We start from the raw sequence: 123,384 nt of genomic DNA on the forward strand, positions 1-123,384 counted from the left end.
CACCTTCCCTAAAGCCTAATTGGGTTTACTTTAAAACCAGCCCAATCTTAGATCTAGGCCCAACCTAAAATATACTAGACCCATTTACACATTGAGCCTATTTGGGCTCAACCCAATTGGCCAAGCCTCATTTAATTAAATTCAACCCATTTACAAAGTCCAACCAAAGCCCGACCCAATTGACCAAGCTTGTTGGCTTTTTGAGTCCTATCCTAGTTTTGATGTTGACAAAGCATAAGGATCTTATATAGTAGCCCGAACTATGGAAATAAAGAAATAAATAAAAGGGAAAAGAAAGAAATAGTTTGGTACAAGACCAAATCATCAACGGTTTGAGGAAGTCTCAACAGTTTGAGGAAGTCTTAGAAAATCGTCGACATTTTTCCTGTAGGGGCAAACAACCGATAGCATTATATAGGAAAACTAGGTTTGGTAAGTGGCCAAACTGTCGACGGTTTCAGGAAAACCGTTGACGATTTTCCTACGGGTTGAGTTACTTAAGGGCTACGTAATGGTTTTTCTTTTTCATAACTCTCACAACCCTCTCTCTCTCTCTCTCTAATTAGGGTTTTTGGAGACTCTCTCTCTCTCTCTCTTATCTCTCTCTCTCTCCTCTCTCTCTCTCTCTCTCTCTCTCTCTCTCTCTCTCTCTCCTTTAAGCCCCTCGGATCACTCACAAGTGCTCCTTGATACTCTTCCCGACTTGTAGGTTGCTGATCCTCGGCGGATTCGAGCGGCTAGGTTTCATGGTTTCAAAGGTTTTAGGCAGTTTCTTCAAAAGCAAGTAAGAAGATTAGATTATGTTAGTTATTTTTGAAATATGAACTGATTAAATTCCAATATATGTTTATAGAAATGATATATTTGATTTTTTGAACGAATCAGACATATCAAAATGGTTGTTTTGACTTTTATACGTTTTTGGGGAAAACTAACGTGAATGGGTTGACATCTCCTATTTTCAGTAAAATGTATAGTTTGAGTTAAATTAAACCTTGGAGATGCGCATACCTCTGTTTTCAACAACTTGTATGTTTTGTAGACAATTTACTGTATTTATGATTTATTAGATAAAAATTATGTGGCATGAGAATAGTTTAGAATGACATAAATGAACAAAATGTTTTAACATATGTGACATAATATGATATGACGTCTATAAGCCGAGATGTGATATGACGACTATAGGCTGAGATTTTAATACAACGACTAGATGCCGAGTTTGATATGCCGGTTTTATACCAAGACAGTATATGACATATATTTTATAGAATTATGAACAACTTATGTTTTATACAATTTTATGAAAGTGAATACATGATTACAATTTTATTATGTAAATTGCCATATATGATTTAAGAACCCTGAGGATCAGATGTTATGTTATGAGCACGGTATTGTAGCTATGTGTTGGCAGTGAGTGCAATCACACAGGGATGGAAGTGTGATGCGGAATAGTCGATTTGTGGCCTGGGTAGAGTACGACTCCCGATTTAGTTCTAGGGGACCACTCCAAATGTAGTTCCTGGTGACCCTCCTGATGCAATTCTGGGTATAAGGTAGGCACAATTGTACTTACTACCTTTTCCTGACTTAGTTATGATCGGCCGACCATATGCTAAGTCCAGCCTTCGGGCTGCACAACCCATCGTGGGGGGAAGCATGTCGATGGGAAAGCATGACGATGCTACTTTAGCAGTATAAAGTGTTTTCTTTTATGCATATATGGGAAAATTTACTATTAATGGGCTATACTGAGCTGATGGTACATTATTAAGAAATTATGTATTTTTAGTATTACAGATCAGTACAGTTTTAAAATGCCATTTCAGATACAGTTAAATAATGGAAGTTTTATATTCACAAGAAAACTCATATTAGCCACACACTGATGATAGTCTAATCCACCTTATTGAGAAGTGTCTCACCCCAATATCCATCTCATTTTTCAGGTCCTGCAGGGAACCGTACCTAGTTTACTACAGGACTGAGATTAGACTTTTGGGAGTGGTAGACAGAGCTGGTGAGCCATCAGCTATTATGCTTGTTATTTTTGGGTTGTAAAATATTGACAAGTAGTCTTATATATGTATTTTGGGACATTTAGAACTTTGGTAATGTGATTGAAGCATTTTTCTTCTTCTGTATGTTTTATATTTAGTAATGACAGGAACACCCAGTTTCCCTTGTTAGGGCGGGTTATGGCTTTATTGTATCAGAGATGTTTATTTTATTCACAAATAACACCCCGGGTCTGCTTTTGGGTTTGGGGGCATTACAAGTGGTATTAAAGCCTAGGTTGTTAGGTTTTGTAGACTATGTCAGATGATCTTACAAGAGTATAGGTTCAAATTAGGACGATGATAGGAATGGGTAGAATAGGAATTTTGAGTTTTGCGTCGTAAGCCTCGAGACAGAAATCCCTTGACAAACTTCTGTGATTTTCTGAATCAGTCAATGGGTTCGAAAAACCACGATAATCCATCAACGATTTTGTTTCCGAACGGAGGGGTAGAAACTTGAAAACTAGGATGGGAATATGAAATTGGCAGAGTATGTCGTAATTTAGAGGAGATGATTTAGGTCGGTACTTGAAATTTACTAAAGTGAGTCTTTTAGTATTATAATTGCATTAGACATGTTAGAATATTAAAATTCTAAAATCATCTTGGTTACCTCTTTAGGATGGATCCTAAGGATAATAATACGAATAGCGGAGGAAACAGTAATGAAGGAATGTCAAATAAGGATGGCAATGATTCTACATTGGTGATTCGAGACTTCGCCCAGCAGTTCATGACCGAGGTTATGCAGAGTTCCAGGGGGCAAGACCGTCCCACCACTGAATTGGGGCGTACCATCGATCAGTTGACTCGTATGAGTCCTTCCACATTTACGGGAAGCGTTGACCCAATCTGTTGACCTTACAAGACTTAACATCCTATTTTGATGCTAACAAGTAAAAGGAACCTAACATATTTGGTTAAGTAATGATATTTCAGGATTCAAGTTTTTGAAGCTCAAGAATATGTATACAAGGACGATCAAACGAAGCTTAAAGAACATTAAAGCAAGAATTCAAAGATGATATTTTAAAGCTTGAAGAATATGAGAGAAAGCTTAAAAGTATATCAAAGCTTGAAGAAAAGCAAGAGAGACAAAAGAAAGTAAAGCAAAAGAGCTTAAAGAAAAAACAAGCATGAAGTCTCAAGCGCCAAGAATGTTCAAATTCCTAGAAGTCCCTATGTAAGTACTTCATATTTTAAATATCTTTTAAAATATTTTTGAAATTCTCTTAGGGTTGAATATGGACTTAGAGACTAGTTTTTTAAAACCCTAGAAAATATTTTTGACAAATCATATTAAGTCTTTCAAATTACAAAAGGGTTTAAAAATAAAAAATGAAAGTTTTTTAGAAAATGAGACTGGTCAGCCGACTGACCAGGACACACTAAGATTGGCTAGCCGACCGACAAAACACCAGAATGAATAAATCTGTTCAGCTGACTAACAGTTTAAACTAGAATCAGTCAGCTAGCAGACATGCCCAGCTGAATGACCATTTTGAACGTAGTTGAGTCAGCCGACTGATAATTTATGGGAATTAATTTTTGAACAGACAGAATGCTGTCAGCCACCTGTCCAGCTGACTGACTCTAAAAAATGAACTTTCTAGTCGCCTGTCTAGCTGACTGACTCCACAGGATTTGAGTTTTTAAACTCCAACAAGAAAATTCTAAAAATTAGTTTTTCAAATATGAATGTTATAAGAACTTAGTGGACACTCCAAGTAATTTGGGGAACAAGGAAACAAATTCTAAAAAGTCTCTAAATATTGCCTTAATCCCAAAAAATTAATAACCAAGCAATCACATAGCACTCTAGTAATCAAACTCTCAATCTCTCTCAAAGTTCTCTGTTGCTCATACTCTTGTTGGGGGGAATTCATCTGAATTGCTGCTGAAACATCAACCTACGGTTCTCATACTGAGTTTTATCAATCACTAAAAAAATCCTTGGTGATCTCTATACTTAAGCTTCAATTCTATTTCATATTGGTATTTAAATTCTTGAAGTACATAGTGCTGAATTTGTACTAATCTGCTCTGTTTTGAGAGTGTTCTTGTACGCAGTGTTTACTTCATATGTTTTGTAGTTCTTGGATGATTTGAGGTTTGATAGTTATTATTGTATGCAAACTCAACCAATGGCATAAACTGGGTCCAACTACCTCCAAAATTTAGCACGCATACTTAAATCATATCCTCTAATATCTGAATTTTTCTCTCAGTCTGCCCATCTATTTGAGGATGAAATGCCATGTTGAATGATAACTGAGACCCCAAAGCCTCTTGCAAGCTCCTCTAAAACAATGACGTGAAACGTGGATCGCGGTCTGATACTATATACACTAGCACACCATGTGATCACACTATCTCCTGAATATATATCTCTGTTAGTCTGTTTATGGAATAGTTGACTTTAATAGGGATAAAGTGAGCTGTCTTTGTCAATCAATCTACGATCACCCAAATAGCATTCTGTCCTTGCTGTGCTGATGGTAAACCTGTCACAAAATCCATAGAGATGTGATCCCACTTCCATTTCGGGATGAAAGGTTGTTGCAACTGTCCTGCTGGCCTCTAGTGCTCAGCCTTAACCTGCTCACATGTTAAGCACTGCTGCATAAACTCATTAATCTCCCTCTTCTTGTCACTCTACTAGAAATACTCTCGCATATCCCTATACATTTTAGTACTACCTGGATGAATCGTGTACAAGGATCTGTGAGCCTCCTCTAGAATCGTTCTTTTGATATCTGTATCCGTAGGCATGCACAACCTGGAATGGAACCTCAGAGCCCCATCATAAAAAATGCTGAACTCCTCTCCCTGTCTGTCCTGCACCCTAGTTATCAGCTCTACCAATTCTACATCATTCCCCTAAGCGACTTTAATCCTTTCTTGTAGGGTAGGCTGCACTACTAGGTTGGTAATAAATGCCTGGTGATCACTCTCTACTAATTCCACACCGAGTCTCTCTAAATCCATCAAGATCGAGTGTTGAACTACTACTACTACTAACTGTATTGCACTCTCTGATTTTCAGCTTAATGCATCAGTCGCCACATTTTCTTTACTTGGGTAGTAGCTGATGGTGCAATCATAATCTTTGATGAGCTCTAACCATCACCTTTGCCGTATATTCAACTCTTTTTGCGTAAAGAAGTACTTTAAACTTTTATGGTTAGAAAATATTTCACATCTCTCACCGTACAGGTAATGCCTCAAAATCTTCAATGCATGAACTACTACAGCTAATTCTAGATCATGAGTGGGATAATTCTTTTCATATTCTTTCAATTGTTGGGATGCATAAGCTACCATTCTCTCCTGCTGCATCAATACATAATGAGCCCTTTCAAGGACGCATCACTATAAATCACATAACCCTCACCCCCTGACAGGATGGTCAAAATTGGTGCAGTGACGAGCCTCTACTTTAGTTCCTGGAAGCTTTGCTCACAACTGTCATCCCATTCAAACCTGATATTCTTCCTAGTGAGTCACGTCAGAGGTGCTGATAATGCTGAGAAACCTTTACAAACTAGCGGTAATAACCCTCCAGTCCTAAGAAACGCCTACTTTCCTAAACGTTCTTCGGCCTGACCCAATTCAATATTGCCCCAATCTTGCTAGGATCCACTGAAATTCCATCCCCTGATATAACATGCCTCAGAAACGCCTCTTTCTCTAATTAGAATTCACATTTGCTAAACTTGACCTACAATTTCTTTTCCTTGAGCATATGAAGTACTAGCTGTAAGTGTGCCTCATGCTCTTTAAAACTCCTTGAGTAGACCAATATATCATCAATGAAAACTACAACGAACTGGTCTAAATACTAGTGAAAAATTCTATTCATCAAGTCCATGAATACCGTAGGAGCATTCGTCAAACAAAATGGCATAACTAGAAATTCATAATGCCCATACTTGGTCCTGAAAGCTGTCCTAGAGATCTCATTTGCTTTAACCTTCACCTAGTGATGTCCTGACCTGAGGTCAATCTTGAAATAGACCAGTTTACCCTGAAGCTGATCAAATAAGTCATCTATATGTGGTAGAGGATATATGTTCTTAATGGTTACCATGTTTATCTCCTTGTAATCTATGCACATCCTCATAGACCCATCTTTCTTCCTTACGAATAGCACCGGTGCTCCCCAAGGCGATGTGTTAGGTTTGATAAACCCTTTATTCAACAAATCCTGCAACCGGTCCTTTAATTCTCCCAATTCTGCTAGAGCCATTCGGTAAGAAGCCCTAGAAATCGGCGTCGTTCCTAGAAGTAAATATATAGAAAAATCAACCTCGCGATCGAGAGGCAACCTAAGCAGCTCTTCTGGAAAAACATTTGGAAATTCCTCTACCACTGGTGTACTGCCAGGCTTAGATTCATTTTCTGACACCTCCTTTACAAAGGCCATAAACCCCTAACATTCATCCAAAAGCAGTCTTCTCGCTTGTATGACTGACACTAATTGAGGCAGAGAACACACTTGCGATCCCATAAAGTTAAATTTTTGCTCACCTGGTGGTCTGAATATCACCTCTTTCAAACAATAGTCAATATTAGCATAATTAGCTTCCAACCAATCCATACCCAGTATTACATAGAATCCATATATATATCTAGCACAATCAGGTCAGCTGGTAACACCCTCCCCTAAATTTGTATTGGATAACCCCTGAGCATCTTACGACACTTCATCATTGACCCCGACGATGTAGCTACCGACAATTCTACATCTAATAACTGGGTCTCATTTCTAGACAATTTAACATAGGTCGTAGACATAAAAGAATGAGTGGCACCTGAATCAAATAAGACAATGACTTGATATGATAAAACAATAAAGATACCTGTCACGACGTCACCTGCAGTCTCAGTGTCTCCCTGCGTCAAAGCATAAACCCTCACCAGGGTTACATTCCTCTGTTGGCCTCCATGAGGCACCTAATAACCTCCCAGTAGGGTCTGGGAGCTGGGACTTGGATCGGCGGTCCTGGGCATGCTCGTTCTATGTGGTCGGGTCTCCCACAATGATAGCAGATGTCTCTCCCTACTCAAAACTCTCCTAGATGCTTCCTCCCGCATGTCTGACACACAAGGTAGGTCTGCACACCATGATTCTCCCGAGGTCCCGTCCGTTATCTACCTCTGACTTCCACTGTAACGATCTCCTCTCCATTGGCCCCGGCCGAAACCCGCCTGGAAACCTTGAGGCAGAAACCTCTTTCTTTGACTCTGAGCCGCGGTACCTCTCTGCATGCTACTCTCAATAATCGTAGCTCTGTCCACAACCTACGCAAATGTCTGAGCTTGAAAGCCAATAACCTGCTCAAACAAATTCTGCCTCAAGCTTTCTTCAAACATTCTCACCTTCTTCTCCTCGTCCAGTGCCAAATGTGGGGCAAACCAAAACAATTTAATAAATCGAGTTACGTACTGTGATACTGTCATCTGCCCTTGAATTAAGTGCATGAACTCTGCTGCCTTTGCGCTCTGAACGATGGTAGGGAAATATCGCTCGAAAAATAGTTCCTTGAATCATCTCCACGTCAGTGGCACAGGGTCCGGTCTCTGCTCCTCAATCAACCTTGTTGATCTCCACTAGCGTTTTTCCTCTCCTATCAATGTGAACATTGCAAATACTACCATCTATTCATCTGTACATGGAAGCACTGCTAACATATCCTCAATGTCCTAGACCCAGTTCTCAGCTGCTAAAGGGTTTGCTCCCCAAAAAAATGATGGAGGTCTCATCTGCGTAAACTGCTCGATTGTGCAGCTACGCTCCCCCGAACTCGTGGCCATCTCAGTCATCATGTAGGGACCCAAATTTGAAAAATAAATAAAGAAAAGAGAAGGGAAATAAAAAAGAACAAAACATCAGAGCTTGTCAACGAGGATCCTTTCCTCATCAACGAAGTCTCTTCTGTGTCTCGGCGACAAGATGTAGGGACCCGTCAATGAGGAGATACTGAGGGATTTTCAAAGATTCTAAAATCTCAGGCTTGTCGACGAGGTTACTTTCTCGGCCACGAGCGACCTTCTTTGGCTCATCAATGAGAACTTCGACTCATCGACGAGGCTAGCCGGGTCAAACTAGTTATAAATAGAATATCCTTTTCTTCCTTGCTAAGTTATCCCATTCTCTCTCTCTCTCTCTCTCTCTCTCTTTCTAGAACTCAAACCAACCCCCTCTCTCTCTTTAGGATTTCATGCCGTCGGTTGCCAGAACCATCAATCTGACATCACTACGTGGATTAGGAGGAGAATCTCTACAGTTATAGCGGATTAGATTTTCGATTTGAGGATTTTAGGGTTTTTTCCTAAAATCGAGGTAAATATCTAATTTCGTTTTTGGTTCAGTAGTTATGTAGTAGCTGAGATTATAATAAAGTATTGTTCTTCGGTTTTTAGGTTTCGGGGATCCCGGATCGTTGTTTTGGATTGATCTATTCGTATTTCAGTTTTCGGGATTAAGGTAAAGGAATTTGTTTACATTAGTATTTTTAGAAAACTAAACCGCTAGAAAGATAGCTTATGTCCTTATGCACATTTTGATTGCTTATTTGCAAAATTTTACCAGGTATAAATGCAGTTTCTTACGATTTTACGGTTTTTGGCTAAAATAGGGATTTTGGCATATGAATTCCAAAATTTCCAAAACTACTGTATTTGTTTTAAAACTATAGTAGGAGCTACTTAATACCCATGGTTGCGGTCCAAATGGTATTTTTTGAGTTGTATACTTTTCATAGCGGATTTTGATGAAACGAGCATGACATATGATATGAAATGGAACCTACTTAACTGTATACTTATAATGAACTGTGAAAACTAAAATTCCATCTTGTTATCTGAAAATATGGAAAGTAGGTCCTGGTTAATCACCGAGCGTTATATGTAAAAAGGGTTGAACCGAGACTGTTTGTGCCGATTAACCCCACTATCTGACAGAAAGAAAGAATGCAAGAAAGATTACTTGATTATGATTGTGAAATTACTGAAATTGCATAGGTCGTTATGTTTTATTGTAAATTATATATATGATTGATTGGGACCACAACTTGTTACTAAAGGAGTTGAAAGACACTCCAAGTTATCCGAGGCTTTAAATAGCTAGAGGCACGGTTCCATTGCTAATTGAGGTACAGTGCAACCACACATGTGAATTAGTGTGGGTATCTAGATAGTCAACTTACAAGAGTGTATGGGGCCACTAATGAAATAATGGACCATGTGGGGCAGCCAGACTATATTTGTGATGCTTTACAGTGCCTACATGAACAGGACCCTGTTAGAGTTATCAGTCCACAACCTGTGCCACGGGGTAATTAGGCATATTTCTGAAAGTTTCAAAGCTGGTCATTGTCTTGAATTTTCATATACATGATTTAAAAACTAAAATAGGCAAAGTCACAAGGTTGAGTACCATGTGGAGGGAATCGTACAGTGTATGGGCCTGTACCCTACCCTAACCTCGGGGACTCTCGCTTGTAATGATGCTATATTATGTTTATATATCTTGCAAAGTACTGTATTGTGAATGTGATAATGTGCAACTATTTTTAATTGGACTAAACTCATGTAGTCAAGTGTTGATGTAATATCTTCCACCTTACTGAGAAGTGTCTCACCCCAATCTTACAACCTTTGTTTCAGGTCCTACAGGACATCGGTCCTAGTTTTCTAGAGGGACTTTGGCGCATATAGTCTTGTTAGTAGACGTAAGTTTTTGTATCAGTACTGGATTGTTAGCCAGGTAGAATGTAAGAGGATGTAATATGTTTATGTTTTAAACATGGATCTTATGTATTGAAAAATACAAATAGAACTTTGGTATATGTCTAATAGAACCCCGTAAGAATGTTTATGTTTTACGCTGTGCATGAATACAAATATGTATGAGATATAACTGTTTGACCCTATTTAGGGCGGGTTGTTTATATATGCTTATTAGATACAAGCATAACGTATGTGTAGTAGCACTTTGGGTTCGTATATAGGACCGGGGCATTACACATCACCGTCTGGGTGACGCTACGCAATACCGCATCAGTATCTCTACCTCCCATACTGGAAGGTCTTACTCTATCACCCCCAGCATTCGTACCACTACTCCCTGGGTCCATCCTAAAAAGACAAAGAACACAATTTAAGGACCCTATCTCTCAAGCAGAACTAATTTATTTCATCTAATTGAATTCTCATATTCACGATTAACTATCCTCCCTGATCTTAATTCAAAATCCAATCCTGCAACCCAGACACACGACCCGACAATAGTTTACTATGGCTTTCCTGAAATCGTCACCTCAGGAAAGACACAAAAACCACCATGGAAATCTTGTACCCAAACCACAGAAAAAAACCTCAAATCCTTTCCTATACTTTGGTATTGCTTCTGCTACACTCTAGAGTCTACAAAACCTAGCAACCTAGGCTCTGATACAAAATTGTAACGATCCGTAATTTCCATCCATTTTTTTTTCTGTCACACTATAAAACATAATCTCTAATACCCAATAATAAAATATATATCATCTTCCATGACCTAGAGTAGGCACCGTGGTAACCTATGCAATTCATGTATTCTACCTATGCAGCAGAAAACAAACATCCAAAACATAACCCAAAAGTACACAATACCAGAGTTCTACAGACCACCTGTATATACATACAAACGTATACATCATTTACTAAAAATTCCAAAATACTATGGACTCTACTATCCAGCCCAAGACTCGCCCCAAAGCTATGCCGACTCAGTCGCCCCCTCAACCTCTGAGCTGGCCCTGCACGCCTCTCTAGGTTTCCTGAAATATTTATAACACTAGGGTGAGACACCTCTCAGTTAGGAGAAACATGCTATTACCAGTGTGTGGCATATGAGTCCGTACATAAAACATAACTTTTAATTAAACTGTATATAAGATATCATGTAAAAAGTATCTGTATAATAATAGAAAATTATGTAATTTAAAATACACTATTTTCTGAGTTATCTATTCATTCATAGCTCTATCTATATTAAATAATCTTTGTTCTCTGTGAATGCTATAAATACATGCATAACTCTGAAAACTTCTCTGGATGGTTATATGTCATGATTTAACCTCTTATGACAGGGTTGTGTGGCCTGTCGGCGGGACCTATCACTGGTTGGCCGACTAGGATAAGTCAACTGAACTCCGAAAGTCAGATTGGCCTCCTTAACCCTAACTTATGGAGAGCCTATCCAAAACATAGGCACGATCGACTACTGAAAATCCACATACTATCCGAGTTATGTGCTGCACTCTGAACTGAAAATAGTTACGGTACCGTGCTCTGAAACTGAACTGGTCCATTAAGGTCTGATATTATATATATGTAACTGATATTTCTATATTACTGTTTACCATGATTATGATATAATTGAAATAACCATAACATGGAATAACTGAACTGAATATGCTGTATAACCTGAATAATTGTACATCTGAATATTGAATATCTGAAATGTTATGGTTCTGAAATCTGTAAATCATGGTATACTGAAAATGTTGTATTATATATTTTTCTAAATTTATTCCATAAATTATGATTCTGCAAAATTTGAAAATATTTTTCTCTCTATGGATAACTATAGATGTATAAATGTCATACATCATGATACAATATTTTTTGCTAAGATACTATAAATCATGATATCTAAAAACTGTACAAATATTGTACTAATTCAATACTAACCCATGCCACACAATTCAATAAAACTCTATACATATGTTCTGTAAAATTGTATAAGTTTCATGTTTTGATTAAATACTATATCATACTGATAATACGTTTAATAAGGCTAGCATAACATGTATTCCCCTTACCTAACTTCTAACGAACCGAAGAATAATGATATTTAAATAATAAAGAGGGAGGGAAATAGAAATAGAAACAGAAGGAGGCAGCATGTAACAACCCGAAGAATAATGTTATTTAAATAATAAAGAGGGAAGGAAATGGAAACAGGAATAGAAGGAGGCAGTAGACTGACGACATTGCATTTTGGATATAATAACCCCAGAAATTTTCCAAGAACTCGTTGATGAACACAGGGGTTTTGTCGACGAGGGTTCTTCAAGATCTCGTTGACGAGGTCCCGTCTCGTCGACGAGAAGATATCGAGATAGAACTATTGGGAAGTTTGAAATTTGTCGACGAGGCGACAGGTTCGTCGACGAACTTTCTATAGGACTTGTTGACGAGGTGACGTGGCTCGTTGACGAATCCCGTAGTATAAATAGTGCAAAACCTTGGTTAAACATAGAAATTCAGCGTCGCTCTCTCTCTCCTCTCTCTCTCTCTCTCTCTCTCTCTCTCTCTCTCTCCTATGACCTCTCCTCTATCTCTCTTCGATTTCGGCCCCATCAGTCGCCGGATCGACGATCTGAGGCCACCACGACGCTCCTGGCGGAGTTCTTTTCAAGTCTGCTGGGTGGATTGTTGGTGGGATTGAGTCGAATTTCTTCCCAGAATCAGGGTAAGATTTTTTATTCAGTTTTTGGACTTCTGTCAATTGTAGGAAATGATGTAGGCCAAGAAATATTAATATTTTGTTATGACAGATGTGATTTTCAGGGTGTGGAATAGGAAGCCCTGTGGGTGTAGGACCAGTATACGGTAGAGGCTTTTCGACAATTAGGTAAGGGAAACATGCTATGCTAAGAAACTCTTTTATGATTTCAGCATGAATTATATATTTTTATCAAATTATTATTCAGATTATATATAATATAATTTCCAGAACTTGATAATATTAGTATGTATTTGTGTGGCTTGAGTCGATAACAGAAACAATACTATATTCATAGAATTTGTGAATACCATGTTTATAGTCATTAACAGAAATACCATGATATTTTCTTGATATAGAATGACGAATTTTTCAATGAACAGTATACTCAAAAATATGCATTGTCAGTAATTCTATAAAAACATGTTTATCAGTACCATAACGCCCCAATATACAGTTATTCAGACAACAGTTCAGTTATACAGAAAACAAATTTTCAGTCAGTTTATTTAGAATTTTAGATAAATTCAATGGGGTTTTGGTTATTTTAGAAACCACAGTAAAAACAGTATATTACAGATAACAGTTACCTATATAGTATCAGACCCTGATGGATCAGACAGCAAAGCACGATTCCGTAGCTACAGATATTCAGTTCAAAGTGCAACCACTTTACTCAGATAGTAAGTGGTATGAGGTCGATCGTGCCCACATCAGGACAGGCTCTCCATCAGATATGGATTAAGGGAGCCGATCTGACTATCGGAGTTCAGTTGACTTACCTTGGTCGACCAACTAGGATAGATCTCACCTTCGAGCCGCACAACCCTATCATGAGGGGTTAAATCATGACATACAGCCATTCAGGAAAATTTCCTCAAATATTATACGTATAAGTAAAATTTTCAAAAATAGAAGTATTAATATGAAAAATATTTTCATATAGATTGGCATGTTAAATAATATAGTTGATGGTTTTATTATACATTATGTAATATCAGCATTTTCAGATTCAATTATTCATATTATTCCTAAATCAGATTATTTTTACCAAACTATAGCTCAGTGGCCACACACTAGTAATAGCATGTTTCGTCTTACTGAGCGTTGGCTCATCCCAGGGTTGAATTGTTTTTTAAGTGAACCAGCTAGGCGAGCGGAGCAGACTTGTACGTAGAAAGGCTGTTGTACTACCCTTTTTGAGAGTGAGTATCATTTTTGAGTGGCATGTTTTGTAAATCCTTGGAATTAGTAAGGGTAGTTTTTAGAGAATAGTGATGTTTGTATATTATGGGATGATTTGACACTCTGGTATTCTATTATATGTGGATGTATTTTATATGATTGCCCTTCCGCTGTTTAGGTTATTGTTAGATATTAAAATAGGAGAAAAAGATTTTATTTTATTAGCAGGTCGTTTCACAGCAGACTTCGTCGACGACATTGCACTTTGGATATAATAACCCAAGGAATTTTCTCATGGCCTCGTCGACGAACACAGGGGATTCGTCGACAAGGGTACAAGAGTTTCTCGTCGATGAGGGCATGTTTCGTCGACGAGAAGATATTGAGAGAATGTTTTGGGAGATTTTGAATTTCATCGACGAATGGGATAGTTCATCGACGAATTGCCTATTAGACTCGTCGATGAGATGACATGGCTCGTCGATGAAGACCGCAGTATAAGTAGCCCTAAACTTAGTTTAATCGTAGAAAAATCAACACAAACTCTCCCTCTTCTCTCTTCTACGCTCCTTCCCTCTTCCTTATCGATTTCGGCCCCGTTAGTCATCGGATCGACGATATGAGGCCACCACGATGCTCTTGGCGAAGTTCTCTTTAAGTTTACCAGGGCGGATCGTCGGTGGGATCGAGTTGAATTTCTTCCCAGAATTAGGGTAAGACCTTTTATTCAGTTTTGAGTCTTCTAGTAGTTGTAGGAAATGATGGAGGTAAATAAATAATGATATTCTGTTCTGACGAATGTTGTTTTTAGGGTATTGAGTAGGAAGCCCTGCGGGTGTTGGACCAGTATACCATAGGGGCTTTCTAGTAGTCAGGTAAGGGAAATATGCTATGGTAGGAAACCCTTATACAATTTCAGCATGAACTATATATTTTTATCAAATTATTATTCAGATTATATATATTTACAGTTTCCAGAACTTGATAATATTAATATTTATTTGTGTGGCTTGAGTTGATAATAGAAATAGTACTATATTTATAGAGTTTTTGAATACCATGTTTATAGTTATTAATAGAAATACCATGATATTTGCATGTTCATAAAATGAAAAATTTTTCAGTGTACAGTATACTTAGAAATATGCATTTTCAGTAATTTCAGAATAACATGTTTATTAGTACCATAACGCCCCAATATATAGATATTCAGACAGCAGTTTAGTTATACATAAATCATATTTTCAGTTAGTTTATTTAGAATTTCAGATAAATTCTATAGGGTTATGGTTATTTTAGAAACCACAGTAAAAAATAGTATATTACAGATATCAGTTACCTATATAGTATCATACCCTGATGGATCAGATAGAAGAGCACAGTACCGTAGCTACAAATATTCAGTTCAGAGTGCAACCACTTTACTCAGATAGTAAGTGGTATGAGGTTAATCGTGCCCACGTCGGGACAGGCTCTCCATCAGACATGGATTGAGGGGGCCGATCAGACTGTCGAAATTCAGTTGACTTACCCTAGTCGGCCAGCCAGGATAGGTCCCGCCTTCGGGCCGCACAACCCTATCATGAGGGGTTAAATCATGATATACAACCATCTAGGGAAATTTCTTAGATATTATGAGTACTATCAGACTTTTAGAAATAGTAGTATTAATATGAACAGTAACTTCATACAGATTGGCATGTTCAGTTATATAGTTAATGGTTTTATTATACGTTATGTAATATCATTATTTTAAGATTCAATTATTCATATTATTCTTAAATCAGATTATTTGTACCAAACTATAGCTCAATAGCCACACACTAGTAATAGCATGTTTCGTCTTACTGAGCGTTGGTTTATTTCAGTGTTAAATTGTTTTTCAGGTGAACCAGCTAGGCGAGCGGAGCAGGCTCGCAGGTAGAGGGGTTGTTGCACTGCCCTTTTTGAGTGTGAGTATTTTTGGGTGGCATATTTTTGGTAATCCCTTGGTATCAGTAAGGGTAGTTCTGAGAGAACAGTGATGATTGTATATTGTGGGTTGATTTGTCACTATGATATTGTATTATGTGTGGATTTATTTTATATGATTGGCCTTCCGCTGTTTAGGTTAATGATTGGATTTAAAACTAGGGAAAAAGATTTTATTTTATTAGCAAGTCGTTTCATAACTAGCTGGGAGGCTCGCTACCAACTTATCCTCACACTCACGGCGTACTATTCCCTAAGTCCTGAAATAATACATATTTCCAATAAATGAACTATATTTCCCCAAACCCACATACTCGTAATTTACCGAACTATAATTTACCTGGGCTCTTGGAAATGTTCTCTAGCCCATACTTGCAGGGTCCCAAAAACACCCTAACCCTGAAAATATCACACCCTAATTTTATTCCACAAAACACCAATATGTTCTCATTAAATACAAAATCTCAACTCAGATAGGCCTGCTAATACTAAAAATACCCTGAATTTGGGATGGTGCCCAAGTAGGCCTAACCAACGATCTACTCTAACAGATATAAAGAGAATCTTCCCAAGAGTAATGTGGTAGTTTCAGATCGTCAAACCGGAAAAAAATGAGGCTGAAAACGTAGAGAGAAGGCAAAGCAACCCGGCTAAAGAGAGAAAAATGGAGGAAATGATTTTTCTCGCAGAAAGACGATTTTTGGCCTTATATAGAATGTTTATCCACGTGGCCTCGTCGATGAGCCACGTCACCTCGTCGACGAGGAAGGAGGTTCATCGACGAGCAGTTAACCCTTGTTGAAGAGTTTTAGACCCTGGAACAGACCTCTCGGTAAGTTTTTGTCGATGAGACACGTGTCCATGTCGACGAGCCCAAGAAACCGATTCGTCGATGAACACTCCGCGCTCGTCAACGAGACCCTGCTGAGTTCCCTTTTTGAAATTCCCTTTCCTTTCCTTATTATTTAATTGCTATAAATTCTCTTGGTCTCTACAGTAACAGTTACCCGTGAACCGGCACTCACTGTCATGCCACCTGTGGCACCAGGTACAACACTCGCGAGTTGATCCCCTTGTGGACCCCGCGGTTCCACACTCTGGCGATTACCCATACCATAGTTCCTCTTCTTCCACTGCCCCTATCGAGAACCAGTCTGAGAACCAGAAGGTACTAGTCTCTTCTTCTATTCCTACACTACCTTATCCTCCTAGAGACCAGCCTCAATCACGGCAGCCTTATCTACCAGAACAGAAAACTCCCGAATCTATAGCATTCCTACTAGCCTACGAATATCCTTCTTTAAACCCTTCTCGAACCTTCGAGTCTTCTTATACTCGTTTGAGATCAAACATGACGCAAAGCGAGATAGCTCAATATATCTGGCTGCATATCTCTACACCGTTAGGGTCTCCTAAGTCAAACTCGAGAATTCTTTTTCCTCTACTTCATGGATGGAAGCCAGGAAGTATCTCTCGAAGAATACCTCCTTAAAACAGTCCCATGTCATCCCTGATGAATCAGTTCTTTGCTCCTTTAGCAGACTCACAACCAACCACCACCTCTCAGCTTCTCCTGCTAGCTGAAACGTAGCATAGAGAACTTTCTACTTGCTGGTGCAGTGTAGAATTTTCAGTATCTTTTCTGTCTTCTACACCCAGTTCTCCGCTACAATCGAGTTGGGTCCTCCAGTAAACGTCGGAGAATGCATGGGGTGAACTTCTCAATGGCGCAACCTGCAGCCGTAGGTGGACGCTCCCGTCCCCTAACACTTTGCTTGATCTCTCGCATAATATGCTTGGTCAAATCTCCAGGCACGGAAGGAGACCCTTCACTCGCAGTCCCTTCTGTGCTACAATCCCAGTTGCTATCATTGGGCTCTATTCTCAAAATAATATAGGAATATATTAGCATTCCTATATCATAGCACAATTAACACAATTATTGCAGAATAATCATGTTAACTTCTAAACTCTTAGGTTCAGGTCTACCTCATCGCACAAACACAAAACCATCAATGGTTTGCCGTGATTTTACTGAAATCATCATTGTTGACCCCATGGTCATACCCTATTTTGATTATGAAAAATAATCTGGTATTTAATGTTTGCCAAGTTTGTATACAGGACCATATTAGGAAGATCATATTGATGGCACATGACAACTTGAAGAAAATGAAGACCTGAAATGTTTTTAATTGTTGTAATCTATATTTTATTTCGCTAGGTATGTAATAATAATCATCCAAGGTCTATAATAATCTGTATATCATGCATGTAGGACTATAAGCTCAAGACCTTAGAGAGACCTTAGGGATCACCCTTCGGTAAACAAAAGGTTGACCGACGCCGAATTTTTCCAGTAGGATAGAAAGACCTTAGGTCCATAAACAAATGCATAAACAGTCCTCATATCACTTACATAATTAGGGAAATCAATTAGTTTAAAATTGGACTTAAAGGATCAAAATCATGAGGATTCAGATGACCCGAACCCTTGGTGTTCAAAACACCTCGGGCGCCCGAATCGCTAGGGAGTCAGCGGGCTGACCTGGTTTCGAGCGACCAAACCAGTAATGAACGTACTGCCCTCGAGCGACCGAACCTATGTTAGGGTACTTTTCATCAACCAGGCAACCGAACTTTATAGTTCAAAATGACCTCGGGCAAACAAACTTGTGAGTTCGATTAACCGAATGTTGGATCGGGCACCCGAAACGCGGACAATAGGAAAATTGCCTTGGCTCAGCCAACCAAATCTAGACTTGGGCACCCGAACGTTTAAAAACAACATTTTGAGTTAAGTCTATTCAGGCGATCGAACTAAGGTTCAGCCACCCGAAACCTCTCGGGTTGCTTTTTTTTTTTTACTGTAGTTAAGTCGGTTAAACAAGGTTAATTTTTCTAAACACAATTAAAACATTTTGAAAAATTCCCAGCACGTCACCCAATGGTTATTTTCCCCCCCATTTCTATAAATACCCAATCATTTGTCAAAATTAGTGGGGATTAGCAAAAAATTAGGGCAAAAATTCTCTGAAAATCCATAAACTTATTTTGCCCATTCTACTTCCAAATACTCTTATACCTTCATTCCTTTGATAAATCCTAACATTGTGAGAGTGTCTAGTGTGCTATTGCTATATTATTAATTGGCTAATACTCCCATTGTTTGCTTGATTGGTTGATATTTATTTTGGGGAGTTAAGCTAAGTTTATCCCATGGATTTAAATTTAATAAATCTTGTGTTGGGATAAATTAAGTGGCTTGAGGATTTTTGCATTGTCATTGTAAGATTCCTATAGCTATATTTTTGTTGTGCAAATATATTCACAAGCTATAATATTTTTCAAACAACTCTTGTGCCATATTTCATTGAAGAAAATATTTTTTGAGTTGTTTTGAATATTGTTGCTAGCATCTTTGAAACACTAATATGATATTGAGATTTGATATACTTTGCTTTCAAAGATTAGCTTGTAAAACACTCTTGTGCTTGATAGATTATAGACATAATCTTGAGTGTTGATTGCACACGTAGAGCACCGAGCTTATAGTTAATACATTCTTGAGGTGCATTGATTAGTGATTGTGCTGAATCGGTACATAGCCTTCTTAGTGTAAGAAGCATTTCCATGTACGTAAATCTTAGTTGATTGTTGTATTCCAAGTACGGGTTTGAAGAGGGAGACTAACTCTGTGGAATAGTCTCAGATTGGCTTAGATCCGGTTAGGAAAGTTAGGTGCACCATCCTGGTAAGGTATAGGTTGAGATCAGCCCCGTTAATTGACCTGGTTGTAAATGGTGCCGCTCCACCTGTTAAGTGAGCTTATAGTGTAATCCTTGTGCGGGTGTGCCAAGGCGGGGACGTAGGCAGTATTGGCCGAACCCCAATAATATATCGTGCGTGTACTTTATATTTTTCGCAATTTATTTTCTGTACTTTCATTTTTCAGCACATGTATGTTTTATGTTTAATTCATTATATGTTATACATGTGTTGATTGGGTTTATGATTATATAGAAAGACCCTAGGTTTGTTTAATACTGCTGTTGGCTAATTAGACATAGGAGATAAATTTTTAAATACCCAATTCACCCCCTCTTGGGAATACACTAGAGCTAACAGTCATTCCAGGAAAAACATAGAATATCGTCAATAAATCCTTGTCTAGCTACAAGACAACCCTCGACCTACCCTGCCCATTCCCTACATCATATACTTTGATATGTTCACAAAATCACGCCTAACCAAGTCTACAAGACCTAACAACCTGGTTAGCTCTGATACCAAGCTGTTACGCCCCAAACTCGGAAATGGGACACAAGTTGTGATTTAGTAACCTAACCTGTCCCTGTATCATACAACATCCATGATACTACACAATATAAGGGTCTGACCCCGTAGGGTTCACGTATACCCTATCCATCATCATATACACAATATATACGCAGCGAAAAAATTCAACCTAATACATTTATAAAACCATACCAGAGTCTATACAATATTACAACCTAATTCCCAAAACACATGAACATTCCTCGAGTGTCTACATAACCCAAAATGACAACCCAACCAAAGATCAGTACTTACACAAGTACTTCTGCAAAGCTAACCAACAACCATGCTCCTGAAATACTAGGACCCTAGTGTCAGCTACTCGAAGGACCTGAAAAAAAAAAAAAAAAGACATTTGTATGATAGGGGTGAGACACCTCTCAGTAAGGGAGAAACAGGTTATATCAGTGTGTGGGCACATGAGTGTTATTTCAATGGAAAAACATAATACTTCACAATTTCAGTATTTTCACAACACAGTTCCAGTATAGTTCACAACACAGTTCTAGTATAATTCACATCATAATTCTAGTATAATTCACATCATAGTGAATTCACAAACACATAGTATATTTCACAACACCTATCCACATCGGAATTAAACCGGATGTCCCAACTCATCAGTAACAACCTAGATGAGCGACTTGATAGAATTAAAACTGGATTTCAAACCCATCAGATTTTAACCAGATGTCTCAGCCCATCGGTAGCGAACTGGATGCCCTAGCTCGTCAGTAATTAATTCGGATGCTCAGCTCGTCGGTAATTAAACCGGATGCTCAGCTCGTCGGTAATTAAACTGGATGCTCACCACATAATATTAATCATCACATAGAATCCTTGGTATTTAACCGGTATTAGTTTTCCACAAATTCCTGAAAACAGTTTTGGAACCACCGTTCCTATATCTCATTTCACAATTTCATAACTCAACTCATTTCAATTTACCAGCTCATGCCACGCCTATTTGGGTAACAAATAATCACATCATAATTAATTGGAGAATACAGTTTAACATAAAATGAAGGTACAGTCATCTTTATATTACCATTTACTCAAATACGTGATTTTCCAACATAAACTGAGATAAAACCCGATAACCCCAAATTTCCCAAAAACCTAAACTTGAAAATCCCGTAGTTTCACCTGATAGATTTTCCCAAATAAGTAACCAAAACATTCGTATAATCGTAAACATAATTTTACCGAGTCAGATTTCAAAAATAACTGATATAAAAAGAAACCCCTTACCTTATATCAAAAACTGAAACACAAACTTAATCGGTCCAAAACAACGACACGGGATCCCCAAAACCTAAAAACCGAAGAACAATACTTCAATACAATTCTACCTACTACAAATCTACCAAACCAAAAATGAAATCGGACCCTTACCTTCATTTTGCGATAAAACCTAAAATTCCTTAAAACGAAGATCTGATCCACTATAAATGTAGAGATTCTCCCCCTGATCCACGTAGTAATGTTGGATCATTGATTCGGGTAACTGTAACGACCCCGACCCGCCACGTGGGCCAAGAGTGCTACTTTAGTAACGTCAGCATACCTGATACCTTATTCATCAAATATAAAACACACATATGCAGCGGACATAAAATATAAAATCCTCAAATTACATTACCAGAGTTCTAACTATCTTTATACACAAAAATATCCATTTTCATATAACAACATCCCATAAAACTAAACAAAATTAAAATCTCTATTTACACACTACCTACATAAATTTACACCACTAGCCCGGCTCCTCTAGCCCGCTAGACCCGAACTCTAGGATTTCCTGAAAAGACAGTTTGTAAAGTAGGGGTGAGGCACAGCTCAGTAAGGGAAAGACTAAGTTAATGTCAGTGTGTGGCCAGTATGCATTTAGTGTACAGAAAATGACCAGTTCACTAAACAGATAATCACATTTATGAAAACATTCTTATTTTACACTCACACACACAATTAGCCGAGGATAGGGAAGATTACCCGCCCATACAAGTAGCTTCCCTCTGCTCTAATACCATTACTGCTATTAGGGCACTCACCTTTCTCAGTAGGCTCTCAAAATTATCTTATTAATTAACCATATTCACATAAATTAACAGATATGCATATAAGACACTCCTTATGACAAACACGTCATTTACATCCCCATGGCACGGGTTGTGCGGCCCGAAGGCTGGACTAATGTTCTGGGGGATCCACCCAGACAGTAGTCATCCATACTCTCCGCTAACATGCTCCGCGGGTACACGCAGCTCCAACTGCTGGTCTGATTGCCCTCACCCAAGGGTGCATTCACCTCACGTAGGCAAATCGGACAAGGCCACCCTACACCTCTTAGCACAGGTGTGGGCGCACACGACCACATAACAAATATCTAGCAATGGTACCATGCTCACACTACATTGGTCCCCAGGGTTCCTAAAGCATATCATGCAATTCAAATAATAGAAAATATCATTTAAAACATCATTTTTAATAACATATTTTTTATTTTTTTAGGATTACTACAGTAACAGACAGCCCAAAACCTTAGAGAGAGAGAGAGTGGTTTGAGTTCTAGAGAGAGAGAAAGAGAGGATTTTTTTTTTATGTTTCTTAATCATTAAGCAAATGAAAATTCAACTTATAGACCTTTGACCTGGCCAACCTCGTCGATGAAGTGGAGAGCTCATCGATGAGTAGAAGAAGGGCTTTCGTTGACGAGACTGAGATTTCAGAATTTCTAAAATCTCTCAGTATTCACTCGTCGATGAAACTCTAAATTCCGTTGTCGAGCAGTAAAAGGAACTTTGTTGATGAGAGAAGGAGCCTCGTCAATGAGCCATGCTATTTTTCTCCTTTTAATTTCCCTTCTCTTTTCTTATTTATTCATTCCACTTTTTTCGAGTTGGGTTCTTACAAGAAATGCGTGAAAGGGTTCAAGCTATGGGATCTAGTGGCAAATAAGGTGGTGATCAATAGAGATGTGGTTTTTGATGAGAAAGCCATCCTGCAGCATACTCAGGAAGAAGAATAGAAATAGGGGCTAGAAAATCGAAGTCGTAACGATCATGTGATTCAAGTGGAGTTGGGGATTTAGGGTAAAAATGCAGGGAGTTCTAACTTAGATGACTAGTAGTCGCATCGCAGTATAGCTATAGACAGAACCAGACGCATTGTCAGGCCACCCCCCATGTACGCTTTTGACGATCTGTTGTCTTATGCCCTTATTACTAGCAGCAAGGATCCTTCTACCTTTCAAGAGGCCGTGCACAGCTAGGAGAAAGGTAGCTGGATGGGCGCTATGGTGGAGAAGATAGAATCATTGCACAAGAACCAGACGTGGAACTTGGTAGAGCTTCCAGCTACTAAGTGGGAAATTGGATGCAAGTGGGTATACAAGAAGAAAAAAACAGTTTCAGAAAGAGAAAGAAATAAGTACAAGGTTCACTTTGTAGTAAAGGGATACTCGCAGAGGAAGGGAGTTGATTATGATGAAATCTTCTCCCCTGTGATCAGACACACTTCCATTAGGGTAGTGTTGGGATTTGAGGCACAACATGATATGCATTTGGAGCAGATGGATGTAAATACGACTTTAATCCATGGTGATCTGGAGGAGTTGATTTACATGACACAACTAGAAGGGTTTTGCCAACCCAGACAAGAGCACTTAGTTTGTAAACTGAAGAAGTCACTTTACGAGCTTAAGCAGTCTTTGAGGCAGTCGTACAAAAGGTTTGACACCTATATAATCCATATAGGCTATAGGAAGTGAGAGTACGATTGTTGCATCTATGTGAGGAGTCTTGAGGATGAGTCCCTCATATTTTCATTGTTATTGTTGCTAAAGACATCAATGAGGTAAATCAGTTAAAGACTCTATTAGGAAAAAAGTTCAAAGTGAATGACTTGGGTGCAACCTAAAGGATACTTGGCATGGAGATTCGCAGGGAAAGAGCTGTTGGAAGACTATGGTTATCTTAGGGCAGCTATGTGGAGAAGATGTTGAAGAGGTTTAGCATGGCTAATGGTAAACCGATGAGCACACCGTTGGTGAGTCATTTCAGGCTGTCTGCCGCCTAATGGCCAAAGACGGATGATGAGGTTCATGATATGTCGAAGGTCCTCTATGTTAGTGTAGTGGGGTGTTTGATTTATGTCATGGTATGTACAAGGCCGAACCTAGTACAGGCTATTAGTGTGGTGAGTAAGTTCTTCTTAAATATTTGTCGACAACATTGGGATGCGGTCAAGTGGATTCTCAGGTACTTGAGGGGTACAATCGAATATGATATCATGTTCAGTAGACAACAGAGGGATCCATCAGTGGTAAGGTACGTGGATGCTGAATACGCAGGAGACTTGGATGATAGGAGGTCTACCACAGAGTACGTATTTACCCTTGTGGGAGGGCCTATTTGTTGGAGGTCTATGGTTGAGTCGCTAGTTGCCTTATTAACTATTGAGTCAGAGTACATGATAGTGGCTGAGCCTGCCAAGGAAGCATTGTGGCTTACGAGATTGGTCAAGGAGCTGAGTGTCCAACAAAGTGGAGTTAGGTTGCAGTGTGATAGTCAGAGTGTCATCTACTTGATGAAGAATCAGGTGTATCATGCGAGGACAAAGCACATTGATGTGCGATTTCACAGGATCAGGGAACTGATTGCTTCGGGTGAACTTCTTCTTGAGAAGGTTCACACATCTGAAAATGCAATTGATATGTTGACAAAGCCGATCACAACGGACAAGTTCAAGCATTGCCTTGACTTGATCAATGTCTCCAGGTGCTAGACAGGAGACAGTCCAAATCTATTGTCCTGGGTGGAGCAGCAGTTATGCTTTCGGATTTCTCCTAAGTGATGAACATTCACCAAGGTGGAGATTGTTGGGTTTGTGACTCATATTTTGAGTGGAATGCATGCATTGGGAAAGCATCAAAGAATAAGAAGTTTGCAGGAAGAAACCGTTATCAGTTTGGGCGACGATTTGCTTGACAGTTTCAGCATCAAGGGATAACCATCGACGGTTTCATTTGGCGCAAGTTACGAAATTTGAATCAGGAGATGAGTAGATTGGGGGTTTTAGAGGATTTTCCTCTAGGCATTGCTACATGGATGATTTAGATAGGTTCTAAGGTTCCTGTATGCTAAGGATTCGTATTTAGTCAATATTTGTAACCCTAGTTGTAAGATTGAAAAAAGTGATAGTGAAAATTCACTTGTTGCTCCCGTGGACGTAGGCAAATTGTTGAACCACATAAATCTCGTGTCTTTGATTATTACTTTCGTTTATTCTCATTGTTAAGTGATTGCTTATTTCGTATTGTTCATCATTGAGTGTGTGCACTACTTGTTTCCGTGATTGATTCAAAGTTTTCGCTGTGCACTCGCATCAACACCCCTTTACGAGACATTTATATTTGGATTAACTAAAACAACTACAACTATATTATAGTCTTAATCTAAGCATTTTTTTTTTTTGTCAATTGGAAGTTTATACTTAGATCCCATATTCATTCCCATCAATCTCAAAATTCAAAATCAAAATCTTTAATATGGATGTCTCAAGTTTTGGTTATTGGAAAAGGATACCTTGTTGTGAACATTGATTTTTCAAAAAGACAGAATCATTAGAAAAATAAATTAAATAAACAAAATAACTTGATAAACATCATATTATTTTCACACTCATATAAACTTTAGTTAGTTATAAATTGATTCAACTTTCAATTGTTTGCCTTTTTTCTTATCTAACCCCCTACTGTCTAATATTCTTATTTGTCAATTTGTCATGTGGTCCCCACATACTCTAGCTTAATCTTCACATCTAGACAACTATAATTAGTTTCAACCAATATCAAGAAAAGTATTTAAATTCTATAAATTTATAAGATATAGATATACACAAGGATGTGTTTCATTTACTTTTATATGAAGATATGAAACGTTCAAAAAATATTCTCTTTTGAATCAAAACTTTATAAAAAAATAAATTTTTTTTTCGAATGTGATTCAAATTCAAAGTATCACACTATGATAAAAATATTCACACTAGTACTCAATCATAGCTTATCCTAAGTATGACTCTATCGGTGTTGACTTGAACATTGACATACTCTAGGACCTTTTAGTTATGATGAAATAATCCTTTTCCAAAGGTTGAATTTACTTCTCTATTGGTAAGCATAAGAATAGTGTACCCAAAAACAAAAAAAAAATATCTTTTGAGAACATGTTCAAAGGGTCAAACTTCCCTATTCGGTGATGTTTATGTAAGGATGAAATTCTCCAAAAGCGAGTCTTTAAGGGGTGCCCCTCACAAATAATCCACTTAATTTAAGGGGAATTCTATAGCTTTGAAGGAAAAGTTGACAAGGTCGACAAACCATCTAGAACAAATATTTTCTTTCCGTTATTTGCAGTAAAAAATGACTCAATTTTTGTTGGAAATCTCATTTGTTGTCCTATATCAGAAAATTAAGTAGAGGGTGAGACACTTATATACATGAATGCACCGAAAGATCTAATAATTCAAACTTTTGAGTTAAGTTGGTGTTCGTCTATATACATCAAGTTCGTGTGAAACTCCCTAATCCTAATAAGTGGTATAAGAGTTAACGATTTATAACTTTGAATGAACAAAGCTCATTAAACAAAAAAAAAGAAAAAAGAAAAAGAAAAGATCAAGGTGTAAGAGCAAATTCTCTTATTGTGCTAATAGTTAGAAGATCAAGTGCCTAACCAAGGCAAATAAAGTTTAAGGGGAGTTTAAAGACTCCAAAGTGAGGGGAGAGTTTTCTCACTCAAAAAAATAAGCTTCTTTACGAGACCTTTATTTATGGATTAACTACAACAACTACAACTATAGTATAGTCTTGTTCCGAGCATTTGTTTGGTAAATCAAAAGCTTAATTATACTAGAATCCCATATTCATTCCCACCAATCTCAAAATTCAAAATCAAGATCTTTAATAATCATGTTTGAAGTTTTGGCTACTGAAATGTCTTCTAAGAGACCTTGTTGTGAGCATTGATTTTCCAAAACAGAAAAATCATTAGACTAAATAATTAAATAAATAAAATAATTTGATAAACATCATTTCACACTCATGAACTTCAGTTGTTTACACTCATGAACTTTAGTTAGGTAAATATTAATTCAACTCTCATTGTTTGTCTTTTTTCTTATCTAACCCCCTATTGTCCGATATTTTTATTGTGACCTCCACCTACTCTCACTTAATCTTTACATCCAAACAGATATAATTAGTTTCAACCGATATCAATCATATAATAAAAATATTTAAATTATGTAAATTTATAATTTATAGATATACACAAGGATGTGTTCCATTTGCTTTTATACGAAGATATGAAATGTTCAAATATTATTCTCTTTTGAATCAAATCTTTATAAAAAAAAAATGAAAATTTTTTGAATGTGATTCAAATTCTAAGCACCGCACTATCATAAAAATAATCACAATAGTACTTAATCATAAGATTGAGAAAGCCTCAAGCCCATATACTTTTATATTCATAAAAAATAAAATTATACATAAAATCTCGGCTTAGGTATATCTATAATTAATATCTACATATTTAATACAAGTCAAAATGTTTTTGACCTACCTATCCAATGCAAAGTACACAAAACTACCTAACAAATATAAATACAAATGAAACATTTTTTTTTTTAAGAGCATATGTCAGTATCTGAATGTGAATGCTTATGATTCTTTCACAGTAATAATTTGTCATAATTAAAATCATATAAAATTTTATTTTATATGAGCAAAACTATAAAATTTTATATGGTAACACTTTTGGTTTCTTATTCGAGTTTTCAAAATTATTTATTTAAAATAATAAAAATTGAAAAAAACTATTTCATCTTGTGAACTAATAAGTCATACAAAAATTAAATACTATTTATTAGAAAGTAAATGATATTTTTATTCAAATTAAACACTTTTGGATCAGATCGGGTTTATCCGACGAATATCCGTCAATCCAGTTAACGTTTTTTTTTTTTCTTTTTTTTTTAGAAACAATGATATTTTTATTCAAATAACTGAGCTGTGAATACTACGTGATTTAGAGAAGATACAAGTAGGGATATTTAAACACGATTATACGATATAGGCAATAATAAATAAGATATCATAAATCTTATGATTTGAGATAAAATCTTATATTGTTGACATATAAACTTCTTTTGAATCAATATGTTCAGATTTGTTATAATATATGATTTTAAACAATTGAATTTGGATCTTTCACGTTCTTTAATTTTTATTGTGATGATTTTTTTTCGAATCTTAATCATTTGAAACTGCAGTGAACAAATGTTTCAAATGTAATCGTTGACGGTTTGATGAACGATTAATTTTTAATGTTTACAATTTTACTTACATAAATTAAGAATTATTAATTAGTATAAATAATTGAATGATTGATACAGTTATTAGATAAATTAATACACAAACTAATTACAAGTTATCGTATACAATTTAAATTATTATAATATAAAATAAATTATTAATAAAATTATATTTGAGAATGACTTATTAATTGCCTATCTGCCATAAATTATTGGACCTGAAATCGTCTAATTCGTCATTTAAGCTAATCAAATATGAATTATGATTTTTTCGTCCAATAATTCATCTTATCCGTTACAGTTTTCCGATCCAATCCACTTTTCAGGTTTACTCCAACGTCTTCCTCGTGCCCTCCATATAGAGTCTAACCCCTCATTATTCTATGGCCACGCGTCGCTGCTCACACCACTGACGTGGCCTCCCTCCTGTTCCTATACGGACAACCCAACTGCCCTGTCCCACCTCCTCCCTCACTGCTCCTCGTCTCCACTCTCTTTCTCTCTCCTCTCTGGATTCTTCTCCCTCTCTCTCTCTCTCTCGATTCTTCAGACGTTGCAGAACAACTACCACTGCCACCTGAGCGCCGCCGCGAGGGGCCTTCCTCCGTCGCTAGCAGGCATAGCACTGCCGCCTTCGGGACCTGGCGTTCGGAAGGGCGGGTCGTAGGGGGGTTTCCTTTTCCAGCGTAAGCATGGGCGTGCCGAGCGACGACGCCGTGATGATTCAGAGGGGGAGGGTGCCGGAAGAGCCCTGCGTGATCACGGTTAATTGTCCGGACAAGACCGGCCTCGCGTGCGATATCTGCCGTACAATCCTTGATTTCGGACTTGGCATCACCAAAGGAGGTGATTATTGATAAATGCTGTTTTGCCCTTTCCCTTAACGCGGTTTTGGTTACTCTTTGTTTATTTATTTATTTTGTAGTTTTATGGATTTTGCTTCTGTGTGATCCCTTGAGGCTTTCTATGCTGTATTCCTGATTATGTCTGGCTTTGATTTTTGAGCTTATGAAGTTATTCTTCATTTCATTATAGGAACATCCGTGTTTTTCTGTAATTTTGTTTTTTATATTTCTGGTTTTTTCTTTTCAAGATTGAGGATGTCGACTCGACGGGAATATGTGATTTTGGTTATGCAGCTGGTTTCAATTTCTATTTTCATCTTCCTTTTGTGATCCTTGTAATTTGGCAGTAATTGGACTATTGGTTGCTAGTACTTCTGCTCCTTATAAAGATATAACATCTGTTTCTGAGTTTTGAGATTAATGTGCATGACCCATTTTTTTTATTTTTTGGGTTTATTATGGCAAAAGATTTAGGGGCCTTTTGTCAAATTTAAAAACACGAAAATAGAAATTGAAACTGAAACTGAAAAATGAATATATAGAAATTAAAAACTGGAAATTGACAGCTATATTCTCAAAAATGAAATAAATTGAATATAGATCAATTAACAATTTTTTAATCCTATCGCAATTCAATCACTTTAAAATTTTCATCATCAAGAAGTCAGCGATTTAATGGTACTAATATCGGACCTTATTAAATCAAACATTAGAAATAAATTGAAATCCCAAATAATGAAATATGGTTTGAATGATGAAAAAAACAACCAAATTGCCAATTAAAAGATACTATAATAAGAAATGGAAATTACTTTATAATTATTTTTTTAAACTCACTCTTTAGTACTCCAAGACCAAACATGAAGGCTGAAAATGGGGATTTCTATTGGATATTTTTATTAGTTTTTAAAACTTTAAAAATTTTGGAAATGTTTTTATTTTGATTTTATTTTAAAGTCACATGTCAATTTTATTTTCTTTTTTTTTCCCCATGAAAAGTTGTGCATACATAGATCTAATTGACAAAAGTGAGATCTGGGTATTAAAATACTGTCATTATAAGTAAAAATCAGAAAATCTCTAGTTTTAGTACCTTTTGTGGCAACATTGTTGTGAATGTAAAACATATCAGTGAAAACGAATTGAGGGAAGTGAGTTAGAGTAAGCAGAGAAAGCTGAGAGAGTTGAGAGACTTTTGAGTACACCTATTTATGCACAAAGGAGGATTAATCACTCAAGAATAACTGCCACAATCATTCTTGAATTTTGCTCCTGATTTTATGGAGAACCATCTGCAGGCGATTAATGAAATAGAAGAAAACTGCCACCTAAAAAGAATAACTCTTGCTTTAATTAGGGTACAGACCCATCACACATATGGATACGGAAAGAGAAATTGAAAACTAGTAGCATAGACAAACGCTAGTTGTTCTTTGTATTGCAATGATACCAAACCACTGCTCATGAGATGGGGCTGTGGAAGAACATCAAGAGGGATTGGGTAGCATTTTACTCTGGAATTGCATTTAAAGTTGGGGGATGTAGGGATATAGTTCAGTTATGGCAGGATGTGTGGTGGTAAAACTGCTTTGAAGACCATTTTTCTGGGCTCTTTAGGCTGCCCACTGACCCTTGTGATGGAGTGAATTATCAGCCACAACAGAGGAGGGTGGGGTGGGGTGGGGTGGGGTTAGGCCACTGTTGGTGGAGTTGGTGGGGGGTTGCAGGTAAGAGTTGGTCAGGTGAGATTTAGGCTTAGAAGAAATCTAAGTAATTGAGAATGGGGGGAATGCCTCATTTTAGGGAACCTTCTTAACAACAGCGGGGTTAAACCCTTGAAAAAAGGGGAGAGAACAGAGTAGGATGGCCTCTGATATTGCATTTATATCATACTATTACAGTTTGCTACCTGAATGAGGGGTGGGCAGCTGGGTTTGCGGACTTCTCTTGGAAAGCAATTTGGGAAGAAAAGGTATACTCAAAAGGTTGCTGTTAAAGCTTGATATACATTGTTGGTTCACAACCTATTAGAATTGTTAATTTTGTTATTAATCTGTTAATTAGTTTAGTTGTTAATTTGTTAGTTATTATTTCAGTTGTATTTTTCATTTCATATACTAGTATAAATATTACTGTAAAGATAACTTTAATTCTGGAATAATACAGATTATTTATTTTAACATGGTATCAGAGCATTTTCCTTCCGCTCTCTCTCTCTCTCTCAGTTTTAGAGTTCTTCCGCTATTCCCTGCGAAGAGTTCATCTTGCGATCTCGCCTCTCAGAGCACTCTTCTCAGAGCACTCTTCGCTCTACTCTGCCGCTCTCTCAATCTCAACAGGCTTTGCGATCTCTTCTCGCTGCAATCCCTCGCGTTTGCCATGTCCGCAGCTCCAGATTCCGTCAATGTCGTTGCCACCGGCAGTGATGACTTCAAGTTCAGCTTCTAGCATTTGAAGAGCAAGTAAATCGTTCTTGCAATCAAGATTCATGGGTTCCCATTCACGATCAAGATCACTCCTCATGTTGAAGCCCTTGAAGCTTCTTGATGATGCCTCTGAAACCAGGTTCTTGGAACCCCTCACCGTTCTTGTGTTGGGCAGTAACCACGGCTTTGTTGCAGACATTCGCCTCTGAAACCGAGTTATCGAAACCATAGTTCACCCAGAGTCGTGGATTCCTTACTGCTTTGTTGCTCTGGAGGTGCCGAAGAGTCGGATGGGCGAGGCGTTCTGTATTTTGCGAGATTTGAAATTGCCTATCTCAACGATTTTCTATTCTTGTTTTCTTTGTTTGGGCATTTCTCATTTCGTTTTCGCTTCTTTGGTTTCTTCTTTCCCCTGTTGGTGATTGCGTCGCTTCCCTTCCTCGGATTTTCTGCTTTTCTGATTCTTGCTTCCGCATATATTTTTTTTTTCTTTTCATTCTCCCATATTCTGCTCTAGAATTTTGGGAATTTTCTGCTCTAAACTTCTGCTCTGGAATTTTATGCTTTGGAATTTTATGCTCTGCAATGCTGCATATCCTACTCTAAAATTCTGCACTGGAATGCTGCATATCCTACTCTAAAATTCTGCTATGGAATGCTACATATCCTACTTTAAAATTCTACTTTGGAATTTTCTTCATTTCTTTCTTCAAGTTTTTATTACTTGGAAAATTGCTGATGATTCTTTCTCCCATATTCTGCTCTGGAATTTTGGGAATTTTCTGTTCTAAAATTCTGTTCTGAATGTTTTTTTCTCCCATATTCTGCTCTGGAATTTTTGGGAATATTGTTTAGTATGGTTTCATTTCCTGTGTGTGCTCCAAGTGTTCGAAAGAATGACACAAAGGAGCTGGTGATTCACAATGCTCCGGCAATTGGAACAAGATCAAGACCTGTCTCGCGGTTTGCGTCAAGCTCGGTTAGGAGTATGTCACCGTTGATTAGTTCTTCGCCGCCCGAATTTCGCCTCTTCAGTTTGGGTGTTGCAAGCCTCCATCAGTTTGTAGATATACTTTCGTGAACCCAATTACAAGGGTGAATCCAGTGAACCAAGCATCGGCTTCTTGGTCTTGTTCAGGTTTTTCTTTGAAGTTTGGATGGAATTTTGTTTTATCTCTGATTGTTGAGCAGGGATGTTGTTTGTTGCTATTAGTTTAAAAAAAAAAAAAAAAAGGTGGCAGTTGGAATTCTGGAACAGGTCTTCAGGAAATCCCTTCCATATCTGCTGTTCCATTATCTCAATTGAAGTTGATTCCTGTGATTGCCGGTTAGGAGCTTTGCACTTCAAAGTGACTTCGCAGCTCTCCACTCTATCTCTGGTTTGATCTGCTAGTCTGTGTCGTCGTCTCCGTCTTGTCTCCGGCTCACTTGTATTGGGTCTGATCTGCTGGTCAGCCATTCCCGGCTATGCCGTGTTTCATCACTCCTTCGTAGAGACAATTGATCTCTTGGAGTTTCTTGATTTTGAAGGAAATTTTTACAGATTTTTCCTTCGTTTTGGGCCATATTTTTGGTCTTCACCTCGCAGCAATTTTCGTCATCGCTGGCACGTCTCACCTGCTTTATGCATTGGCATCTTCTCCTACGGATCGTCTCCGTCGCTGCCGTTGCCTTCTCTGCTGCTATCATGCTTCACATTAATGGAGTTTTTTTTTTTTTTTTTCATCATCTTTTTACTGCAAGATGGTGATGTGAAATCTTTATTGTTTTTTGGGTGTAAAGAGACAGACAGTCATCTACTTCTTCATTGCAATTGGATGAAGACTGGAGCATGATTAATTTTATGACTTGGAATCATGTGGGTGATGGTTAAGGAGGTGGTCCAAGAAATTGAAATGCAGGAAAAGAGATGAGATTTTCTGGGATTCAATCCATCTTTCTCTTTCCTGGCTGGTTTGGATAGGGAGGAAGAAGAGCATTTCTAGGAAATGAGTCATCTTTGGATAATATTGAGAGTAGATGGACTTCTGTGTTAGAATTTTTGGACAAATGGTGCTTTTTGTGATAGCCCTATCAATTTATTCAGTTTGATGTGTTTGAACTCAGATTATGATCTTTGTATATTGGTGTCTCCAGCTTGGAGACCTTCTCTAATATATTTTTTCGTACTTAAAAAGAAAATTGTGGTTCTTGATCAAATTTAATTATCCACAAGTGGCTGTAGTTGTTAAATAATAAAAATATCCTGAATTTAAAATTTTTATTCTCATTTACTCTGTCCCATGCCTTGGCTTATATGCTTCTCTCTTCTGGAAACTTTTCTTCTTGTAGATATCTCAACTGATGGAAAATGGTGCTACATTGTACTATGGGTGGTTCCTCGTTTGGGCTCGCTTATCGTCAGATGGACAAATTTGAAAAACCGTCTCTTATCTGTTTGTCCATCATGTTTGATTTCATATTTCTTTGACCAGCCAGCTACATGCTCCACTTCTTCATCAGTTTATCTGTTGAAGTTTTTTTGCCTTGATCGAAAAGGACTGTTACATGGTAATAGCAAGTGTGTTAATATATACTGTTCTTCATTTGGGTTCTGTGTGTAGCTATATGTCGTTCTAATTAATATGATTGCATATTTTCGTTAGATGTTACACAAGTCCTTTGTGAGCTTGAGCTTACAATTCAAAGGGTGAAAGTGATGACTACTCCAGATGGCAGAGTCCTGGACCTCTTCTTTATAACAGATAATATGTGAGGGTCTCTTTTTTGGGGTTCTTTTGATTTTTGGATGTGAAAATATTCAATGCTTGTGAATGCACCTCGTGCTGTACAGCATTCTATGCCATACTGAACATGTGATAAGTAGTCCTTTTTGGCAATGTGAAATAACTTTTCATGCAGGTTCATGTGGCTTGCTTGGGATGACTTGTAAGAGTAACTGACTGTTGACCCAAATAATTTTTTTTTTCTAAATTTCTATGATAAAGTTAGCTATTTGATTCATTAGTAACATACGCCATCCGAATCACCTGTTAATGAATAGCATCTATTTCCTATATATTTCTTTAGCTGAGGGCTAACTTGCCGCATCTGGGATATATTTGTTGTTTTATTTGGTTTACCATTATAAGTATTTTTGTTCACAAATATAAACATATATATTATTTAAGATATTAATATGGAACATAATGTGCATATTAATCTTTTTCTTATTAGGAAAAAAAAGAAAAAAAATGTATTTTCTCATGTGCTTGTGGTTATTTAATTCTTCATGGACCTATCTTTGATTTTTATTATTTTTCTGCTTGAAGTGTGCATTGGTGCTTCCCAATTGTGCTCACACTGAAAATCCTTTCGTTTCCTGAAAGATTAACATCCAGCAATGAGTGAAACACTTGAGATAGCAATACCGTGGAGGAGGATGGACAGAAATTGGCTAGACCTAGATTTCAGTCTATTTGTTTGAGGCACTGTTTATGCTTGCCATTCATAAACAGTCACCCGTTTCTTTTTTAAGATGACTGTTAAGGTTGGAAGTCTACCAGTTATTAATCTCCATTATCTGGCACTTTGTTTCAGGGAGCTTCTACACACAAAAGATAGACAAGATGAAGTATTTGAACAGCTGCATGCTGTTTTAGGCGAATCATGTATCAGCTGTGAACTTCAGTTGGCAGGCCCTGAGTATGAAAATCTTCATGGTATCTCCTCTCTGTCTCCAGAAACTGCTGAAGAACTGTTTAGATGTGAGATGTCAGATAGGGAAATCTGGTCACAAGCGCTTAGCCCCGACTTGGTGAAATTGAAGAAAGCTAATGTAACAGTAGACAATACATTAAGCCCAGCTCATACGTTGCTTCAGATACACTGCCCTGATCACAAGGGTCTCCTTTATGACATTCTACGAACTTTAAAAGACTGCAATATTCAGGTACTGACTGGTATGCTGATGGGTTTGGCATGCAACTTTCTAATTAGAATCTAGGTACACTTGGCATGATCTTGGTCAATCTACATTGGATTTAAGCTGTCTTCTTGAGAATGGTCACTTACTCTGAACTGTCATGCTTTGTTAACGTGGCCTAGATTCTCAAATCCTGGTAAGGGTAGAATAATGGTGGAAGTGTCACCACCTCTGTAAAAGAGGTAACCTATTTATTAAAATTCAACCATCTGCAGACCTATTCAGTGATTGGTAGTTCGCAACTATTCAGGTTGCAGATCTGTGTGGATTAATAATTAATCTCTAGAATCATTCTCTGCCCATCAATACAGACAATTTAGGTCAATTAAGTGGTCTGGTTTGGTTAGGTTATGCACTGTAGCATCAACCACAAACAGTGAACAAACTTCTTCATTTTGTTTCTATAGGCCAATGGATTGCCCGTCTGCTAGAGATTTCTCCAGAGTAACACTCACAGAAGAGATTCCAATTAATAAAATGTCTTCCAATAAATTTGGTCAACCTTAAGGTCTGACTTACTCTATGGCTAGATCAAAAATTTAAAATTTCACATTTCCTCTGCATTTTAATTCTAAATTGCATGCATGCTTATTAAGCTCTCATAAACAGTTTTATGTTTTATAATATTGTTGTTTTTTGTGTTTTCCTTTTATTTAGATAGCTTATGGTCGATTTTTACCAAATGCCAAAGGTTATCGTGATCTAGATCTATTTATCCAGCAGAAGGATGGCAAAAAGATGGTGGATCCAGAGAAGCAAAGCGGATTGTGTTCCCGTTTGAAAGTGGAAATGCTTCATCCATTGCGCGTTATTATTGCAAATCGTGGGCCGGATACTGAATTGTTGGTTGCCAACCCAGTAGAGCTATCCGGAAAGGGAAGACCGCGAGTTTTCTATGATGTCACTCTTGCTTTAAAAATTCTTGGGATCTGCATTTTCTCGGTAAGAAAACAGGACATTAGATAGGAAATGATTTGTAATTAATGTGAATTCACTATATTGATTATTGAAGCAAATGATAATGGTCTTGGCCCACAAGGATTTAGGGTTCAACTTTTTGAGGCACCTTTTATGAAACAAACTGTAATGATGAGACAATACATCATTGGAGTTGGGCTGAGATGGTGAAACCGGAACTGGAATTATGTTGGTGCTAGATTGACTCATGAATTTGAAAAAAATTCCAAGTGATGAAACCCCGAGTGGTCTTGAATTCCTTTCTACACAATTAAAACAAATATCTTGAATCACTTCCCTATTGTCAAATTTTAAGTTGAATGCTCAAAAGTACTTGCAAAATTTTTGTCTCTTGGCTTGCAGGCTGAAATAGGAAGGCATTCAATGTTGGATCGTGAATCGGAAGTCTACAGGTTTCTTTTGGAAGAGAATCATGAATTTCAGATGTCGAATGTTGTAGCTAAAAATCAGATTGTAGATAGAGTCAGAAGATCATTGATGGGCTGGTGAACCAATCCATTTGCTTTATAAGCTTCAAGAATCTCTCTTTCGAGTGAATAGGGCTCAAAGAAAACTTTGAATCCTATGCGCGGGGCATCAATATCTGTTTATGGTTCGAATTCTCAAATCTGCTATGATGTGTAATTAGGTGCTGAGATTTCAATTTGTAAATTTCATTTAGAACACGAACGCCATGTTTTCCATTTCCAGAGGTGCATTAATTCAGTATATTGCTAGATTTACTCATCAAATAGGATGCAGCTATTATGGTGGTGTGCAAATGAACAAGAGGATTTAACTGCGGAAATGAGTAGTTGGATTTGTTTTGGAGAACCTAGAGAGGGCTTGATGGCAAAGCAATTCAGCAATAGTGTTAGATTGGTTTTCTTCTTTGTACGTTTGGTTCGTGGCCATTCCCACCTGGCAATGGAATGGCATTGGCAGAAAATTAAATTTATCGCTTGATTAGATTTATATTTTTTATTTAAAATTTTATTTAATTTCTTTTCTATTTCAACAGTAGGAGGGAAAGATACGAGTCTTAGAAAGCCTAATGTGTAAATGAGTTAAAGGGTGCATGTTGCTCCACATTCTTCCCAAAGCATGCATTTCCTAGTAACTCTTTAATCCAAACCTTTTAGGCTTAGTTTGAACTATTTTGTAAGAAAAAAAAAAGACAGTTTGGTGCACAAAGCTCTTGTATATGTAGGGTTGGGGGAAGGAGCGGACCATAATGAGTTTGTAGTACGCAATCTTATCTTATATTTTTGTAAGAGATTTTCATGCCTTGAACCCATGACCTGTAGTAGGTCATATAGCAACAACTTTATCGTTGCGCTTAAGCTCTCTTTCTAAAAAATAATTTGTGACTAAAACTTGTTTAAAATATTGTTGTTTAGCCTTAAAATTAAATTTAATTTGAATATTTAGAAAATAAATTAAATTAAATAATTTATTAAAAATGAGGTAAAAGATTTTATTTTATTTTTTTAAAATTTGATAAAAAGACACTGATCTATCTTCTATGAGGTTTTACAATATCATGGGCTTCTTTTAAGATTTTAAAATCTTACAGATTTATTTTGATATTTGATATTTGGGATATTTGTATTTTTTAAAATTTAATCTTTTTTTATTATAAAAATACAAGGATTTAATGTCTGTTTGGTTAACCTGAGAGAAGGTTTGTGAAACTCTTGAAATTTCAGAAGAGTTTCTTAGAATTTTCAAAATTTTAAATGAGGTAAGTGTCTTTTTTAATTAAATGCTAGAAGAAGTCCGTGTCTTTTGTACAAGAAAGCTTGTTCTTAACTTTGAATAGTGTCAAATTTATCATATTTTTTAATATAAAATTATTTTAAATTTTTATTAAGTCAACAAAAATTTAAATTTGAGATTGGAAATCCATGCTAATGGAAAATCTAATCTCATGCTCCATGGAAGAATATGGTAAGAGATGTAAGATGCCAAAAAAGTAGCCAGCCAAAAAAACAAAAAGTGGAATTAAATAAATACGATAAAAGGGCTACCAGACCCATTAAAATAATGCGAATCGCATTATTATAATCCATTTTTCTCATTTGCATGTGGGTCCAAATGTTAAAATAAACTTTTTTCATATAAAATAAACTCTTTTTGTAGATGGATGCTAAGTATAATACAAAAATATTCTATGAATATGAAACAAATTGTAATTTGTGTGACAATCAAGAATCTAATTTATTAAAATCCAATCCGTGTGACACTCAAGGAAATAAATTTAAATATTTATGACAATTAAGGAATTTACTTCTTATAATCCACTAATGACAGACTCTCATGATGTTTTACAAAACATAAATTTAAATATATTACTTCATCATAAATTTGATCCATTCTCAATAGTGGAGTTCAGACTTTTTTGAAAAATTATATAAATTTTCAAATATTTGAAGGCAAATCGCCACTAGTGATTGGGTTTTCACTTTTTTGAGAATAAGATTACAAAATTTTCTAAATATTTGAATAGCGTATCAAATCATGTGTAATAATTACAAAACATAGTAAAATAGTCAACCTTCTAGAATTTTACTCAACAAAATACAATTCCATGACGAGCTGGATCATTTCACCGAATCTCAAATATATATATATATATATATGAAAATTATGCTATAATTTAAGTATTCTCCGAGAATAAAGGTGAAACATAAGAAAAAGACTTGAGTTGTCTACTAAACAAAAATATATATATAATATAATAATTTTAATATTTAAAATTTTACATAATCATTACATTATTTTTTTACTTTATTATATTTCAATTTTGTTTCATTTATTTTATTCCCAACCAATTGTATTTTGCAAACCAAACATGACACTAGAATTAGCTGCTACCTTAAAATTTGGTAATGCACTATTTTTCTATAATTAAAATTCTAATAATAGTCAAATATCTTTGTTTATATTTATTGTTATGCAAAACATAGGGTATTTGAAATATTATAAGGTAAATAAACTATAACTATAACTAGGGGTGAGCATAATTCAGTTTTAACCAAATTAATCGACCGAATTCGGTCGGTTTGATTCGGTTAATTTGTAGCTCGGTTCGGTTCAGTTTCAGAATGAGGTAAATTTGGATATTTGATTTTCAGTTCGGTTATCAGAAAAATATAATTTAGTTAACCGAATTACCTAAATTTTAATTAATTAATAATTAAATATAAATTATTAAATTATATGATTTTATGCTAGGGTTCCAAACTTCCAATGTTCCATTCCAAGATTCCCTTCCCATTCGGCCATTCCCATTTTGGCATACAAATTATATATTCATATTTTTTTTTCTATAATTAATTTTAATATTATTCGGTTAAATTCGGTTAATCGAATTACTCGACAATTTGGTTCGGTCGGGTATGGTTTAGTTAAAGAGCTCAATTCGATCGGTTTTGTTATGGGATGGGGTTAATCGAAAAAAAAAAATTGGTTAATTTAATTAATTAACCAAATTGGCCGAACTAACCGATTGCATACAAAAATAACAATAATAAAAAAAAAAAAAAAAAAAGCTATAAGAAAAAGTTCATGATTTGTTTGATACACAAAAAATAAATATTTATAATTTTACGTATTAATTATTTAATTTTGATTTTATTATATTCCTGTTATGAAAAATATGGATGTCACCCCATCTTCCACCACTTTGGTTTTTCTATCCCAATAAATGTCTTGTTATCCATAATGTCCTATAAAAGTACACCCTACCCCTCATATTTGTATACACACATTGCATGCTTGTATACACCCTTGCATGCTTAAAGTAATTAGGGTATATAGAAAGAAGATGAGAGGTAAAGAGAAGAGAAATATCTTGTACAAGGCTGGAGATATTTTGTTCAATAGTCGGTTCCAAATCATCTTATAATTCCTACTGAGATAGTGAAGTTTTTTATCCCATCTGCCCGTGGAGTAGGCATAGGTGAACCATGTAAATTTATGTCTCATCTCTATTTATTTTCCTGCATCTTTAATAATATGTTATCAGTACAAGACTATAACCAACTGAGTTATTTTTTTAATTTTTATTGAATTTATTTATTTCTTGTAAGTTTTACTCCACGAGAATATAATATTCTTCAGAAGAGAATATGTCTTTTAAAGTTTAAAGAATACCAATCTTTAGAACAAATGGTAAGATAGTCCTCCTAAAGAGGCTATATATTTAAATTTCCCGAAGAGATAGTCCTCCTAAAGAGGCAATATATTTAAATTTCTCGTCTACATATTTAGTCTCCCAAAGAAATAGACCTCCTAAAGAGACAATATATTTAAATCTTTCGTCTATATATTTAATATCCCGAAGAGAGAGACCTCCGGAAGAAGCTATACATATATCTAATCTTCATAGAAGATGATAACTATTTACTTCTTGAAGATTGTATATTTTTAACCTCCCGAAGAGATGTTCAAATCGACCTCATGAAGAGGTAAAATGTTTATCCTTCAGATGAGGTAGTATATTAAACCTCTGGAAGAGAAGGTAAATATTGCCCAATTTAATATTATAAATTCGAATCATACTCCTGAAGTGTACAAATTGAGAAAAATAAAATAATGTTCCTGAACAAACATACTTATATACCCGAGAAGGGTGAAAATAATATTATATTATTATCTTAGTTTTACTTCAATGTTTACATTTTAGTTTCTAAATTGTCTTATTATTGTTAATTTATTCAGATGTCGAACTTAAGTAAAATTGAATTTGTTACCCTTGATATCAAAATCAACAATTATTTATCATGAATTCTTGATATTAATATCCATTTAAATGCAATGAACTTAGGAAATACTATTTTAAATAGAAATACCGCATCCCTGCAGGATCGCGTAAAAACAAACAAAGAACAAGTGAGAGTATAAGCTTTGAATGAAGAAAATAAATGCCCAAAGATTAAAGGGCTCTCTTTCAAAATGACTTTTCAAAGATATGTAAAATAGAGAGGAAGTATGAGTAGTATACTTCGAAAAAAATTGAAAGAATTTGACCAAAATGAATATAAAAATTTAAGAAAAATTTCTTAATGATTTTGCTATTTAGCTAACTAATTAAGACAAATGAAGGAATATATATAGACTTGGGGAAAAGTATGACTGTTGGGGACACGGAGGTCATTTTGGAGAAAGATTAATGATGTTTAGTTTAAAGATAACCTCGTTTACTGCAGTAAAAAATTGACCAACCTGAGAGGTTCGGTCGACTAGATTTAAGGTTTGGTCGACCGGGGTGCTTAGTTCGATCGACTAGGATGAATTTGAACTGGGAAGATGGTCGACCAATCAAAGGCGATTTTGAACCCTCCGAGGTTTATTTGACTAGAAATGAGTTCGGTTGACCGAACTTAAGTGTTTGGTCGACCAAGTCAATTTTCTACTAAAGGTTCGGTCGACCAGGCCATTGGGATCACCCCACGTGTCAGTTTGGTCGACCATAGTGTTGCAGCTCATTTTGAGGTCAGTCGACCGAAGGGTCAAACCATTGACCTTGGGGAGGTTCAGTCGATTGAAATCCTCTGTGTATTAGAGTTCGATTGACCGAACATGCCAAAATTGGGCATTTCAATCCTATTCCTCTTATGCAACTCTTTTTAATCACATGATACTTAATTCTAAGACAATAGGAGATTTTTTCATGCAAAACTTTGGGTCCTATGGTCATTTTAAGGTCTTTGAGCATATACCCCAAAAAATCTAGCATTGGTCGACCGAATCCTTAGATCCTGTGGCTCCCTATGGTCAGTCTATGGTCATCACTAAGCTTTTATCCATATCATGCATGCAATGTATTAGTACAGACTAAATTGAAAATTAAATGCAATATAATGAAATTTAAATGTCTTCTTCTTGATCTTTTGCCCTTCTCTTCATGGAGTACGCCACGTATATGTGCATTAAGATCCATCTTGGCCTCCATTTCACTTAAACCTTATGTGAACTAAATACACACATAAAGTACAGATGCTTTGTTAACATCAAAATAGGGATCGGACTCAAAAAGACAACATTAAGTACCATTGTCTTTTTAATGTATCTAGCCAATTGTACAAGACCCGACATTGTATTTGTTGTAAATCAACTAGTAAGATATAGCTCTACTCCTACTCGGCAACACTAGAATGAAATTAAGTACATTTTACGCTATTTGAGAGGTACATCTCATTTGGGTCTATTCTACTCATTTGATTTCAAATCTCAACTAGTATGATATGCAAATGCTGGATATCTATCTGAACCTCATAATGCTAAATCTCAAACTGGATATGTATTTCTTTACAGAAAAGCTGCTATATCTTGGAAATCAACAAAACAAACAAGTATAGAAACATCCTCCAATCATTTTGAAATACTAGCTATCCATGAAACTAGTAGAGAATGTGTGTGGTTCAGATCAATGATTTCTCATATCCAAGCAAATTGTAGTCTTCAATCAATTAAGGATATTCCAACAGTTTTATATGAATACAACGTTGCATGTATAGTTCAACTAAGAGGGGGATACATAAAGGGTGACAGAATAAAGCGTATCTCTCCAAAATTCTTACATACCATGAACTCCAGAAGAATGGTGATATAAATGTTCAACAGACCCGATCAAGTGATAATCTAGTAGATTTGTTTACTAAAATTTTGTCTACTACAACATTCAAGGAATTGATTCATCTCATCAGAATGAGATATCTTAAAGATCTTAACAAAAGAAGTTTATATATGAGTGACATCAAATGGGGAGTGTTATGAAAAATATGAATGTCACCCCATCTTCTACCACTTCGATTTTTCCACCCCAATAAATGTCTTGTTATCCATATAGTCCTATAAAAGGGCACTCTACCACTCACATTTGTATACACACTTTGCATGCTTAAAGTAAGTAGGGTACTTAGAAAGAAAAGGAGAGAAAGAAAAAAGAGATATCTTATACAAGACCAGAGATATTTTGTTCAAGGGTCGGTTCCAAATCATTTGTAATTCCTCCCGAAATAGTGAAATTTTTTATCTCATCCGCCCGTAGAGTAGGCATAGTGAAACCACACAAATTTCTGTCTTATTTCTATTTATTTTCCTACATCTTTTATAACAATTCCAATTTTATTTCATTTACCAATTATTTGGGCTAAACTACAAAATTCTACGCCCATTAAAGTTATTTTGAAAATATAAAATATCAAAATTATGAAATTACTAGGATACCCTTGACTACCTACCAAATATATTGCTCCTGCACCGCCATGTCCGCTTGTTGTCAGTAGTGGTGACATTTTGTTTCTCTTTCTCTGTTTTGTTTTTTTTTTCGTTTTTGTTTTTGTTTTTGTTTTGTTTTCAAGGGTTAGTGGATGGGGAGGAGCCCGCGCGCTCAAAGATATTCAAAGCATCAATCGCACGTGTATCCTTGAGGAGTTATACACGCCACCCTTCGCCGCGTCAAGCATGCCGACCATTCGTCGGGGTCCACCGGCGACTGCCTTGCTTACCCGCTACGCCTCCGCCGGCCGCCGAGTATAGATCGCCAATCGATATGTCGTGGTATTGTCTTTTAAATTTAAAAATAATTTTTTTATTTTATTTATATTTAACGCGCACATATATACATATATAAAAAATAATTTTATTTTAAATTTTTTAGATTATTGTAGAAAATGTTAATTTATTTTTTAATGAGGGAAGTTAAATTAAGATTGTTAATTCAGAATAAAAAGAGAGATAATTAATTTAAATTTGTCATAATTAAGATAGATGACAGTTACCATAAAAGATATTAATGGATAAGATAATCAAAGTTATTAGTTAATAAATTAGATTTGTAAATTGATCCATGTGTTAAACTTTAAATAATAATAATTATTATTATTATTATTTCCTTAATTCTCTATCTGTAAAGAATATTTTATTAAGTAAAATGAAGAAGATTTAGTTTATCCAGAATCAAGACACAGAAGCTTAAAGGAGACGAAACGAAACGGGACGAAACAATGCCATGAGGGTGGTTGCCATCACGTTCGTCGTCGTCTTCATCTTCATCTTCGAAGGCGTGCTGTGCAGTCCATCTCAATTAGGGCTCCAATTCTGTGCTCGCTTCTCGAGGCTTCCCCAGCAAGGATAATAATGTCGCAAGCTTATCTCACTGCTCTCACCCAGGAAATCCAGAGGAAGCTTCAGCGGGTTTGTGGTCATCACTTTCTTTTAATTCTTCTCTGTTCGATTTCCGTCGTGATTTTGATCACTCTGTTTGGCTGCTGAGTGAAAAATTGATGTTTATTTTGATTTGATTTGATTTGATTTTCTTCGGTTGAAACGGAGCGAATGAAAACGAATCGATTTGGTTGTGCAATTATGGAGTTGATTTCTTATTAAACTGGCTCGTCTTCTGATGTTTATTTTCTAGGCACTGGCTTCTCCGTCGCAGAGACGCAACTTGCTGCAGGAGCTGTTTGCGGACATTGCTTTAGAGGTCGATGATCGAGCCCGGGGTGAGTAACCTTCTCTAATTTTTTTCTCGGTTGATGTTAGAGGTTATTCTAGTAGAGAATCGTCCAAGATAAACATCAGTTACTACATGCATATAGATGCACAAGCTTGAATTTCAATCCTGAAAAAGTTTTCGTGCGCACTTCTTCTGTGGAGAATAGGCAATTAACTTCTAAAAAACAAAAACTGTCGAAAATAGGCATTTTTTTTTTTTATGGCATCACAAATTTGTTTTGACATGTTTTATGTATGGAATCATTAATTCACTTCATTCTTTGTAATTGATCTGCAAAACACTTGAAAACGATCGCTGACAAATATGGTAACATTGATACCATTTGCCAATTTGGGGAACCTAAAGCTTAATGTTGAATGAGCTTAATTGTCTCAAGTAATTATGTATTTATTTTGTATAGCTGTTGACGAGTCTGTGGAACCACTGTATTATCTAATCTGCGGGGATGCATAAAAAAAATCTTGAAAAAAGAATCATTCAAAGACGTGAGAGGGAGGAGGGGATGAGAGGGAAGGGGAGAAAAGGGGCAGGTGGGTGGGAAAATGGGAAGGTTTTGGTGAAAGTTTTCCTTTGCTACCCCTTCCGCCCCCCTCCACTTTTGGGGGTATTAGAAGTTCAACTATTGGTTTAAGCCATTAGCCTGTGAGACATGTGGACGGTTACAGAGGCAAAGCTAATGACTGAGTTTTGGTTTGTGAAATTAGATGATTTTCTAAACATGCAATTTCCTATAAAATGTTTTAAATGCCCTCCACGTGGGAAATGCATGCAGAATCTTTTTACACCTGTGATTGTAGTGCTTGAAATTACAGTTGTGCTTACAATTGTGTTGCCCTGACTTTATTCTATTAAGACAGATTTCAGCTGCATACTGGGGCAAAAATGGTTGGCTTAGACTTCTATTGTGATTTATATTTTGCATTGGCACTAGTCAGTTGAAACTGTTCCCAACTTCCCTTACATCATTGTGCGGTAAAAACACACTACTCTTAAGTGATGATTGATAGAAGTATGGTCTCCTTCACCATAAATTTCTAATAAATTACATGTCCTTCAAAACTAAATGATTATGATTTGGTCAAGGTCTTAAGTGGGCTCATCCAAGGGCGGACCCCATGTCCACCTAAATCTTGTTTATTATTTTTTTTTTAGTATGTAATATTAAGATATAAAATTTATATTTTCCTTAATTTAACTCTTTTCTTTATAAAATAAAATTAGTGCTTGCCCCTCTCTAGTATTTCACCTTTTAATTTATAGAGTGAATAATTAGTTAGTCCTACTATAAAATTAAATCTATTTTAGCCCCTACACTTTTGATTAGCACTAATAGATTTCTGCTTATATTTTATTCAATTACAGTTGTCATCTAAAGTAATTTAACAAGGTTTTTGAATTGGAGGATGGAAATTAAGGGAAGGCCCTCCACCTTGTGGATTGGTTGAGTCACTATAGTGACCTAGATACCATATATAATGAAAGAAATTATATCTATATATATATATATATATATATATATATAATTTTAAATTACTTTATCCTAGCTATGCATCAATTCAAAACTTGAGATCATAATGAGAAGCCATAATCGCTTCATGGCTATTTTAAGCTACGTGGAATGCCAATTCAACATTTTTATGTACATGTTAATGAGATTCACTAATTTTGTTAGACTTAATTAGGGTGTTAAATATAATTGCATGAAATCAGTTAGTATAACTGTATAAGTCCTTAATTGTACTACTTCTAATTAAAAGTATAGAAGCCAAAATAAATTTCACTCAAGAGTACATGGATTAACTTATGATTTAACTTAAATTTATCTTTGTTTACGTGATATATGCTTTGCCCCTCCAAGGTATAAGTCTTGCCTCCGCCATTGGGTTTATAGATTGTCTATAGTTGGTGGACTCCTCCATCTATGGGTCTTAATTTCATTCCTCTTCATGCTTTGAAGTTGCATCTCAAGTCTCGTTGAGTTGAAATTTGGAAAAAAAATTTATGCTTTGTTTCAGTGGAAATTTGTTTCTGCATCCCCTCCTTATTTTGTTTTCCTATGCTGACTTTTGATTAATAAAAACCATGATTCCTCCCGCATTCCTTTGAGCACTTAATGGAGCTCTATGGAATGTGGTTAATCAGACCAATCTATGTTCTGTGTTAGTCAGGAACTTTCTGTCCTGTTTCACTCCCTATTGTCGCACTGTTAGTGTCACAAAAGAAAAGGTACTAGCATCTACTAACTATGGCTTATATTTCATTTATATAGGCCTGGTGGACCAAGTATGTTAGCTTATGACACTTTAATTCATTAACTGAATTCAAATCTTCTGTTTTTGTTGACAGTGCTGTCTCATCTGCCTACGCTGAGTATGCGTCTCTTTGTTCATGTGATTTTCTAATTCTTTTCCACCTTGAAATTGGAAATAGATATTATTCTCACGAGGACTGAAGATGTAATTTATCCAGCAGAGGACGAGTCTAAGAACGGATTATGTTTTTATGATGTGCTTGCTGATCATTATGTTTCAGCACCTGAGAGTGGAGGACCCATCCTTGATTTGATTGTCAAACTCTGGAGCCAGTCCTTTGCATCTCATATATTCTCCCTTTTGTTCCACAAATGGGTATGGGGGCATCTACTAATCTGCTCTGTTACTTTTTTTCTTATGTAAAGCTTTCACCCAGCTCATGTTAATACTTTTAGTCATGATATTTTGTTTGAAGATGTAAGCATATTTTCAAACTGGCTCTGCGTTCTCTTGTATTTAATATTGTTATTTTCTTTTTTTCACTTGTTTGTGTACTTTGGAGGTTTTTTTTTTTCTTTTTTCATATATAGAAAATGTGCTTAGGAGATTTTCCAGACATCCAGACTCCTTTGTCCTTACTTTTAGCCTGTTGCGCATCATTCTTTTATTAGAGTCTTAACTTTGATATTTCCAAAAACTGGTGATGCAGTGGCAGGTTGTGATTGTGACTGATCCGTCCAGACAAGAACCAAAAGAGAATTACTTGCTATGACAATATGTAAAACATACTTTGCTTTCATTGATGAGTTCATCTAGATAACAGTTCTACAATTTTCTTTGATTCAGTTTTTAAATTGTTTTGTCAACACTTTTTTTTGTTTGAGTTAATTTTTTGAATGTGATCCTCTGTTGAATGATTGAATCTCTTTATTATTTCATTTAATGTTGTATAATTTGGAAGACATGATGGACTCATTTTTAAACGTAAATCAACACATTAGAGTGCTTGCATTAGACTTCCTAATACTTATATGAATATAGGTTTTATAGGTCATTGAGATTGAAAAGAGGCTTAAATACTGATTTTATGCTTTTGACGTGATGTTCATTTCTGCTTGTAGAGTCATGCATCACCTGTGTGTGGGTGTGTTTCAGCATTGAAGGTTTGTGCATTGTTGTTGTGTTTCTGTGATATTGAACAGTGCATACTTGTGCCTTTCTTGCAGTTATTTGAAGTTCAAATAGAGAATTCTGAAGTGCTCCTCCGTTACTCTTATGCTCTTGTTCAAGGCACTACAAGTGTTTTCTGGTATGGGTTATAGTGATCCCATTGAACTTGGTCATTATACATTTGGAGCCTTTTATTTTAGTTTAAATTTACTCTTTTCTTGCTGTATTCTTAGATTTTTATATTTTTTTATATTTTTTGGTGTCTTTTATTATGATTATTTTTTAATTTTTGTGCCCAGGGTGGGGGAGAATGGGTTGTTTTTCTTTTTTATTTTACTATGTGTTACTGCTGAAAGTACAACTAAATGAAAGAAAATTGGATTCTGTGACTGGTTATTGTAAGGTTCTAAAACTTTTATGATTTCTTATTTCTTTTATTGCTGCCATATTCTTAACCCAAGGAGGAGCAATGGCATTGTTTGTTTCTACAAAACTTGTATCATTCTTTGACCTAAGGATCTGCTTTGAGATTGTATCTTTTTTATTTTAGTGTTAGATGAACTTGTTAGAATATTCGGAATGAGTTTCCATCATGTATGTTCATTGCATATGCCATTGTCTTAGATTGATGAAACTTGAAGTTGTTTACAATCTATATCTGAGTTATTGAGACAAGCTTTAGAATTTAGAGGTTTTAAGATAAATAGAAATAGTGCAAATACAATGAAATACGTTTTTTAGTTAATAAAACAAGTCTATTAAAAAGAAAACGTAATTACAATGAAACAAGGATAAGAAATCCCCCCAAGAATAAACAAAAAAGAAGAAAATTACACCAAAGCTGCCTTCCAATCCCTTTGAATATCAAACAGCAAAAGACCCCCTAAACCCCGCAAAAGAATGAGCCCAAAAAGAAGCAAGAAAAATAACTTTTTCCAAAGCAATCTTGGAATAGTCTTTTTCCAGCCAAAGTAACCACAAGATTGTAAAACAGCCCAGTCCCAAAATATCCTTTCTCTCTCCTTCTTGAAACCCCAAAACTTCACTGTCGAAAAATCCTAAATTATGGGTGGAGCCACCCAAACCTTACCGAAGTACAAAAACAAATCGTTCCACATGCATCTTGCTACCTTACAATGATTGAACAATTGACTAATAGTCTCATTAGACTCATTGCACAGCATACACATGTCTGGACTAAGGGCTTCGTAAGGCCCAATTTTTTGTAGCATGTCATTTGTGTTGATCTTGTTAAGAATTAGTCCAAAGGAAGGCCCATATAAAAGAAATCTTTGCTTTCCAAACAGCTTTTTGTAAAAGGAAAGGACTAGGATATGCGGATCATATCAAATTGGAAAAGAAAGACTTTGAAGAGAAAGACCCTGAAGTGTCCCCAGTCCAAAGCCTTGTATGCACCCACGAATTTGGCACAAAAGAATCTAGCACACCAATAGAAGAGTTAACTCACCAACCTCTCTTTCCTTGAGACTTCCAAAGAAATGAAAATCCCAAGAAAGAGAGCCCCCTCAAAAGAATAAAAAATTGAAATTGGTGCATTTGCAAACAGTGGAAATATAATTTTAGTATTGCAAGGAGGAATATTGGAGAAATATTAAAACTTGATGGTCAACAAATTATTAGTAGTATGTTTTTTGGAACCTGGGATCTATTAAGCAAGCTTGAGGAGAAATTGAAGATGTAAAAATCATAGGGTTTACCCAGGTTGTGTAAAATGGAGAAGTGGGTGTGTTGTATAGCTGTAAAGTTCTATTAAAACTTAAAAATAAAGTGTTGTAGGATGACACTTATTACACTAGCTTTCATGAGCTCACAAAATCCTTTAATAATATATATGTGTAATTCTTGGAGAAGTAGGGTTTTTAAGAATTGCACTCACTCAAAAAAGGGTTCGAGTCCAAACTAATAAAATTTGGGAGGCTAATTCAACTTCTGTTCTGTTTTTTTGTTTGAAACTAATTTAAATAAACACGATTAGATTCCTAGAGTCCTTTTAATATCTTCTAAAAATTTCATTAAACATTTTAGAACGTTGAGTTATTTTATTACGAGTCCTAATTTGAGATGAAGCCTAAATTGTTATTTTTTTTTTTCATATTGAAACCTAAATTCTTGAATAAATGACTGTTTAGTCAATTATATTGAGAGAGAAATTTTCAAGAGCATTACAAATAAATTAATAATGGAGCGACTCCTAAACATGAAAACTTGTTGATGGCAATTGTTAAATGCATCTTCTTTTTTTTAAGTATTCCAATGCTATGTCTAAAGTAATAATGTAATAGTTTATGATTATGATGAATAAGTGAAAAAAATTCAATCCTATAAAATTAATAATTAATTTTTTAAAGATTTTTGTCCTTCATGACACAAACAACTTGGCCCCCACTGGCTTCAGGTCTTGGATCCACCAATGCTAACTATGCTATTATGATTGGGGGCAACCAAGAAGCAACATATGAAAAAAGTAAAAATTGTTGGAAAAGACAATGCTAAGGTGGATGATGGGATAACTCTAAAAGATAAATTAAAGGTTGAACATGTTTGTGGTAAGTATAGCATAGCACCCATAGAATATAACACGAGGGATGAGATTTTAGTTTGGTCACATGCAATGCACGCCAAATGATGCACTAGTGAGGAGTGAGCTAGTTAATAAGCAGTAAAAAAGTAAGGCTTAGACCTAAAATAACTTGGACTGAAATACTAAGGATTTGATGGCACTCTAGCTTTCAAGAATATTACCCTAGATCATGTGGAAAAGAGGAAAAGGACTCTTGAAGCTAATCCAATCTAGTGGGACTTATGGTGTGGAGATGGTTGTAAAAATTTAAATATACATATATCTGTGTGGTGTGCGTGCACACAATAATACCCTGCATTAGGAAAAATAATTTCCATATTGTATCGGAAGCTTGTCTTGTGTCTGACTTAGTCACATTTGCATCCTCTCCAATAATGAGTGGACTTTGATCAGTAGAGTCAAAATTTTTACTTCCATTTTGAATTTTTTTTTTCAATATTTTTGATATCCTCTAAATTTAACAGCAATGATGGAGATCTGATGTTATACGGGCCCAAATTCAACCAATAATCTAAGCATGAGATGAACTTTAAATTCATCAGAGTCACCAAACTTGGTGATGCCTATGTCTGGTTGGAGCATTACCCCATGTGTTCCTTTTTTGTGAATTGTAATACCCTAAAGGAAGACTAGTGTCCTGTGTTGCCAATAGTGTGATTGGTAGGTGATTTGTTACAAGGACTTTATGGGGCAACAAAGGTCAAGGGGCATTCTGAGTAAGGAGCTGCCTGTGCCAGAGCTCTTTAAAAAGTGGGTGAACAGTATTGGAATTAGCATGGCAGGAATTTGTTGGGACTATGAGACTCTAAAACCAAGCAAGCAGCAGTTGTCATCGACACTTTGATTATTGAGTTTTTTGCTATAGACAATTCATGAGTAACATTTGAGTAAGAAGAGGCACTCTTTAGGCGAGCAGGTGAGTAGTGCTTTGTTGACGCAGTTGAACAGGGGAGAAGTAAGCTTGTGGGCCCACGTAAGAAAAATTAAACTAGTACCTGATTAGGGAAGCACCGTAATGAGGTGAGATAATAGTGATGTTGAAGTGAATAGTAAAGCAAGTATCTTACATCAGTATGGAACTCTGCTTGATTGAGGTTAATGTTGAATAAGTTGATCGTTGAGTGATTTGCTACAGGTATTTCACTATACCATGAGGAATGCCAAGTGACAAGGGGCTTTTGGACAAAAAGCTCTTTTGGTGAGCAGCTGAACAGTGGATAAAGGAGGCTGGTGAGCGCACAAGGGACATAACATTAGAGTGCATAGCAGAGTAGAGAAGCATCTCAATGAGGCAAAATAATAGTGACGCCATTGAAATGAATTTGTAAAGCATGGATAGTTGTGTCGCATCAGTGTAGGAGAATAAGTAACTTGAGCTTAAGTTTTTAGCTTGATTGTTGTGAACAAGGAAGTTACAGTTTGATCAATGCTTATGCTGTTCTAAAACATGTAATTTATATGCTCTTTTTGTTAGAAGTAGTTCTTGAATATTTGGGAAGAAATTGGCTGCTTAGTATCCGGAAATTTCATGAAGTGCGCACCTCCCATTTATGTGGTGCTATGGCCATTGCTATGTAACACCATTTATCTGGTTTTGATTTTCTGCAAAGGACATTCGAGTTCCTAGATTTGTCAGGGGTTGTTCTATTGCCTTTCATTTGGGACCCATTTTATACGAACTTAAAAAGCCTAGCATGGCAAGAAGTCTCATCCTTTATGGTTAATCTGGTCAATTTTAGGTGATCCAACCAAATTTTTGTTCCATTGAGATTGTTCATGTTTGAGGTAGGTGGGTAATAGGTTGACCTCACTTGGAGTGAACAGGAAGAACAGAGTGAAAAGGCCAGCTCGTACAGGCGGGGGTAGGAATTGGACTGCTGAACTTGTCAGCTCTGCCACAGAGGTGGGAAGACCCCCCTCATGAGTGATGATTGTGGGATAACAGATATATATCACCTGCACTTTGATATTAAAACAAGGTTTACAAATTTTAAGGATGGTGCAGAGGAGAATAATAGAATCATATTAATTAAAGCAATTTTACCCCTTACTAGTTTTTACCTACAGTTAGATTGCAATGGAAAACTGGAATACTAAATTATAGTTATTCTTTTTCCTTTTTATTTTTCATGTGTGCACGCACTTGAGTGTTGTTGTTTGATTAATCATCCTTTTCTGCTTTAAAAGGCTTCTTTCTATATTGAAGAGAGGGCTCTCTCTCTCTCTCTCTCCTTTTTATGTATTCTGTTGTTTTGATTTTATGGAGTTCTGGTTATTTGAATTTTGTTGTTTGTTGGGCTATGGAGAGGGAAAGAGGTTTGGAATCTGGGGGAGTGCTTTGTGTAATCATTTCTATGCATATTTTCAGGATTGACATACAAACGAACTCGAGGCATTTCCAGTCTCTCTTTCACGTAAGATTCCTTCAAGAATTAATCCAACTAAATTCCTTTTATTGAAATATATTGTAGTTCAAATTGTTTACTTATCCGCATCCTCTTCATTGGATTCAGTATCTTGTTGAGGAAGTTGCATTGGTGTTTACACGGTTAAATAAGATACCTTTGCAGGTTAGGAATCTATCATGTACCAGCATTTGTCGCTATGTCTTTTTATTTGTAGCAATTGCAATGTCATCACATTAAACAAAATGATAGAAGCAGGCATTTCCTAAATGGCTTGCTCTAACTTGCCAATTCTTACCCATTTTTCAGGCCCAGAGAGATTTGTTTCTTCTGCTTTCAAGATTCATAGTATTCTATGACTTCGGTAGCCTTCATCACTAGCACAACTTAGCTGTTTGAGTGATGAAAACTGTGTAGTTAGGTAATTGATTTTTTTTTTCCCCTTTTTGTGTGTACTTGCATGTATTTGGTGGTGCTTGCATGCATCCAGGGGGCAGGCTTGAAAGCTTCTTGAAGCAATTTCCTGTGTATCCAAATTCTTTCTTGGTGGGTGGTCCAGCAGATATTTTCGTCATTGAACTCACAGATCAGGTATTACCATCTTTAGAGCCTATAGGTCCTTCAATGAGTTTTATCTTTGTTGCTTACTGGAGAAAGTGTACCATATTTAGAGCCTATAGGTCCTTTAATGAGATTGATTTTTGTTGTTTACTGGAGAAAGTTTACGGATCTCATGTCCCTCCATGTTTTGTTGAAATGCTTGGTCCTTTAATGAGTTTGATTTTTGTTGCTTATTGGAGAAAGTTAACGGATCTCATGTCCCTCCATATTTTGTTGAAATGCTTCCATTGATCAGCTTCAGAAGTTAAAGGTGGAACCAGTATTGCTACATTATTTTTCCCATATTAAAGTTCTCCAGGGTAAAACTAATTCAACCACTGGTGTTATTAACTCGTTTTACATTTTCCGCACCTGGGACAGCCTGGGCCAGAAGTCTGATGAATTTATGATTATTCTGGCAGGCTTGGAGCTGAGGATGACAACAAGTACACGGTTGAAGACATGCCTGTACAGCTTCACCTCTCCTGGTGGCCCAATGTATCCCACAAGAGCTGTTCGTCATGCAGCCTGGGATGCATTAGATTTGCTTTTCCCTGTAAGCAATTCTTTGTTCCCTTGAAGCTTAACAGATCATCCATTTTTATTGCAAAACAAATAACTGTGCATATCTCCATGTATACTCAAAGAATCAGAATAGATTAGTGCTCAATTAAGCTGGGTTGCCACTATAAGACATGTTCTTGGGTTCCATTCAAAAAATCTTGAATACATAGGCAACTGTTGTCCTCCAACATATTAATAGGCATACCATACCAAACTGTGAGGTAAAACAGTGGTAATCACAGGAGACCCAATTTGAGAAATAATAAATCAGTGAGATGATGTGAACCATTATTTTTTCTTAAAAAAAATTACTGAATACTTCCTAGCAGCGATATATAATGCCTAATATATATAGTGATCCAGATGACAATATGATGCAGTAGCAGAAGGGTGGATGAACAGAACACCAGTGAAGGAGAAGGTACTGCCCAGGAGAAATGAGGGAGAGAAATAGAGGAGAGGAGAGGGGAGGGGAGGGGAAGAAGAGGAAATAGATACAATTGACTTTATAACAAAAGCCTAGATCTCAAGAAATTGTGCATAAATAGAATTAAGATACTTGAAATTACATACGAAACCCTAAAACCCAACACACTACAAACGAATCCCAAATACACATAAGCCTACTACAAATCAAAATAAATGCATTAACAGCTACTAACATGCACATTTGGTTTAGAATCCAATAATCCCTCAGTCAAATTCTTTTGGATTAGTCTGCAACAAGGGAATGCCCATGGCCCCGGCTTCTTGTTCTACATCATGTAAATAAGTCTGCAACTAACTTTTGAGATGCTTCACAATTTATTTATTTTTTTATTTTTTCTGAGAATACTACTACATGGGAAAGTATTAAGAAATTTAAATTTGCAAGACTTATCTGGTTGTTATTCCTGTTGTTTTAGAGGTTGGATAAACAATAATGAGGACTTCTAGGATCTCCTACTTGCATTCCTCAGTAGTTACAAGTAAGAACTCTGTATTGCTATGTTATGATGATATGATAATGATGATGGTGGTGCAGGTTGGGCGACACCCTCGGCTTCTCATAAGCCTGTTTTTCCGATTGCTATATCCATGGTACTGGCCCTCCTCTTGCTGGAATTTCATAATATCTTGCATTGAGGCAGTTGTCTATTCTGTGTTGAGGTTCTTTTTTTCTGCTTTGGATAAGTGGACAACAAAACCCGAATCCTAAATGTAGATGCGTATAGCAGAATATTTAAGAAGATTGGCCCCACTTTGTCCAAGGTTTTGAATCCAAATTTGCTTTTTGGGGGCTGAAGCTGTTAATAATTTAAGACGCTTTTGTGAGTGTGGCTTGTGCTTTCCTTTACCTTCTTTGAGCTTAATGTCTGCTGTGTTCACCAGCTTTAGAATTCAAGAATCAAACCAAATTTTAGCCATATTTAGTTCCCGTTAGAAATGCCTTTAAAAATAAGTATTCTTTTTTCGAGGTGTACTTTTTATAGTACTTGTGTTAAATTTATAGTTTAATTAGTATTACTTTTAAGTACTTTTTTAAGTTATTCTTAAGTATATTTTTTGAAAAAATATATATTTGTTTAGAAATACTTATTTAAAAAATTATTACGAATAAATAATTTCAAATTAAGCATTCAGTTTACACTTGATAATTACTTATGTTTTAAAATTATTTTTTGAGAAAATATTTTTTTTATTAAAAAAGTATATATTCTTTAAAAAATATTTATTTAAAAAATTTTATAATAATAATAATAATTCTATACTACTTTTAAAGAAGTTGGAAGGTTGGCAACAAAGAGCTGTTGAGGTGCTTTCCCTTGGCAAAAGTGAAAAATATAGCTAAACGAAAAAAACCTTCAAAAATATAATTAGAAAAATGAAACTCTTTGAATATATATTTTAAAAATAGTACAAGTGCAATATCTGATTATAAATTGGATTTATATAGCTAAGGAAATGGAATTAGATGATGAGATAGAATCATTTGCATACCTTTCATTTTCTATTCTATGTATAAGTCTTAAAGATGATGATGGGATAAAATCGTTTGCATCCCTTTCATTTTCTATTGTGCAAGTTTTAAAAGCTGTACAAAAATCGGCTTGAAATAATGACATTAAATTTTGCATAAACCCACGAGCAAAATATAGCAGCTTTAAACTCTGGTTTTTCTTTTTATTTTTTCGCCATATTGTTGAATAGAGGGGTTGAAAATTGATAAAGTGCATATAGTACTCCCAGACTCCTTCCCCAGAGGTAGACAGTTGGTAATTAAGATTCGTTTGAGAAATGCTTTAAACTCTGGTTTTTCTTTTTATTTTTTTGCCATATTGTTGAATAGAGGGGTTGAAAATTGATAAGGGCGTATATTTACTCCCAGACTCCTTCCCCAGCAGAGGTAGACAGTTGGTAATTAAGATTCGTTTGAGAAATGGGAGCCCCTTTCTTGGAAATTATTGGAATAGCAAGTATATTTTAAGTGGGTCTGTAAATGTAAGGACAACAACTAATTACCTAAAAACAGAAGCAGAATTGCAAGCGTTTTGAGAACTGGGTCTTCTCTAAACTCTGCAGGGAAAAACCATTATTATATTTAACTCATTTTCATTTTCGTAGAATCCAAAATTTACAAAATCCAGAACAAGTCAAAACTCAAGAGGATCCCGCTTTGAATTTGAGAAAGAACCATTTGCGCCCAAGTTTCTTCCCCTAGCTCGTGTTCAATAAAAGTCCAGCAACCTCCCTCAAAATATAATCACCATAGCATCCACAAAGGAAATGTGACAGTAATGGTACCAAGTCGGGCCTTTCACTCCCTTGAGGAGCAGCATAAGACCACAGCCCCTTTGGATTTTCCTCTCAAGACAGGCATATCACATGTGAATATCTGACCTTTATTATAAAATAAATAAATATCTTGCATTTAAAGAAAAGAGTGAATCTATTTAACTATTCCATGGCAAGTAGCTCGGAGAATTTTCACAAAGCAGGCTGTAGAGCCTCTGGGAGGCATATCATTACCCGCATTATATATTTATATCCACCCAGAAATCACGCATGTAGGAATGAGCTGGAGAGCGAGATGCCACAGGTCAAAGAACCACCCAGATTGTCTAATATCGATCACAGATCCAACCAATGCTCCCTACTCAGAACATATTACTCCTACTTGAAGATGAATCCATAAGCTTATAACTGGACAGCCATCAGTTTGACACACGGCCAGAGTCAGTCACAGCCACGCTCCAACTAGGAATGAACTGGAGAGCGAGATGCCACAGGTCAAAGAACCACCCAGATGGTCTAATATCGATCACAGATCCAACCAATGCCCCCTATGCACATATTACTCCTACTTCAAGATAAATCCATAAGCTCAACTGGACAGCCATCAGTTGACACACGGCCACAGCCAGTCACAGCCACGCTCCAAGATTTGTCATCACTTGGACCACTAGCAAGCATAGTAGTTGGAGATTTAGTGGCTCGTGCCCCAGTCAAAAGAAAGAGTAAATCCTCCCCCAAGCAAAGGCCACCTCCATCCAATTCATTATCCCAAAACAGCATCCCGACCAGCCCAAAGAAATAAAAAAGGAAAATAGAATAAGAAAGCAGAAGAAAAAATTACCCGATGAACAGAAAATCAGAAGAGAGATGATGAACCATCCCCTCAATTCTTCGTGCCCACATCTTGGGAGAGCTATTTTATGCTGTTCTTTCCAATATGTTATGAAAGCATTTGCAACTCCTTGAACTTCCCATAGGCACGAAGCCAGACTGCTGTGCAAGATTCTGATCAATACGTTGGATTCACTCTTGCCAACTCTTCTTCCAGGGTAGAGTACCAAACGCTTTCACTTTATTCATCAAATCCATTTTTACTGGACCTGGTTTCTCACGGGCAGATTTAACACACACAACTGAAGCACAGCAATCCCGTATAAATTCATGATAATATATGTTGAAATTCACAGCAACGAATAACAGACACAATTATTTCCTCTGAAGAATACAAGTTCATGATAATTAGTCATGTCGAAATTCAAACCAATTAACCACAGAAACTATTAATTCCCTTGGCAGAATATGAGATACAGTACAACACTGAACTTAAAATCTAACCAGCCAAATATTTAACAGCTGAAGAAAACATAAATGAAAACAAGAATGGAAACTACCTCAAATTGGTGTCCCCCAGTACTCCAGAAGCAATCATAGCACTTGGCAACAGTGGGGGGGTTAAGGTGGGGTGAGCATCTGCTGAACCATTGATCCATCACCTTCAGCCAAGCTGTGTGGAAAATGAGAGTTCCCACTTACAGGCCGCTACTTGTAGAATAAATCAACGAGGATTAACAAACCAATGGCAGGTGGCCATAATATGCATGACAGCTGTCAGTCCATTAACCCAAACACTTTTTACCCAAATTAAAGGAATAATTAGCAACAAAAGCCCAAGATCCATGAACGAACATTCTAATATAGTTCTCTCTAGTTTTTTTCCCTCTCTCTCTCTCTCTAAGAGCAGACTTTGATAGAAATACACAAAATAGTTGGGGTTGTTGCATCATCAAGCACACAATGGCTGCAACAGCAGATACATAAATAGCCAACCAAAGAGAGACAATGGATGCCTTCACTTTAATTTATCTCCATTGCTTCTTTGTGATAATTCTCCAAATCAGCATCAAGATCTTCTGCAGAAACCTTCTCTCCACGGCCTCTTCCCCGTCCACGGCCCCTTCCAAATCCACGGCCTCCACCACCTCGCAGTCGCCCCTGCGCAACACCCCTTCCTTGTCCACTATTGAATTACAATGTAAAAGGACATTATTAATCAGGAATGTCAAATCAATTACATATTAAATCAAATTCATTAGAAAGAAATAACCAAATTCAGGAAGTACACATTGCCTGAACCCCAGAAACCTAAAGAAATGTTTGCTGAACTCAGCAAGCACAATGGCATCATAGATAACATAAATTTAAAAACAAGAATAGTACAAGGCATGCTTATAAACCCTGGGTTCCCCTTACGACAATCGGCCGTAGCAAATTGAAGCCCGTATCTTAAAACCGTCATCCATCTAATGTTTTGCCTAGTGTGTGTCCCCATGTGGGATAAAAAATATTTTTTCTTCCTTTTCTCGTGGAAATTTTTAATGCACCTTTTCCCTTCAAAAGTACAATGAAACCTTTTCACCACTGCATTTCTTGAATAGAACAAATATAGCCTTTGTTAGGCTCCATTTCAAGCTAAACCATTGTGTTGCTATATTAGACTTTGTTTCAGTTTTGTTTTGTTGGAAACAAACGCACCAAAAGCAAGACATGGTTGTCTTGCATCACAAATTTATGACACCATAATGTTAGTTTCACCATGAGCTACTTGATTCTCCCAAGTAAGATTTTCCAATCATGCCCTTCATTTTACAAGAATTTGCCTCTGTTTAAGGCCAAAACCTCATACTGCTCCCTTCTTTCTAAATTTCTCCCCCATAAAACTCCAGTTACTCCCTACACATAGTGAAACAAGCATGTCACCACAAAGCCTTCCCCTTGGAATTTCCACCAAGCCTCCTAAACCTTGTCATAAAAATTCTCCCACCATAGTAGGAGAAACACAACTCACCAAAAACATCAGACAGGTTAGCCCATAACGGCCTGCACTCTAAATGTGTTAAAAGATAAAAGTAAAAATAAAATAAAAAAGAAAAAAAAAAGGGGGGGCGGGGGGGGGGGAGAGTGTTAGTTTCCTTTAAAAAGACTTGCACAAAACAATCAATCCTGGACCAAGTGCCTGAAACAAATCATATCATTAGCTTGATTTAAGACCTCATCTTTTGAGGGGACTCTTACTTTCCAATATGAACTTGTCCAAGCGAAATGAAGGAGAACCGCGTTTTCATGGGGACTCTTGCTATGCAAATATGAGATTGTCCAGAGGAAATGAGTATCCAATAAATATGCCAATAACGATTTACAAAACAAACAATCAAGACTGTACTTCCCCCAACATCAGACCAGGAATGAGGAACAAAAGGTACAAGGGCCTCCAATATCCATTCAAAGCATAAACTTGTCAACTTCCCTCTCACGAAATTTGGAACTCCAATAAAAAGAAAAAAAATACTAGCACTATGCATATAAAAAAAGATCTATAAAGAAAAATTCTAAAAAATTTAAAAATGAGCAAAGGACTAGTGGGCTAGTTCCATTCCCATCATCTTCCCAAAAAGAATAAGCATACTCAATTTTAAAGACAGCGAGTGAATTAAAATGGGTAACATTAAAAATGACTCGCATGTGTAGCATATACAGCTCCACTTAGCATCTCATTGTTTGATTGATAGCCTTGTGCAGAAGAGAATTGGGCTCCAAACGAACTCCACTAATGTTATTAAACTCAGCCCATCCATCAATCCAGTCAAGAGACCGGGTCACCAGGTCACTGTTGCAACCGGCGAGTAAGACCAGTGTTAATAATAATCCAATCAAAAAATTGATAATATTATAAAGACATTTTATGTATATTGTCAAGTTTATAATATTATAGTATTATATATTTATAAATTTTTATAATATTATACAAATATAAAATAAATTTTATACTTATAATATAAAATAAATTTAAAATGGAACCATATGTTGTAAAATTAATACAAATCAAGATTTAAGTCTCAAACCTTTATACATTATCAAGATAAAAAATAACCAAAAAAGCCAAATATGCCAATACAAGCTAGTGTGGAAAACACATGTAATAACCCAACCCACCGGATCAGCCAAGCCTGCCCAGGTCAATCCAGATCCCACCAGGTTTGACCGGGTTAAATGCAGTAACCCAGTCCAACCCAACCCAATTTCAGATCACCAGGTTTTCGATCCAATAGGCAGGGCCAGTCCGGGCCAGGTTTACAAGCACTGCTCTCCCCAACCATTTACCAAGGAAATGTTTCAGACAATAACTTAACAAGATCTAACCCTCTTCTTTCAGCTTGCTAACATCACAACCAACCAAATGATCTTTCCTCCCATCACCTATACCCAAGCATAAAACCCTTCATCATATGCTTGATTCTCTGCTACATTTTGACGAAACCTAAATGAGAGCATATACTAAAGAGGAATACAAAAATAAATAAGCCTCCAACCATAAGCATGCATCCAGTCCTCAAAACAGTTCTTCACTCTCAAAAACAGGACCATAAAAAGGAGACTGACATAGGATCATGGTTTTAAAACCTGGACTAGATTGCTTGGTCACTGTTCCAGTCTGGGTGATGTCACAAACCATAGTCAACCCTGGAAACTCAGTATAACATAACCAGACTAGGCAAGATGAACAGGTCAACTCAGGCACCTGATATAAAGTAAGGGTGGCAAAATGGGTTCATAGGCCGGATTTGGACAGGCTTGTAAACAGGTCGGGTTAAACAGGTTCAGTTTGGGTTGACCCGTTTATTATCGGTTCATTACTATGTAAACCCTAACCTACCCGTTTAATAAACAAGTTGCTCATTTAAAAAATATAATTTATTTCTTTTAAAAAAATTTAAATATTTTATAATAATTTTAAAAAAAAACTAGCAGACTCCACAAGCTCCCCACCCTTGGGCAGAGTGGCAGAGGGTAGAGGTGACATTGGCAGGTGCCCAATGTCAAGTTTTGAATGGGCTAACATTTAAAGATTACCTTTGTGACTTCCTCAGGAAGCCATTTCTTTTTCCTATTTTCAGTTTCAGGAACGCAAGCCATACCAAAAAAGAAGCATTCTCACGAATCTCACCCTATTATCTTAGTTTTCTACTCAGTAGTCAGTACCATTGCATGCAGCATCACCTAGCCGCAGTGATCGTCAAGACTTCAATCACTCAGATCACGCCTATGGAGACAATGCCACCAGCACTAGCTATCCACCTCCGAGCGGCACCGCCTCCACAATGGCAGCCTTCCAACTATCTCTTGGTGTAACCCATATTTGTCATTTTGCATGTGTTACTTTTGTGCTTATGACTCGGGGAAGTAGGAATTTATTCGACGGTGCTGTGTGAGGTTTGGCCTGGCCAAAGATGATGGTAGTATAGATGGGTTTGTATTGGCCATCCTCTCTGCTCTCTCTCTCTCTCTCTCTCTCTCCCTCTAGCTCATTAATTAATATGTGCATGTGTGGCTGAGTGGTTCAATCTCCTCGTTTTCTTTTGTTTTGAGCTTTGTGGAAGAGTCCCTCGGGGAGCCCTGTCGTGCATTCATTAATTAATTTTTCATGGAGGGGGGGAAAGCTTTATAGGAGGATATATAGTGGCCTTTGACAGGCAGAAAAAGATGTGGTAGACGTGATGGGGGCATCATACATTGATTAGATTCATATCCAGTCGATGGTGTGCAAGGCACCACCTGCGCAAACCATGCCATTGGCAGCCTAATTAGCGGCTGATTTCGCGTTTAGCTGTTTTGGGAGTTGGGAATATGGGATAATGGGAAGAGGATGAGCTTGTGGTTGGTTTCTTTTAGGCTATATGTGGCTGTAGGAGTGGCAAAAGGGCGACCCAACCTGAACCCGCCTAACCCGTTTAATGAATGGGCCGGGTCCTGTTTGACCCATTTATAAACGGAGAGCTTGTATAAAACTCAAACCGAATTTAAACGGGCGGGTCACGGATTACCCGTCAAGTTTCGACCCGTTTTTCCACCCCTAATAAAAAGGAGAAAATTAGAACTTGCAAAATTTTTGCGAGTCATAGGTGTTGAACATGGGTCCTACAGGAGCAAGGAGCGGTACTTTGCCAGCCATCCAAATAACAGTCCTTTTTTAGACAACAGAAGTTATATATAATCAATGCATTTCATATACTTACATACATAAGCATTAAATAGAAGTATTAAATGCATATAAGTGTGTATATATTTTTATATCAATTAAATTTTAAAATCCTTTACCTTAAATAAATTCTCAATTAGAATCAAATCCCCTTACTCTTATTCAATTTTTTTATAAATTAATTAACCTTAAAACTTTTTCACCATTTATAAATTTTTAATAATTGTATCAAATTCCTTCTCATTATTATTAATATTTTACTTTTATGAATACATATATATATATATATATATATAAATAATATTACTGGTTTGACTCACCGGTCTGACAGTGTTTTAAAACTATGCATAGGCCTAGTAAGATAATGCCACAAACACCTCACAACCAACCTACTAAAACTGCAAATCATGCCTATCACCAAATTAATCCCAGCAACTCCACTCTTAGCCATACTAATTTTAAGCCAGAGAATGAGACTAAGAATATCTTAGTAATGAAAACACTGAATTTTAGAAGCATTGGCCTCCAAGGAAAAAAAATTATATAATCCAAAAATAGCAAATGAGAAATCATAATACCCTCCCCCCTCCCCGCATAAAGAGTCTGAATAGTAACATCCATTGAGTACACATCACCATACTACTACATATGTCAACCACCAAAGTGAATGGGGAAAAAAAAAAGAGGATCACTTGCAATAGCTATCTAGACGTGCATCCAACAATAAATGTAAAGATCTGTTTAATATTTACTCAGATACTATATATTATGAGTATTGTACAATTACCATCCAAACATCATTTCTAAACTACCATTTTGGTAACTGTATACATTCCATGAACATAACCCATGTTGATGTTCCTATATTTTATGCAATGTGTGTTTTCGAGCATCATTTTACATTTATTTTACCTAAAATATCACATTGATACCACCTACTATTCAAATAAACTTTAAACACAAGTTTCTTGAAAAATAAAAAGGTGGGTGTCCTCATCGAGAACTTTTTTGTAACAATCACAATCATTTCAGATGTTACATAATGCACAATGGATTTGCTCATGATTTCACTTACCACATTGCCAAACTTGTTAAAAACTTATACCTCACAAGTTCGGACTCCAAAATTTTACATACTAGGGGCCTAAATGATTTTTATCAAATTTAAAATCAATTTACACACAACATAAATACTAAACATGTTGTATAAAATTCCTCATATTCGTTATTATTCACTATTTCATTGAGTGTATATAATATAAACTAAAAAAAACATAAAAATAATGAAACATCTATAGTGCAACATGTATTCCTCACAGCATAAACACATAAATGCATAAACATTTAATTGAAGGATAGGCACAATGGATCAGAAGTTTTCATCCAATTTTTTAGCAATAGAAGGGTGTCAATTTATGTCACAAATACAATTTCTAAGCAACAAAAGAGGGGAACAATCAAAATATAGAATTTACTCTCCCATAAAACAGAGAGTTTGTTTACTTTCAATTAATTTAATCTTATTTTGAGTTTCATATAATTTTTAGCCTCCCAAGGAGAAAATTAGTGTAATTTTTTTTCTGTTTCAATCAATTTACAGCTATTCCAGTGGCATCACCACCTGTGGAAAACAATACAATTGTAACTCAAGACACTTTTGAGATACCATAGGTATCAAGATGGCATTACAAACATATCATCCTGTAGTTGCCCAACACATAGCACATTGAACTCTAGCTATTTCCAGAGGCATGCAACTTTTTCATTGTAAATGCATTAGCAGACCCCACACTAGAAAAATATAGCCATGCACAAAGTAAATCATACTAGAGAAATGAACTTAAATATGAATACATTTTCCCATCACAACAGAGGGGCATAGTAATATTAATAATTGTAGTGACATAGATCACCATGACAATCCAGTGAAAAATAAATTTGAAAACCCTTTACCCCAACAAAAAAAAAAAGGGGCTTCCCCGGACCACAAGGCTCCCCTGCTTTGCGAGGGTAGGGGAAGAGTCAACACATTGTACATAGCCTTACCCCTGCTTTTATGTCAGGAGGCTGTTTCCTAGGACTCAAACCCAAGATCAACTGATCACAAAGGAGCAGCCTTACCGTTGATCGAAGGTCACCCTCATGAAAACCCTTTACAGCAAAATTATAAAAAAAAATTAATAAATAAATAAGGCCTAGAAAATTCCAATGAGGCATGCAAAGCACTCAATAGAAAAATGTAACACTTCATAACATCACACCAACTTCTTAGGAGCAGAGAGGAGAGATTCACATGCATCAGCTTTGATATATAGGGATAAACAATATATTATCATAACCTTTTCCAAGTATATTTTTTTATGAATTCAATTATCATAACAAGCAGCATCATAGTTCTTACAAATAATAAATATCACACAGGTCTCTCTCACACTGACACTTTCAACGGAAATTTTTTAACTTAAAAGATGAAACTATTCAAAAATTAAAAATTTTTTCAAGGATTTCAAAATTCACCTTTAAAATTTGTAAGAAGAAGCCTAGGAATTTACAGTGAAACATGCAAATCCCACAAGACATTAATGATTCTTCACAGTAAAATTTCTATCTAGAAACATATTCTGTAAATGCTATTGACACCACCAAAAAGAAAATCTGAAAAGATAAATCATACCAAGCATAACAAACGAGCAAATCCCATTAAAAATGACATTTAAAAAAAAATTTGTAGGAATGGAACATGTTGAAAAGAAAAAAGCATCATGGTTACCTTCTAGCAACTCCATTTGTATTCCCAAAAGTGTTGCTCATAGCAGAAGGAACAGGAGCAGGTGTCACAATGTTTGTTCCGACAATCTCTATTTTCATTGGCTTCCCATCAAGCTGAACATTGTTGTATCTCTTAACAGCTGCTACAGCATCTGCCCGCCGTGAGAAAACAACTTCTGTTCCTTCTTCTGAGCTTCTGCTTTCTTTCTCTCTCTACTTCTCTTTCTCCTCCAATTTTCCTTCTCTCTTTGCTGATCCTTCTCTCCCTTCTTCCTTCATGTTCTGAATCTGGCCTTTCCCCTCCCCCCCACCGAAAATTTGTTCTACCCTCCACTCCCCTCCTTCGCCACGAATCGCCGGCCAACGAATTCAATTCATTCCAGAGGATGCCATGTTATGTCTCCGCCAAAACTTTCTGATAATAAGGTACCGTAACCTCGTTGCCCTCTCCTAGTATCTTCAAAGAGCGAACTCATTTGCCCAAATTAATGATCTCAATGTTACTACAATGCACGGATCTACAATCGGTGAATCTCTATCTCTACAGATCTTTCATGAAGTAAATCTTTAGCTTGAGGATTTTTGGGGGTTTTATACCCTGAAGTTTGAGGATAGGGGTTCGAACACAAGCCTAGTGACTAATAGGGTGAATTTTTGATGTATTGTCCTTTGAGTTTTTTTCGATTTGGGGCACTGTTGTCGATGACTGTTTTGAGCTGTTTTGGATTCGTGTTTCGATATTCAAGAAGCAGGTAAGATGTATGTTCTGTTTACATAGATCCAGTTATTTTTACAAATAGCTAATCATATAGCAACTGTAAGTTCGTGTTTACATACGGCATGCTTTTGGTTACTTTGTTTGAAGAAAATTCATTCTTTACCGTGAAGTCTATAAGGTGAGATTTGCAAATATATTGTTTCTAAGTCGTGCGGTTAATTCATAAACTTGAGAGAAATTCAGGGTTGCGGGCGTAATGCGTCTCTGTTTTTTTATGTTTTTGTTTTTTTTTATTTTTTGAAAATCAGTTATAAAAATCATTAGATAGCTTCATATGCTATTATGCAATATGGATCAAAACTAAAGCATGTATATGAGATGATCGCTGAACCCTTATTTTAACTGTTAAGAAAACTGTAATTTCGACATAATTATCGAAAACATATGACTCAGAATCATATAGTCAATATGATAAAAAGTTTCAGAATTATACAAAAAACAAAATTCACATGTTTGGCATCACAACATAGCGAAATGTGAGTTCTTCGGTTAAGTACGATGACGATTATGGTTTCCAAGTATGCTGATAGAGTGATCCTGAAGTCTGTTATATCATCTCGTGTTTTTGAAATGGATCAAATCATCTTAATAGGACTTCAAGTTTTCGACTAAACTTGTTTTTTCCAAGAAATATTCGCTTTGTGCTCTACTTTGACATGATGGTAAGGTGTTTCATACTTCACTAACATGTCGCATTTGGGTCCCCCACGTTGCTATAGACTAATAGACAATAATTTTGCTGGTTTACAGGATTCCAGGTGGGCTGAGACTCGAGATAGGAGATCAACGACACGCATAGTTTCCATGAGTTAGCCAATCATTTTGTTATTTGACGCTTACTAGGTCACACCCCTTGGGGAATGATATAAAGAAATAAATCTGGTTTTTCAAAAATATCAAGAAGCCCTCCCCACGTTTGGGGCATTAAAAAATGCATTATGCACTTATCATTCTAAAATAAGTACTTTTACAAAAAAAGTAGGCATTTGAGCATTGTACATTCCAAGCAACACACTTACTACTAAAACAACAACCCATGTTTCGTACTAAATAAAGAAGCGTTGATTATGATGATACATGGTTTTTCTTTCGTCTATTATGTTTTGGATCTAGGGGACATCTGTTGTGGCTGGATTTTGATGACTTATACTAGTTTGGAAGATGCAAAGTGTTTTAATCATTGAACAGGAACGCGTAAGGGTATTCTGTAATTTAACTAATCAGATTTTTTTTAAATTTAGATACTGATGAGACTAAGATCGGATTTAGGTTAATCTCGTATTGTGCCCCCTCATCTAGATGCAATTTCGGTCATATCTATGTCCGTCCTTTATATTAATCAGCATTGATTGCTTTACCTAATATACGTACTTCGCTACTCTTATACTGTCGTCCTTGCGTGGCTCACCTTTCCCCCGGCCTCCGGTTTCATCTGCGTACAGGTGTGGATAAAGAGGGTTGGAAGTCGCGTAGCCATAGAAATAGGATGGGGGAAAGGGACTGAGCAGGGGAGATGGGGACGAGAGAGAAGTATTCGGTTCTCTCGTTAAGAGGAATCCCTCCCCGCTCCCAAACTTTCTGCTGCCTTCAGTATAGCCCTATCTTCATTTAATCGATTCCCATCCCTTAATCCAAGCTACGTAAATATTATTCACGTTCTTCAATCACTTCCTAAGTACATTCCTACCCCCAACCTCCAGTCACCGCTTAGAGTTTCCACTCGTGCCTTGATCGAAGAAAAGAATCAACTTGCATATTGAACTATTAAATCAGTGGTATTTATAAAGCGCTTAATCCTGAGGGCTTCGTGAGATCTTGCATCATTTTTAGTTCACACATGACATTCGTGTCTGAACGATTTTGCTCCACTTGAGGAGGCAAATACAATTATAAGAAAATACCCAAGAAGTTTTCTTTCCCTCAAAAAGGCTAACACCGGGTATCATACTTCTGTTTTATTTATGCTTGAGGTTTTTGGCTAAACATCGTTTAGCATTTTTTACTATAGAAGGCACGCCTTTTGATGATTTAAATAACGCCGCCTTTCTAGTTAGAGGCTTAAGTATACAGACGCATTTGGGTGATGTGATGAAGACTCCAATGTAAGAACTGGTTAAAAATTCTCCAATCTATTACATGTTATCGTTATAAAAGCTGGAATTCATTTCCTTCATAAAAATAATCAGTTTTGTATATGCTAATATACTCTATCATCGAATACAGCTACAATCAATGGTGGTCCAAAATAATTAAAAAGTCTTTGCATAATCTCAGATACTATGTGAAATAGGCATAGTATTTGAAGACTGTTAGTGTAATGAGTAAGATATTTTGCGTAGATAGTCAATTGAGTTCGTTAATTCATGAGTGTTTTAGTGTCATGAGTCTATCAAGTTGCGTCATAAATTTTTCTAGGAAGTGACCACAAGTAGTTCAGAAGTACATATACTTGTTTCTTTGTCTTACATTACATTTGTTATTCCTGTGATGCTCAGTTCATTGTTTTTTCATCCTTTCCTTCTTTTGTTTTCAAAATATATGAATTGGTAGTGTTACATTATTTTTAAATCTGCTTTCATGGATTTTTGTACAGGTATTCGAAGTTCGCAATTTTTCGCATTTACCGATCAATTAGTTGCAAGATATATCTACCTTTTCTTAATCTTATACTTCAATACTACATTTTCAGTTATCCTTGTGGTGGTCATATACTTTTTCGACATGTAATTTCTGGTCTTTGATATTTTCCTAAATGGGGGGATATATAATCTTGATATGATATACACATTTTCCAATTATTAACAAATCATTGCTATATAGACAACTAACATTCTTTAAAATAGGGCTTATGCCACATCCAGTTTTGATTATGACAACTAACTCTGGTAACTAAGGGAATGTGTTAGTAACTAGAAGAATTAAATTGCATGGAGGCGCCTTCACCTTGGCCTCTGCGTGTTATTACAGGGACTTAAAGGACTGATATCATGATGCGTGGTGTTGCGTGGCCATATATGAATGAAGAGCTTAAAAATTGTGTATGTTTGTAAATTTATAAAATTGATATATACTTAAATAACTGGAATCTAATTTGATATATATATGCTTCATTCTTCATGGGTTGATGATAACAATTTATCATGAAGTGCGATATTGTATATAACTGTGATAATAAATTTTCGCAGTCATGGTCATGGTAAGTAGGAAATATAAATTAAAGAAAGGTTATTAATTACTAGTTATGTCTCAAAAAGATCGAACACATATATTTTAAATTTTGTAATTATAAAAATATTTAATTTAATTAAAAATAGCTTTTAACATAATTATTAAGAAAAAGATTCTTAATTAAAAATTACCAATCTATTTATTTTCCTTATGCATTGTAACCTATTAGCTATTAATAAAATATAGTAGATTCTGGAATGAATAAAAAGAACCATCTATAAAATTTAAATTAACGCTTTAGTATACACTAAAAATTTTAATTTAGGTATTAATATTTTTAACATATTAATGTTAAATCATAGTTAAAAATATACCTTAAACCAAGAATTGGTACTTAATAAATAAATTATATTATTTTAGTTAATAAGCCCTTTAAATTTTCCTATCTCCCCATCTTCATCTTTTCCTTTCCACTCTCTTCCACCCGTCCCTCTCTCTATTCTTATTCCTCCTTTCCCTTCTGCCCTCTTCTTTATTCTCCTCCCCTTTTTTCTTTCACCACTCCCCTCGTTTACTCCCTTTGCCTTCGCCCTTAACTTACCTTACGCCCTTTTCCACCTTTTCGTCGTCCCTTCTTTTTTCTCGCTCCTTTACCTGCTGCACGGATGCCTAATGCTTTTATCCCTCTCCCCTCCTAAGAAAGTGCCGCCCCCCCCATTCACTTTTCTTTCCTTGTCCGCCCTCCTACCATTCCTCTCGTTCTTTTTCACTCTCGGCCCATCTAGTTGCCATTTCCTTCTCCCGGCCGATCCTATGCCCAGCATCCTTCTTCCTATACCTTTTGTACTACCGGTCCCACCCTCTCCGACTTGTAATTTCATAATATGTGTTAAAAATCATCATGATAGTACCCTTAAACAAAGCAAGTAAGACCAAATACCCACTTATTTTACGACACACCAACCAAACAAAACACCCGTACCCCTTTTCAACACTTATTCAGCACTTTTTTCTAAAAAGCACTTTTGCATAAGTGGTTCAAAATGACCCCCAAGTGGAACAAATGACCAGAGAAGATACATAAAGAGGGCTTTCACACAAGACATTTGAAAAAGTACTCACATGCATAAATCCCTAATAAGTCCTTCAAGAAAAGAATCTGACTTGATTTTAGAATCGTAAACTAGAATTTTTAATAACAATTGGTCCATTTGAAAGAAGACATTTTAAAATAATAGTACCATGTTTCAAATTATACAAATTTCCGTTTCTAGAACTCCTCTTGCACTATTTCGTCTCTTTTGCTCATCATTTTCAACTCTTCCCCTCCCGACCCTCCCCCTTTTTGTGGTTTTTTATTTTTTTTTTTGTCCCCTTCCCCATGTTTTCCTTTTTATTTCATTTTTTGTTTTTTTGCGATCCCCCTGCCCAAAAGAAGTTCCACTCGAAAGAAAGCACGAATAAACATCAGCAAACTGGATAGACTTCCAATAGTCCAACAAAAAAAGAGCCAAGGAAAAAGGACCCCCATTACAAAATCAACTTCATTCTCAAATTCAAAGGTGAGGGTCCGATCCCATTCTCTGAGCAAATCTAATAAAGATGCTGAATGCAAAAAATCACAACTGAATGGGCGGATGGGGAAGCAGTAGTAATTATTGATGAAATCACATGTGGACAGGAAAAAGTAATTATGAAAATATCAACTATTTTGGAGAAAAAACAATGTTACCAGAGAGAAGAACAAAGAGTTCGTTGGTCCGGATTGCTGTTTTGTGTTTCATTTTTGGCACCTCTCTTTGCCTAAAACACCACCATCTTGTCTCCTTTTCCACCTTGAGGTGCCCCCCCACCAACCGGCACCCGACCCGAATTGTTAGTTAAAATTAGACAGTTACTTTATGTGTGCTTTTAGTACTTAAAATTAGTATATTTACGGATTTTGTTGGTACTACCAGTTAAGATAAGATTCCTACATTTGTAAGGTTTATATATTATATTCATATTTTTTTGTATCTTTTTATAAATAAGGTGGTCTCGGAACATAAAAGACGGAGGAGCCCAGGAAAGGGCTTTTATGAATTTGAAGGGCAAGTTAACATGAGTTTTCCCCCTCATCCGTTAGATTGAAGCTTCTTCTTTCTACTTCCGTCGCTCTGGTATTTCTCCGCTTTTCCCCTTTCCTCCTCCTTCCCCTCAAGAGGGGGGGTCCTCTCTCCAATCTAGGTTTATCTGAATTCCACTAATTCTCTTGTATCGGACAATAATTAGCTCCTCAACCAGTTCAGCGTAAGCATCATTATTGCGGATTTCTAATTTTAATCACTAGAGGATCTATTTTTTCAGTAAGCCAATTATTCACATGATCAGTTGTAAACTATTAACAATCTGATGGATTTATAGTTGTATATTCTAATAATCCAATTTATATAAAGCTTTCTAGGTTTGTTTTCTTCCAACAGCAGAGTCCCTGGGCAATCACATTGAGCCCATCATCTAAAAGTTGAACATATGCAAAAAACTACCCAAAATGTGCTAATAAATTAAAATATGGCGGAATTAAATCATGTATCTAATCATCAGCTTCAGAATTGATCTCTACCCATATAAACCCATAAAGAGGAGCTATCACTACATGTCGGCTAATATATTATCAAAAGTAATTATAAAAAATAAAAAAATTTAAAAAAAATCTACACTCGAGAAATCCAAAGCTAAGCATTCACCAGAGTCCACATCACAGTATCATACTGTTTACTTAGAGCACCAAGTCACCAACTATCAGCAAGGTAACCAATCTTGCTTCACAATAATCAGTCACAGACTGTCATAAAGCATAACCAACAGCTATGAAAACCTATACAAAATTAGGACAACTCAAACCATCCATCATTGCTGTATCCAAAATCCAAATCCTTTATACTTGTTCCTCTTCCCAATAAAACAAATCCACTTTTTTTCTAACACAGTTAAAACAGATTAAAACACATGAAAACAATTTTTTAAACACGTCCAAATACAAGATAAAACAGGTGCGCCTACACTGCTAAATCAATATCAAGATAAATGTACGGTCCAATAGAATGTTTCACAATAGAACAGACCAACTGCCAGGCCAGCCCATGCCAACTGACCGACTGCGCTTTGCAGAGTCATGCTGAGTGAAAAATAAAATATCAATGATAAAGAAAAAATGTGCAATATCTTCAATCAGCATGATTACCAATTCAACATCCGCTTCTTCAATCAACAAAAACAACTTTTTATCCATTCAATGTAAAGGAGAACAAACAAAAACTGCCTCCGTCATTCAATTAGACCCCGTATAAAACTGACACTAGTAAATAATTTAAATTTTAAAGAAAATTTTTTTAAAAAAAATTCTCACACATTGAAACCCTAAAAAAATACAGAAATTCGGCACAAGTAAAACCATAACTAGAAAACCCTACGTGGTAATTAGGGGAATATTAATTAAACAACAAAGAGCGTAGAAGTAGAAAAATATTACCTTGATGTCTTCGTTGGATACGCCGTAATCTAAGTTGGAAATATAGAGCTTCGTTCCGGTTTCAATGGCAGAGGCTCGGACAGCCTGTGCCGGGTACGCCAACGCCTGATCTGCAAACATATCGTGCTGCCAGGTGGAATCCGGAGCCTGAAGAACGCGTAGTTTCGCATGACAACAGAAAGCATCATATCAGAGATCGAATCAGATCAAGTCGAATCGAATCGAATCCAACCGAAGCGCGAAAAAGAGAGCTAGGTCGATCGAACGGAGAAGAGCTAACCCTAAAACCCACCTTTGGGGGTGCGTAAGGCGCCGCCCTGTTGGCACCACGGTTGGGGAAGCGACGAGCAGGGCCAGGACCAGAGGCCCTGCCTCTGCCTCTAGAGCTTCCACCTCCTGCTTTTTTGTTGGTCTTTATCAGATCGTCCAGAGACATGTCCAAAGCGCTAGACATTTTACAAAAAGAAAAAAAACTAGATGCGAAGATCAACGAAGAAAAGCGAGCGAGCGAGAGAGGGAGGGAGGGAGAGAGAGAGAGAGGGTAGGGTTGTTAGAGGAGAGAAGACGAGAGAAAATGGAAGAGATGGATGGCTGGAGAGGAAAGTAGGGTTTACAGCGATCGTTATAAACAATAGAAAAACGACCAGAGCTGCTCGGGGTCAATACGAGGACCAAACCTGGAGTAAAAACAGCGATCGTCACTTGTCAGCTCTGGAGTTCTAATTGAGCCTTGTTTTGTGTTATATGTAAAACACAAGAGGCCTCGTTGCCATGGTGGTGTCGTGGTGTAGTTGGTTATCACGTCAGTCTAACACACTGAAGGTCTCCGGTTCGAGCCCGGGCGACGCCATAGGATTTTCTTTCTCTTCCTGTGAATTTTGACATTTTTCAATCACTTCGGCAGAGGGGAAAAATAAAACATTAAAACACGCAAGGGCCCAACCGGGTTCGAACCGGTGACCTCTTGATCTGCAGTCAAATGCTCTACCACTGAGCTATGGACCCGTTGGGTTGCATGCCGTGTTACATTATATATCTATCCAATTGTCAAGATTTGTTCCTGCTGGCTCTCCCACGTTTGAACTTGTGGTCCACTAAAATAAGGTCCTAAAATATTTTTAAAAATTTTCCATGTAACCGACCAAAATTTTAAGAACATCACCACCATGATTTCCCAAATGAGCATTGATTGAATTATTAAACTTTATTTTTGTCAACAAAAGACATTAAAATGTGTTGCATTATTAAACGTAAATGGCTTGAAGGACCTAAGGTAGGGGTGGCAAAACGGGTTAATAGGTCGGATTCGGGCAGGTCATAAACAGGTTGGGGTTAAACGAATTTAGGTTCGGATTAACCTGTTTATTAATAGGTAACTAGTATATAAACTCAAACCCGTTTGTTTAATAAACAGGTCACCCGTTTAAAAAATAAATTTTATTTATTTTAAAAAAATTTAAACATTTTATATAAAATGACATATTTAAAAATAATAAAATAAAAACACTCCTTCATTTTATTTATTAATATCTCAATAAAAAAACATAAAATATAAAAAATAATACATCTCTTTAATCAATAATTTTTTTTTTTAAAAAGTATAATTAAAAAAAAACACCTATATAAACAATAAATTATATTAAAGGAAGAACGGTGTGCAACAACAAAAAAAACAAAGACATTGAAAAGCAAGGAATACCACTATGCTACTACTCCCATACTAGAAATAGAGAGAAAAACAGAGATGATTGAGAAAGAGAGAGGTGTATTTTTACAAATTCCATATTCTCTTAATCCTCCAAGGGCCAAAGAAATCAATGAAGACAAAAGGAACCCCTTACATTGTTGCCAATGCAGCCGCCAGCCATGGAAAAGTCCTTAAAGACGAGAGCTTTGATTCCACTTCACCCACTATGCAACAAAACCCTAGAGCAATAGAGGGCATCGGCTCTCTCTCTCTCTCTCTCTCTCTCTCTCTCTCTCTCCTCTCTCTCCCTCTCTCTCTCTCTCTTTGTGAAGAACTAGAGACAAGAAATGCAGCGACATATCAAAATTTCAACTATAATGGTTATACAATAGTACAAGTAACTGTGTCTGTGCCACTGCCATTGTAGAAGAAGAAGTAAAAGAAGAAAAATGAGTGGGAAAAGGAAAAAGAGGGAAGTGAAAAGGGATGGATCCAGATCGGATCGCGTATCTTGAAATGGGGGCTCCTAGTATGGAGTTGCAAGAGTCCAAGTGGGAATAGCTGAGGAAGGAGGCTCAAAAGATTGGGGGTACTGCCGCTACGAACTTGCGATGGGCTAGCGGGCGACGGGCGCTGAGAATAAGATCTGGCCATCTCCTATCTAGGTGTCTACGTGAGGTCCTAATGGCTGAGGTTGAGAGTGAGGGATGTATTAGATCTAGAGATGGGTAGCTAGGGACTAAGCTAGGGTTTCATTTATAATGTATATATAATAAGTTAAATGGGTCACCCGACGAGTACCCGACCCGAACCCATCTAACCCGTTTAATAAACCAGGTGGGGTCTGAGTTGACCCGTTTATAAATGGGTCAGCTTGTATTAGAAAAGTGGGAGGCTTCGGATTGCAACAGTAATAGAAAAGTGAGTAAGAATGAGATGCTTACCTCCTCTCGGAGTACCATTTTATATTAGTGAAGGTTGACTGTCTTTCTATTTAGCATTTGTATGTGCATTATTACGTATATGGGGGTCATGGATAATTTAAGGGCATTTATCTAGGGGTTTGAATTGCGGTTTAATACTATTTCCCCTCATTAATGTGTATATTGACTTTAGCATATCGATTATGCAGGGGTGTTAATGATGGTTTCGCAACCGTATCCCTTCGTAAATGAGTCTATTAATTTTGGATATATCAGTTCCCTCCCCCCCCCCCAATTTCCTATTGAATTTTTTAAACAGGTTTCTTTTATTTGAGAGTGCTTCGAGGTCCACAATACAAGCTTCCATCGTAATTCGAGCTAATTACGGAGCGACCAGCTCAATTTGGGTGTTCTTTGTCGAGTTGGTTATTATACAAGTTACCTCTATCTGAGTCGGTTGCTTTCTTGTTCGGCCCAATAATCCAAGCTGGTGGCCTTAGTGCTCGACTTAGTCCGAGCCAGGTGCTTCATTGTTCGGCTTAATCCGAGCCAATGTCTTCACTGTTTGGCTCAAATAGTTGCTTCAATATACGACTTAATCCGAGCTAGGTGCATCACTGTTCGACTCAATCCAAGTCGATACATTCACTGTTCGACTCAATCCGAGTCGATGCCTTCATTGTTCCGCTCAACCTAAGCCGGTAGATTCATTGTTCAACTCAGTTCGAGTCAACACCTTCACTATTTAGCTCAGATGGTTATTTCAAAATAAGGCCCAATTCAAACTAGGTGCATTAGTGTTCAGCTCAATTTGAGCCAGCACATTCACTATTTGGCTAAATTCAAGTCTATGCCTTCACTATTCAGCTCAATCTGAGTCAAGTGCGTCAATGTTTGACTCAACCCGAGCTAGTATTGTAACGTCCTCAAAATTTACATCATTTTCTCTTTATATATATATATATATATATATAATCATACCTATGCAGCGGAAACATAAGTCATACAACCATATATACTATACAATACCAAAATTCAGTACATTCAGACCATAGTCATATACAATTACTCCCTCCAGTATCATCTACCCCAAAAATACAAAACCCTGTTACAAACTTACCCTACCACCAGGGTAACCAAGTCAACTCTCTATCCGCGAGCCTGATTTGCTCGTCTAGCTGACTCACCTGAAAAGTGGTAAAGTAAAGGGGTGAGACGACGCTCAGTAAGTGGAAATATGCTATTACTAGTGTGTGGCGACTAAATTACATATATACTTTAAATAGCATTTAAGCTATAATAAAATGATAAATCTGTAAAGCATATCTTATATTTTTTGCAGTTTAAAACACAACTGTATTATCTGAGTTTTTCTACTTTTCATATTATTAATATCATACTATATTTATCAAATATCGTAAAACTGTATACATATACATAACGGTGCTTTATCCCTAGAACTTTATATGTCATGATTTGACCCCTCATGACAGGGTTGTGCGGCCCGTAGGCAGGACTTAACCTGGTCGGCCCTCCAGAAAAGGCATTATACTCTACACTACCTCAACCCGACCAAAATGCATACTCTCCTAAGTGTGGGACTGGCTGCTACCTCGTTAAACTGGCCCCCTCAACCCAGCGAACTGGGGAGCTGCATACTCTCCGAGCACAGTTGACGGTACCCGTACACTATCTGATATATGTGGTTGCACTCTATCTGTATTAGCAATGATATTGTGCTCTGTATTCTGTATCTGCATCTGTTTGTAATCTTTTCACAAGGATCTGATATTATACATTTACCTATATACTCTTTTACTGTTTTCATCATGTTTCCAAAATAACCATAACACTATAATTATGTACTGTAAATACAGTAATATCTGTAGCATTTTGATGTTATAACTGTATAATCTGTCTATATCTTCTATCTGTATAATCTGTCTGTATACTCTGAGTGTTATGACATTTAGGAAAAACATAACATCTATAAATACTATATATATCTGTCCGTGTAATCATTTGAATAAAAACTGTATATGTATATATATTCTGTCTGTATAAAATCTATAAATATCTAACTATATCTATACAACTTGATATACTGAAAAACTGTATAAAACTTCATATCAAATAATATATACTCAGACCACACATACTTTAAAATCACATATTCTATAAAAACTACATAAATACTGGTATACATGCATGTTTGTAAAATTTCTATTAATATATTCAAATTTCATAGCATAGCATATTTCCCTTACATAGTTTCTGAAAAGTCTTCACTAAACTTTGGCCCTACACCTATAGGGTTCTCCACTCAACACCCTGAAAACAACATCCCCCAGAATAATACATCAGTATTTTCCTACATACAACATTTCCTATAACTGCAGGGAAAGCATATTCTAAATAAAATACCTTACCCTGAGTTTGGGATGAATTCCAAACTAACTTCACCAATGATCAGCTCTAGCAGACTTGTAGAGAACTTCGTTAGGAGTGTCGCGGTGGCCTCAGATCTTCAATCCGGCGAACAACGGACCCGAAATTGAAGAGAGAAGGAGTGGGAGACGTTTTAGAGAGAGAGAGAGAGAGAGAGAGAGAGAGAGAGGAAGTTTTTGCGTCAATTTTCTGCTGAAAAATCTGAGTTTTCACTATTTATAGCCCTGATTCGTTGACGAGACATGTCATTTCATCGACGAGTCCTTAAGGAATTTCATCGGCAAACTTCCTCCCTTATCGATGAATTTCAAATTGCCCCAAAAACCTCTCTCAGTATTTTATCGTCAACGAAACCTGTCCTCGTTGACGAGCTCCTCTTATATCCTCATTGACGAATCTCCTGTGTTCGTCAACGAGATGCTGAAAAATTCCTTGGGTTATTACAAGTATGTTCATTGTTTGGCTTGATACCTTCACTGTTAGGCTCAGATGGTTGTTTCAACATACAGCCCAATCTGAGCTAGTTGCTTCCGTGTTTGGCTCAATTCAAGTCGGTTACTTCGTCATTTGACTCAATATGATCCAAATGTTTCAATGTTTGACTCAATCATAGCCGGTTGCTTCATTGTTCAGCTCAATTTAAGCCAATTACTTTATATCTTGGCTCAATTTGAGCCAATGCGTTCACTGTTCGGCTCGATCTGAGCTAATTCCTACATTGTTCAGCTTAGTTCCGAGTTGATTTGCCCATCTTTTTAGCTCAATTTGAACCTTGGCGTATACTTGGTTGTCTCGTGAGTTGTGCTCATCAATTGGGAATGTCTTGGATGCCTCATGAGTTGTGCTTATCATATGGGTCATTATTGGTGAGTCATGCTCACTCTTTGCTTGCCGTATAAGTTGTGCTCAACAATTGGGCATGTATTCAATGCCTTATGAGCTGGGCTCATAAGTTGGGCCATTGCTAGTGAGTCATACTCACTCTTTTCTTGTCTCATAAGCTGTGCTCATCGGTTAGGCCATTGCTGGTGGGTTGTGCCCACTCTCTGCTTGCCTCATGAGTTGTGCTCATCAATTAGGTGTGTCTTCGAGGTCTCATAAGTTATGCTTATCAGATAGCTCATTTCTGGTGATTCATGCTTACTCTTTTCTTACCTCGTGAGTTGTGGTCATCAATTGGACGTGTCTTCGGGGTTTTATAAGCGATGCTCATCAGATGGACCATTGTGATGCACGCCATTTGTGATGCGCGCCGTAGTGATTCACACTATTGGAATTCACACCATTAGGATTCGCACCACCATGAGTCTATAAATTGCTTCCTCCACTTTATATATTTTATCTCTGGAGGAAGTTTCTCCCATAGCAGTAGGTACGCCTCCGTCCTTTGTCTTTTTCTTTTTCCTCTCTATCTAGATGTTTAAGTTTTTGTTGGTTTTTTCTTTATTGTTCGTGCACTTTTCATGTGTTCTTCTTAGTGCTCTTCACGTGTTCTTCGTGTTCTTCATGTGTTCTTCAAAAGTTTCCCAAAGGAAGTTTCCTTTTGATATTTTCTGACGAGTAAAAATGTTATTTTTCTATTTATTCTTCTTTTAGGAGCTTTGTAAAAATGGAAACTTATGAGGCTCAATCTTCAATAGTAGTTAGTATAAGGGGTGCTAGATCTTGTCTTTTCCTAAATGATTTGTTAAGCCTATGCAACTTGTACTTTATTCTACGCACTATTCGCCTCAGGGTACCCAGCGGCTCAAAATTGGCCCTCCAGCCAGGTCTAGACAAAGTTTGCTTATACTACTTTGAGGCCAAGCCTAGGTTGCCCTTCCAGCCTTTCATTTCTAATGTCCTACGGTTCTACAATCTATCACCTAGCCAACTGGCCCCCAACTCATACCTTACTCTGGTGTGCTTTGAGGCTCTCCTCATATGCAAGGGCCACCAACCTACATGAAAGTGGAATAGTGATCCCAAGAGGGGGGTGAATTGGATTATTGAAAATTTTAGGTTCTTTTTAGATTTTACTTACTTGTTTCAAAACACACGGCAGCCTTAAGTAAATAAAACAATTCACAATTTAAATTACACCACAAACAACCAATTAAACAATCACAAATACCAAATACCAAACCAATCTTAATTTAAAGATTCTTATGAAATTGTAACTTTATCTTTTGCAAGCAACCCTGTATGTAATTTGAAAAGCCCTGTTTTGGAAATTTGTTTGCGTTCTCTTAATTAAAATTTCCACAAATTAACCAATGTACTCTCTTGTGGGTTTTCGCAAACGGTTAATGAAAGCATACTTTCTATAGATTAAGAGTCTTCTTTTTTTAATTATTCAAGCCTTGCACAACATACACATCCAATATATAGTGCTGAAATTTAAAAAATAGGGTAAGAAGAACACCATGTTTTTGTAGTGATCCTAATAATAATAATAATATTATTATTATTACTATTATTATTAAAAAATTTAAAATAATTAATTAAATAATTATTATTAATTATATAATATAATATTATAATAATATAATATAATAATAATAATATATATATATATATATATATAAATGTTCAGGAGCCTTCCTTTTCTTTTTCTTTTTTTTTTTCAGTCTACGCACAATCATTTATCTCCTCTCTCCTCTCTCCCACTTCCCTCCATCTCTTCTCCGTTATTCAGCCGATTAAAAATTTGAAAATATTGTTGGGCTTTGCTCGTTGCCACTGACATTTCTACTGGAGCAAATCTGTCGTGGGATTGGCGTAGGCAGATCTCCTGGGGTAAACCTCAAACTTTCCTTAATTTCTTTTAAACTATAAGCCCTATTAACGAATGGAAATTGTCAGGAGACTCGTTGAGAGATTCTCTATAATCTAGCTGGAACAAACCAATCCTAAATTTGGGGTAAGTTTGATAATTTAGGCTTTTATTAAGCTATTTAGGGGATTCAGAACCTAAGAAAATTTTAGGAAAAATTACTCTAAGAATTGTGGCGAATAATATGGTGAAATTTGAATTTCAGGGCTCAGTGACTTTTGAATGCCTAGGGCGTAAGCCGAGGTATTAGCGGACCTTTTTTAGGAATCAGGTAAGGGGGATTAAGTTAAGTCAGGAATTTTATTTAATTTGAACCGATTAAATTAATATATTTATTTATTTATTTGGGAATTTAAAAGTTATTTTGAAAACCAACCATTCGAAATGAGTTTTACAAACATAAGATATATGGTATGATATTTTTGAATAAAATGAACGGTGAAAAACTTGTTTATTTATATGGATATTTTAAAATGTGGAAAATTATGTGGCAGATGATTTAATTTATAAGGATTATTGTATATCTAGATTTGGGATTGTGAAAAATACTAGAAATGTTTGTGAAAATACTGAAACTATTTATGAAATGCAGGGGTTTGAACTAACAGCCGATGGTCGGGTATTGTTTGATTGGCCAAAAGGCAGGATTATTATTTGATGGCTGAGGGCCGAGTTTTAATTGATGACTATATACCGGATTGTATTTTTGGCTGGGGGGCGGGTTTTTGAAATAACAAGAAATATATGTGAAATGATGTTTTAAATGGTATTTTCTATTATCTAAATTGCATGATATGTTTTAGGAACCCTGGGGACCAGTGTAGTGTGAGCACGGTATCATTGCTAGAGATTTATTATGTGGCCGTGTGCGCCCACACCTGTACTGAGAGGTGTAGGGTGGTTTTGTCCGATTTGACTACGTGAGGTGAATGCACCATTGGGTGAGGGCAATCGGACTATTAGTTGGAGCTGCGTGTACTCGCGGAGTATGTTAGCAGAGAATATAGATGACTACTATCTGGGTGGATCCCCCACGACATTAGTCCAATCTTCGAGCCGCACAACCCGTGCCATGGGGATGTAAATGGCGTGTTTGTCATAGAGAGTGTCTTATATGCATATCTGTTAATTTATGTGAATATGGTTAATTAATAAGATAACTTCAAGAGCTTACTAAGAAAGGTGAGTGTCCTGGTAGTAGTAATGGTACTAGAACAGAGGGAAGCTACTTGTATGGGTGGGCAATCTTCCCTATCCTCGGCTAATTGTGTGTGTGAGTGTAAAATAAGAATGTTTTCATAAATGTGTTTATCTGCTTAGTAAACTGGTTATTTTCTATACACTAAATGCATGTTGGCCACACACTGACATTAATTTAGTCTTTCCCTTACTGAGTTGTGCCTCACCCCTACTTTACAAACTGTCTTTTGAGGGAATCCTATAGATCGGGTTTAGCAGGCTAGAGGAGCCGGGCTAGTGGTGTGACTTTTATGTAGGTAGTGTGTAGATAGAGATTTTATTTTTGTTTAGTTTTGTGGGATGTAATTATATGAAAATGGATATATTTATGTATAAAGATAATTAAAACTCTGGTAATGTAATTTGAGGATTTTATATTTTATTTCCGTTGCGTATGTGTGTTTTATATTTGATGAATAAGGTATCAGGTACACTGACGTCACTAAAGTAGCTTTCCGGACCCATGTGGTAGGTCGGGGTCGTTACAGTTTTTACGAGGATCAGCTTATCCCTAGCCTACGTCCTCGACTTTGGCCAATACTACTAAAGGATTCCACTATGAATGCTCCTTTCCGAGTGGAGCAAATCTTTTACAAAGGCCTCTTTTTCAGGAAGAGAAACCTCTCCAAATAATATCCCCTCGCTTGGTTACAACGATCCAACAACCCTAAATCGTCTATAAATAACAAAGAAATAGGAAAGAATTTGTGTACAAGAGACACTCTCAAACAGAGTAGGTTAGTACAATAATCAGCACAATATACTTCAATGTAATTCAATATAAAGAGATTGAAGCTCGATTGAATTAAATCACCGAATTTATCTTCCTTGGATTGAAAGATTTAGACTTTGAAGACACAAATTCGGAGTTAGAATCAACAGCAACTCAATAGTGAAAGCAAGATGTGAACAAGAGAGATTTAGAGCACTTTTAGAATTCTTGATTGTTGATAATTTTTCTTGGTTTTTAAAATTCTTGTCTTAAGGGCTATTTATAGATGTTTAAAAGTTAATACCTTGTCCCCCAAGTTTTCTTGGAGTATGTACCAAGTTTTCAACAAGAGTAGTGCCCTAAGAAACCAAATTTAAAAATTTTCTCGTTGGAGTTTTAAACATACTATTCGAATGGCAGTTGCCTGCCACGATCTGGTAGTCGCCTGCCATAGTTCAAACCCGAAACTCTACCTACCAAAGCACAGGCAGGTGCCTGGCTTGACCACCCAGATGCCAAGCAGGTTCCTAGCAGTTGCCTGGGACCCTACTGTCTACCATATTTTAAATTCTAAAATGAGCAGTCACCTGCTTGAATTGGGCAGTCGCCTGGCTTCAAAAAAACTAAATTTAACTTTGAAAACTTCTTCTCATTTGAGAACTTTATTATTTTAATTTAAGAAAACATATTTTAAGGTCTTCGAAAATTGATTTCTTAGTTTCTTATTCTTAATGAACTTCAATTCAATTTATATTGAACTTTACATGAAGTGCGTACATAAAGACTTTCTTAAGACTCTAAACCCTTGAGCTTCTTAAGTCTTCATGAAAGTCCTTGCTTTGAATTCTTTCCTTGATCATTAAGCATTCTTTGAGCTTTCGATACTCTTTCATTCTTCAAGCTTTTATAGAATATGCCCATCTTGAGCTTTTATCACTGAGTTTAGCTTTGAAACACTTAAGCTTTCTATTATCTGCTTCCTACAATAGTTCAACTTGAAACCACATCAATTTTATCTTGATTTGTTATCATCAAAATAAGAATTTCAACCCTTGTTAGGCCAACACTACAGTTAGGCTATTTCGATTTTGTCATCAAATGAGGAAGCATTCTTTTAAAAATGAGGTGTATTATTTTAACTACCTCTAAAATTTAAACTTTTCACTTTTGGTGCCTCCTTCATTCATCAACGGAAGTCTAGTTTTGTTTTCACCTCCAGGGAGTTGAACTTTTATGGGTCTCGAACCTAGGCAACCTCTCTCGATGGTGATATGTCCTCTCATGTCCTTCCTTTTATTTTTCTACGCTTCTTTCTTAGCATCTAATCTTGCCACCTTTGCAGCCTGCTAGTGTCACCTTCTCCCCTGTTTATCTCCTATGGAATAGGTCATTATCGAAGAGCTCTGACTCAGGGCTCGTCAAGGAACCATCCCTTATACTGAGTTACTTAAGGAGCAAAATTCTCATGTGCTACGGATTTAGTCTATTCCATTTGGTCATCACCTTATCTTTCATATTTCGAATGTACTGCCCTGTGTGTGTGTGTGTGTGTGTGTGGCTCCTAATGAGGCTCCTACTCTGCCACATCCAGCTACTATACTCAAGGGGTCAGGTTTGCATGACCCAGTTGGCTCCAGTACTGCCCTCCAGCACGCTGTGCTCCTGGAAGATGTTTATGAGTTGAAGATGAGGCTTCTGAAACCCTTACTTCAGCTACCCCTCATGTGTCTTACCGAGCATGTAGTGGGTGCTTATAAATACATGTTTGCATGTTCATCCTGCTTACCTACTATTTTTTTTTCAATTCACAGCCATTCACCTCACCTTAAAGGGCAAAGTTAGTGAGATGCACAGGGTTCCCTTGGAGCCCCAGTAATAGGTGGTGGATTTACAAACGCAACTGAATGCTAGTGCCACTCGAGAGAAGGCTCTTGAGGAAGAGATTGCTTGGATTTGAAATGTGGAGATATCGGCTGTTGTTGACTCCGCTATAGCTGGTTATTAGAATTATGAAGAGTTTTAGCTTGATAGAAATAAATTTAGAGTCCAATCGTATTGTAGGGGCTTTCACAGATGTTGAGATCAGTTCAAGATAAAGTACCCCCACATCGACGCATCCGACATCTACTTTGCCAGGTATGGCAATGTGAGCCTCCGTCGGGAGAAAAGTAAGAGGAAAAGGATGAAGAAAAAAATGAGGTAAAGGAAGCAGGCAATTTTGGGAGTTGAGACTTTCACTTGTATAACTCTTATTATGTAATTACTTTATACGAGCTTTTGTTTAAAAAGCATACAAATTATTGATAATATTTTTTTAACATTTATGAGTTCCATGTGTTTTGAATCTCTTTCCCTCGTAAGTCTTTTAATATGTATGTTTTTGGTTTGATTTATATTGCTATTTGGTAAGGTCCTTCCCAACTAGGCTTCAGCTTGCTGAGTGTTGAATCACCAAGATTGTTTCGCACTTTCCTGAACACCAAATCCCCCAGCTAGAAAATTCGAGCTTTAACCCGAGCATTATAGTATTTCGTCACCCTCTATTGGCACGCTACCACCTTGATCTAGGCCTGGTCCTGCTTTTCTTCTAGTAGATCTAACTCTGCTCTGAGCTCCTCATTGTTCCCTTCTTCGTTAAAGTGTTGTCCACGAGTGGCTTCCTACCTTAGCAAGGATGTTAGCTTATATTCCAAAGGTGAGTAGGAAATGAGTCTCCCCCGTGGTTGTTCATCAGGTGGTATGGTATGCCCATATAATGGAGGGGATTCTTCCACCCACCTACCTTGTGCCGATTCTAGGTGAGTTTTTAGGCCGTGAAGGATGGGTTGGTTTACATTTTCTACCTATCCATTGCTCTGCGTGTATGCTACAGACGTGAAGAGCAACTTCATGCCCAAGTTGAAACAAACAACTTTAAAATGATTGCTATCGAATTGCCTTCCATGGTATGTCAATATTGCCCAAGGCACTCCATACCTATATATGACGAAAGTCCAAATGAACTTGGTGATATTCTGCTTCGTGATGTGAGACAATACTTTAACCTCCACCCATTTTATAATGTAATATATGACAACCACCAATAATTTTCATTACCTTGCTGCTTGATGCAACTAGCCCAATATGTCAAGCACCCATTGTGCAAAGGGACACGTGCTGGTCAAGGGAGATAACGTACTAATGGGTGAATGGGGTATGTTAACACATCTTTGGCACCAGTCATATCATTTCACCAATTCTAGCCCATCTTTCCTTATAGTGGGCCAATAGTATCCTTATTGTAAAATTTTGTGAGCCAAGGCTCTTTCGTCTAGGTGGTTACCGCAGACCTCTTCACGAATCTCTCTCAATATATACTCCACTTCTTTGTTGCCCAAAAATCATAAATATGGTAGTGTTAAAGATCGTCGATTCAATTCTTTGCCTATTATCATACATCTTACTGCCTTCCTTCTTAGCTTCAATGATTCCTTCCTATCATCAGGTCAACATCCATATTGGAGATATTTTACCATAGCATTTCTCTAGCCTTCCTCCTCTTTTAATGTGGTTATGATGATCTCTTTATAAGTTAGTTTTCCTATTTGCTCTAGGTATACTGCACGCTCCTAATCTGGCTTTAAAGTTGAGGCTAACTTTGCTAATGCATTAGCTTTGGCATTCTCTACTTAAGGAATGTGCTTAATGTAGAATTTTGAAAATATCTTGATACATTCTAATACCTTTGTTAGATATCTTTTCATCTTTGGTTCTCTTGCTTCAAAATCACCTCTCACTTGCTCTACTACTAGCTGAAAGTCACTCAAAACTTCAAGCTTTCTCACCTCAAGGGACATAAAGAGTTGCGGCCCTACCAATAGAGTTTCATACTCTACATTGTTATTCGTTGTTGCAAATTCCAACCGCTATGTGTACTACACCTCTTATCCATTTAGGGTTGTAAGGATCAAACTTGCACCTCCTCATGTTCCATTAGAAGACCCGTCCACATGGAGCATCCATACTGTCACATATTTTGATTTTTCATAGGCTTGTTCGATGATAAAATCTTTTAGAACTTGGGCATTAATTATAGGCCTTGGCTTATAATGGATGTCAAATTCTTTCAACTCAACTGACCACTTTACCCTCTTGACTGACCACTTTACGGATTTCCTGACATTTCAGGCCGCTGGAGGGTTTGTCTTAGAGGCATGTTGGTTAATGCGATTACTCTGTGTGCTTGGAAATAAGGCCTTAGCCTCCTAGCCGCACAAATGATTGCAAAAGTAGCCTTCTCTATTGGTGTGTAATTGATCTCTGCTTCCCGAAACACCTTGTTGGTGTAGTATATGGGCTTATGCTGCCTATTTTCCTATTGGACGAGGATTATGTTCACTGCATAATGTGTAGAAGCTGGGTACAAGTACAAATCTTCTCCAGTACCTACTTTGGTCAAGAGGGATGGAGAACTGGTGTATTGTTTAAGTTGTACAAAGGTTTTATCCCGCTCATCACCCCATGCCTTGCATAACGCCTTAAAGAATGGCAAACACTTATCTCTTGAGTAGGAGACAAACTTGCTCAAAGATGTAATTCTTCCTATTCAAATTTGCACTTCCTTCTTGGTCTATGGGGCCCATATCTCCATCAAAGCTCGTATTTTATCGAGATTTGCCTCTATCCCCTTGTGAGTGACCATGAATCCTAATAATTTTCTCGTTGAAACATTGAATGCACATTTGGTTAGATTCAACCTCATTTCGTACTTGCATGGTAACTCAAATGTTCTTCCCAAATCCCCCACATGATCATTAGATTTCAAACTCTTCACTAGCATGTCATCCATATAAACCTCCATGGTATTCCCTATGAGGTCCTTAAAAATCTTATTCACCAACCTCTGGTAAGTTATTCCTGCATTTTTCAACCCAAACGACATCACTCTATAGCAAAAAAGCCCTCTTTATGTGATTAAGACAGTTTTCACTTTGTATAGTGGGTGCTTGTGGATTTGATTGTAGCCTAAATATGCATCCATGAAGTTTAAGAGTTCATATCTAGATGTGGAGTCCACTAGCTGATCAATTAGAGGAAGAGGGAAGCTGTTCTTGGGATATGCTTTGTTGAAGTCTATGAAGTCAATGCAAGTCCACCACTTGCCATTTAACTTCTTTACCAGAACTACATTGCTGAGCCACTCTAGGTTATTAACTTCCCTGATGAAGTTAGCTTTCAAGAGTTTGGTTACCTGCTTATTGATTATCTTGATTCATTCAAGAGAAAAACTCCTTTTCTTTTGTTTTTTTTTAGACGATGGCTAGGTTCTACTTGTAACCTATGGTTGATGACCGTGCGATCGATTCCTGGCATATTGTCAGTGGATCAGGTGAAGATATCTACATACTCACCTAATAATCTCACAAGCTCTGTTTTCAATGAATCTGGCAATTGGGTCCCAATCTGGATGCACTTTCCCTGGTTGTCTTTCTTTATTGGAACGTTGACCAGCTCCTCATTTAGTGTGCTGATCTGAGAGTACTCACTCCTCACCTCCACGTCTTCCATGGTCAAGGCACCTCATCCTTCTATTTTTCCTTTTATAGCCATTACATAGCACTTGCGAGTCGCCATCGGTCCCCTTTCATTTCCCTCACTCCGTTCGGGATGGGAAACTTAACCTTCAAATGATAGGTAGAAGTTACGGCCCGAGTTGCGTTGAGTGTGGGGCGTCCCAATATTATATTGTAAATGAAAGGACGATCTACCACCAGGAAGTTAGTCATAAAGGCGACATGCTGCGGGGTTGTCCCCATGGTTAACGGTAGTGTGATTGTACCTAGAGGATGGACCACGTCTCCTCCAAATACGACTAAGGGCATCTAGATAGGCTTCAAACACTCCCTTTCCCATCTTCATTTCTTGTTGAATCAACTAAAAGATTATGTTAGCCAAGCTTCCATTGTCTACCAACATCATTCTTACCCGATAATTAGCAACAAGTAGTGATAGCACCAACACATCATCATGTGGTTGTTGTACACCTTCCTTATCTTCTTTGGGGAAAGTGATTATCTCCTTCTGTTTATGCTTTTTCTGGTTCTGCCTTCGATCCTCGATTATAAAAATTTGCTTTGCATATCACTTCCTAGCACCTCTATTGTCCCCTCTATTGGTTGGTCCTCCAAAGATCACGACAAATTCTCCCACAAGCTTATCCTCTTTTTTCTCAGCCTTTGGTTTTTGATGACTACGTGCTTCGGCTCAACAATCACTTCTTTTTATGAACTTGGAAAAGTGTCCCCTTCTTATTAGAGCTTCAATTTCATTTTCAAGTGGACACAATCTTTTGTGTCATGCCCATGATCCTTATGGAATTTGTAGAATTTTGAGGTGCTCCTCTTGTATTACGGCGTGTGCATGGGTTTTGGCTAGGATATGTAGCCTTTCTCCCTAATGTGCATCAGGACATCAGTTTGGGGGACATTCAAAAAGGTATAAAACTAGAACTTAGGTGTGGCTCCTGCCTTCTTTTGGTTGTTGAATTGTCTACTACTTTATTGCATTTTCTCTACTTTAGTTACTTCATCCATATCCTTTGGACCCTTCCTTTTTAAATCGGCCCGGCTCTTTCTTGTGGTCATAACTTCTTCTAGATTTATGTATTTATAGGCTCGTGTCATTAGTTCTCCCATATTGATTCGAGATTTTTTCCCTAGCGAATTTAGAAAATCCCCTAGAGGAAATGCTATCATCAATGATGCTATTGCCACCCCATGATCCAAGTTTCAAATCTCTAAGGTGGTGTTGACAAAACGGTGTATGAACTCTTTTAGTGTCTCCTTTTCTCCTTGAAAAAGACTCATTAGATGAGTCAAGATTTTTTCCATTTTTTGGTTGTTGACAAAATTTCCTATAAACTGCTGCTCTATTTCAGAAAAGGACCCAATAGAGTCGGACTTTAGAGTTTGTTACCATACCCTAACATTCCCTTTTAAAGTGGCTATAGATGCTTGACACATGATTGCATTAGGTGCGCCTTGCAATTGTATCAACGCTCAATCAAATAAAGGAGGGTCCGAATATTTGATTTATGATTCCCCGCAGAGGGATAGTCACGCACTTCCTTCATTATCTTTTCCAATTGGTCAATTTTTTTTTAACTTTTCCTCAAGCTTGTGGGGCCATTGCTTGTAAATGCTCACACTATTTGCATCCTCTACTTTTTTTGTTGGATCATAAGCCTTAGCAACGATTTCTAGTGGGGCTACAAGCTTCCCATCAGACACTGCTTCAATTCGATTAGCCTCTGGACCATGTTCTTCACAATCCCTATTCTGATATAGGATTACAGTAAACATGTCTTCTACCCTTTTCTGGAAGGCTAGAAATTCATTTAATGGTACACTATGGTTGTCTATCAGTGCAAAATGAATTGACTAGGGTGACTGGTTACCCACGATAGGTTTTGACTTTGAGTTATGCGATGCGACCATGGTCAAGGATGGAAAAACCTCCCAAAGGTTCCCACAAACGGTGTGTTATATTTGCGTGTGACTCTTATACTTAGTGGGATCACAAACAAAGGAAGAAAAACATGTGAGAGAAGTCTTCTTGTGCTAGCAGCAAAAGACTCATCGACAAGTGTTCTGTGCTTGTCGATGAGTAGATACTGAGAGCCAAAAAATCTCAAAGTTAGAGACTCATCGACGAGAGGATAGATTTGTCGATGAATGGGCTTCTTTGTCTCGTTGACGAATCCCCTGTACTCGTTGACAAGTGCGCTTGGGTTGTAAGAAGTTATTTGAATTTTGAATTTGAACAGTGTGACGATTGGGGATTCGAAGGGAAACCTCTGAGGGCTTGTTATATATGTTCTTCTAGGCATATTTTGACATGAAGAAAGTAAGAAAGGGGTGAGAGAAGGAGAAAATATCATTGATTATGTATCTTTGATTTTCATAGTGAAATCTCTTGTCGATTGCTCCCATGGATGTAGGTTTTGCCGAACCACGTAATTCCTAGTGTCGTTGTTCTTATCTTTACTCTCTTTATATTGCTATGGTTGTGGAATAATTCTGTATTTCACCATTTGATATTGTTGCAAGTGTATGCGCAATCCTTTACAACAATATCATCATTCCGCTATGCATTATTGGAAGAGACCCTTATTTCACAACAATTGGTATCATAGCATGTGTTGTATGGCCTCTGAATTGAAGGATCTCGTGGTGCAGCAAGGCATGGTGAAAGGTTTATACATAATTTCAACCGAATAGCATGAATGCAATGACTTGGAATGAATTGGGAGCAATCATTCAATTTTGTTTGAACAGAGACATATTGTATCATGTCATGGATGAGAATTCTTTTGCATTAGTTTGGTGAAAATGGGAATGTCGATATATGTCTAAGGGTGCGTCAAAATCTGCAAGTGTAGAGGAGGAAGACTCAAAATGTAGTTATAACGAACTCAAAATTCACACCATTTTATTTAAATAAAATATAAACAGACTGATAATCATTTACTCTGATACCTCTGTAACAATTACTGGGAAACATCTATGCAGCGGAAACATAATAATGTACAACCATATACACAATACTAGAATTCAGTATCTCCCCAAAATATATATACACAAAAACATAACTCTCCAAAATCATCTATCAAAACTCCTAATATCTACCCAAAAATACTTTTCTCCTGGAAACACTTACCCTGGAAACAGGGTAGTGCAACCGACCTCCCTATCTTCGAGCCTGATATGTTCGTCTAACTGGATCACCTAAAAAATTTTAAATTATTGGAATGAAACAATGCTGAGTAAGACGAAATATGTTATTACTAGTGTGTGACAACAAAGTTTACATAAATAATTTTCTAATAAATAGCTGAAATTGAGATAGCCTGTAACAAAATCCACAATATAACTCACACCTATGTGGCTTAAAATATATTAGTAATATCTGAGCTTTCTATTTAATTATACTTCAAGTATTATAATATATCTGATGTTATCCTGTAAATCTGTACATATATATATATATATCTATATCTGTGAAAACTACCCTGAAAATCTGTATGTCATGATTTAACCTCTCATGACAGGGTTGTGCGGCCCGTAGGCGGGACTTAACTCTGGTTAGCCCACCAAGATAAGTCAACTGAAAACTCTATCAAACATCAAACCGGCCTCCTCAACCCAGAATACTGGGGAGTTTGCAATCCCTTCAGGCACGGAAACTGATCTTTTCCTCGTCAAACCGGCCACCTCTACCCAGAATACTAGGGAGCTTGCAATCCCTCCAAAGCATGGTTGACAAAAATCTGCACACTATCTAAGATATGTGGTTGCACTTTGATTTGAAATAGCAACGGTACCGGGCTGTACTGACTGAATTTGACTGAAATAATTCATCAGGAATTCGATACTGTATAATAATATTCTATATATAAATTTTACTATTTCATCATGATTCCAAAATAACTATAACACTATAAAACTGATCTGAAAATACTATAATATCTGACTGAAATAACTATAATATCTGATATGTAATATCTAACTAAACTGTAATATCTGATTGAATAAACTGTAATATCTGAGTGTTATGATTTTAAAATTTTGGAAATCATGGTATTCTGTAAATATTGTAAAATATCTGTCTGTAAAATATCTGCATATAAAATATCTGTCTGTAAAATATCTGTCTGTATATACACTGTAATTCATAATTCTGTAAAATCTGGTAAAGCATATTTCTATGCAAAAATACTGTAGATCATGATAGTCTGAAAAACTGTATAAATTTTGAACTATTTTGATATTAACTCATGCCACACAACTAAATAAATAAAAAAACCTTGTATTGAAATATGTATTTTCTGATAATAAAGATTATTTATACTCTGTAAAATATACCCCGAAATACATATATATTACTGATAAAATTTCTTAAATTCCTAACATAACATATTTCTCTTACCTGATAAATTAGGCTCGTTTATTGATTTCTAGCTTACGCCCACGGCGGTCATAATTTCACAATCCTGAAATTATACACATACATATTTCCCTGTTAACCAACTAAAATTTCAGAATAATTTCCATACTCACATTTCTTGAATTTATAAACTATTTATCACTTACCGGGGTTCCTGAGCACACCCACTAGGTTCCCTAGCCTGCCTGCAGCATAAGCTCAAAAACCTTGAATTCACAACACCCAAAATTAATCATCTCAAACACCAGTATAATATTATCTACAACTAAATCTGGGTTCAAAAAAACCTACAAGCCAAATAACCCTTAAATAACCTACTTACCTTGATTTGGGGATGGTTCCCAAACTTGTCAAATCGAAATTCTACTCCGGCTAAGTTGTAGAGAATCTCTCAGGATTATCGTTGAAAATCTAGAGAGAACGCAAAGAATTTCGAAATCTAGAGAGAGAAAGGAGGAAAAACTGTTTCTCCTCGCTGAAATCTCGATTATGCATATTTATAGGTGACTTGACACGTGGCTTCGTCAACGAGCCATGTGTACTCGTTGACAAGGCGAAGAAGGTAGTTTGTTGACGAAGGTAAATAACTTGTTGACGAACTAATGGGTCCGAAATACACCCTCTCGGTATCTCTTTGTCGACGAAACACTAAACTTCGTCTACGAACCGTATAAGGGAGTTCGTCAACGAAGCCAGGGCATTCGTCGAAGAGCCCTGCTTTACCTCCTTTAAATTTTTCTTTTTCCTCTTTATTTAATTACTATTATTTTTAGGGTCTTTACATTCTCCCCTCCTTATAAAATTTCGTCCTCGAAATTTGCTATCTATGTTGTACACCATCCTCTGAGGAAAATTGGCTACTTATTTTACTACTTACCCTCACTTATGGCGAAGGAATACCGTGGTTACAACTAGGATTCTGGAAGATTACAAATATATATATATATATATATATATAAAGAAAATTCTCCCAAAACCAAAAACACTTTCTATCCTATAATCTAATATATATTCATACTTTAATTACTCTACACTGAAATAAGTAATACTAATTTTCTCTGAATTATCACCCCTAACTTCTATTGATTCCCACTAAACAGTTGTGGGTATTTCTATCGTATTTCCTCCTCTAGCTCCCATGAGGCCTCCTCCACTGCGTGATTTCTCCACAGGATTTTTACTAATGAAATTCTTTTAATACGTAACTCTTGTTCTTTTTTGTCTAGAACTTGTACTAGTGTTTCCTCATATGCTAGTGTATATATGGGTTCTATCTCCTCATAGCTGATCACATGGGAGGGATAGGGGACATATTTTCTTGACATGGAAACATGAAATATGTCATGTACCCTAGATAGTAGGTGGTAACGCTAGCTGTAGGTGACTGGATCCACTCTCTCGAGTATCTTGAATGGGCCAATAAACCTAGGGTTTAGCTTACCCTTCCTCCCAAACCTCATAATTCCTCTCAGTGGTGCTACTTTCAAAAACACTTGATCTCCCACATCAAACTCTTAACTTCTGGCAGCGAGTATCTGCATAGCTTTTCTACCGACTCTAAGATGCACTGATCTTGTCTTTAATTAGTCAGACTTTATCGTACACCTGTTGCACTAATTTTTGTCCCAAAACTCAACTCTCACCCATTTAATCTCAGTATAGTGGAGAACGGCACCTCCTACCATACAATACATTGTAAGGTGTCATCCCGATGCTGGTCTGATAACTGTTATTATATGCGAACTCAACCAGCGGCATATACTAGTCCAACTACCCCCAAAATCCAGCACACACGCTCGTAGCATATCCACAAGTATCTGGATCGTCCTCTCTATCTGCCCATCAGTCTGAGGATGAAGAGTTGTGCTGAATGATAACTGAGACCCCAAAGTCTCATGTAAGCTTCTCCAAAATCGTGATGTGAAACACGGGTCTCGGTTTGAAACTATAAATACTGGCACTCCATGAGATCGAACTATCTTTTGAATGTATCTCTATCAGTCTATTCATAGGGTAGTTGACTTTTATAGGTAGGAAGTGGGCAGTCTTCGTCAGCCGATCCACAATCACCCAAATGACGTTCTGTCCATGTAACGGCGGCGGTAACCTTGTAATGAAGTCCATAGAAATATGGTCCTACTTCTACTTGGGGATGTAGAGTGGCTGTAATTGTCTTACTGGTCTCTGGTGCTTAGTTTTTACCTGTTGGCACGTCAAACGGTGCTTCACGAATTCCGCTATCTCTCTCTTCATGCCACTTCACCAAAAGGATTCTCAAAGATCCCGATATATTTAAGTATTGCCAAAATAAACTGTGTATAGGGATCTGTGTGCCTCTTCTAAGGTAGCCCTCTTAATTTCAGCATCTGCAGGCACGCACAGTCTGGTACGGAACCATAGGGCTCCATCATCTGATATACTGAACTTCTCCCCCTGTTTGTTCTGCACTTTCTTTATCATCTCAACCAATTTTGCGTCATTATTTTGAGCCGCTTTAATTCTTTCTTGTAAGGCAGGTTGTATCACCAAGCTAGCAAAAAACGCCTAGTTACCATCCTCTATTAGCTCCACACCTAGCCTCTCCAAATCCATCTGAATCAAATGCTGAATCTCCTCTGCTGACAATGTTGTACTCATTGACTTTCGGCTCAACGCATTAGCCACCACATTTGCTTTTCCTGTATGGTAGCTGATAGTACAATCATAATCCTTAATGAACTCTAGCCATCTTCTTTGCCTTATATTCAATTCTTTTTAAGTGAAGAAATACTTCAAACTCTTATGGTCAGTAAAGATTTCACATCTCCTACCATAAAGGTAGTGCCTCCAAATCTTCAGGGCATACACCACTTCAACTAACTAACTCTAAGTCATGTACTGGGTAGTTCTTTTCATATTCTTTAAGCTGCCGAGAAGCATAGGTAATAACTTTCCCATGTTGTATCGACACACACCCAAGTCCCTTTTAGGACGCGTCATTGTATATCACAAATCCATCATCTCCTAATGGAATAGACAGTACCGGTGCAGTAACCAGCCGCCTCTTTAACTCCAAGAAGCTCTGCTCACAATCATCGGTCCATTTAAACCTCACATTTTTTCTCGTGAGTCATGTCAGCAGACCTAATAATCTGGAAAAATCATCTACAAAGCGTCGATAGTACCCTGCCAGACCTAGAAAGCTTCTGATCTCCTAAACATTTCCCAGTCTCACCCAACTCACCACTGCCTCTATCTTACTCGGATCAACTAATACACCATCTTCAAAGATCACATGCTTGAGGAAAGTAACATGTCTTAGCCAAAATTCACCTTTCTTGAATTTAGCATACATTTTCTTTTCTCTTAGTACTTGCAAAACCAACCTCAGATGATCCTTGTGCTCCTCAAAACTCTTCGAGTAGGCCAGTATATCATCAATAAATACTACAACAAACCGATCCAAATACTGATGGAACACCCGATTCATTAAATCCATAAACACTATCGGTGTATTAGTCAATCCGAACGACATTACTAAGAACTCGTAATTCCCATATCTGGTTTAGAATGTTGTCTTAGAAATGTTTTCTAACTTTAACTTTCACCTAGTGGTAACCAGACCAAAGGTCAATCTTGGAGTAGACCTGGGTCCCCTAGAGCTGATCAAATAAATCATCAATTCTAGGAAGAGGATATTTATTCTTGACTGTTAGTTTATTTATTTTTCTATAATCTATGCACATCCTTACAGTCCCATTTTTATTTTTCACAAACAAAACTGGTGCTCCCCAAGGCAACACATTAGGCCTGATAAACCATTTATCCATCAACTCATGCAGCTGGTTTTTTAATTCTTTTAGTTCAGCTAGAGCTATCCTGTAAGGTGCTTTAGATATCGGTGCCGACCCTGGTAGAAGATCCACAGCAAATTCAATCTCTCAATCTGGTGGTAAACCAGGTAACTCCTCTAGGAAAACATTTGGGAATTTCCTAACTACTGGAATACCAGTCTGTTTCGATTCTTCCCTTGACATCTCCTTTATGTAAGCTACATACCCCTAGCAACCATGCTGAAGCAGTTTCTTTGCCTAAATTGTCGATACTAACTGTGGCGAGGTGTGCACCCATGATCCCATAAATCTGAATTTTTACTCACCTGAGGGTCTGAAAATCACTTCTTTTCAATGACAATCTATGCTGGCATGGTTAGCAGTCAGCCAGTCCATACCCAATATCACATCGAACCTTTGCATATCTAATACCACAAGATCGGTTGGTAGAACTTTCTCTAAAATGCCTACTGAAAAATTTTTAAGCACTCTCATACACCTCACTACTGATCCAGTCAACGTGGCTACTAACAATTCAACATCTAACAACTGTGTCTCAACCCCAACTAACTTAATATATCCCGATGACATGAAAGAATGGGTCGCACCTGTGTCAAATAAAACAACAACTTTATATGACAAAGTAGTAAGAATACCTGTCACGACGTCTCCAGCAACCTTAGCGTCTCCCGGCGTCAATGCATAGACCATCGCTGGTGCTGTATTCCTTTACTGGCCTTCACGGGGCGCTTGGTAACCACCCTGAAATCGCCTGTGAACTGGTGCCTAGGCCGGCAGTCCCTAACATGACCAAGCCCTATGACAGGGTCTCCCACACCGATTGCAGATGTTCTCTCCCATCCTACTTTCACTTGGATGCCTTCGACCACATTTGGGACAAATAGGGTAAACCTGCTCACCCTGAAACCCTCGATGTCTTGTCATCTGTCTATGGCCTCTTCTGAATCGGTCTCCTCTCCATGGGCCCTGACTGGAACCTGTCTGGAAACTTGGAGGCGTGGGCCTCTTCCTCTAGTTCGGTACTCCCACATATGTCTACTCACTCTCCTTTGCTACTGTAGCTCTATCAAATAATTCAGTAAAGTCATGTATCTTCAGTACTGCCACCTGTTTATATATATTTCGTCTCAAACCCTCATAAACATCTTGCCCTTCTTAGCTTCATCTGGCACTATATATGGGGCAAATTGTGACAACTCGATGAATTTTGCTGCACACTGTTGAACTGTCATTGGTTCCTAGGTCAAACTCAGAAACTTTTGTACTTTAACCTCTTTAAGTGTGGTAGGAAAGTATCTGTCAAAGAATATGTCTCTGAATCGAGCCTAGGTCACAGGCACTGGTATAGGTCTCTGCTCCTCCAGTAATCCAGTAGTCGTTCTCCATCTCTCGGCCTCCCCTACCAACTTATACGTGGCATAAAGAACCCTCCGCTCATCGGTGCAGTGGAGCACCGTTAGTATTTTCTCTATCGCTTGCATCCAGTTCTCAGCAACTATACGGTCAGCTACTCCTGAAAATACTGGAGGATTCATCTTCGTGAACTTTTCTATGGTACACCGCTGGGTTGCAAATGGGTCTCCCTGCTCCCTAGAGCTTCGTGCAATCTCATCCATGACCTGTTGAGCTATGTTGCGTAAAACAGCATCTGAGTCTCCGCCGCCCATATTAGAAGGCCCTGCTCCATCATCGCCACTAGCGTGAGCACTACTACCTCCACGGTCCATCCTACAATAACACCAAATTATTTTGAGAATCCAAACCTCATAATACTATCCTTACTTCCATCTAACTAAAATATCCTTATACTGCCTTTTACAAATTTAAGGTTTAGTCCTACCATATGGAAAGAAATCGACGATAGTTTACTATGGTTTTTATGAAATCGTCACTATAGGAAAAACACAGAAATCACTTTGAAGTTCATGCTTTCAGACTGCAGAATAGAACCCTAAATTCTCATCTTAATTTCCCAACATTATCTCACTGATTTTTTATTCTATCATTCTCAAAATTTCATTCTTATATTCTGGTATTGTTTTCCACTGCACTTTAGAATTTACAGAACCTAGTAACCTAAGCTTTGATACCAAAATGTAACGACCTCAAAATTCACACCATTTTTTAAAAAATAAAATAAAAATAAATTGATAATCATTTACTTTAATATTCCTCTAACGATTACTAGGAAACACCTATGCAGTGGAAACATAATACTGTACAACCATATACACAATACCGGAATTCATATCTCTCCAAAATATACATACACAAAAACGTAACTCTCCAATATCATTTATCAAAACTCTTGATATCTACCCAAAAATACTTTTCTCTTGAAAACACTTACCCTATAAACAGGGTAGTGCAACCGACCTCCCTATTTCTGAGCTTGATTTGCTCGTCTAACTAGATCACCTAAAAAATGTTAAATTACTGGAATGAAACAACGCTTAGTAAGACGAAATATGTTATTACTAGTGTGTGGCAACAGAGTTTACATAAATAATTTTCTGATAAATAACTAAAATTGAGATAGCCTATAACAAAATACACAGTATAACTCACACCTATGTGGCTCAAATATATATATGTAATATCCGAGCTTTCGATTTAATCATACTTTTAGTATTAAAATAGATCTGCTGTTATCCTGTAAATCTATACATATATATTTATATCTGTGAAAACTAACTTGAAAATCTGTATGTCATGATTTAACCCCTCATGACAAGGTTGTCCAGCCCATAGGCGATACTTAACTCTGGTTGGTCCACCAGGATAAGTCAACTAAAAACTTTATCAAACATCAGACTAGCCTCTTCAACCCAAAATACTGGGGAGCCTACAATCCGTCCAGGTACGGTAACTGATCCCTCCCTCGTCAAACCGGCCACCTCTACCCAGAACACTGGGGAGCCTGCAATCCCTCCAAGGCACGATTGACGAAAATCCATACACTATTTGAGATATGTGGTTGCACTCTGATATGAAATAGCAACGGTACCGTGCTCTACTGACTGAAATAATTCATCAGGGATCTGATACTGTATAATAATATTCTATATATAAATCTTACTATTTCATCATGATTCCAACATAATCATAACATTGTAAAACTGATATGAAAATACTATAATATTTGAATGAAATAACTATAATATTTGATATGTAATATCTGACTGAATAAACTGTAAGATCTGATCTGTAATATCTGACTGAATAAATTGTAATATCTGAGTGTTATGGTTTTAAAAATTTTGGAAATCATGGTATTTTGTAAATACTGTAAAATATCTGTCTATAAAATATTTGCTATAAAATATCTATTTGTATATATACTATAATTCATAATTCTGTAAAATATGGTAAAGCATATTTCTATGCAAAAATACTGTAGATCATGATATTTTGAAAAACTGTGTAAATTCTAAAATGATTTGATATTAACTCATGCCACACAACTAAATAAATAAAAATCCCTGTACTGAAATCTGTATTTTCTGATAACAAAGATAATTTATACTCTATAGAATTTACCCCGAAACACATATATATTACTGATAAAATTTCTTAAATTCCTAATATATCATATTTCCCTTACTTGACAAACTAGGTTTGTTTACTGATTTCTAACTTATGCCCACGGTGTTCATAACTTCACAATCCTAAAATTATACACATACATATTTCCCTGTTAATCAACTGAATTTTAGAAATAGTTTCCATACTCACATTTCCTGAATTTATAAACTATTTATCATTCACCGGGGTTCCTGAGCACACCCACTAGGTTCCTTAACCTGCCTGCAGTATTAGCCTCAAAATCCTGAATTCACAACACCCAAAATTAATCATCCCAAACACCAGTATAATATCATCTACAACCAAATTTGGGTTCAGAAAAACCTATAAGCCAAATAACCCTTAAATAACCTACTTACCTTGATTTTGGGATGGTTCTCAAACTCCTCAAATCGAAATTCTGCTCCGATTAAGTTGTAGAGAATCTCCCAAAGATCATCGTGGTAGCTTCTTGTAAGAACTCGAATCATGATATATGAGTTTAAATTAATAAGAGAGGGGCAAATTGGGAATTTAGTAGGATTCGTTAACGAAACCAGAGTTCGTCGACGAAGTCTATGTAAGTCTCGTCGACGAAGTTCAGAGGCTCGTCGAAGAGGAAAAGTTGAGAGATTTCGGGAAACCGGTGATATCAGGATTCACTGACGAATCTATCATCTCGTCAACGAGCTGTCTATATGACCTCGTCGACAAGGACACCATTTCGTCAACGAGGACGACCGAGTCAAAGGGCTATAAATAGAAGTTATCTTTACTTCCAAGCGAAGAAATTTAAAAATCTTTTTTCTCTCTCTCTAGAACTCTCCCTACACTCCCTCTGTAGTAACCCAACCCCGAGAAAAAAAAATAAAAAAAATAAATATATAAATAAATAATAATAAATAAATAAAGAGATATTTTGGAGAAGATATTTTGAGATATTTATATATAAATATCTTGGAAGAGATATTTATTTAGACTACTTAAGGGCTAAGTTAGGTTTTATTCTATAAATTCTCTTATTCTCTCTCTCTCTCTCTCTCTCTAAGATCCTTCGTCGTTCGTCGTCTGTTTCCAAAAACGGAGGGTGCTACGTGGATCAAAAGAGGAAACTCTACACTTTTAGTAGATCGGATCGTCATTTCGAAGAGTTTCGAGTTTTCCCAAGAATCGAGGTAGGAATCTGATCCTAATTTTGATTTGATATTTGGATAGCAGTAGAAAACATAGTAAGGTTATGTTCTGTGGTTTTAGGTTTTCGGGATCTCGGGTTGTCGATTTGGACCGTTTTCATACGAACTTTCATTTCGAGTATAAGGTAAAGGGAATTTGATTACAACAGTTAATTTTGGAAAACTAAACCGCTAAAAAGCTAGTTTACGTTATTATGTCTGATTTAACTGCTTATTTGTGAAATTCTACCGAGTATAAATGCCCGTTTGACGATTCTACGATTTTCGATAAAAACGAGGTTTTCAACGTGTAATCTCCAAATTTTACAAACATCGTTTATTTGTGTTTATACTATAATAGGAGAGGCTCGAATCCTTTATTTATTCAGTTAAACTATGTATATCAAATTTCTATCATTTAGTGGGTTTTTGAAGTAAACTTGTGTGATAGATGTTGAAATAGAAATGAATGTATTTTCTATACTACTGATATAGAATATGGGAATGAAATTCCAATTTGTTATACTGATAATGTGATAAACGGAGGCTGGTGATACACCGAGCCGCATCAGAAAACAAAAAGGGGTAAACTGAGTGGAAAGACGCCAATTTGAACCCGCTGGGATTATTTCTATACTATTGATATAGGGTTGAAAAATACTTTCTTTGCAGAGTTGAAATAAACTACTGTTATATGATACGGCGCGATATCATAGCTAGATGTACACGTGCAACCACACGTATTAAACGATGTAAGTACCAAGATGGTCGGCTAGTAGGGTGAAACCATTGGCTGATATTGGGCCAATGCAGGCAGTCAAATCGTATGTAGGTACTCGGCAATGTCTGCACGAATAGGGCATTAGGCGAGTATCAGTGCACAACCCGAGCCATGGGGTAAAACTGGTTATAGGGATATTTTGCTGTTGGTCATCTGATAAATCATTCAATGGTCGAAAGACAGATGTGGGAATTTTGTAATATGAATAATGGTATACCTGATCCACAATTGTATTAGAAATACTTGATTTATATTTCAGATGTTGAATTAAAATATACATGTATTGCAGTCACACACTATTGTAACTCTTTCTTGCTTACTGAGAGATGTCTCACCCTATCATATAACCTTTGTTTTCAGGTCCATCAGTACGTCAGTCCTAATAGCTAAAAGGACTGGGGAGATTGTTTTTGGTTAGCTTATGTAAGCATCTAAATCTTGTATTAAACCTAAATGAAAGTCCTGTTGGAGGATTGTAATAACAAGAATTTTATCCTATGTATGACTTTATGAGAAATGGTGTGGATGTATTAGTAAACTCTAGTATAAGGCTAATAGAAACCCCAATGGATGTTTATGTTTTTCCGCGACATATACATCATGATTATGTATGTTTTACACCCATACGTCCCTATTAAGGGCGGGTTGTTTCCATATCTTGAACAGGTATAGGTATTATGTATGAATGAGTGACACCTGGATCCGTATAAAGGGCCGGGTCGTTACACCGTCTCTCTAGATTTCTTCATCATTCGTCACAAGAATCGTTAATCTAAAGTTACCTCGAGGGTCGTGGAAGGATTCTCTACAAAACCTACAGGTCGGAATCCGGTTTTGGAGATTTTCAGGTTTTGGCAAAAAATCGAGGTAAGGCTCGATTTTCATTTCTGATCCTATAGTTATGTAGGAAATAGTGCTGTGAGTATCTTCTGTACTGTTGATTGTAGGTTTTGGAACTCGGTTCCCTGTTTAGGAGTTTTAGAGTTCGGGATTTTCTATTTGGGGGAAGGTAAGGGGAATTGTGTTTATATCGATTATTTTTGAAATCAGACTTGGTAGAACTGTGGTTCACGGTTCTGTGTATGTTTTGACTACTCATTTGGGGGGATCTAATGGGGAAAACTATGGGTTTTTCATGATTACAATTTTGGGAAAAGGGGGCTACGGGCTGCATCCCTGATTTTGTTAAAAACCGAACGTATATGTTGATTTATACTGTGTTATAGGGATGGTCGTGCCTTGACTTGTTTAAATTGTATGTATTTGGAAAACCATGATTTTAAATTACCAAATGGGTGTAGTTTGTTTGGTTATATGAGCATGCATGCGTGTGTGTGATTGGTTGAAATGCTACTAGAAACGCGGTTCCGAATTGTTCCAGGTACTGAGAGTGTCCGGCTCTATATCCGAGGGCGTATGAAATCGCTGGCCATAGATTGGCAGAGTGTCCGACTCTATATCCGAGAGCATGAGCCTATTCCAGCAGATCAGGTCGAAGGGTGTGGATCCACCAGTTTAGCGTCGGTACGATGCTATGGGAGTCGGGGACTAGCCATGTGCCGGTGCCGCCGTGTTTGCTGGTTGGCTACGGGCCAATGCCATATGTCGCAAGCCGGCTTCGGGTGGATGGGTGTGACGACACCAGGGATTGCTGATCATGTGTGTGTGTGCATGTATGCACTATTGTGAAATTAGTACTGAAACTGCATTTAACTGCGTGTATGTTGCATCATGATAACACTCAAATGCAACACACCGATATAACTTGTGTTCTTCCTTACTGAGAGGTGTCTCACCCCTACTATACGTATATTTTTACAGGTCCTTCGAGTAACCAGAACTAGAGTCCTTGTGTCGAGAGCGTAGTGGCCGGTGTACTACGGGTAGCGCTTGGGTAAGTGCTAGGACTTGTATTTTGTGGGTTGTCATTTTGAGATATGTTAGGCACTTGGTTGTACATTGTTTGATGGAACCTTGATTCTGTCCTTGTATAGACTCTGGTATGGTACTGTATGTATATAGTAAGACCTTATTCCGCTGCATATGTTTTGTTATGTTTGGATATGTATAGGGTGCCTAGGAACCCCACGGGGTTGGACCCTCATCCTTGCTCTGTATCTTGGATGTTTTGTATGATACAGGAACTGTTTGTTTACATTTTCACCCCTGGATCCCATTTCGGGTTTGGGGCGTGACACTTCTGATCGTCGAACTGGAGAGAAAAGGAGCCGAAAATCTAGAGAGAAGGTAGAGAATTTTGAAATCTAGAGAAAGAAAGGAGGAAAAACTGTTTCTCCTCGTTGAAATCCCAATTTTGCATATTTATAGGTGACTTGACACGTGGCTTCGTCGACGAGCCACGTGTACTCGTCGACGAGGCGAAGAAGGTAGTTCATCGACGAAGGTAAATAACTCATCGACAAACCAATGGGTCTGAAATACACCCTCTCGGTATCTTTTCGTCAATGAGACACTGAATTTCATCTACAAACCGTATAAGGGAGTTCGTTGACGAAGACAGGGCATTCGTTGACGAACCCTGCTTTACCTTTTTAAATTTTCATTTTTCCTCTTTATTTAATTACTATTATTTTTCAGGTCTTTACAGTAGTGATGGAGATATGCTACGTGTTTCATTTGGTTCGAAGTGCCTCATGGGTAATTCTTAGATCTTAGTCACATGATGCTTTTATCCTAGAGGTTTGACATCTATTGGTCAATTTATACTGGTTGTATTTTGATGGAAAATGATATTCCATGTAAAATGTTTGTTATTGAAAATGTCAAAATCAAAATGTGTGATGGTGTTGTAAAAGCCATATGTGATGTAAAGCATGAATCGGGTCTAAAGAAGAATGATTTGTCATTTGGAACTTTAGATTGTAATAGATATTGTTACGAGTCTAAAAGTGGAGAAATGAAAGTGTTTGAGGGTAACTTGATAGTGATGAAAAGGGAAAAAGTAGCGGGAAATATCTATGCACTGCAGAGCGTTACGGTTGTAGGTGGAGTTGCAATTGTTGAATCTGAGTCAGGTATCTTGTGGCATATGTGGTTAAAGCATATGGGTGACTGCATGTATTCAAATGTTTGGGAACAAATGATGATAGCATCAAGGGATGTATTTCGTGTGTTTATCACGAAGGGTCCTGGTGTACTTCATGCAGTGGCTGAGGTGGAGAACCAGACCGGGAAAGAGATTCTCAAGTCAAACATTGGGGCTGAGTACGCTGGTTTTGTTCAAGAAGTTTTGTGAGCAAGGCAGGTTATATGCAGGGCTTACATGGTACTTCTTGGAGTAGTCAGTGAGTATGACGTGTTTCTTGTGTGACCGATTGTCAAAGGTATTGCTAGATGGGAAAATTGCAGGTAAATTGTGGGCAGGTTTTGCGGTAAACTATTCGGTTGTGAGTGGATGTCCATTGGTGCAATATTCTAGTGATTAAGGATCTAAGCTTGGTATTATGTCTAGACAATACATCTTTTTGGGAATAAGAAAGGTGGGTGCAAGATGGGTGATCCTATGGCAAACAAAGGGGTGATCGAGGACATAACTTTTTGGTGATAAAGCCATGAGGCAGCGTACTCAAGTAAAGGAAGAGAAACAAATGCCAGAAAACTGCAGTAGGATCAATCATGTTATTCAGGGGGAGTTAGGGACTCAGGGCAGAAATGCGGGGAGTTCTATCTTAAGTTAACAATATCACAGTATGAATGGGCATGTGATATAGGCGGAGCAATAGACTCAGGGCAAAGTTGACATTGGTCATATTGCAAGGATTTTCAGCTCGAGAGACGAGCAGAATCACGGTGGGCCCATGTGTACTATCAGACCATAACTCAGGTGTGTGAGTTGGTGAGGCTTCCAGTTTGGAAAAGGGTGATAGGATGCCATGAAGTGATGTATCTCTTGTGTGTGAATAACATGTTATTGGCTGGAAAGGATTTGACTGAGGCTAATCAGTTGGATACTTTATTGAAAAGTTTTGACATGAATGTGTTGGGTACGGCCAAAATGGGTCTTGGTTTGTTAATTTGCATGGACAAAACTGTAGGGAGATTAGTATTATCTCAGGGTGGTTTTGTGGACAAGGCTACAAGGAGATTGGTGTTATCTCAGGGTGGCTTTATGGATGGAACCACAGGGAGACTTTGTTTGCTATCTTAAGGAGGTTCTATAGAGAATCATTATGAAATGTCTACCGTACGGTACCCAAGGATGGGTTGTTGTGTCCAGGATATGTCAAAGGTCCTCCATGATTGTGTAATCGAGTGTTTCAACAAGCAATAGAGTGGACTGTCAGTTGTTAGTTTTCTTGAAGACTATATAGGGGGCTTTCGTGATATAAGACTTGCAGCAGCTTTTGTGTTTCCTGTTGTGGGAAGGTCTTATTGGAAGCCTAGGGTGAAGCCTTCGGGTGTTACATCTACAACTATATCAGGGTTGATGGTAGAAGCTGAAGCTACCATCGGCAAGTTCAAGCGGCATTGCTTGGACTTGGTGCATATCTCCAAGTACTAGAAGGGAGACAATCCCAACCGAGTGTTTCAAGTTAAAGGTGGAGAAATCAGTCATGTTTTTGAGTTCTCCTAAGGGGCGTATAATCACCAAGGTGGAAATTATTATATTTGTACGTGGCACTTATACTTAGTGGGATCACAAACAAAGGAAGGAAAACATGTGAGAAAAGTCTTCTTGTGTTGGCAGGAGAAGACTTGTCGATGAGTGTTTTGTGCTCCTTGACGAGTAGACACCGAGAACCAGAAAATCTCAAAGTTAGAGACTCGTCAACGAGAGGATAGATTCATCGACGAGTGGGCTTCTTTGTCTCATTGACGAATCCCCTGTACTCTTCGACGAGTACGCCTGGGTTGCGAAAAGTTATTTAAATTTTGAATTTGAACGGTGTGACGGTTGGGGATTCAGAGGGAAACCTCTGAGGACTTGTTATATATGTTCTTCTAGGCATATTTTGACATGAAGAGAGTAAGAAAGGGGTGAGAGAAGGAGAGAAGATCATTGAGTGTGTATCTTTGATTTTCATAGTGAAATCTCTTATAGATTGCTCCCATGGATGTAGGTTTTGCCGAACCACGTAATTCTTGGTGTCGTTCTTCTTATCTTTACTCTCTTTATATTGCCATAGTTGTGGAATGATTTCGTATTTCACCATTTGATATTGTTGCAAGTGTATGTGTGATCCTTTACAACAATATCTTCATTCTGTTGCACATTGTTGAAATAGGCCCTTATTTTCACAACACGGAGCCAACTGTTGCTACCCAAAATCGAACGAATTTCGTGAATCATCCTTTGACTGTGACCACCTAAAAAGAATGAAACGTAAATAGCTTGGAGGACCTAGGGTGTACTCTAAGGGATCACACCGATGCTTAAGTTAGGAACTGTGGGAGGTTTTGAATTGCAACAGTAACACAAAAAGTGAGTAAGAATGAGATGTTTACCTCCTCCCGAAATACCCTTTAATAAAGGGGAAAGTTCACCTTCTTTCAATTTAGCATTTATGGACACATTATTGGGTTTATGGGGGTTAAGGATAATTTAAGGGCATTTATGTAAAGGTGTTAATTGTAATTTTATAATTGTTTCCCCTCATGAATGTGCATATTGATTTCAGCATGTCAATTATGTAAGGGTGTTAATGGTGGTTTCGTAACCTTATCCTTTCATGAATGAGTCCATTAATTTTGGATATATCACCTTACTATACACTTGTAAAAAGTTTCATATTCTTATATACTTCATAGTTTTATTATAATATTTTATATAATTAATTTTAACTAACCTATTATAACTATTTTATTTTTAAGAATAAACATTTCGCACAATCAAACATAAGATTAGGATTTTGGTTAAGGCTTAAACAAGGTAATAAGTATTAAATAAGTAACTATCGATGTACTTTTCTTAAATTGTCTATGTTGTCTTCTGCATTTGTATAAATACATTTGAAGTACAAGTTATATTGAAGATATACAATTGTAAGGTACTCAATCATCTTATGCAGCTTTTTGGAATCATGAATTTCAAACTCTAAATTTAAACTTGTGTGAATTTATAAGAAAATCAATACAGTTTTACTAAATTTTATCTATATTATTATAATTTCAAATCCAAAGTATGAATTTCATATTTTTAGATGTCAGGTAAAAAATATATGCAGCACATATTTGGTCGTTCTCTCCTCTGAAAAACACTTTTTCCTTTTTCTTTACTACTTCCTTCTCCTTTTTCCGGAGTTGAAAGTTATCTGCCTTTATTTGTCAACAAATCTGGCAACTAGGCTATCTGCCACCTTATGCCTTTCTGGACTAAAAAATGAAACAGATTTAAGATGACCAGGGGGAAAGGAAAAATAATTAATAAAATACTATTACCTTACTTTGATCTTCTTTTCTTAACCTTGTGCAACACTGTATTAGGTATTTCTTTGTATCCCACTATTATGCTTGGTGTCTATATGGAACATCTGCGACCTCACGAGCTTCTTTGGGCTTCCTTAGAGCTTCAACCTTCACACAATAGTGTTTGGAATGGAAGGAACAACTTAAAAGAGAGAGAGATCTTTGAACTAAATAGGCTTCTATTAATAGTTCTTAATTTTCCCTTTCCGAACATAAGGGTTGGAGCTCCCTTTTATAGGCTAGTAACTGCTAAAGGATAAGCACAAGTTGCTTTCTCAAAAACAAATGTCTGACATAGAGTAAAAGCAAAAGGATAAAGAAAGGGACAACACATACTTTGTTGACTCACTTACTTTAAAAAAGAAAAGAAAGAAGGGACAACACATACTTGCTGACTCACCTTTTAAAAAAACACAAATTACTAACAACTTTGATAAAGTTACTTTTGACTAAATAACAAAAGATATGACCCGACGAATTGTCCTTTCGATGAGGCCTGGGATATAACAGGATTCTGGATAGCAGTCTGGATATGACTCTTCTAATTAGTCTGCTCAGTCTAGCCTAGATATGATGACACCTGGACTATCATCTGAACCATTCGATCTCGTCTTCCTTTAGAGATCTTTTAAAGCACTTATGATTTCTTCATCGTGCTGCTTTCTCGCTAACTTTGCAAGTACAATCTGAAGATCACTTTTCATGGTATGGGTTGAAGGAAGATGATGCTCCCGATTTTTAATTTGATTAATTATCTTTTTTGCGCCAAATGCAAATTTTGCTTCTTTGAACTTCTGGAGATATTTTCCTTCAATTACAATCAGAATTTCATGATCTGAGAAAAATATACAGTCTAAAGTCATTCTAACTTCGAGAAGATAAATTCCCCATAAATTCTGAACCAAATCATAAATTTTCCTATGCTTCTAGAAATCCTCACAGTCAAGTTCTTCTTCATGAAAATCTGAGACTATTCCGTCTTTCCAATCTTCTGGAAAAAGATTCCAGAACAAGACTTTTCGTGATTTCAACTCAATTGGTTCAATGTAACTTGTCCACCATAACCGTCCTAGATTAGTGAAGTTTAGCACATGTTTTACCATTGCTGGCAAGAAATCAAAAGCTTGTCCTGTCTTACTGAATCCGAAAAACTAGACTTCTCTGTTCTCAAGGTCTTTTGTACTGCAATTAGAAGTTCAAGGTTTAGATTCCTAGGTATGTGTAATTTTGGGATACACAAACCACTCCTCATCCAAAACTGCTTCAATTTTGGATACTCTGAAATACTTACTATAGCTCTGGTAGTAAAATTGTATTTCTTCAGCTAAATATCCATTTCAACTTTAAGTTTAATCTACTTATGAATGAGTTCGGATGTACTCTCCCTGTTAACAATTTTGAAGTTTTCTGAAATAATGGAATCAAACTCTTCCAATATTTCTACCACTTCTCTTAAATTAACTGAAAAAGATGTATTTGCTGGAATTGTTGGATTATTGATTAACCCTTCTAACAAACCTCTCTTTTCCTTTGTGATTGCTGGAGTTCTTCACAAAAAATCTTCAATAACAAAATTAACTTCAATTGTTTCTCTATCCTTCCTAGATTCTGAAACATTTCTGTTGATTACAGCTAAGTCATTTTTCTGTCTGCCTTCTCCTTTTACCTTCCTAGATCTAAGGTTCTAGACACATTGTGTGCTGTAATGTCCATACTTATTGCAAACAAAACACTGAATATGACTTTTGTCATTGGGCCTATCATCCTTTCTGGACAAGCTTCCCTTCTTCATTTGGTTCTGTTCCAGAACTAGAACTGGTCGTTCTCTCTTCTGAGAAACACTTTTTCCTTTTTCTTTACTACTTCCTTCTCCCATTCTGGAGTTGAAAGTTATCTGCCTTTGTTTGTCAACAAATCTGACAACTGGGCAATCTGTCACCTTATATCTTTCTTGACAAATTGGACATTTGGAATGACTGCTACTGCTATTGCTTGCCATTAGATCTACAAGAATTCAAATATCTAGTTAGAGTATCAGTAATAATATTATTATCCTTTCCCTTAATATGTTCTATATTAAAAGAATAATATTACAATTTGTTTCTCCATCTAACCAATCTTGCTTGAATGTATCGTTTTAACTTAATTCCCATGAAGTGTTTTATATAGGAACTATCTGTTCTAACAATAAATGGTTTTTCCAAGAAAAGTTCATTAACCCTAATTCCTTTAAGGACTGCCAATAATTCCTTTTCATGAACTGGGTAGTTTAGCTCTGCTCCATTAAAACACCTACTCCAATATCTGCTAAGGTGCTCTGTTTTATCAATCTTTCTGATTTTTAAAACACATCCTCATGCAATATCTGAAGCATCGGTTTCTAAAATTATATCTAATTCTGTACTGTCTGGGTATTCTAATTTTGGCAAACTTTTGGCTTCCTTCTTTAAGGCTTTTACAACTTCAGTATCCTTTGAAATCCAATTCCAAGGATTCTTTACTAAAACCTTTTTTTGAATTGGCGCTGCTTTTTCTACCAAATTTTTTATGAATTTTCAAATGTAATTCAATACTCTTAGAAAGCATTGACACTGCCTTCTATCTTTGAATTCATTAGGGAATTCGCATAGCCTTTCTGTTGTATGTGGTTGAAGTTCCTCTTCACTACCTCGAATTTTTAAACCTAAAAATTCAATCTGAGATTGCATCCGAATGGTTTTTCTTTCTGAAAGAATCATTCCTTCATTTCCGAACACTTGTGCCACCTGTTTTAAGTGTTCTAAATGATCCTTAGTATTTTTACTAAATACTATAACATCATCTATATACACTACAACAAATCCAATCATTCCTTCAAACGTTTTATCCATTCTTCTCTGGAATATTCCCGACGCATTCTTCAATCCAAATGGCATAACTAGCCATTCAAAAAGCTCGATCGGCGTAGTGAAGGTTGTAAGGGCTACTGCTCTTTCTTTGACCGTTATCTGTCAATATCCTGATTTGAGATCGAATTTAGAATAAACTGAGGGTTTCTCCCTTTTTATTCTATTTCTAAGAGACTCTTGATTGAGTAAATTATACCCATCATCTCTTGTTTCTTTATTCAAATCTCTATAGTCAATAACCATCCTGGCTTTTCCACGTTTCTGCTCGGCATGATTTGTTACCATGAATGCAGCACTCCTGTGCTCACTTGTACTGTGCCTAATTAGTCCCAAATTTAATAATTCTGGAATTTGCTTCTCAAATTCCCTTATCATTTTATTTGGATAACTAATCTCTTTACTTCTGATAATTGTATCGGGATTCTTAAGCACAATATCAGCTTCTGGCATGACCTTCTACCATAATGCCTGCGAATTCTCCGACTAATTTTCTAAAAGCATTTTTTTTGACTTCTTCAAGAATACTTTCTTCTTCCTCTAGTTGATTTACCTTTAGGATCCTCTCTAATACCAATTCCTTCCAATTATCAAGTTTCCCCTAATAATTAGATCTTCTTTCTTCGACTAACATATAATTTCTTATATTAGTACCTAAGGACTTAAGAATGAAATCGTTATCTAGGATTATTCCTTCTGAAAATATCGTAAACGGTTGATATTTCCTAAGGAACTTAATTCCTAAAAGAAAATCATTCGTTAATTATGGAACTAAGCAAAGAATATGTTCCTCATAATCCTTGTCGTTCATTTGAATCTTCACATTTTTGGCAATCTCTCCAATCCGAAGTAATGCACTGTTACCAATTATGACCTGAAGCTTCTATGATTCCCAAGTTACTTCTGGAAACCTGATTCTCGTGCAAGACCACGTGCATCAAGTATCGATAAGGGTTGTACATTCTATCTTACTGATAGAAATGCTTACCAGAATTTCCCTTTCTTCGATTTTTGCACTCAAATGGATGCTCTCATATATGCTATATCGGAGTCTTCTTCCTCATCTGCATAGATAGGGATCCTTATGGTTCTCTGACCAACTACCCTTCTACTACTTGAGGGTCTTAATTCAGAAGGTCTAGATCCTTTTGACCTAGTTTCTGAATTAATTTCCTCATCTCTTGATATACTCGCTCTACTAGGAATATAATCACTTAGAGGTTCTGTTATAATTAATCTATTTGCCTCTTGTCGTACCGACTCTAGCAACAGATTTTTCAACCTTTCTTCTGTTCTTGGGGTACCCAAATTTGCGGCCAACGTAGTGCCATTGGATTTACGACCTCTGGTTATAATCCTCTATCTGAGTCGGTTTGATTTGTCTCGAAGAGTTGAGTAAATCTACTAATTCCCTTTCTGAGGGCTGGTTTCCCCGTATTATAGAATTTTAAATATAACCTAGAAATGAGCCTGATGCACCCCCTATCTGAGCTACATTTTAACATATTCTACCAGTATCGCGTATTAACTCTTATCTGCAGAGTTTTCTCCACACTTTTATCTTCAAGATCCACATGTAAATTTGGTATAACTTTTATCCAAGCTGCTCTTGAATGTAAGTTAGCCCTTGCTTCTCCTAGTAAGGACCTACCAAAATTACCAATGCTTCCATCCATAACTGCAATAAGGATAGGAAGATCTTGCCCTTTTCTAACTAATGGATCTATCCCTAACTGGATAATTTCATAGTAGACATATCTTGCTCTTTTATCCATTGCTTTCTGGACTTCCTGTATGGCGAGTAATGGAACTATAAATGTTCCTGCATCCGTACTAGATACTTCTGCTGTTACGTCTTTCTCAATTACCTTTACAGTCTCTTGTAAGGTATCCATGAGGTTTGGTATACTTCAGCCCAAATGGCTCGATGCATCCTCCATTCCTGACATTCCCAACTTTCTAAAGGAATTTCACTTTCTGTAGTTTGTACTAGATCTCCTTCTTCTCCTCCTAGAGAAACTAGTTCTAGTACTTTATCTACTGCTCTCATCATAGCTAGTCTTAGCTGACTTAGCTTTAGATTAAAAGGAGATTCATCTTTTGAATCTTCTTCTTCTTCTTCTTTCGAATCAGAGTATTTTGAGAAAATAGAATAAATACTCTCATCATCTGAGTCTATCTTCTCTCCCCAAATCGGTTCAAAAAGCAATTTTGAAGAATTCTCCATCAAGATACTCTTGAGGCTACCCTTCCTTTTCTCTGCTTCTGGAAAATTATTAGCCTTATGACCCTTCTTGCCACAAAACCAACAACAGTCACAATTCTCTAGAGATTTTCCTTGCAGACATTTAGGATATCGTTCATATTTCTTCTTGAATGATTCCTTAACATCTCCTCTAACCCTACTAGGTCTAAGATATCTCTTCTCTAGGTTTTTCTGCCCTTTTTTAGAGCTTTTCCTTTTTTTAAATTTCTTCCAAGTCTTTCCTTTGACTTTGGATGTTTTCTTCTTATGGCATATTCCTCCTACACAACTAGTTTCTACTTGTTCCGAATATCTAGTTGGTCTTTGGTTACGGCCATATCTCCCTGCTACCCTACTTATCTTGGGACAACACTCTACATTCATATAAAGCATGTAACCACCTGCTATTTAACTGGGTTTATATATACTATGAAATTTATAATACTCTGATATCAAACTGAATTAAACCCAACCATCAACCTAAGCAGCGAGAAGCAGAAATCAAATAAACACATCCATATGTAATTATATACAATACTAGAGTGCTACAATGTTTTCCCAAATATACATATATGACTACTCCCCAAAATACCCTCAACTGGCTAGGGCTATACAAAAATACTCCCAAAAATACTCACTCTAATGTCAGGGCAATACTGAGGCCTCTTTATCTGCAAGCCTAGTCTGCTCGCCTACCTGGATCACCTAAAAAATACTAAAGTAATGGGATGAGTCAATGCTCAGTAAGACGAAATATGATATTGCTAGTGTGTGGCAAATGAGTTACAATACTATGAAAATTTGTTGTTATATAATCATGTATAACTAAATCTGTAATTACAATACAAGTAATATAAACCACCATCCTTTCCAGGTTGCTTAACATATCTATAGTTTAGGTTTCTACTCAAAATAGTTCTAATGTACATATGTATATTTTTTGTCTTTGTAAATCTGTATATACATAATAATAACTGAAAACTTTCCTATAGTTAATTGTATGTCATGATTTAACCCTTCATGACAGGGTTGTGCGGCCCGTAGGCGAGATTTACCCTAACTGGCCGACCAGGGTAAACCACTATACTCCCTCAGTTAGATCAGTCACTCCTCAACTCATATCTGATGGGGAGCCTGTCCACGTCTAGGCACGATCGACCTACTACCACGTATTATCTAAATAGGTGGTTACACTTTGAATTGAATATTTGAAGCTACGATACCGTGCTTTATTGTATGGTCCAATAAGGTCTGATACTATATAATATATTTCTATATACAACTATCTGATTTACCATGATACTGAAATAAATTGTAATTGTGTCAACTTTATTTCTAAACCAAATTGTAATCTGTAAGTCATAGTACTGAAAATTGTATAATCATGGTACTAAAAACTATATAATCATGGTATTCTATAATTACTATAAAATATATCCGCTGGCTGTATATTCTGTAAACATATCCTGAAAATACTGTAAAACATACTTCTGTACTATATTTATATTCTCAAGCCGCACAGTAATTTAATACATAATATTCATAATTAATAAGTTGTATAAAGTCATGCTGTAAATAATAACCTGGTAAAAATATACATTTCATACTAGAAATCATTTTAGAACTACCTAACATAACATATTTTCCTTACCTGATTTCTACTAAAATCCCCCTACTGAGACGGGTCCTACACCAGCAGGGTTCTCCACTCAACACCCTGAAAACCATATATCTCAAAACAAAACGTCACTATTTCTACGTCTACAGCATTTCCTATAACTTCTAGAAAGTCAAATTCTGAATAAAGACCTTACCCTGAATTTGGGATGAATTTCAACTTCGTCCCACCGACGATTCGCTCCGGCAGACTTGCAGAGAACTCCGCCAGGAGCGTCGTGGTAGTCTCAGATCGTCGATCCGATGACTGCTAGAGCCGAAATCAAATAAAGAAGAGGAAGGAACTGTAGGGGAAAGGAGAGAGAGAGACTGCGACCAAATTTCTACGATTAAAATCAGTTTAGGGCTATTTATCCTGCGGGATTTGTCGATGAGCCACGTCACCTCGTCGACGAGTCCTATAGAAAGTTCGTCGACGAACTTCTACTCTCGTCGACGAATTTCAAACTTCCAAAAATCCTCTTTCAACATCTTCTCGTCGACGAAACTTGACGTCGTTGACGAGACCCTCTTGTACCCTCGTTGACAAATCACATGTGTTCGTCAACGAGGCCATGAGAAAATCACCTGGGTTATTATATTCAAAATGCAATGTCGACAACAAACGCTTTGCCTCCTTCTATTATTGTTTCTATTTCTCTCCCTCTTTATTATTTAAATACCATTATTCTTCGGGTCGTTACAAGGCATGTTTCTTACATCCTGAAACATATGTTGCTATATACAATAAAGTCTTATCATTTGTCTTACTGTTTCAGCTCTAACTCCAAGCGTATCTAATACTTATGTATCTCTCTCTAGTCACTGCTTAACAATTTGCTTTACCACTTCTAGCAAATTGTCTGGTAATTTATTGATAAAGACTTCTTTTGTGTATGCTTGATCTTAGGAACCAAGCTTGTAATACCAATATTGAAATTCACAAAGAAACTCTTCAAAGTAACACATGTCACAAATCTGAATCTTTGTGAGAGCCATTTTGACTTTTTCAACTAGCTCATCACCTTTATCAACTAACGAATATCTTACAAACTCTTGTTTAAGGAAATCTGCTATGATAGCAATTACTTCATCTGGAGTTTTGATGGTGTTAATAATAATGGTACTCACATCTGAGTTCCTTTAAAGTATCTCCCAAAAATCTCTAACATTTCCTCTTAGTGTGGCTACTGCAAATTTATATGCTTGCTCCACTGACCAAGATTCGATTCCTCTGCTAAGGATATGATATCTAATATCCATAGCCCAATCATAATCGCAACTGCGGGATCCTTTTCGCAATTGAGCCTAAGGATTGTTCCGTTCTGCTGTATTCCCTCTGGAACACTCCTCCTTGGCTTGAATTCCTCTTGAATTCTTCCTGGATAATTTAAAACATGCTCCTACTATTTTACTGTGGATTGGAGCATTTCCTTGAAAGATAACTTCTTTCGCTCCCATAGTTGAGGTTCCATTCTTAGGGGCTGCCATACTGGCTTTGCATCCCAAGATGAAACTTCTAGAAAACTTACTTACATTGTTTCCGGATAACTTGATGGTCCTGCTCCTGCAAATCCACCTCTTGTTGAACCCTTACTGGTTCTTGCAAAAAATTTTCGGCACTGGCTAGTTTCTTAGCCTTAAGGTCTTCTACCTTGTTAAGTCTTTTATTGATTCTCTTCTGAATCTCTGAGACTTCATTCTCTGTCCATTTTTCACGATGTAGTAATTTCTCCAACTCATCTTGAGCATTCTAGATATCACTGTTATATCTGACAAAACTTTTGTTTCATTAATGTCTTTGAGAGCATTCTGAACCTCCTGTTCTTGTGCATCTTCATAGTCTTTAGTGATATATCTTTCTAATATACTACTCCTAACTTGAGACGATTGAGGATCTTTTCCCCTATTAAAAGATTGTATTTTGTCCTCATAACATTTCATTATTTTTCTAATTTTTTTCGTGATGGACTGACTATTCTTCATTTTTGAAGATTAATGAGATTTTGACCATTTGATTCTGATCATAGGGTTCTATGGAATAGTTCTAACTGTCACTCATACTGCTTAATTTTAGATTGATAAAGACTAATCTGTCTTTCAATCTTTATTCGTTGTGATTCTAGACCTTTCTTAACTCTTTTTAGATCTATCACAATAGGATCAAATTCAAAATTGGCTTTAGAAGAAACTAGTTTGAAATATTTCTCTCTCCAAACTTCTTCTTTTAAATTCTCCTTAAATCTTATATTTGATTTTATTGAAACCTTTTGATAAAAAAGTGACCCTTGAACTATCTTTTCTGTTGATCATAATACCATATTTCACCTCCTAAGAAAAACAGATATTAAAACACAGGTTCTGATACCAATTTCTAATTAATAATTATATATATTACACATGACAAATATAAAGGCCTACTTGGTTATGGAAAACATTCTTTTATTTTTCAACTTCTAGCTTTTCACAAAATAATAGACATTTTAGCTCTTTCAAGATTTATATTAAAAAGGTAAAAATAAAAATAAAAGTTTGTTTAAATTTACAAAAATAATTTTCCATTTTTTATTTCTAGATTTAAATTCAATGACAACAATTTTTTTATTTTCTAATTTTTGAAAAATTATAGAAGCTAAAATTTAGAATCATGAATTTTGAGGCTCTTGAATTTAGAAAAAACTCTATATCTACACAAATTACTATCCAAAGTTTGAATTCCTTACATACACAAAATAAAAGTTAGAAATTTTAGAAATAATGAAAAAGAAATTATCTAACTTTCCTAGAAAATATTTGAAAATTTAAAAACAAAGTCATAATTATTTGAAAAATTAAAAATAAAAGGTAAAACTATTTCCACCAAAAAATAGTGTCAACTGTTTATTTATTTCATACAAATGCTATAAAAATAAACATAAAATTATTTTTTTATAATTTTTTAAAAAATTTAAATAAAAATAAAAATTATTTTTCACAACTAAATAGGCCCCTTAACTTTTTAATATTTATATAACTTCTAAACTTTAAAAAACAAATCCATTATAAGTACATACTTATTTTCTAGGCCTTGTTTTTTGTGTTTTCACTTTCCCAACACATTACCTCATTGATAGTGATATTGAATTTATTCATTAGAACTAAATAGCAGTTCCCTAAAATCTGTTCACCTTCTGCAAAACAGGAGCCAACCTTTTGTGCTGAAGTCTAGAAGTTAAATTTAATATTGGTTCATACAAATCATAAGCATATCAAAAGGAACAGCAAGGTCGACACGCCCCATTGATCACCGACCAATCTTTTTGCCTCGCAGAAGAATCTCTGCAACTTTGAGGGAAGGAAAACAAAAACAGGAAGGAAAATGAATAGACTTCCTATAAAATCAGTGGCAAACATTTTGAATCTTTAGGAAGGCTTCTTAGGATAATGCCAAGACAAATACCACAAGGCACTGTTAAGAGAAAATAGCGGCACAAGACCCACAAAGTAATGAAATGTGTCAAAATGACCTAAATGCATTTTCTGATCAATTGGTGCTAAACCAAAGGTACTTGAATTTGGTAGTCAGCGAGAACGTCACTGTTAAAGTCATAATACCCTTCAATGTCATAAATAATCAGAGTAAAATTTTAAAAGCATCAAGTCATATAGGAGCTGCAGGCCAACTCAACCACAAACATTTAAGATTTTGAAATTTGAGCCAACAAAATCCATGGATTCATATGCTTACCAACATAATGTGTAATTATGTTTAGGCAATATAACTTTGAAGATAATAGTTGTAACGCCCCCAAACCCAGAAAGGGGTCCGGAGGGTTATATTAAATAAATCTCTGATACCAAATAAATACACAGTGAAAGATTTCCATAACAATTTATCAGAACACTAAAAATTAACCTTTATCACAATAAAAATCCCAATACACAATACGGTTCAGAGGTCATCAAAACATAAATAAAATACTAACAATTCTAACCAAGGACCTTCTATTCCACCCATGCTTGCACTGCGTATTCTAATTACTTCTATACTTCTCATGACATCTAAAAAATGATATAATAGTGATGGAGTGAGACACTTATCAATAAGAATGGAATAAATTATTATCAGAGTGTGATAACATGAGTCTTAGTGTATACAAAATATAACTGTTTGTTAATCAACATCAACTAAGAAAACACATGCAGACTGTACTCACACACACACATAAACATTTATAAGCGAGAATTCCTAAGGATAGGAGAGATTACACGCCCATACATGTAACGCCCATTTGCTCTGATACCGTTTGTAACTTTGCCCTTATAGTTGGATGAGGTTACAACTGATACTTATCAAGGCACTCACCTTACTCAGTAAGCCCTCAGACGAAGAGTTTTACCTTACCGTACTTTATTTATATATCTTAATTCACATACATGTACTCACACACATTCAACATCAATCATACCGCAGAATCCGCATACACATATTTTTCATAATAACACAGCATATCCAAAATCATAATGTATTCAATTCACCTACACATACTCACACCCATCAAGGATAATGCACAAGTACTTCAATATCGTTCTCACTATGTACTGAGCAGATCTCAATACATGGCCCACACAAGGACTTTCATAGATACAATACACACAACACCATTCATAGCACATTGACAAAAACAAACTCCTCATCCATCTTGCTAATGTTTTTGCACTATTTATGTAAATAACAAAAAAACGAACTCCTCATAATCCTGCCAATGTTATATCACAACTTATATCAAGGACTATAACGAACTCCTTATTTGTCAGCCAACGTTATATTGCGATATATATGGACATTAAATCACACAAACATATAAGTACTCACACTACAACAATTACAACCAATTTATTATGTAGAATTAATCTCATACCACACGAAGTGTTAACTACACTTACTAAACCCCTAATCACTTTGATCATTTACCGAAATACATATAATAAATCAAACCCATAATTTTAACTGGTCAAATCATTCAGAAAATCCACTATAATAATCCAAAAATCACATACTTTAATTCAATTGGTTCAATTTTGAAATAACAATTATTATCAAAATCACAGACTCACAAACGCCAATTTAATCAATTCATAATAATAATAATAATCTAAAATCCAATTTCTATATATTTGAATACCCAGAAAACATCTATATCAATTTCTGTAATTACATATTTAATCGATTGAATTTTAGAAAATTTCTGACATAATTTATTCTTCTTACCTTAGCTTTGGAGTGGCACCTAAGAAGTCCAAACCTAAAATCTGCTCATATTAACTTGTTAAGAAATGAAACCAAGACCCTGTAGTGGTGTCCGATCATCAATTTGGCTAAAGATTTAAGAGAAATTGAGGAGAGAGAGAGAAAAAGTTTACCTTATCCCAAGAGTGATGTCTATGACGCCCTAATCACGAACCCACTCCAGTTAAAATGTTGGTAGCCGAGATAAGAACCCAATGATATTTTCCATTCTTCAATTGGGCAAGAATTTGCCGAAAAAATGAGAGGACGGTGAGGAGAGAGAGACGAGAGAACGAAGAGAGAGAGAGTGAGAGTTGGCATTGGAGGGTGTTCTCGATTAAAATGTTCCTGAAGGATACTTTTGATCCTTCAGGTTACCAAATCTTTTATATATATATATATTATATTATATTATTAAATTAATAATTATTATTAATTTATTATTATTATTTATTTTTTTATTTTTTTTGGGATCACTACAATAGTCGCATAGAAATTGTGTGCTATTAAAGCTTCGAACAACACTACATGAATTCAGTATATCATAAAACCCTAACATCTACTAAATAACCTCCACGCCAATAGAATATTTCTCACAAGAGAATAAAATTTATAGCATGGCATCTCAAACATCACTAGCACTAATTTACTACAAAAAGCTGGGTTTTACCAGCAGTTATGACAGCTGTTTCCCTGCCTCGATCCAGAGGAACAACCAATGTTGAGTGTTGAGTAGTCTGAACTTCCACTGCTCAAAGAATGCCTTTCCCACAAATTACCTTCTTATGGGGGAAAAAAATTTTCACCACCCTAACCGTATATTCCAACTCAAAGACAGTATATTCAAACTCTGTGCGTGTTCCATAAGTTCAAGTGGAATATTTTTAGAAAGAAATAAGGAAGAATTCTTTCCACTAGCTTAGTACAATGCAGATAGAAGCAGAATTCAGATCCACACTCAAACTAGCAGTATACTATATTTCCTTCCAGCCGGGATTACTCCAAGAAAACATGAAATAGCCCTAAGCAAATAAAATTTTCAACGCTCAAATTGAGGCTGAAGCTATATTTCACAGTCAAAAAAATAAATAATTGTCTAAAAGTCAAGAAAAATCACCAAGAACATTCATCAAAATTTACAGATGCAAGGAAATTCAAAGAAAACCTACAAATGCTCTAATGACCTGTAAAAATATCAATCAGAACCTGATATCCCACAATCAGCGAAACGAACTAAACATATTCCAAAAAGCGAATTCTTAACATGTCGCTAAAAAGTTTAATACAGTGGTCGTCAAGAAATGTAGATCTGAAAATTATTTATTATTAGTGCTCCCCGAATCTTGAACCATATTTTGTTAAGCTAATACACACTAAAAACCAAAACAAGTTCTAAGCTTCTAATTGTCACAGAATAACAGGACAAGGAATGGATTGAAATAACTACTGTGTCCATTAACAAAATTTTATAACAGAGATAAAAACAATGAAACTATTTCAATCAGTTTAAAGTAGCTTAACATATCCACTGGTCACTAAGCAAAGTTCCAAATAAATAGAAAGATACATAAAATGAATACAGAAGAAGAAATTTCCTTCTCCAAATTTATAGTATGACATAAAATGTTGAAGACAACTTCTAATTTCTTTTTCACTTGTTTTCTCACAGGCAAATAGAGATTTAGCATCTAAACCATGAATGAGAGAGAGAGAGAGAGATAGCGATAAGAGATTGGCACAATGTACCCCTTTTAGAGATTGAAACTTTATGAAATATTAAATCTTGGTCTGTGCTTTGCACAGCCATTATTTATAAACAAAAAAAGGTGCCAATTTTTCACTAGCTCTAATAACATTCTAAAAGCTGTATCTTGCAAATTCTATTCTATAAAATACATTTAAAATGA

General features: G+C 36.5%; 4 protein-coding genes and 2 non-coding genes across 9 annotated transcripts; 3 read left to right on the forward strand and 3 right to left on the reverse strand.

Annotated features, from left to right (window-relative positions):
- Positions 1-28,876: 28,876 nt before the first annotated feature.
- LOC131149558 (ACT domain-containing protein ACR9) lies at positions 28,877-37,435 on the forward strand. Of its 3 annotated transcripts, none has more exons than XM_058100105.1 (6): positions 28,877-29,337; positions 34,094-34,312; positions 34,408-34,513; positions 35,342-35,693; positions 36,384-36,668; positions 37,047-37,435. In XM_058100105.1, the coding sequence occupies exons 1-6, from the start codon at positions 29,184-29,186 to the stop codon at positions 37,191-37,193; spliced, it is 1,263 nt and encodes a 420-aa protein (XP_057956088.1). In that variant the 5' UTR covers positions 28,877-29,183; the 3' UTR covers positions 37,194-37,435. The 3 variants fall into 3 exon arrangements, with proteins under 3 accessions (XP_057956088.1, XP_057956090.1, XP_057956089.1); XM_058100107.1 differs by having other exon boundaries at positions 36,450-36,668; XM_058100106.1 differs by having other exon boundaries at positions 28,897-29,337; positions 36,447-36,668.
- Positions 37,436-44,122: 6,687 nt separating this feature from the next.
- On the forward strand, positions 44,123-56,117 carry LOC131149559 (uncharacterized). The gene is made up of 12 exons (XM_058100108.1): positions 44,123-44,252; positions 44,650-44,888; positions 45,112-45,196; positions 47,641-47,837; positions 48,689-48,771; positions 53,603-53,648; positions 53,748-53,804; positions 53,949-54,003; positions 54,130-54,230; positions 54,496-54,559; positions 54,662-54,795; positions 55,828-56,117. Exons 2-12 carry the CDS (start codon positions 44,832-44,834, stop codon positions 55,999-56,001), a joined length of 1,053 nt encoding a protein of 350 aa, XP_057956091.1. The 5' UTR covers positions 44,123-44,252; positions 44,650-44,831; the 3' UTR covers positions 56,002-56,117.
- Positions 56,118-58,787: 2,670 nt separating this feature from the next.
- LOC131149560 (THO complex subunit 4A) lies at positions 58,788-74,526 on the reverse strand. Of its 2 annotated transcripts, none has more exons than XM_058100110.1 (4): positions 74,131-74,526; positions 73,839-73,985; positions 66,383-66,594; positions 58,788-59,595 (listed from the first exon to the last, which is right to left on the reverse strand). In XM_058100110.1, exons 1-4 carry the CDS (start codon positions 74,290-74,292, stop codon positions 59,433-59,435), a joined length of 684 nt encoding a protein of 227 aa, XP_057956093.1. In that variant the 5' UTR covers positions 74,293-74,526; the 3' UTR covers positions 58,788-59,432. The 2 variants fall into 2 exon arrangements, with proteins under 2 accessions (XP_057956093.1, XP_057956092.1); XM_058100109.1 differs by having other exon boundaries at positions 66,383-66,577; positions 73,780-73,985.
- Positions 74,527-74,614: 88 nt separating this feature from the next.
- Positions 74,615-74,688, forward strand: TRNAV-AAC (transfer RNA valine (anticodon AAC)). Its single transcript has one exon. It is a non-coding gene; the product is annotated as a tRNA-Val (tRNA).
- An 83-nt stretch (positions 74,689-74,771) lies between these two features.
- On the reverse strand, positions 74,772-74,843 carry TRNAC-GCA (transfer RNA cysteine (anticodon GCA)). Its single transcript has one exon. It is a non-coding gene; the product is annotated as a tRNA-Cys (tRNA).
- A 37,569-nt stretch (positions 74,844-112,412) lies between these two features.
- LOC131148062 (uncharacterized) lies at positions 112,413-112,760 on the reverse strand. The gene has a single exon (XM_058097799.1). The coding sequence runs from the start codon at positions 112,758-112,760 to the stop codon at positions 112,413-112,415; it is 348 nt and encodes a 115-aa protein (XP_057953782.1).
- Positions 112,761-123,384: the final 10,624 nt, after the last annotated feature.

Source organism: Malania oleifera, chromosome 2, assembly GCF_029873635.1.
Source record: "Malania oleifera isolate guangnan ecotype guangnan chromosome 2, ASM2987363v1, whole genome shotgun sequence".
NCBI lineage: Eukaryota > Viridiplantae > Streptophyta > Magnoliopsida > Santalales > Ximeniaceae > Malania > Malania oleifera.

What these genes read in the sequence shown, in the direction of transcription:
- LOC131149560 (XM_058100109.1), bottom strand. Translation starts at nt 74,292, where the DNA reads ATGTCTAGCGCTTTGGACATGTCTCTGGACGATCTGATAAAGACCAAC. An exon ending in AATATTCCCCTAATTACCAC is followed by an intron (nt 66,578 to 73,779) that starts GTAGGGTTTTCT and finishes GAAAGAAAGCAG; the next exon opens with AAGCTCAGAAGAAGGAACAG. An exon ending in ACAAATGGAGTTGCTAGAAG is followed by an intron (nt 59,596 to 66,382) that starts GTAACCATGATG and finishes GTAATTCAATAG; the next exon opens with TGGACAAGGAAGGGGTGTTG.
- LOC131148062 (XM_058097799.1), bottom strand. Translation starts at nt 112,760, where the DNA reads ATGCCAGAAGCTGATATTGTGCTTAAGAATCCCGATACAATTATCAGA.
- LOC131149558 (XM_058100105.1), top strand. Translation starts at nt 29,184, where the DNA reads ATGGGCGTGCCGAGCGACGACGCCGTGATGATTCAGAGGGGGAGGGTG. An exon ending in TTCTTTATAACAGATAATAT is followed by an intron (nt 34,514 to 35,341) that starts GTGAGGGTCTCT and finishes ACTTTGTTTCAG; the next exon opens with GGAGCTTCTACACACAAAAG. An exon ending in TTGGGATCTGCATTTTCTCG is followed by an intron (nt 36,669 to 37,046) that starts GTAAGAAAACAG and finishes CTTGGCTTGCAG; the next exon opens with GCTGAAATAGGAAGGCATTC.
- LOC131149559 (XM_058100108.1), top strand. Translation starts at nt 44,832, where the DNA reads ATGTCGCAAGCTTATCTCACTGCTCTCACCCAGGAAATCCAGAGGAAG. An exon ending in CCCTTTTGTTCCACAAATGG is followed by an intron (nt 47,838 to 48,688) that starts GTATGGGGGCAT and finishes CCTTTCTTGCAG; the next exon opens with TTATTTGAAGTTCAAATAGA. An exon ending in CATAGTATTCTATGACTTCG is followed by an intron (nt 54,004 to 54,129) that starts GTAGCCTTCATC and finishes GCATGCATCCAG; the next exon opens with GGGGCAGGCTTGAAAGCTTC.